Genomic DNA, 144179 nt, shown 5'->3' with positions numbered 1-144179 from the left:
CTTTCCAGGTCTGTCTTTTTCCAAGTCTGTCTCTTTCCCCATCTGTCTCTTTCCCCGTCTGTCTCTTTCCCTGTCTGTCTCTTTCCAGGTCTGTCTTTTTCTAGGTCTGTCTCTTTCCCGGTCTGTCTCTTTGCCCATCTGTGTCTTTGCCCGTCTGTCTCTTTGCCCGTCTGTCTCTTTCCAGGTCTGTCTCTTTCCAGGTCTGTCTCTTTCCAGCTCTGTCTCTTTGCCCATCTGTCTTTTTCCAGGGCTGTCTCTTTCCAGGGCTGTCTCTTTTCAAGGCCGTCTCTTTCCAGGACTATCTCTTTGCCTGGCTGTCTCTTTGCCCAGCTGTCTCTTTCCAGGGCTGTCTCTTTCCAGGGCTGTCTCTTTCCGGGGCTGTCTCTTTGCCCGGCTGTCTCTTTGCCCACTATTGTCCTGCATAAAAATCATGGTTTTCTAAAAGATGTAGCCTTCTTCCTATACTACTGCGTTAGTGTTTTATAAAAACTTAAGTCCTTCTTCCTTCACGTGCCAAAGGTCCAGATAGCTTATCTTTAATAATACCAGCACCTAGCAGTACCCCACCTCCTCTGTACTGGCATGGGAGTTGTGCAGGTTTTTGGCTGTTATAAGCCATCAGGTTTGTGAAAAGTCACTCATCTCATCAGTCCATAAAACTCTTCAAGAATCTGTCATCATATATTCAGTTTTCAGATGTTCAGATTCAGATATTCTACCTTCAGATAATAGTCTTGACATGGCTTCATCTGTATTTTGCACCTATGCTGCCCCCACTTCTATTATGTGAATCTGATGCATCCTGTAGTGCTTTGGTATTCTAAACTGGTGTTGGTAAGGAAGTATGACTTTTTTCTGTAAAGTTTTTCTTTCAAGTCTTGATGAATCAACATATATGTCTTCCTTAGTGATGGTCGAGTTTCAGTCATCCTTGCCCATTTGTCTGAGCACTAAACACCTTGTACTTCTGGGCACTCTAGGAAGGTTACAGTTCTGGAATATGACAGCACTGGAGTATATTGGCTTCCTGATTGATTTATGTTTAAGGCTAAGTTCACACAGGGAATCTTTTGATGCATCTTTGGTGCATCTTTAGTGCGTTTTTGACATCACAAAGATGCACCAAAATGCATGCATTTCTTTTCTCTAGCAAAGTCTATGAAATTTGCGTGGAGATGTTGCTTTGAGGGCTGCATGGAGAATCTCCTTGAGTTCCTGGTTTAAATAATGGAAAATGTGGCTTAAGCATCCTCAGTAGTCATTATTCTTTATATTCTGTCATCCAAGGTTCCCAGGATTGCCCCAGGACTACTTCACGACATCATCATGTCCAAAACAAGGACGAAAGAGAAAGATAAAGGAAAGGTCCTGCTCACAGAGCCATCAGCAGTGGAAGTGCCACGCAGATCCAATATCAATCATCCCTTTCACTGCTGTTGTCTTTGCCTCTACACAGAAAAGTAGTATTAATTAGCATGCATACGTGGAGGATCGATTTGCAGTCCAAGTGACTCTCCGGGCTAGAACCAAATGTGAAGTACCATAGAAGATAGGTTATCCCACCAAGGAGCTGCAGCCATACTTCTGACATCATCACCGAGTATCTTTGACTCCTCTTCTAACAGCCCGGACAAATGTCCGAGGTAGGGCATATCTGAATATGCTACCTCAATTGCTTCAAGTACCTATATACTCTTCACAAAAGCAGAATCCTTCACAAAGGAATTAATCACTGCTACAAATAGTTTCCTAGAGGAAAACTTGATTGAATGTGTTGATGCACTTCAGCTTTCCTCTAAAGAAACAATGTAGTAAACTATAAAAGCCACACTTTTGTTTTTGCTCCCATTTTTCATGAGCCGAACTCAAAGATAAGACTTTTTGTATGTACACAAAAGGCCTTTTTCTCTCAAATATTGTTCACAAATATTTCTAAATCTGTATTAGTGAGAACTTCTTAACAGCCAGCATCTTCACCTCCAAGATTGTCTGATAGCAGCCACCTGGACAATGGATTCAACAATTAGTTTGGATAACCAAAAAATTTCTGCACAACTGACAAAAACCATTTTAGGGAAGTTCATCTGCATGCTCATCCTCATTGTTGTGTCCATCTAACTGCAGTTTGTCATTGTAACTGACTTGAGTGGGCAAATGCTCATGTTTGATGGCGTCTGGCATGTTAAAGGCTTGTTCTCTTAATAAATGAATCCTGTTTTATTTTTACTTTACAAAGCATATGGCAGTGTTTGAAGTCTGTATTAGTGAGAACTTCTCCTTTGCTTAGATAATCCATCCACCTCACAGGTGTGGCATACCAAGATGCTAACTAGAGAGCATGATTATTGCACAAGTGATTATTTTCTAAAACCAGATTTTCATCACAAACCAATGAATAAAGTATGAGTATACAAAAAGGGACTTAATTATATTTGGAGACATTAATATAATAGCTAGTAAGCACCTTGATTTGACCAATACCAATACCAATAGATTTCCTCCAAATACAATGGATGAATTATAGAAAGACATTTTGACATCTTTAAGTGTCTTAATTTTACCACCAGACAACGTACATCTTTTTTAAAAAGACACCATACCTTTTTTGAAAATTAACTTGCCATAACAAATATTTTTAAGACTGATTCCCATTTAAATTTACCATCTACTCAAAAGTTGTATATCTGCAACTATCAAGACTATGAATAAGCAACTCCTTATTCAGAAAAAATCCCATATACAATACATAAATTAAACTAAGGTTAAAATATTTACATTTTAAAGAAACTAATTCTTGAGATTTTTCAATATGCACCATAATGAATAAGTTATTGATTAAGGCAATACTCACTCAAATACAGTGCCTTGCGAAAGCATTCGGCCCCCTTGAATATTTCAACCTTTTCCCACATTTGAGGCTTCAAACATAAAGATAAAAATTTTAATGTTATGGTGAAGAATTAACAACAAATGGGACACAATTGTAAAGTTGAACGAAATTTATTGCTTATTTTAAACTTTAAAAAAAAAATATAACTGAAAAGTGGGGTGTGCAATATTGTTCGGCCCCTTTACTTTCAGTGCAGCAAACTCACTCCAGAAGTTCATTGAGGATCTCTGAATTATCCAATGTTGTCCTAAATGACTGATGATGATAAATATAATCCACCTGTGTGTAATCAAGTCTCCGTATAAATGCACCTGCTCTGTGATAGTCTCAGTGTTCTGTTTAAAGCGCAGAGAGCATCATGAGGACCAAGGAACACAACAGGCAGGTCCGAGATACTTTTGTGGAGAAGTTTAAAGCCGAACTTGGTTACAAAAAGATTTCCACGATTTTAAACATCCCAAGAAGCACTGTGCAAGTGATCATATTGAAATGGAAGGAGTACTACTGCAAATCTACCAAGACCCTGAAAATGTCATCTCAAACACGGAGAAGACTGATCAGAGATGCAGCCAAGAGGCCCATGATCACTCTGGATGAACTGCAGAGATGTACAGCTGAGGTGGGAGAGTCTGTCCATTGTCTATAGGACAACAATCAGTCGTACACTGCACAAATCTGGCCTTTATGGAAGAGTGGCAAAGAGAAAGACATTTCTCAAAGATATCCATAAAACATGTTGTTTAAAGTTTGCCACAAGCCACCTGGGAGACACACCAAACATGTGGAAGAAGGTGCTCTGGTCAGATGAAACCAAAATCGAACATTTTGGGCACAATGCAAACGATAAGCTTGGCATAAAAGCAACACAGCTCATAACCCTGAACACACCCTCCCCACTGTCAAACATGGTAGTGGCAGCATTATGGTTTGAGCCTGCTTTTCTTTGGCAGGGACAGGGAAGATGGTTAAAATTGATGGGAAGATGGATAGAGCCAAATACAGGACCATTCTTGAAGAAAACCTATTGGAGTCTGCAAAAGACCTGAGACTGGGACAGATATTTGTTTTTCAACAAGATAATGATCCAAAGCATAAAACAAAATCTAAAATGGAATGGTTCACATATAAACATATCCAGGTGTTAGAATGGCCAAGTCAAAGTGCAAACCTGAATCAAATCGAGAATCTGTGTAAAGAGCTCAAAACTACTGTTCACAAACGCTCTCCATCCAACCTCACTCATCTCGAGCTGCTTGCAATGGAAGAATGGGCAAGAATTTCAGTCTCTCGATGTGCATAACTGATAAACACATATTCTAAGTGACTTGCTGCTGTAATCGCAGCAAAAGGTGGCGCTACAAAGTATTAACTTAAAGGGGCTGAATAATATTGCACGCCCTAATTTTCAGTTTATTTTTTATAAAAGTTTAAAATAAACAATACATTTTGTTCAACTTTACAATTGTGTCCCACTTGTTGATTCTTCACCATAAAATCTTAATTTTTTTATCTTTATGTTTGAAGCCTGAAATGTGGGAAAAGGTTGAAAAAATCAAAGGGGATGAATACTTTCACAAGGCACTTTATCTGCTAGATATAATCAGCTCATCAGAGAGAAAATAAAAGACATTTCTGAAAATATATAAAATTTTCTTGAGTAATTATTTATGAAAAAAACTTTTTGATCTAGAGCTTGGCTGGGAATTCCCCTGTACGTACATCTTTACATACTTTGTATGAAATTATTCACCGAGGCTATTAGATCACATTAACCCCTTCACCCCCGGCCACTAAAACACCCTAATGACCGGGCCATTTTTTGCAATTCTGACCAGTGTCACTTTGACAGGTTATAACTCTGGAACGCTTCAACGGATCCTGGCGATTCTGAGATTGTTTTTTCGTGACATATTGTACTTCATGTCAGTGGTAAATTTAGGCCGATATTTTTTGCGTTTATTTGTGAAAATTTAGGAAATTTGGCGAAAATTTTGAAAATTTCGCAAATTTCAAACTTTGAAAATTTATGCCCATAAATCTGAGAGATATGTCACACAAAATAGTTACTAAATAACATTTCCCACTTGTCTACTTTACATCAGCGCAATTTTCGAAACAAATTTTTTTTCCGTTAGGAAGTTAGAAGGGGTCAAAGGTCATCAGCAAATTCTCATTTTTCCAACAAAATTTACAAAATAATTTTTTTAGGGACCACATCACATTTGAAGTGACTTTGAGAGGCCGAGGTGACAGAAAATACCCAAAAGTGACCCCATTCTAAAAACTACACCCCTCACACTGCTCAAAACCACATCCAATAAGATTATTAACCCTTTAGGGGCTTCACAGGAACCAAAGCAATGTGGAAGGAAAAAATGAAAATTTTACTTTTTAACACAAAAATGTTACTTTAGCCATAAAATTTTCATTTTTACAAGGGAGAAAAGAGAAAGTGCACCCTACAATTTATTATGCATTTTCTCCTGAGTACGCTGATACCCCATATGTGGTAAAAATCAATTGTTTGGGCGCACGGCAGAGCTCGGAAGGGAAGGAGCGCCATTTGAATTTTTGAACGCAAAATTAGCTGCACTCATTAGCGGACGCCATCTCGGGTTTGAAGACCCCCTGAGGTGCCTAAACAATGGAGCTCCCCCATAAGTGACCCCATTTTGGAAACTAGAGGCCTCAAATAATTTTTCTAGATGTTTGGTGAGCACTTTGAACCCCTGGGGGCTTCACAAAAGTTTATAGCGTTGAGCCGTGAAAAGAAAAAAAAATTTTTTTACCACAAAACGGTTGCTTCAACTAGGTAGCTTTTTTTTTCACAAGGGTAACAGGAAAAAATGCACCATAAAATGTATTGTGCATTTTCTCCTGAGTACGCAGATACCTCATATGTGGTGGAAATCAAATGTTTGGACACACAGCAGTGCTCGGAAGGCAAGGAGCGCCATTTGAATTTTTGAGTGCAAAATTAGCTGCACCTGTTAGCGGACGCCATGTCGGGTTTGAAGACCCCCTGAGGTGCCTAAACAATGGAGCTCCCCCACAAGTGACCCCATTTTGGAAACTAGAGGCCTCAAATAATTTTTCTAGATGTTTGGTGAGCACTTTGAACACCTGGGGGCTTCACAAAAGTTTATAGCGTTGAGCCGTGAAAAGAAAAAAAATTTTTTTTACCACAAAACGGTTGCTTCAACTAGGTAGCTTTTTTTTCACAAGGGTAACAGGAAAAAATGCACCATAAAATGTATTGTGCATTTTCTCCTGAGTACGCAGATACCTCATATGTGGTGGAAATCAAATGTTTGGACACACAGCAGTGCTCGGAAGGCAAGGAGCGCCATTTGAAATTTTGAGTGCAAAATTAGCTGCACCTGTTAGCGGACGCCATGTCGGGTTTGAAGACCCCCTGAGGTGCCTAAACAATGGAGCTCCCCCACAAGTGACCCCATTTTGGAAACTAGAGGCCTCAAATAATTTTTCTAGATGTTTGGTGAGCACTTTGAACCCCTGGGGGCTTCACAAAAGTTTATAGCGTTGAGCCGTGAAAAGAAAAAAAAAAATTTTTACCACAAAACGGTTGCTTCAACTAGGTAGCTTTTTTTTTCACAAGGGTAACAGGAAAAAATGCACCATAAAATGTATTGTGCATTTTCTCCTGAGTACGCAGATACCTCATATGTGGTGGAAAGTAATTGTTTGGGCGCATGGCGGGGCTCAGAAGAGAAGGAGCGCCATTTGACAGCAAAATTGGTTGGAATCATTAGCGGACGCCATGTCACGTTTGGAGACCCCCTATGGTGCCTAAACAGTGGAGCTCCCCCACAAGTGACACCATTTTGGAAACTAGAGCCCTCAAATAATTTTTCTAGATGTTTGGTGAGCACTTTGAACACCTGGGGGCTTCACAGAAGTTTATAGCGTTGAGCCGTGAAAAGAAAATTTTTTTTTTTTACCACAAAACGGTTGCTTCAACTAGGTAGCTTTTTTTTTCACAAGGCTATCAGGAAAAAATGCACCATAAAACGTATTGTGCAATTTCTCCTGAGTACGCAGATACCTCATATGTGGTGGAAAGTAATTGTTTGAGCGCATGGCGGGGCTCAGAAGAGAAGGAGCGCCATTTGACTTTTCAAACGCACAGACGCAGTGCACTGATCGGCCGCTGCAGGACGCACGGTCGGATGCGATAAAAAAAAGCGTCGGGGATACGTAAAAAAAAAAGTCACGCCAAAAATTGACCATGGATGCAGATACGTTATGTGCATCCCTGATCAGCGCTTGGCGGGACGCACGGACGGATGCGATACAAAAAGCGTCGCAAATACGGAAAAAAGTCACGCCAAAAATTGAGCAGGGATGCCGATCCGTTATGTGCATCCCTGATCAGCGCTTGGCGGGACGCACGGACGGATGCGATACAAAAAGCGTCGTGAATACGGAAAAAAGTCACGCCAAAAATTGACCATGGATGCCGATCCGTTATGTGCATCCCTGATCAGCGCTTGGCGGGACGCACGGACGGATGCGATACAAAAAGCGTCGGAGATACGGAAAAAAAAGTCACGCCAAAAATTGACCATGGATGCCGATCCGTTATCTGCATCCCTGTTCAGCGCTCGGCGGGACGCACGGACGGATGCGATACAAAAAGCGTCGTGAATACGGAAAAAAAAGTCACGCCAAAAATTGACCATGGATGCCGATCCGTTATCTGCATCCCTGATCAGCGCTTGGCGGGACGCACGGACGGATGCGACACAAAAAGCGTCGTGAATACGGAAAAAAAAGTCACGCCAAAAATTGACCATGGATGCCGATCCGTTATCTGCATCCCTGATCAGCGCTTGGCGGGACGCACGGACGGATGCGATACAAAAAGCGTCGGGGATACGGAAAAAAAAGTCACGCCAAAAATTGAGCAGGGATGCCGATCCGTTATCTGCATCCCTGATCAGCGCTTGGCGGGACGCACGGACGGATGAGGTGTAAAAATTGACAGGGGATACGGAAAAAAAAAAAAAGTTATACTCACAGTACCCAGAGGACTAGCAGGAGGATCACTGACCAGAAGAGCTGCAGAGGAACAGATGGCAGAGAGATGGACAGCTTTACAGGAGCAGCAGGCAGATCAGCAGAATGCCCAGGAAGGACCCAGCGATGGACGCAGATGTGATCAGGCCGGTGAAGACAGGTAAGAGGACGTCGGGGGAGAGCAGAGGGGGAGAGGGGGGGGTGAGAGCAGAGGGGGGGGTGAGAGCAGAGGGGGGGGTGAGAGCAGAGGGGGGGGTGAGAGCAGAGGGGGGGGGGGTGAGAGCAGAGGGGGAGGGGGGGAGAGCAGAGGGGGAGACCGGAGAGGGAGCTGCAGAAGCAGAATAGAAATAATGGGGGAGGCAGTCAGATCGCGGGGGGAGCGGATCGGGATGTCGGGGGGGGGGGGTTGGGGGGAGCAGATCGCGGGGGGGGCACGGCAGGGGCTATCACGGCAGCGCGCAGGGGCACCACGGGAGCGCGCACGGGCTGCAAAGTGAGCACAGTACTCACTTTGCAGCAGCAGCGGTGGTAGCAGATCGGGATGCCGGGGGGGCAGATCGGGGCGTAGGGGGGCAGATCGGGGCGTAGGGGGGCAGATCGGGGGGGGCACGGGCAGGGGCCTTCACGGGAGCGCGCAGGGGCCTTTACGGGAGCGCGCAGGGAGCGGAATACTTACCATTAGAGCTGCAGCGGCGGAGACATCAGAGGCGGCGGCGGCGGCAGCAGCGGTGGCGTGGTACCACAAGTACCAGCCACTGCACGCTGCAGCCATGTTGGGGGAGGGCTCGCAGGCCAGCACAGGCCTGGGGAGGGCGGCCACCGGCAGATCAGACCGCCCCACTGCACACTGATTGGAGCGATTGCGCGTCATAGCACGATCGCTCCAATCAGTGCTGCAGGGGCTGGGGGCAGCATGTTTGAGGTCCACCTATGATATGCTGCTGCAGCTGCGGCATCTCATAGCTGGATCTCACAGGATCGCACTAATTCGGGCATTATTTTTGCCGAAATTAGTGCGATCGATGTGGTTGGCGGTTCAGATTTGAACAGCCAATCACATCGATCGTCGATAGGGGGTGGCGATGCCGCCCCCCCTGGGGTCAAGCAAAGGTCCCCTGCTGTAAGAAACAGCAGGGGACATCATTTGAAAGCCGTTGCTATGGCCACGGCAATCAAATGAAGTTTAGGCCGTAAAATTACGTCCCTGGTCGTTAAGTCACGTTAAAATAGGACGTAATTTTACGGCCCGCGGTCGTGAAGGGGTTAATTAATTAAAGAAATCCCAATTTGTCTAAAGCAACACAAACTAGGCCTATATGTAGATGACGTAAATAAATTCTCTAAGAATAATTTCAATTACAGTAAAAACCTTCACACAAGTTTCTTTTTACAAAATCAATTCTGCAAAATCAAACATATTCTGATATTTCATTGATAAAGATCTGCAAAATGTCCCAAAAATGTTTTTCAAATTAATTGAGGAGACAACAGCATTACGTATCTTGGAATAAAATTGACCAATTCCATCTATTAAGATAATTGAAAAACATTGGAAAATATACTGATTTTTTTGGGGGAAAATTATGTTATATAAAATAATTTTATTGAATAAAGCCATGTATTTACTTTGTGCTTGCTATTCCATTAGTAATCCTCTCTATGTAGCTACACGATCTTCATACATACTGTAAATCTTCAATTTTATGAGGATTTAAGCTCCTTAAATAATGAGGCTGATCCTCCTAAAATAAGAAAAAAAAGAGACATGGGCCTATCGAACCTATCTGGCAAATATTCTACCTAAAGAACTACAACATGCTATTTTGAAAAATCTTTATTGGTAAGTAGAGATGAGCGAACCGGTCCCGGTTCGGCTCGAGGTCGGTTCGCCGAACGTTCGACGAACCGAACTCGAACCGCATAGGAAACAATGGCAGGCATTTACAAACACATAAAAACACATAGAAAACACCCTCAAAGGTGTCCAAAAGGTGACAAACAACTCACAACACAACACAAACACATGAGAAAGTGACAAGGACATATACTCATGTGAAAACAAAAGAGCAGGACAAGGAAAAAGAGGAGGAGACACAGATATAGGCATGGCACGCCCTTCTAAAATCATGTAAAACACCGCAAGGTGACTCCAAGCGGAGTCTTCCTTTTTTCCAAAAATTGGGCCCCACACACACCCACCCCTTCAGTGGCAGCAGTTGTGCCCCAGCTAGATTTGCATCAAGCACATTCAAAAATACGCCATAATTAACCATCCCCAGGATGACACCAGGGTAGGTAGCAAAGTCTTTCCTGATCCCAGATCTGTTCATCTTGGCTCCTTTTAAAAAACACAGCAAGCAAGGGTTACTCCAAGCGGAGTCTCCCTTTTTTCCAAAAATTGGGCCCCACACACACCCACCCCTTCAGTGGCAGCAGTTGTGCCCCAGTTGTACACTTCACAGCTAGATTTGCATCAAGCACATTCAAAAATACGCCATAATTAACCGTCCCCAGGATGACACCAGGGTAGGTTGCAAAGTCTTTCCTGATCCCAGCTCTGTTCATCTTGGCTCCTTTTAAAAAACACAGCAAGCAAGGGTTACTCCAAGCGGAGTCTCCCTTTTTTCCAAAAATTGGGCCCCACACACACCCACCCCTTCAGTGGCAGCAGTTGTGCCCCAGTTGTACAATTCACAGCTAGGTTTGCATCAAGCACATTCAAAAATATGCCATAATTAATCGTCCCCAGGATGACACCAGGGTAGGTAGAAAATTCTTTCCTGATCCCAGCTCTGTCCATCTTGGCTTCTTTTAAAAAACACAGCAAGCAAGGGTTACTCCAAGCGGAGTCTCCCTTTTTTCCAAAAATTGTGCCCCACACACACCCACCCCTTCAGTGGCAGCAGTTGTGCCCTAGTTGCAAACAGGATGTTTTGATTTGCATCAAGCGCATTCCAAATCCACAAGCATTTACTCTCCCCAGGATGACACAGGGGTAGTAAATTCCTTCTGGATCCATGACTTGTTCATTTTGATGAACGTCAGTCTGTGCACATTGTCACTGGACAGACGCGTGCGCTTATCTGTCAGCACACACCCAGCAGCACTGAAGACACGTTCAGAGACAACGCTGGCAGCTGGACACGACAAAATCTCCAAGGCGTAACTGGAGAGCTCTGGCCATTTTTCTAGATTTGAAGCCCAAAAGGAGCAAGGCTCCATTTGCAAAGTCATGGCATCGATGTTCATTTGGAGATACTCCTGTATCATCCTCTCCAGCCGTTGACTATGTGTCAGACTTGTTGTCTCTGGTGGCCTTGCAAAAGAGGGTCTAAAAAAATTATGAAAAGATTCCATAAAATTGCTGTTACCAGCACCAGATATGGTCCTACTGGTACGGGTAGACTGTTGAAGATGACGAGACCGTCCCATGTTTGGCAAGTTACAACTGGGAGAATCACTCCCTGCACCTGCACGGTTGTTTGGTGGAAAAGCCGAGCTAAGATCGAGTAACAGCTTCTGCTGATACTCCTGCATACGTGCGTCCCTTTCTATGGCTGGAATTATGTCACAAAATTTGGGCTTGTACCGGGGATCTAATAGTGTGGCAAGCCAGTAGTCATCATCACTTCTAATTTTGACAATACGAGGGTCATGTTGGAGGTAGTGCAACAAGAAGGCACTCATGTGTCTTGCGCAGCCATGCGGACCAAGTCCACGCTGTGTTTGTGGCATAGAGGTGCTAACCGTTCTTTCTTCCTCTGACATCTCCCCCCAACCTCTTTCAACTGAAATTTGACCAAGGTCTCCCTCATCTGCTGAGTCTTCCATGTCCATGGACAGTTCGTCCTCCATTTCTTCATGTTCTCCTGCACCTTCCTCAACATTTAGCCTGCTACTATGCGCCCTTGTTGATCCCTGTCCCCCATGGTCCCATGCCTGGCGCCTTGGTGATGATGAACGTCTGGACCTTGGTGATGTTGTTGTGTCTTGCGCATATGAATCCTCCTGTAGTTCATCCCCTTCCTGTTGTCCCACCCCCTGACTCCGAATAGTGTTTAGCGTGTGCTCCAGCATGTAAATGACTGGAATCGTCATGCTGATAATGGCATTGTCAGCGCTAAACATATTCGTCGCCATGTCGAAACTGTGCAGAAGGGTGCATAGGTCCTTGATCTGAGACCACTCCATCAGGGTGATCTGACCAACCTCTGCATCTCGTTGGCCCAGGCTATACGTCATGACGTATTGCACCAGGGCTCGGCGGTGCTGCCACAGTCGCTGTAACATGTGGAGAGTTGAATTCCAGCGTGTCGCCACATCGCATTTCAGGCAATGAACCGGCAGGCCGAAAGACTTCTGGAGCGATGCAAGTCGCTCAGCTGCGGCGCTTGAACGGCGGAAGTGAGCAGACAGTTTTCGTGCCCTGTTCAGAAGGCCATCTAGGCCGGGATAGTGTGCTAAAAATTGCTGGACGACAAGGTTCAACACGTGAGCCATACAAGGTACGTGTGTCACCTTGCCCAGGCGAAGGGCCGCACCCAGGTTTGCAGCATTGTCGCACACGGCCTTATCAGGCTGCAGGTTGAGTGGAGACAACCATTTATTAAACTCGGACTGCAGAGCTGACCACAACTCCTCAGCTGTGTGACTCTTATTCCCAAGACATGTCAAGCTAAAGACCGCCTGATGCCATTGCGCTTTGCTGCCAGCATGGTAATGAGGGGTGCGTGATTCCTTCTGCGCAGTGAGAACGCTGGTGGCCTGACCAGGCAGGCTTGGGGCGGAGGTGGAGGACCCAGATGAGGTGGAGGATGCAGAAGCAGTGGCAGAACTTGGACAGACAGAGGATTGACATACAAGTCGTGGGGACGGCAAGACTTGTGCAGCAGACCCTTCACCATCTATCACCATAGTTACCCAGTGCCCAGTCAGCGACATGTAACGTCCCTGTCCATGCTTACTGGTCCAAGTATCGGTGGTGAAATGCACCCGTTCACACACAGAGTTTCTCAAGGAAACGGTGATCTTGTGTGCGACATGCTGGTGTAGCGCGGGCACACCTTTCTTAGAGAAGTAGTGGCGACTAGGCATCTGGTACTGGGGCACAGCGACAGACATAAGGTCTCTAAAATCCTGTGTGTCCACTAGGCGGAAAGGCAGCATTTCGGTAGCCAACAGCTTACAGAGGGATAGAGTCAACCTCTTAGCTTTGTCATGGGTCGCAGGAAGTGGCCTTTTATTTGACCACATCTGAGGGACAGAGATCTGGCTGCTGTGTGTAGACGGTGTTGAGTAGGGTGTCCCTGGAAAAATGCAGGTTTGTGAGGAAAGTGCAGGCGGAGACATGATGTTGCCTTCATCCAACGTTGGTGCTATCGATGTCTGAGAGAGCTGTACACACTCACTTGTTTCCCCTTCCAAACCAACTGATGACCTACCAAGCAAACTGCCTGTTGCGGTTACAGTGGTGGAAGTTGTGGGTGGAAAAACAGGTGTGACAGCTGTCCCCACAGTCCTAGAAGATGACGAGCGTGCGGATGCACTGGAAGGAGCAGGCGGTGGATGGTTCACTCTGCTAGGCCGCATTGCAGCACGGTGAGCTTCCCACCGGGACATATGATATTTATTCATGTGACGATTCATGGAAGAAGTTGTCAAACTGCTGAGGTTTTGACCTCTACTAAGAGAACCATGACAAATTTTACAGATCACATGATTTGGGCGATCTTTTTCTATGTCAAAAAAGGACCAGGCTAGGCAAGGCTTAGAGGCCATGCGACCTGTTGATCCACCCCGAATAATGCTCAGAGGCAGAGTGGTGGCTGAGGATGCAGTTGTAGACGTGCTACCAGTACTCCGACTGTGTCCAGGAAGGCGCAAGGTAACTTCGTCATCAGTTGCATCCTCCTCCACCACCTCTGTTGACCTCCTCGAGTGCCTGACTGTGGGTTGACAGTAGGTGGGATCTAGAACTTCATCATCAATTGTTGTGTTTGCACTCCCCTCCCCCTCAGACCGAGCCTCTTCTTGCCCTGACCGAATATTTAAGTTGTCACCCCAATCGGGTATCTGCGTCTCATCTTCATCAGTATCTTCCTCATTGTCTATAACCACAGGTGTTACAGTTTGTGACAAAGGGTCAACATTATGGTCAGAAACTTGGTCCTCACGGCCTGAATCAGAGTCACAAAGGTTCTGGGCATCACTGCAGACCATTTCCTGTTCTGTACTCACTGTAGCTTGGGAGCAGACCTCTGATTCCCAGGCTATAGTGTGACTGAACAGCTCTGCAGACTCAGCCATCTCAGTTCCACCATACTGTGCAGGGCTGATGGAGACTTCAGAGCTGGGAGAAAGCAAGTTTGATTGGGATGACAACTCAGAGGACTGGTGTTTTTTGGATGCGGTACTTGAAGTGGCTGAGAGGGCACTTGTTGGACCACTTGAGATCCATTCAAGCATTTTCCTTTTTTGGCCATCATCTACCTTTGTTCCTGTTGTTCGTGTCCGTAAAAAAGGGAGCACATCGGATTGTCCACGGTAAGTAGTAGACATCTTACTTTTGCTGGTAGATGGTCTCTCTTCAGCAGATGATAATGGAGCTTTGCCACCTTCCCCACGGACAAACCCTTTTTTTCCTTTTCCACCACGCCTCTTCCCCTTTCCACCAGCATCTGTCATTTTGCCACTCATGTTGATTGCGACAAGATTGTGCACTTAAAATGTGGTAGTCAAAATTGAGAGGTGGTGTAGATTGCAGCGGTGGTCTAGCTATATTAACAGCAGAATAATAAAGAATAAATATCCCTGACAATGCAACTACGGCCCTTAAACTGGCAGCATCAATTGCTAGTATAATGGCTTAGTTATAATGAGTTGGAGTGTGCAATGCAGGCAGAGGTGCTGCAAATGTCTTTGCACTAGTGTGACTAGACAAAAGTCCAATAGCCACGTTTAGGATGCCACTAGGTACACTGAGTGTTTACTAGTATAATGGCTTAGTTATAAAGAGTTGGAGTGTGCAATGCAGGTAGAGGTGCTGCAAATGTCTTTGCACTAGTGTGACTAGACAAAAGTCCAATAGCCACGTTCAGGATGCCACTAGGTACACTGAGTGTTTGCTAGTATAATGGCTTAGTTATAATGAGTTGGAGTGTGCAATGCAGGTAGAGGTGCTGCAAATGTCTTTGCACTAGTGTGACTAGACAAAAGTCCAATAGCCACGTTTAGGATGCCACTAGGTACACTGAGTGTTTGCTAGTATAATGGCTTAGTTATAATGAGTTGGAGTGTGCAATGCAGGCAGAGGTGCTGCAAATATCTTTGCACTAGTGGGACTATAGCAAAGTCCAATAGCCACGTTTAGGATGCCACTAGGTACACTGAGTGTTTGCTAGTATAATGGCTTAGTTATAATGAGTTGGAGTGTGCAATGCAGGCAGAGGTGCTGCAAATGTCTTTGCACTAGTGTGACTAGACAAAAGTCCAATAGCCACGTTTAGGATGCCACTAGGTATACTGAGTGTTTGCTAGTATAATGGCTTAGTTATAATGAGTTGGAGTGTGCAATGCAGGCAGAGGTGCTGCAAATATCTTTGCACTAGTGGGACTATAGCAAAGTCCAATAGCCACGTTTAGGATGCCACTAGGTACACTGAGTGTTTGCTAGTATAATGGCTTAGTTATAATGAGTTGGAGTGTGCAATGCAGGCAGAGGTGCTGCAAATATCTTTGCACTAGTGGGACTAAAGCAAAGTCCAATAGCCACGTTTAGGATGCCACTAGGTACACTGAGTGTTTGCTAGTATAATGGCTTAGTTATAATGAGTTGGAGTGTGCAATGCAGGTAGAGGTGCTGCAAATGTCTTTGCACTAGTGTGACTAGACAAAAGTCCAATAGCCACGTTTAGGATGCCACTAGGTACACTGAGTGTTTGCTAGTATAATGGCTTAGTTATAATGAGTTGGAGTGTGCAACGCAGGCAGAGGTGCTGCAAATATCTTTGCACTAGTGGGACTATAGCAAAGTCCAATAGCCATGTTTAGGATGCCACTAGGTACACTGAGTGTTTGCTAGTATAATGGCTTAGTTATAATGAGTTGGAGTGTGCAATGCAGGCAGAGGTGCTGCAAATATCTTTGCACTAGTGGGACTATAGCAAAGTCCAATAGCCACGTTTAGGATGCCACTAGGTACACTGAGTGTTTGCTAGTATAATGGCTTAGTTATAATGAGTTGGAGTGTGCAATGCAGGTATAGGTGCTGCAAATGTCTTTGCACTAGTGTGACTAGACAAAAGTCCAATAGCCACGTTTAGGATGCCACTAGGTACACTGAGTGTTTGCTAGTATAATGGCTTAGTTATAATGAGTTGGAGTGTGCAATGCAGGCAGAGGTGCTGCAAATATCTTTGCACTAGTGGGACTATAGCAAAGTCCAATAGCCACGTTTAGGATGCCACTAGGTACACTGAGTGTTTGCTAGTATAATGGCTTAGTTATAATGAGTTGGAGTGTGCAATGCAGGTAGAGGTGCTGCAAATGTCTTTGCACTAGTGTGACTAGACAAATGTCCAATAGCCACGTTTTGGATGGCACTAGGTACACTGAGTGTTTGCTAGTATAATGGCTTAGTTATAATGAGTTGGAGTGTGCAATGCAGGCAGAGGTGCTGCAAATATCTTTGCACTAGTGGGACTATAGCAAAGTCCAATAGCCACGTTTAGGATGCCACTAGGTAAACTGAGTGTTTGCTAGTATAATGGCTTAGTTATAATGAGTTGGAGTGTGCAATGCAGGCAGAGGTGCTGCAAATGTCTTTGCACTAGTGTGACTAGACAAAAGTCCAATAGCCACGTTTAGGATGCCACTAGGTACACTGAGTGTTTGCTAGTATAATGGCTTAGTTATAATGAGTTGGAGTGTGCAATGCAGGCAGAGGTGCTGCAAATATCTTTGCACTAGTGGGACTATAGCAAAGTCCAATAGCCACGTTTAGGATGCCACTAGGTACACTGAGTGTTTGCTAGTATAATGGCTTAGTTATAATGAGTTGGAGTGTGCAATGCAGGCAGAGGTGCTGCAAATATCTTTGCACTAGTGGGACTATAGCAAAGTCCAATAGCCACGTTTAGGATGCCACTAGGTACACTGAGTGTTTGCTAGTATAATGGCTTAGTTATAATGAGTTGGAGTGTGCAATGCAGGTAGAGGTGCTGCAAATGTCTTTGCACTAGTGTGACTAGACAAAAGTCCAATAGCCACGTTTAGGATGCCACTAGGTACACTGAGTGTTTGCTAGTATAATGGCTTAGTTATAATGAGTTGGAGTGTGCAATTCAGGCAGAGGTGCTGCAAATATCTTTGCACAAGTGGGACTATAGCAAAGTCCAATAGCCACGTTTAGGATGCCACTAGGTACACTGAGTGTTTGCTAGTATAATGGCTTTGTTATAATGAGTTGGAGTGTGCAATGCAGGTAGAGGTGCTGCAAATGTCTTTGCACTAGTGTGACTAGACAAAAGTCCAATAGCCACGTTTAGGATGCCACTAGGTACACTGAGTGTTTGCTAGTATAATGGCTTAGTTATAATGAGTTGGAGTGTGCAATGCAGGCAGAGGTGCTGCAAATGTCTTTGCACTAGTGTGACTAGACAAAAGTCCAATAGCCACGTTTAGGATGCCACTAGGTACACTGAGTGTTTGCTAGTATAATGGCTTAGTTATAATGAGTTGGAGTGTGCAATGCAGGCAGAGGTGCTGCAAATATCTTTGCACTAGTGGGACTAAAGCAAAGTCCAATAGCCACGTTTAGGATGCCACTAGGTACACTGAGTGTTTGCTAGTATAATGGCTTAGTTATAATGAGTTGGAGTGTGCAATGCAGGTAGAGGTGCTGCAAATGTCTTTGCACTAGTGTGACTAGACAAAAGTCCAATAGCCACGTTTAGGATGCCACTAGGTACACTGAGTGTTTGCTAGTATAATGGCTTAGTTATAATGAGTTGGAGTGTGCAACGCAGGCAGAGGTGCTGCAAATATCTTTGCACTAGTGGGACTATAGCAAAGTCCAATAGCCATGTTTAGGATGCCACTAGGTACACTGAGTGTTTGCTAGTATAATGGCTTAGTTATAATGAGTTGGAGTGTGCAATGCAGGTAGAGGTGCTGCAAATGTCTTTGCACTAGTGTGACTAGACAAAAGTCCAATAGCCACGTTTAGGATGCCACTAGGTACACTGAGTGTTTGCTAGTATAATGGCTTAGTTATAATGAGTTGGAGTGTGCAATTCAGGCAGAGGTGCTGCAAATATCTTTGCACAAGTGGGACTTTAGCAAAGTCCAATAGCCACGTTTAGGATGCCACTAGGTACACTGAGTGTTTGCTAGTATAATGGCTTTGTTATAATGAGTTGGAGTGTGCAATGCAGGTAGAGGTGCTGCAAATGTCTTTGCACTAGTGTGACTAGACAAAAGTCCAATAGCCACGTTTAGGATGCCACTAGGTACACTGAGTGTTTGCTAGTATAATGGCTTAGTTATAATGAGTTGGAGTGTGCAATGCAGGCAGAGGTGCTGCAAATGTCTTTGCACTAGTGTGACTAGACAAAAGTCCAATAGCCACGTTTAGGATGCCACTAGGTACACTGAGTGTTTGCTAGTATAATGGCTTAGTTATAATGAGTTGGAGTGTGCAATGCAGGCAGAGGTGCTGCAAATATCTTTGCACTAGTGGGACTAAAGCAAAGTCCAATAGCCACGTTTAGGATGCCACTAGGTACACTGAGTGTTTGCTAGTATAATGGCTTAGTTATAATGAGTTGGAGTGTGCAATGCAGGTAGAGGTGCTGCAAATGTCTTTGCACTAGTGTGACTAGACAAAAGTCCAATAGCCACGTTTAGGATGCCACTAGGTACACTGAGTGTTTGCTAGTATAATTGGCTTAGTTATAATGAGTTGGAGTGTGCAACGCAGGCAGAGGTGCTGCAAATATCTTTGCACTAGTGGGACTATAGCAAAGTCCAATAGCCACGTTTAGGATGCCACTAGGTACACTGAGTGTTTGCTAGTATAATGGCTTAGTTATAATGAGTTGGAGTGTGCAATGCAGGCAGAGGTGCTGCAAATATCTTTGCACTAGTGGGACTATAGCAAAGTCCAATAGCCACGTTTAGGATGCCACTAGGTACACTGAGTGTTTGCTAGTATAATGGCTTAGTTGTAATGAGTTGGAGTGTGCAATGCAGGTAGAGGTGCTGCAAATGTCTTTGCACTAGTGTGACTAGACAAAAGTCCAATAGCCACGTTTAGGATGCCACTAGGTACACTGAGTGTTTGCTAGTATAATGGCTTAGTTATAATGAGTTGGAGTGTGCAATGCAGGCAGAGGTGCTGCAAATATCTTTGCACTAGTGGGACTATAGCAAAGTCCAATAGCCACGTTTAGGATGCCACTAGGTACACTGAGTGTTTGCTAGTATAATGGCTTAGCTATAATGAGTTGGAGTGTGCAATGCAGGTATAGGTGCTGTAAATGTCTTTGCACTAGTGTGACTAGACAAAAGTCCAATAGCCACGTTTAGGATGCCACTAGGTACACTGAGTGTTTGCTAGTATAATGGCTTAGTTATAATGAGTTGGAGTGTGCAATGCAGGCAGAGGTGCTGCAAATATCTTTGCACTAGTGGGACTATAGCAAAGTCCAATAGCCACGTTTAGGATGCCACTAGGTACACTGAGTGTTTGCTAGTATAATGGCTTAGTTATAATGAGTTGCAGTGTGCAATGCAGGTAGAGGTGCTGCAAATGTCTTTGCACTAGTGTGACTAGACAAAAGTCCAATAGCCACGTTTAGGATGCCACTAGGTACACTGAGTGTTTGCTAGTATAATGGCTTAGTTATAATGAGTTGGAGTGTGCAATGCAGGCAGAGGTGCTGCAAATGTCTTTGCACTAGTGTGACTAGACAAAAGTCCAATAGCCACGTTTAGGATGCCACTAGGTACACTGAGTGTTTGCTAGTATAATGGCTTAGTTATAATGAGTTGGAGTGTGCAATGCAGGCAGAGGTGCTGCAAATATCTTTGCACTAGTGGGACTATAGCAAAGTCCAATAGCCACGTTTAGGATGCCACTAGGTACACTGAGTGTTTGCTAGTATAATGGCTTAGTTGTAATGAGTTGGAGTGTGCAATGCAGGTAGAGGTGCTGCAAATGTCTTTGCACTAGTGTGACTAGACAAAAGTCCAATAGCCACGTTTAGGATGCCACTAGGTACACTGAGTGTTTGCTAGTATAATGGCTTAGTTATAATGAGTTGGAGTGTGCAATGCAGGCAGAGGTGCTGCAAATATCTTTGCACTAGTGGGACTATAGCAAAGTCCAATAGCCACGTTTAGGATGCCACTAGGTACACTGAGTGTTTGCTAGTATAATGGCTTAGTTATAATGAGTTGGAGTGTGCAATGCAGGTATAGGTGCTGTAAATGTCTTTGCACTAGTGTGACTAGACAAAAGTCCAATAGCCACGTTTAGGATGCCACTAGGTACACTGAGTGTTTGCTAGTATAATGGCTTAGTTATAATGAGTTGGAGTCTGCAATGCAGGCAGAGGTGCTGCAAATATCTTTGCACTAGTGGGACTATAGCAAAGTCCAATAGCCACGTTTAGGATGCCACTAGGTACACTGAGTGTTTGCTAGTATAATGGCTTAGTTATCATGAGTTGGAGTGTGCAATGCAGGTAGAGGTGCTGCAAATGTCTTTGCACTAGTGTGACTAGACAAAAATCCAATAGCCACGTTTAGGATGCCACTAGGTACACTGAGTGTTTGCTAGTATGATGGCTTAGTTATAATGAGTTGGAGTGTGCAATGCAGGCAGAGGTGCTGCAAATATCTTTGCACTAGTGGGACTATAGCAAAGTCCAATAGCCACGTTTAGGATGCCACTAGGTACACTGAGTGTTTGCTAGTATAATGGCTTAGTTATAATGAGTTGCAGTGTGCAATGCAGGTAGAGGTGCTGCAAATGTCTTTGCACTAGTGTGACTAGACAAAAGTCCAATAGCCACGTTTAGGATGCCACTAGGTACACTGAGTGTTTGCTAGTATAATGGCTTAGTTATAATGAGTTGGAGTGTGCAATGCAGGCAGAGGTGCTGCAAATGTCTTTGCACTAGTGTGACTAGACAAAAGTCCAATAGCCACGTTTAGGATGCCACTAGGTACACTGAGTGTTTGCTAGTATAATGGCTTAGTTATAATGAGTTGGAGTGTGCAATGCAGGCAGAGGTGCTGCAAATATCTTTGCACTAGTGGGACTAAAGCAAAGTCCAATAGCCACGTTTAGGATGCCACTAGGTACACTGAGTGTTTGCTAGTATAATGGCTTAGTTATAATGAGTTGGAGTGTGCAATGCAGGTAGAGGTGCTGCAAATGTCTTTGCACTAGTGTGACTAGACAAAAGTCCAATAGCCACGTTTAGGATGCCACTAGGTACACTGAGTGTTTGCTAGTATAATGGCTTAGTTATAATGAGTTGGAGTGTGCAACGCAGGCAGAGGTGCTGCAAATATCTTTGCACTAGTGGGACTATAGCAAAGTCCAATAGCCATGTTTAGGATGCCACTAGGTACACTGAGTGTTTGCTAGTATAATGGCTTAGTTATAATGAGTTGGAGTGTGCAATGCAGGTAGAGGTGCTGCAAATGTCTTTGCACTAGTGTGACTAGACAAAAGTCCAATAGCCACGTTTAGGATGCCACTAGGTACACTGAGTGTTTGCTAGTATAATGGCTTAGTTATAATGAGTTGGAGTGTGCAATTCAGGCAGAGGTGCTGCAAATATCTTTGCACAAGTGGGACTTTAGCAAAGTCCAATAGCCACGTTTAGGATGCCACTAGGTACACTGAGTGTTTGCTAGTATAATGGCTTTGTTATAATGAGTTGGAGTGTGCAATGCAGGTAGAGGTGCTGCAAATGTCTTTGCTCTAGTGTGACTAGACAAAAGTCCAATAGCCACGTTTAGGATGCCACTAGGTACACTGAGTGTTTGCTAGTATAATGGCTTAGTTATAATGAGTTGGAGTGTGCAATGCAGGCAGAGGTGCTGCAAATGTCTTTGCACTAGTGTGACTAGACAAAAGTCCAATAGCCACGTTTAGGATGCCACTAGGTACACTGAGTGTTTGCTAGTATAATGGCTTAGTTATAATGAGTTGGAGTGTGCAATGCAGGCAGAGGTGCTGCAAATATCTTTGCACTAGTGGGACTAAAGCAAAGTCCAATAGCCACGTTTAGGATGCCACTAGGTACACTGAGTGTTTGCTAGTATAATGGCTTAGTTATAATGAGTTGGAGTGTGCAATGCAGGTAGAGGTGCTGCAAATGTCTTTGCACTAGTGTGACTAGACAAAAGTCCAATAGCCACGTTTAGGATGCCACTAGGTACACTGAGTGTTTGCTAGTATAATTGGCTTAGTTATAATGAGTTGGAGCGTGCAACGCAGGCAGAGGTGCTGCAAATATCTTTGCACTAGTGGGACTATAGCAAAGTCCAATAGCCACGTTTAGGATGCCACTAGGTACACTGAGTGTTTGCTAGTATAATGGCTTAGTTATAATGAGTTGGAGTGTGCAATGCAGGCAGAGGTGCTGCAAATATCTTTGCACTAGTGGGACTATAGCAAAGTCCAATAGCCACGTTTAGGATGCCACTAGGTACACTGAGTGTTTGCTAGTATAATGGCTTAGTTGTAATGAGTTGGAGTGTGCAATGCAGGTAGAGGTGCTGCAAATGTCTTTGCACTAGTGTGAATAGACAAAAGTCCAATAGCCACGTTTAGGATGCCACTAGGTACACTGAGTGTTTGCTAGTATAATGGCTTAGTTATAATGAGTTGGAGTGTGCAATGCAGGCAGAGGTGCTGCAAATATCTTTGCACTAGTGGGACTATAGCAAAGTCCAATAGCCACGTTTAGGATGCCACTAGGTACACTGAGTGTTTGCTAGTATAATGGCTTAGCTATAATGAGTTGGAGTGTGCAATGCAGGTATAGGTGCTGTAAATGTCTTTGCACTAGTGTGACTAGACAAAAGTCCAATAGCCACGTTTAGGATGCCACTAGGTACACTGAGTGTTTGCTAGTATAATGGCTTAGTTATAATGAGTTGGAGTGTGCAATGCAGGCAGAGGTGCTGCAAATATCTTTGCACTAGTGGGACTATAGCAAAGTCCAATAGCCACGTTTAGGATGCCACTAGGTACACTGAGTGTTTGCTAGTATAATGGCTTAGTTATAATGAGTTGCAGTGTGCAATGCAGGTAGAGGTGCTGCAAATGTCTTTGCACTAGTGTGACTAGACAAAAGTCCAATAGCCACGTTTAGGATGCCACTAGGTACACTGAGTGTTTGCTAGTATAATGGCTTAGTTATAATGAGTTGGAGTGTGCAATGCAGGCAGAGGTGCTGCAAATGTCTTTGCACTAGTGTGACTAGACAAAAGTCCAATAGCCACGTTTAGGATGCCACTAGGTACACTGAGTGTTTGCTAGTATAATGGCTTAGTTATAATGAGTTGGAGTGTGCAATGCAGGCAGAGGTGCTGCAAATATCTTTGCACTAGTGGGACTATAGCAAAGTCCAATAGCCACGTTTAGGATGCCACTAGGTACACTGAGTGTTTGCTAGTATAATGGCTTAGTTGTAATGAGTTGGAGTGTGCAATGCAGGTAGAGGTGCTGCAAATGTCTTTGCACTAGTGTGACTAGACAAAAGTCCAATAGCCACGTTTAGGATGCCACTAGGTACACTGAGTGTTTGCTAGTATAATGGCTTAGTTATAATGAGTTGGAGTGTGCAATGCAGGCAGAGGTGCTGCAAATATCTTTGCACTAGTGGGACTATAGCAAAGTCCAATAGCCACGTTTAGGATGCCACTAGGTACACTGAGTGTTTGCTAGTATAATGGCTTAGTTATAATGAGTTGGAGTGTGCAATGCAGGTATAGGTGCTGTAAATGTCTTTGCACTAGTGTGACTAGACAAAAGTCCAATAGCCACGTTTAGGATGCCACTAGGTACACTGAGTGTTTGCTAGTATAATGGCTTAGTTATAATGAGTTGGAGTCTGCAATGCAGGCAGAGGTGCTGCAAATATCTTTGCACTAGTGGGACTATAGCAAAGTCCAATAGCCACGTTTAGGATGCCACTAGGTACACTGAGTGTTTGCTAGTATAATGGCTTAGTTATCATGAGTTGGAGTGTGCAATGCAGGTAGAGGTGCTGCAAATGTCTTTGCACTAGTGTGACTAGACAAAAATCCAATAGCCACGTTTAGGATGCCACTAGGTACACTGAGTGTTTGCTAGTATGATGGCTTAGTTATAATGAGTTGGAGTGTGCAATGCAGGCAGAGGTGCTGCAAATATCTTTGCACTAGTGGGACTATAGCAAAGTCCAATAGCCACGTTTAGGATGCCACTAGGTACACTGAGTGTTTGCTAGTATAATGGCTTAGTTATAATGAGTTGCAGTGTGCAATGCAGGTAGAGGTGCTGCAAATGTCTTTGCACTAGTGTGACTAGACAAAAGTCCAATAGCCACGTTAGGATGCCACTAGGTACACTGAGTGTTTGCTAGTATAATGGCTTAGTTATAATGAGTTGGAGTGTGCAATGCAGGCAGAGGTGCTGCAAATGTCTTTGCACTAGTGTGACTAGACAAAAGTCCAATAGCCACGTTTAGGATGCCACTAGGTACACTGAGTGTTTGCTAGTATAATGGCTTAGTTATAATGAGTTGGAGTCTGCAATGCAGGCAGAGGTGCTGCAAATATCTTTGCACTAGTGGGACTATAGCAAAGTCCAATAGCCACGTTTAGGATGCCACTAGGTACACTGAGTGTTTGCTAGTATAATGGCTTAGTTATCATGAGTTGGAGTGTGCAATGCAGGTAGAGGTGCTGCAAATGTCTTTGCACTAGTGTGACTAGACAAAAATCCAATAGCCACGTTTAGGATGCCACTAGGTACACTGAGTGTTTGCTAGTATAATGGCTTAGTTATAATGAGTTGGAGTGTGCAATGCAGGCAGAGGTGCTGCAAATATCTTTGCACTAGTGGGACTATAGCAAAGTCCAATAGCCACGTTTAGGATGCCACTAGGTACACTGAGTGTTTGCTAGTATAATGGCTTAGTTATAATGAGTTGCAGTGTGCAATGCAGGTAGAGGTGCTGCAAATGTCTTTGCACTAGTGTGACTAGACAAAAGTCCAATAGCCACGTTTAGGATGCCACTAGGTACACTGAGTGTTTGCTAGTATAATGGCTTAGTTATAATGAGTTGGAGTGTGCAATGCAGGCAGAGGTGCTGCAAATGTCTTTGCACTAGTGTGACTAGACAAAAGTCCAATAGCCACGTTTAGGATGCCACTAGGTACACTGAGTGTTTGCTAGTATAATGGCTTAGTTATAATGAGTTGGAGTGTGCAATGCAGGCAGAGGTGCTGCAAATATCTTTGCACTAGTGGGACTATAGCAAAGTCCAATAGCCACGTTTAGGATGCCACTAGGTACACTGAGTGTTTGCTAGTATAATGGCTTAGTTATAATGAGTTGGAGTGTGCAACGCAGGCAAAGGTGCTGCAAATATCTTTGCACTAGTGGGACTATAGCAAAGTCCAATAGCCATGTTTAGGATGCCACTAGGTACACTGAGTGTTTGCTAGTATAATGGCTTAGTTATAATGAGTTGGAGTGTGCAATGCAGGTAGAGGTGCTGCAAATGTCTTTGCACTAGTGTGACTAGACAAAAGTCCAATAGCCACGTTTAGGATGCCACTAGGTACACTGAGTGTTTGCTAGTATAATGGCTTAGTTATAATGAGTTGGAGTGTGCAATGCAGGCAGAGGTGCTGCAAATATCTTTGCACTAGTGGGACTATAGCAAAGTCCAATAGCCACGTTTAGGATGCCACTAGGTACACTGAGTGTTTGCTAGTATAATGGCTTAGTTATCATGAGTTGGAGTGTGCAATGCAGGTAGAGGTGCTGCAAATGTCTTTGCACTAGTGTGACTAGACAAAATTCCAATAGCCACGTTTAGGATGCCACTAGGTACACTGAGTGTTTGCTAGTATAATGGCTTAGTTATAATGAGTTAGAGTGTGAAATGCAGGCAGAGGTGCTGCAAATATCTTTGCACTAGTGGGACTATAGCAAAGTCCAATAGCCACGTTTAGGATGCCACTAGGTACACTGAGTGTTTGCTAGTATAATGGCTTAGTTATAATGAGTTGGAGTGTGCAATGCAGGTAGAGGTGCTGCAAATGTCTTTGCACTAGTATGACTAGACAAAAGTCCAATAGCCACGTTTAGGATGGCACTAGGTACACTGAGTGTTTGCTAGTATAATGGCTTAGTTATAATGAGTTGGAGTGTGCAATGCAGGCAGAGGGGCTGCAAATATCTTTGCACTAGTGGGACTATAGCAAAGTCCAATAGCCACGTTTAGGATGCCACTAGGTACACTGAGTGTTTGCTAGTATAATGGCTTAGTTATAATGAGTTGGAGTGTGCAATGCAGGTAGAGGTGCTGCAAATGTCTTTGCACTAGTGTGACTAGACAAAAGTCCAATAGCCACGTTTAGGATGCCACTAGGTACACTGAGTGTTTGCTAGTATAATGGCTTAGTTATAATGAGTTGGAGTGTGCAATGCAGGCAGAGGTGCTGCAAATGTCTTTGCACAAGTGTGACTAGACAAAAGTCCAATAGCCACGTTTAGGATGCCACTAGGTACACTGAGTGTTTGCTAGTATAATGGCTTAGTTATAATGAGTTGGAGTGTGCAGAGGACAGGAGGGTACAGTGCCAGGATTGTGGGGCTCTGGGTAGAGGAAAGGAAGCCTGCCTTTCTATTCCCTCCTAATGGGGAAATGCAGCGACGAAATCCCTGACCTTAGCTACACAGACGCTGTCTCTGTTTTCAGGACCTGTCACCTATGGCTCTGACCCTGCCTGTACGAGCCCTTAAAAGGACTGATGGAAAGTGCTATCCCTATGCTGTCCAGCGCTGTGTATGAAGCGCATACAGCTGTATCAGCGATAGGACTCAGGACGGAGCTGCGCCAGTGATGTCTGACACCAAGGACGCAGAAGGCAGATAATGGCGTCCTGGAGGAAAATGTCCGGTTTTATAATGCAGGGACATGTGACATGGACATCCTATCACACATGCCGTTGCTTCTCTGGCTAAAAGTCCACTTAGCTGTGTGTGTGTCTGGGATTGGCTGACATAATGGCCCTCCCCACTACACGCGCGCGCTTAGGGAAGGAAGACAAGGAAAAAAAAAAAATGGCGATCGCCATTATACAAACAGGAGTGATCTGAAGGCGCTGTTCACGCACACTATACACTGAAATGTCATAATAGTGTGAGTCACAGAGTGACTTACACTATTACAGCGGAAAGCCAGCTAGTAATTAGCTGTTTTTTTGCTGCTAGAACCGTTCTCGAATGTTTCTAGAACTATCGAGCTTTTGCAAAAAGCTCGAGTTCTAGTTTGATCCAGAACAGGCCCCAAAATCACTCGAGCCGTGAACTGGAGAACCTCGGACCTCAAACCGCGCTCAACTCTATTGGTAAGTATAAAAAATACACAAGATTAAAATTTATGTACAGTTAGAAGCGCCCTTGGATAAAGCCTCGGCGAAACGCATCAGGGTTTTCTGTGGTAAGATGCAGCATGTGATTATTTTGGATGTTCTGTATATCTGCATGTGACTTATCATATAAGATGTGTCGAGACTCTCATTCATTATAACTTTTGTCCATACCTTTCCTGAAGGTTCGTTATGGCATTACCTACTAGTATTTACCTTTGATTCCTGACAACCTCTATCACATCATTGAATGTCCATGCATTTTTACAGTCAATGCAGTGTTACATCTGTTATCATTATTATAGACACGCTGTCATGTTTCCATCTACCATCTACCTGCTTTGCAGAGTGTTCATTCACGTGGACCAACTTTATTAATATTTTGTAAACTGATATGTGGCATATAAAATGTGTGCATTAGGGCTGATCAGATGATACTTTATGGATCTATTTGATGTGTCAATTTTTGACAGATATTATATATTTTGTTTATGCCCTATGTGAGAATAATTTTTGTTCACTATTGTTAGCCACTGAGAGATTCTTTATAACTATACCCCAAATGAAGTTGTTCCTCTTCAAGTCATCTTCTTACTGTGTATAAATTTTAATCTTGTGTATTTTTTATACTTACCAATAAAGACTTTTCAAAATAGCATGTTGTAGTTCTTTATAGGTTTTTGTTTGGTTCACTGTGAACTATATTTCTATGGTGATTACATAGGCTCTTTTTGAGTGGTGATCAATTTTTCAGGTTTAAATATTCTACCTATTTAAAAGAGCTGTTTGGGATTTTAACATTAATGACCTAACCCGTAAATAGGTAATGAATGTCAGATCAGTGAGGGTGCGACACCAAGAAACCTAGCTGAGTTGTTCCTAGTGCCGATGCCATCCGAAAAAAACTCAGTTGTGGAGCTGCACAACATGGTTATTTTATCTATATAGTGGCCAGGGCTGGGTACTGCATATCTGACCCCTATTTGAAGCAATAAGTTTAACAGTTCATTTTTGTTTGTTCTTTTTTCATTTTTTCTATTTTCTTAAAACGACATATGGTTACTCTGTTAAGGAAACTTTAACATACCTAAGGATCAGTAAATATATTTCTAAGAATTATAAATCTCCTTTATTCCTTCCAAAGTAAATTATCAACTTGATTATAACAATAATGATTACCCATAGAAAATCAACATTTTAGAATTATTTTTCAATGAGGACTCCTGTTTCTCCAAACAAGTGAATATTACTAAATGAGAGAAATCTCAAAATAAGTCATACACTTTTTAAATGGAACTAAGCTTTCAAAATGGACATATTCATCTACAATAGGTTCTTTTGTGCAAGAGTTGTGTTGTAAAATGTTATCTGGATGGTATATGGAGGTGTTTGCATTGCTTCTAAAAATTACATATATATATATATATATATATATATATATATATATATACACAGAAGATTTATATATATATATATATATATATATATACATTATCGCCTATTTTGTCCCATCATTCCTGGATGGTCCTCACATTTCCTCCTAATCTAAAACCTATCAAATACAAATATTTCTGGTTATTAAAACCTTAATTGCTTTCAGATGAAAACAAGCCTACATTCCCACAACCACGGAAATAATCAATACAGGCATTACTTATAGTGTATATGAGTCCAATTGTGCGGTTCAAAACAAATCATTCTCCTCATACTCTGTGAGATGGTCTCCGTGGTTAAAAATTTCTTTATTAAGTTAAAAAAAATTTCTACATCTACATTTACAACTTTAAATAAAGAGCCAATATCGCCAAATCAAAACATATCTAATAATGATTAAGTACGTTTTTGATGTGTATAGTTTATTATAACGCAATATGTTATGGTTGCAATAATATTATAATTTAATAATTTTCTTGAGTATCAGAACTATGTATATCATATGCAAACAGAGAAAAAGGGGGGCACCTCCAAATAGAATAAAAACTTTCTTCAATCTTTATTTCCAGGACGCCTCATTACAGCACTGTAGGAGTTGCTCCTTTGACCTTTACAGGGACAGGAAAATGCAAGAGGTTAAAAGCCCCTCCCCATCCCCTTTCCTTAGTGTTTTTCCTGTCCCTGTACAGGACGGACGCAAGTCTTACCGTCGGAGGTACGGGGTCCAGGCGGATCGGGGGGGCTTGCTCTCTCCTTCCTGCCGGTCAAGCAGCCCCGGGCCGACACCTCTAAAGGAGAGGTCCCTCAGCCAGCCGGTGGAGCGAGATTTCCCGGCAACAAGCCGGTTCCCTCAGGTGAGGGCTCTCGGCATCCCGCTGTCCACTGCAGGCCATGTGGCACTTCCGGGTATGCGCATACCATGCGTTCCAGCGTGACACGCACGCTGATGCATGTGCCATGCGGAGATCGCCGCATTTCCAGGTCAGGAATATGGCGATGCCCTGGAAGGCAGTAGGTTATCCGGGACGGAGCACTGAAGGCGGGAACGGACCCTGACGTCGCCCAAACAGGTAATAAAACCGTGGGACCGGGGGATGGCTCACTATTCTCTGTATTCGCTTGTAATGGATGAGGATGGCAGGTCAGATGCTGGAGCCCCTGCAGAGTCCCAGGGTCACGTAAGTGCAGGTGTACCTGGGTTCGGACCAGGGATGATAAGGGTAGTACCTGATTCAGTCTACCCCTTCATTTTAGGATTCTTCCACGACACGCACCGGCACTATTCCTAAGAAAGTTCAGAGGAAATCAGCCAGGATTAAAAAATGTGCAGTCTGTCATTCACATCTGTCAGAGTCCTGTACTAAACAGCTATGTGACCCTTGTATAGCTGAATTGGTCTCCAGTGAACAAAATTCCCTGCTGACGGACATGAGAGCTATGATACACGAGGAAGTGCAGTCGGTCATTGCCAGTACCTCATCCCACCTGGAATGTTGAGACGCGCCTCGCAAACGACAGCGGCAGGACATGGGGATCTCTTCAGAAGAGGGAGAGGTTTCTTATGACTCTGATTCTCTGTTAGAGGAAGAGACGGCAGGTCCGGCACCAGAGGAGGGCCGTCGGTATCTTTTTTCCTCCTGTGATACGGATGACCTGCTTCGAGCTGTCAAAAAGACGATGATGGTGGAGGAGCAGGAGAAACCGAGGTCTGTCCAGGACGAAATGTTCGGAGGACTCAGGTCTCAACGCCATCGAGTATTCCCTGTCAATCCCCATGTCAGAGCAATGATAATGGAGGAATGGCAGGAGTCTGAGAAGAAGTTACTAATTCCCAGGGAGTTTCGGGCTCGCCTCCCATTCGAACCGGATGATATTAAGGATTGGGAGGATGTACCTAAAATCGATGTACCGGTGGCCAAGGTAGCTAGAAAGACTGCTATCCCATTTGAGGACACGTCCGGGTTGAAAGACCCAATGGACAGAAAGGCAGACGGCCTTCTGAAAAGGGCATGGGAAGCTGCAGCCACCACTATCAAGACTAACATTGCGGCTACTTCAGTGGCCAGGTCCATGTCCAGGTGGTTAGATGACCTAGAATCCCTGATTGTGGATAGGGCTCCCAGGGAGACTGTTCAGGATTCTATATCCCTCCTGAAACTTGCCACAGGATTTATGGCAGATGCTTCAGCGGAATCGATTAGATTTTCTGCTAGAAATGAGGCATTAACTAATTCTGCCCGCAGGGCCATATGGTTAAAAACGTGGTCGGGGATTGCGCCTCTAAAAACAAATTGTGTGCTATCCCATTTTCAGGTGTGAGAGTTTGGGCCCGCTCTAGATGATATACTAGAAAAGGCATCTGATAAGAAAGGGGGATTCCCCGAGGAAAAGACTCGTCGGGGCCCTCCTACCCGTCGGTTTCGTTCCTTTAGAAATCCTGACTACAAAAGTAGGGGTAAATCAGGTAGATGGAGTTATTACAAAGGAGGAAAAGAGAGGAATCCCTCCTTTGACACTAGAAAAAAACAAAATCGATCCTGACGCCAAGGTGGGCGGACGTCTGGCGGGGTTTCAAATGGCGTGGGAACGTATCACGTCCAATCCTTGGGTTCTCCAAGTGATCTCAGGAGGTCTCCTGATAGAATTCTCTCGGGTGCCCCCGACAGAATTCTTCTCACACGATTCCGCTCCCCAGACTCGTCCTGCCATCTCTGGTCCGAGGTCCAAAATCTGTTGCGTACCCGAGCAATATGTCCGGTTCCTCCTCGGGAACACTTCAGGGGCCACTAATCCAGTCTCTTTACCGTCCTAAAACCGTCGGGAGATGTGCGCACCATTATCAATCTCAAGCCCCTGAATCGGTTTGTTCGCTACAAAAGATTCCGTATGGAATCCATCAGATCTGCCATCCCACTCATCAGTCATCATTCGGTTATGGCCACAATAGACCTGTCAAGCGCATATTATCATATAGCTATACACCCCGCCTGTCAAAAGTTCCTGAGATTTGCTTTGGAAAAACAGGGTGTAATCTATCATTACCAGTTCCGGTGTCTTCCTTTTGGCCTGTCATCCGCTCCCCAAACCTTCACAAAGGTTATGGCGGAAGTGGTGGCCCACCTAAGAACACTGGGTGTCACCATCGTTCCATACCTAGACGATCTCCTCCTCATTGCAGCCAACCCAAGAGAATTGTCCCACCAGGTGGAGCTCGCTATATTCCAACTCCAGTCTCTGGGGTGGATGGTGAACATTCACAAATCGAATTTACTGGCGGAATCCAGAAAGATCTTCCTAGGCATCCTTCTGGACTCGGATGCCAGAATGTCATTCTTACCGGCCCTGAAGGTGAGGTTACTTCAACGCAGGATACGGGCCTTCCGAAGTCATGAGAAGTGCACTATCCGGGAAGCTATGAGGGTGTTGGGTCTGATGACGTCCTGTATCCCATGTGTACGTTGGAGCCAGTTCCATTCAAGACCGCTTCTGCAACTGATTCTTTCAAGACCAGTGGGTCGCCACTGCTCGCTGACCAGCCGAACCACCGTGAACCGCAAGATTGTCCTTCCGGTGCGGCTCCGACGCATTCTGCAATGGTGGACAAACAAGGAGCATCTCTCGGTGGGAGTTCATTGGGATTACTCGCCATCAGTTACGCTCGTTACCGACGCCAGCCAAACAGGTTGGGGGGCACATGTGGGCAAGGTTTCCTTTCAGGGAACATGGCCAAACCAGTTGATGGTCTACTCTTCCAACTACAGGGAGTTGAACGCAGTCTGGCAGGCCCTCAGCAGCAGACAACACCTATTCCTGCATCAACATGTCCGAGTCCTCTCGGACAATGTAACAACGGTGGCGTTTCTCAGACACCAGGGCGGCCCGAGCCATCACCAGTTGCAAGCCTTGGCGCACCTCATCTTCCGCTGGGCCGAGACCTCTGTTCTGTCCATTTCGGCTGTCCATCTGAAGGGATCCGACAATCATCTGGCGGATTATCTCAGCAGACACTGGATCGACCCCGCAGGTTGGTGTCTCAAAGACTCAGTGTTCCAGTCACTAATTGCCCGGTGGGGGACGCCTCATTGGGACCTGTTCGCGTCCAGGAGCAACTCGAAGTGCAAGAACTTCTTCTCTCTCAATCCCAACGACCGACCAGCAGCAGTGGATGCGATGTCTCAACCTTGGGTCATGGACCTGGCATATGCCTTCCTTCCTCTTCCATTGATTTCCAGAGTCCTTCAGAAGATCCGACAGGACAGGGCCAAGGTCATCCTCATTGTTCCATTTTGGCCGAGAAGGAGCTGGTTCTCTCTCCTGAACAACATGGCGGTGGACGAGCCCGTTCTTCTTCCCCTACAGGAGGATCTACTCAGCCAGGGTCCGGTGTTCCACCAGGATCTTCCCAATCTTCATCTGTTGGCTTGGATCCTGAGGGGCGATTCTTGAAGAATAAGGGCTTATCCGCAGCAGTTATTACTACCCTACAAGCCAGTAGGAAGCCGGTTACCCAGGCGATTTATCGGCGGATATGGACTCGGTTTTGTGCCTTCCTAGGTGAGGAACCGAGGGACAGTGCCCGTCCGGATATTCCTCGGATCCTTGATTTTCTTCAAGAAGGTTTCCGCCAGGGCCTGAAACCCAGTACAATAAAAGTGCAGATCTCGTCGCTCAGTGTGTTCTTCGATACTTCCCTCGCTTCCCATCTTTGGATTGTCCGTTTTGTCAAAGGACTTCAAAGATTGAGGCCTACTATTCGATCCACAGTTCTTCCATGGGATCTGGGTCTAGTTCTCAATGGACTCTGCGATGTTCCGTTCGAGCCTCTGGATAATGTACCTATTCAGCAGTTATCCTTTAAAACGGCTTTTTTGGTGGCCATTACCACTGCGAAGAGAATTGGAGAACTGCAAGCTTTATCCATTCGTCCTCCATATCTCCAGATCCTGCCCGACAGAATCATTTTGAAGCTTGATCCAACGTTCCTGCCGAAGGTGGTGTCCACGACTAATCTAGAACAAGAAGTGGTCTTGCCGGCGTTCTGTTCCGACTCTTCCACTCGCCCAGATGACTCCCTTCGCTCTTTGGATGTCAGAAGAGCGGTGCTGGCTTATTTGGAAGCTACCCGGAGCTGGCGAATAGATTCAACCCTTTTTGTGCAATTTGCGGGGAAAAACCGAGGGAAGACGGTGTCTAAGACAACTCTATCTCGGTGGGTTAGGTCTACTATTTCAGCTACTTACCAGTCCGCGGGTTGGGACCCCCCTACTCACCTTAGGGCTCACTCCACCAGAGCTCTGTCCACTTCATGGGCGGAAAGGGCGGGGGTTTCTTTAGAACAAATTTGCCGTACAGCGACTTGGTCTGGTCCCCACACGTTTTGTAAGCACTATAAATTGGATCTTCTCACTGATCAACCTACATTGTTCGGTAGGAAGGTTCTACAGGCTGTGGTCCCACCCTCATAGGGATTACTTTGGCATTCTCCTACAGTGCTGTCATGTGGCGTCCTGGAAAATAGGAATTACTACTTACCGGTAATGATGTTTCCAGGAGCCATCATGACAGCACTCTTATTTCCCTCCCGTCTGGTTATGTACCGTGTTTGTTGTACGTTTATGCATTAATAAAATGGTGTTATCTCCCATCCTGGTGTGGTACTTGAAAAATCACTGAGGAAAGGGGGATGGGGAGGGGCTTTTAACCTCTTGCATTTTCCTGTCCCTGTAAAGGTCAAAGGAGCAACTCCTACAGTGCTGTCATGATGGCTCCTGGAAACATCATTACCGGTAAGTAGTAAGTCCTATTTTTAGTCAATAATTTAAAACCAAAAAAAGTGGGTATCAACACTGACATGTTTCTGGTGGAAAAAGTACCCTTAGTCATATATTTATGACTAAGTGCGCATTATGAACCAGAAACACATCAGCTCTTGATGTCAACTTTTTTGTGGTTTTAACATATAGACAATGAGCAGCATTCTTTTACTTTTTTACGTATATCATATGTTGGCTCCTTACCAGTGGCGTACCGTCCATAGAGGCAGGCCACACGGCTGCTACGGGGCCCGTGACCTGATAGGGCCTCCAGCGGCTGCCCGCTATGCGTGTAAACTTTCACTTTCCTCATCGCAGCACGGGTGGGCTTCCATGGGACGATCACCAAGCAGCTGGGATCCTGCACTGTTTGAATATCTCCAGGCGGCCACAGCACGGAGATGCAGACACTGCACACAGCTCAGCCTCTGCTGTAAAGGGGGAGTGGCTGGGCAGGGTCTTCTTCCAGTCAGAAAGCTGAGAGAGCTGCCAGGAGGAGAACAGCCAATAAGTAGAGGGGGAAGAATTTGTTCAGTACAGCACGGGAGATTGAAGATATGGAAAGCTAAACAGTGCAGAAGCAGCAGAGCAAGAAGAGAGTTAAGCAAACAAGAAGAAGCAGAGCAGAAGCACCAGGCAGAAAAAGCAGAGGAGAGGAACGGAACACAGCCAGGAGGAGCCACAGGAAGTGGAGGCAGAAGCCACTAACATCTCTCACTGCCCTGGAGCAGGTGAGTATAATGTGCAGATGTCTGCCTGTAACACTACAGAAACTGCCCTGTGCTGTGTCATCCCTCTGTGTAATATTTCTGTACTAAAAGGGAAATCACGCAGGCACTACCTCGCACGCATTATCACCGCACACGCCAGCACTACCTCGCACGCATTATCACCGCACACGCCAGCACTACCCAGCACGCATCATCACCGCACACGCCAGCACTACCCAGCACGCATCATCACCGCTCACGCCGGCACTACCCAGCACGCATCATCACCGCACACGCCAGCACTACCCAGCACGCATCATCACCGCACACGCCAGCACGCATCATCACCGCACACGCCGGCACTACCCAGCACGCATCATCACCGCACATGCCGGCACTACCCAGCACGCATCATCACCGCACACGCAGGCACTACCCAGCACGCATCATCACCGCACACCCCTGCACTACCGTGTGCATCCTCACCGCACACCCCTGCACTACCGCACGGATCATCACCGCACACCCCTGCACTACCCAGCACGCATCATCACCACACACGCAGGCACTATCCAGCACACATCATCACCGCACACGCAGGCATTACCCAGCACGCATCATCATCGCACACGCAGGCACTACCCAGCACGCATCATCAACGCACACCCCTGCACTACCGCACGCATCATCACCGCACACGCCGGCACTACCCAGCACGCATCATCACAGCACATGCAGGCACTACCCAGCACGCATCATCACCGCACACGCAGGCACTATCCAGCACACATCATCACCGCACACGCAGGCACTACCCAGCACGCATCATCATCGCACACGCAGGCACTACCCAGCACGCATCATCAACGCACACTCCTGCACTACCGCACGCATCATCACCGCACACGCCGGCACTACCCAGCACGCATCATCACAGCACACGCAGGCACTACCCAGCACGCATCATCACCGCACACGCAGGCACTACCCAGCACGCATCATCACCGCACACGCAGGCACTACCCAGAACGCATCATCACCGCACACCCCTGCACTACCGCACGCATTATTACCACACACACCGGCACTACCCTGCACGCATCATCACCACACACAACCCGGCATTACCTCAGTGACGTCACCGCTGACAGCTCGACTCTCTTCAGTTGCTGTGTGAAGCTGATAGAGAGAGGCGGTGTTCTACTGCCTTTGCTGTCAGCTTTATGTAGCAGAGCTGAAATCGTCGTGGGACCTCTGTGGATTACGTCGGACCTGGAGGGGTATTTGGTGATTTTAATAAACTGGTGAAAGAGGGTGTTTTTTTGCCTTTTATTCCAAATACAGGATTTTTTTGGGTGTATGTGTTTATTTACTTTCACTTACAGGTTAATCAATGGGGGTGTCTCATAGACGCCTGCCATGATTAACCCCTTATTACTACGATTGACACCGCACCAGGGCAATTCAGGAAGAGTCGGGTAGAGTCCCTGGACTGTCGCATCTAATGGATGCGGCAAATCCGGGCGGCTGCTGGCTGATATTTTTCATCAGCTACCGACCACTGATCCCCTGCCTGGCAGAGCTGCTGTTCACACATCAGTTTTTTCCCAATCAGGCACAATCTGCTTTGTGCCTGATGCAACGGATCCATCTCAGATTGTGGAAAAACTGATGTGACGAATCCGGTTTTTTTTTTATGATGAGAGAGACCCCACACGCACACACGCAGGCACTACCTAGCACGCATCATCACCGCACACGCCAGCACTACCCAGCACGCATCATCACCGCACATGCCAGCACTACCCAGCACGAATCATCACCGCTCACACCAGCACGCATCATCACCGCACACGCCGGCACTACCCAGCACGCATCATCACCGCACATGCCAGCACTACCCAGCGCGTATCATCACCGCACACGCCAGCACGCATCATCACCGCACACGCCGGCACTACCCAGCACGCATCATCACCGCATACGCCGGGACTACCCAGCACGCATCATCACCGCACACGCAGGCACTACCCAGCACGCATCATCACCGCACACCCCTGCACTACCGCACGCATCCTCACCGCACACCCCTGCACTACCGCACGCATCATCACCGCACACCCCTGCACTACCCAGCACGCATCATCACCACACATGCAGGCACTATCCAGCACACATCATCACCGCACACGCAGGCACTACCCAGCACGCATCATCACCGAACACGCAGGCACTACCCAGCACGCATCATCACCGCACACCCCTGCACTACCGCACGCATCCTCACCGCACACCCCTGCACTACCGCACGGATCATCACCGCACACCCCTGCACTACCCAGCACGCATCATCACCGCACACGCAGGCACTACCCAGCACGCATCATCACCGCTCACGCCGGCACTACCCAGCACGCATCATCACCGCACACGCCAGCACTATCCAGTACGCATCATCACCGCACACGCCAGCACTACCCAGCACGCATCATCACCGCACACGCCAGCACGCATCATCACCGCACAAGCCGGCACTACCCAGCACGCATCATCACCGCACACGCCGGCACTACCCAGCACGCATCATCACCGCACACGCAGGCACTACCCAGCACGCATCATCACCGCACACCCCTGCAGTACCGCACGCATCCTCACTGCACACCCCTGCACTACCGCACGGATCATCACCGCACACCCCTGCACTACCCAGCACGCATCATCACCGCACACGCAGGCACTATCCAGCACACATCATCACCGCACACGCAGGCACTACCCAGCACGCATCATCACCGCACACCCCTGCACTACCGCACGCATCATCACCGCACACGCCGGCACTACCCAGCACGCATCATCACAGCACACGCAGGCACTACCCAGCACGCATCATCACCGCACACCCCTGCACTACCGCACACATTATTACCACACACACCGGCACTACCCTGCACGCATCATCACCGCACACAACCCGGCATTACCTCAGTGACGTCACCGCTGACAGCGCGACTCTCTTCAGTTGCTGTGTGAAGCTGATAGAGAGAGGCGGTGTTCTACTGCCTTTGCTGTCAGCTTTATGTAGCAGAGCTGAAATCGTCGTGGGACCTCTGTGGATTACGTCGGACCTGGAGGGGTAATTGGGGATTTTAATAAAATGGTGAAACAGGGTGTTTTTTTGCCTTTTATTCCAAGTAAAGGATTTTTTTGGGTGTATGTGTTTATTTACTTTCACTTACAGGTTAATCAATGGGGGTGTCTCATAGACGCCTGCCATGATTAACCCCTTATTACGACGATTGCCACCGCACCAGGGCAATTCAGGAAGAGTCGGGTAGAGTCCCTGGACTGTCGCATCTAATGGATGCGGCAAATCCGGGCGGCTGCTGGCTGATATTTTTCATCAGCTACCGACCACTGATCCCCTGCCTGGCAGAGGTGCTGTTCACACATCAGTTTTTTCCCAATCAGGCACAATCTGCTTTGTGCCTGATGCAACGGATCCATCTCAGATTGTGAAAAAACTGATGTGACGAATCTGTTTATTTTTTTATGCTGAGAGAGACCCCACAAGCACACACGCAGGCACTTCTTCGCACGCATCATCACCGCACACGCCAGCACTACCCAGCACGCATCATCACCGCACATGCCAACACTACCCAGCACGCATCATCACCGCTCACACCAGCACGCATCATCACCGCACACGCCGGCACTACCCAGCACGCATCATCACCGCACATGCCAGCACTACCCAGCGCGTATCATCACCGCACACACCAGCAAGCATCATCACCGCACACGCCGGCACTACCCAGCACGCATCATAACCGCATACGCCGGGACTACCCAGCACGCATCATCACCGCACATGCAGGCACTACCCAGCACGCATCATCACCGCATACGCCGGGACTACCCAGCACGCATCATCACCGCACACGCAGGCACTACCCAGCACGCATCATCACCGCACACCCCTGCACTACCGCACGCATCCTCACCGCACACCCCTGCACTACCGCACGCATCATCACCGCACACCCCTGCACTACCCAGCACGCATCATCACCACACATGCAGGCACTATCCAGCACACATCATCACCGCACACGCAGGCACTACCCAGCACGCATCATCACCGAACACGCAGGCACTACCCAGCACGCATCATCACCGCACACCCCTGCACTACCGCACGCATCCTCACCGCACACCCCTGCACTACCGCACGGATCATCACCGCACACCCCTGCACTACCCAGCACGCATCATCACCGCACACGCAGGCACTACCCAGCACGCATCATCACCGCTCACGCCGGCACTACCCAGCACGCATCATCACCGCACACGCCAGCACTACCCAGCACGCATCATCACCGCACACGCCAGCACTACCCAGCACGCATCATCACCGCACACGCCAGCACGCATCATCACCGCACACGCCGGCACTACCCAGCACGCATCATCACCGCACATGCCGGCACTACCCAGCACGCATCATCACCGCACACGCAGGCACTACCCAGCACGCATCATCACCGCACACCCCTGCAGTACCGCACGCATCCTCACTGCACACCCCTGCACTACCGCACGGATCATCACCGCACACCCCTGCACTACCCAGCACGCATCATCACCGCACACGCAGGCACTATCCAGCACACATCATCACCGCACACGCAGGCACTACCCAGCACGCATCATCATCGCACACGCAGGCACTACCCAGCACGCATCATCACCGCACACCCCTGCACTACCGCACACATCATCACCGCACACGCCGGCACTACCCAGCACGCATCATCACAGCACACGCAGGCACTACCCAGCACGCATCATCACCGCACACCCCTGCACTACCGCACACATTATTACCACACACACCGGCACTACCCTGCACGCATCATCACCGCACACAACCCGGCATTACCTCAGTGACGTCACCGCTGACAGCGCGACTCTCTTCAGTTGCTGTGTGAAGCTGATAGAGAGAGGCGGTGTTCTACTGCCTTTGCTGTCAGCTTTATGTAGCAGAGCTGAAATCGTCGTGGGACCTCTGTGGATTACGTCGGACCTGGAAGGGTATTTGGGGATTTTAATAAAATGGTGAAACAGGGTGTTTTTTTGCCTTTTATTCCAAGTAAAGGATTTTTTTGGGTGTATGTGTTTATTTACTTTCACTTACAGGTTAATCAATGGGGGTGTCTCATAGACGCCTGCCATGATTAACCCCTTATTACGACGATTGCCACCGCACCAGGGCAATTCAGGAAGAGTCGGGTAGAGTCCCTGGACTGTCGCATCTAATGGATGCGGCAAATCCGGGCGGCTGCTGGCTGATATTTTTCATCAGCTACCGACCACTGATCCCCTGCCTGGCAGAGGTGCTGTTCACACATCAGTTTTTTCCCAATCAGGCACAATCTGCTTTGTGCCTGATGCAACGGATCCATCTCAGATTGTGAAAAAACTGATGTGACGAATCTGTTTATTTTTTTATGCTGAGAGAGACCCCACACGCACACACGCAGGCACTTCTTCGCACGCATCATCACCGCACACGCCAGCACTACCCAGCACGCATCATCACCGCACATGCCAACACTACCCAGCACGCATCATCACCGCTCACACCAGCACGCATCATCACCGCACACGCCGGCACTACCCAGCACGCATCATCACCGCACATGCCAGCACTACCCAGCGCGTATCATCACCGCACACACCAGCAAGCATCATCACCGCACACGCCGGCACTACCCAGCACGCATCATAACCGCATACGCCGGGACTACCCAGCACGCATCATCACCGCACATGCAGGCACTACCCAGCACGCATCATCACCGCACACCCCTGCACTACCGCAGACATCCTCACTGCACACCCCTGCACTACCGCAAGCATCATCACCGCACACCCCTGCACTACCCAGCACGCATCATCACCGCACACCCCTGCACTACCCAGCATGCATCATCACCGCACACGCAGGCACTATCCAGCACACATCATCACCGCACACGCAGGCACTACCCAGCACGCATCATCACTGCACACGCAGGCACTACCCAGCACGCATCATCACCGCACACCCCTGCACTACCGCACGCATCCTCACTGCACACCCCTGCACTACCGCACGGATCATCACCGCACACCCCTGCACTACCCAGCACGCATCATCACCGCACACGCAGGCACTACCCAGCACGCATCATCACCGCTCACGGCGGCACTACCCAGCACGCATCATCACCGCACACCTCTGCACTACTGCACGCATCCTCACCGCACACCCCTGCACTACCGCACGGATCATCACCGCACACCCCTGCACTACCCAGCACGCATCATCACCGCACATGCAGGCACTATCCAGCACACATCATCACCGCACACGCAGGCACTACCCAGCACGCATCATCATCGCACATGCAGGCACTACCCAGCACGCATCATCACCGCACACCCCTGCACTACCGCACGCATCATCACCGCACACGCCGGCACTACCCAGCACGCATCATCACAGCACACGCAGGCACTACCCAGCACGCATCATCACCGCACACGCAGGCACTACCCAGCACGCATCATCACCGCACACGCAGGCACTACCCAGAACGTATCATCACCGCACACCCCTGCACTACCGCACGCATTTTTACCACACACACCGGCACTACCCTGCACGCATCATCACCGCACACAACCCGGCATTACCTCAGTGACGTCACCGCTGACAGCGCGACTCTCTTCAGTTGCTGTGTGAAGCTGATAGAGAGAGGCGGTGTTCTACTGCCTTTGCTATCAGCTTCATGTAGCAAAGCTGAAATCGTCGTGAGACCTCTGTGGATTACGTCAGACCTGGAGGGGTATTTGGGGATTTTAATAAAACGGTGAAAGAGGGTGTTTTTTTGCCTTTTATTCCAAATAAAGGATTTTTTTGGGTGTATGTGTTTATTTACTTTCACTTACAGGTTAATCAATGGGGGTGTCTCATAGACGCCTGCCATAATTAACCTCTTATTACCCCGATTGCCACCGCACCAGGGCAATTCAGGAAGAGCCGGGTAGAGTCCCTGGACTGTCGCATCTAATGGATGCGGCAAATCCGGGCGGCTGCTGGCTGATATTTTAGGCTGGGGGGCTCCCCATAACGTAGAGCTCCCCATCCTGAGAATACCAGCCTTCAGCCGTGTGGCTTTATCTTAGCTGGTATCAAAATTGGGGGGGAACCGCACGCCGTTTTTTTTTTAATTATTTATTTATTTTACTGCACAATATAGACCCGCCCACCGGCTGCTGTGATTGGTTGCAGTGAGGCAGCTGTTACTCAGCGTGGGGGCGTGTCTGCCTGCAACTCATCATAGGCGCCGGTGTGCGGGGAAAGCAGGGAATACGAGATTGAATAATGAGCGGCTGGCATTTTCAAATTAGGAGAAGCCGCCGGAGCAGTGTGACAGCTGTGCAGACCTGCGCCGGTGATCGGTGAGTGGGTGAGAGTGAGTGAATAAGTCAGTAAGTCAGTCAGTGAGTGAGAGAGTTTGAGAGTGAGTGATTGATTGATTTTCTGACAAGCAATGAATTTATATAACTTCTGGGCATGCTCAGAAGTAAAAACCGTATACGGTACATGCTTCCGGCGTTTGAAGCATGACACCGAATCCGGCTCACATAGACTTTCATTATGCACCATGCCGCACAGCGCCGCACCCGGAGCTATGCATTTTTTTGCCACTGGGAAAAAAACGTTCCTCTCTGCGTCCTGTGCGGCCACCGGAGTGATGTTTTTTGCCGCATCAGGCAAAAACCGGATCAAACACAAGTACATGCGGCACAATCCGGCGCTAATAAAAGTCTATGAGGAAAAACCACACCCGGCGGCAAAAAAAACAACAAATGCATTTTTCCCGCAAGGCGCCGGATTGTGCCGCAGAGCAAAAACCTGATGTGTGAACATACCCTTAGCTGCACACCCTGTTCAGCTCTCCTAGGTCCTAGCTGCCTGCACACCCTGTTCAGCCCTCCTCCTGGGTCCTAGCTGCCTGCACACCCTGTTCAGCTCTTCTCCTGGGTCCTAGCTGCCTGCACACCCTGTTCAGCTCTCCTCCTGGGTCCTAGCTGCCTGCACACCCTGTTCAGCCCTCCTCCTGGGTCCTAGCTGCCTGCACACCCTGTTCAGCTCTCCTCCTGGGTCCTAGCTGCCTGCACACCCTGTTCAGCTCTCCTCCTGGGTCCTAGCTGCCTGCACACCCTGTTCAGCTCTCCTCCTGCGTCCTAGCTGCCTGCACACCCTGTTCATCCCTCCTCCTGGGTCCTAGCTGCCTGCACACCCTGTTCACTCTACTCCTGGGTCCTAGCCGCCTGCACACCCTGTAGTTAACTCCCTGCCTGTTCTGCACATTGCTGATCTGTGGCGGCTCAGAGCGATCACGGACAGCTTCTGCAGTTTCAGTTTGCTGGATGGGTGTAGATGGGGAGTGGAGATGGGTGTGACCATTTGTAAAATGGGTGTGGTTAGGGGCGTGGCCTAAAAATTTGCAAACTTTGTCCCTCTTTCCCTTCTTTAAAAGTTGGGAGGTATGGGTATAGGATCCTATGTATTACTTTTTTCCTTTTTTGATTAGATCACATGGATGCCCTGACATGTTAGCAGTGAGCTATAATAGCCTGTAATGAAGCTATACATACGACTCTGTACTGGCTGTTTAGCACTACGCGTATTTAATCAATGTATTGTTATTGTGTATTATTGTTTATGGGCATATTATAAGAGTGGGATATCATAAGTTCCACATCTGATATACTTGGTCTGCTCCATGCGCTGTTGCACAAAGCATTATTCAGGGCTATCTGACTATCTTCTCTTCTATACTAATCCTTCTGCAGTGCCCATATCCGGTTTATTACAGAATAAGTTGAATTTAGTTATACGTACTGTATGTCTATGTGCTAGCAGTGTGGCACTGCACATACTTATTTCATGTATTGAATTGTTAAGCGCACTAACTGTATATGGGTATTGCATTACAGTAGGTTATCACACTTTTGCAGAGGTTATCATTTGGGATTTGTTAATGCTTTTAAAAGGAACCTGTCATCAGATTTGGTGACTATAAGCTTCAGCCACCACCAGAGGTCTCTTATATACAGCATTCTAACATCCTGTATACAAGAGCCCAGGCCTCTATGTAGAATATAAAAAAAACACTTTAATACACACCTAAGGGGTGGAGCGGTGCAGACCGGTCGGATGGGTGTCTCTGTTCTCCGGTACCAGTGCCTCTTTTTTCAGCCATCTTTGTCCTCCTTCTTCTGAAGCCCGGGGTGCATGATGCGTCCTACGTCATCCACTCTAGCTGGTATTGAGGTCCCACACAGGCACACTATAATACTTTGATCTGCCATATGTGTATTATCTCTGTACTTTGACATCACTGTGTATAATATCCCTGTACTGTGACATCATTGTGTGTATTACCCCTGTACTGTGACATCACTGTGTTCATTAGCCCTGTACTGGGACATCACTGTGTGCATTAGCCCTGTACTGGGACATCACTGTGTACATTAGCCCTGTACTGGGACATCACTGTGTGCATTAGCCCTGTACTGGGACATCACTCTGTGCATTAGCCCTGTACTGGGACATCACTGTGTACATTAGCCCTGTACTGGGACATCACTGTGTGCATTAGCCCTGTACTGGGACATCACTGTGTGCATTAAGCGGGCTTTACACGCTACAACTAGTGATGAGCGAGTACTAAAAAGCTCGGGTGCTCGAGGCTCGGGCCGAGCATCCCAAGATACTCGTGTACTCGGCCCGAGCACCGAGCCCAATGTTATCCTATGGGAGACCCGAGTATTTTTGTGAAATGACCCCCGGCAGCATGTAGAAACCCTAAAAATGGCACAAAAGTCTCAGAAGAGTGCTCAAATGATATGGCAACAGCATAAGGAAGACACCTTGAAGCATTTATCACTCAAAAGTCACAGCTGTGAACAATTTTGTCCGTGTTTTACGCCATTTTTACGGACTCACCAGAAAAGCTTCCAAAATGACACCAAAATTAATTTTCATGGCGGAAATATTAAGGGAACATACCCAATAGTGAGATAGAGCTAATGTATGTTACTTTTTGAGATCAATACATGAAAGATTTTACGTAAAACATTGTGTGGCACTCCGATGTCCCTGAGTAGAGACGTACATAAAGGCCTCTGAGTCTAATGTGCCCATTTTGAGGAAGTGAGTCTTTGTAGTATTTTCCTTTGCCATGGCAGTCCAAAATTGTGAGGTTCACCAATGCCCCTGCATACAGACGTGCATGAGGGCCTCAAAACATTAAGTGCCCATTGTCAGGAAGTGGGTGTATTATAGTATAGCCCTTTGGCAGGGCAGCCAAAAATTGGGAGGCTCCACGTTGTCCCTGGATAGAGACGTGCATGAGGGCCTCAAAACATTCAGTGTCCATTGTCAGCAAGTGGGTGTATTATAGTATAGCCCTTTGGCAGGGCAGCCAAAAATTGGGAGGCTCCACGTTGTCCCTGGATAGAGACGTGCATGAGGGCCTCAAAACATAAAGTGTCCATTGTCAGGAAGTGGGTGTATTATAGTATAGCCCTTTGGCAGGGCAGCCAAAAATTGGGAGGCTCCACGTTGTCCCTGGATAGAGACGTGCATGAGGGCCTCAAAACATTAAGTGTCCATTGTCAGGAAGTGGGTGTATTATAGTATAGCCCTTTGGCAGGGCAGCCAAAAATTGGGAGGCTCCACGTTGTCCCTGGATAGAGACGTGCATGAGGGCCTCAAAACATTGAGTGTCCATTGTCAGGAAGTGGGTGTATTATAGTATAGCCCTTTGGCAGGGCAGCCAAAAATTTGGAGGCTCCACGTTGTCCCTGGATAGAGACGTGCATGAGGGCCTCAAAACATTAAGTGTCCATTGTCAGGAAGTGGGTGTATTATAGTATAGCCCTTTGGCAGGGCAGCCAAAAATTGGGAGGCTCCACGTTGTCCCTGGATAGAGACGTGCATGAGGGCCTCAAAACATTGTTCTCATTGCAAAGGAGCGGGTCTCCTGTCGTTGTAATGTCCATTCTGCAAAGAATGGGCGAAAAAATTTACCACTGGGGGTATACCTGAAACAAAGGCCTAACTATTGTAACGGTCATCATGGTGGCGCATGAGGAGAAGGAGGAGCAGTCCAGCGATTATCCAAAGTCCAGAAGTGTGTACCCATGGGTGACTGGAGGTACATGGCAAATTCCCGTTACAAACTTTAAATTCTGCTCTCATTTGCTGGTGGTGTGGTGAAGTCTGGCCCAATCCAACCCTTGTTCATCTTGATCAGAGTCAGCCTGTCAGCATTTTCAGTTGACAGGCGGGTGCGTTTATCTGTAATGATTCCACCTGCGGCACTAAAAACACGCTCTGACAAAACGCTAGCGGCAGGGCAGGCCAGGACTTCCAAGGCGTAGAGAGCCAATTCATGCCACGTGTCCACCTTGGATACCCAATAATTGTAAGGCACAGAGGAATGTCGGAGTACAGTTGTTCGATCTGCAAGGTACTCCTTGAGCATCTGGGCAAACTTAGGATTTCTTGTGGCACTACCCCGCACCTCAGGGGCTGTGGTACGTGAGGGGCTGAGAAAACTGTCCCACATCTTAAAGACTGTTCCCCTACCTCTGGCGGATTGGACTTGTGCCTCTCTCGGCTGTACGCCTTGGTTGTCCACTGATTCCTGACCTATGCCGCTAGCGTTTTGTGAGGGTAATGCTTTGCCTACTTCCGTGACTATGGCCTTCCGGAACTGCTGCATTTTGGTTGACCTCTCCGCCTCGGGAATAAGAGACATAAAGTTCTCCTTGTAGCGTGGGTCTAACAGTGTTACCAACCAGTAATGATTGTCGGCCAAGATGTTCTTAACACGAGGGTCACGAGACAGGCAGCTTACCATAAAGTCAGCCATGTGCGCCAGACTCTTAACAGCCAGGACTTCAGTAGCCTGACCAAAACGATGACTGAACATGCTGTCCTCCTCCTCCTCCTCCTCCTCCTCCTCATCTACCCTGTCCTCTGGCCAGCCACGCTGGACCGAGGATATGACTGGTGTGCATGTCATATCCTCAATTTGGCCGGAGAGTTGCTCCATGTCTTCATCCTCCTCCTCGTCATAGTCCTCCACTGCACGTTGTGATGAGACGAGGCTGTGCTGTGTGTTATCACCCACACCCACTACTGTTTCTTGCTGCAACTCATCGCGCTCCGCCTGCAATGCATCATGTTTGTTTTTGAGCAGAGACCGTTTTAGAAGGCAGAGTAGCGGTATGGTGACGCTAATAATGGCGTCATCACCACTCACCATCTTGGTGGAGTCCTCAAAGTTTTGGAGGATGGTACATAGGTCGGACATCCATCTCCACTCCTCAGGTGTTATGTGTGGAGTTTGACCCATTTCCCGACGGCTTAGGTGATGCAGGTACTCAACAACTGCCCTCTTCTGCTCACATATCCTGACCAACATGTGCAGAGTTGAATTCCAACGCGTGGGGACATCACACACCAGTCTGTGAGCCGGAAGATGCAAACGGCGCTGAAAGCCGGCAAGGCCGGCTGAAGCAGTAGGTGACTTTCGAAAATGTGCAGACAGGCAGCGAACTTTTACCAGCAGATCAGATAGCTCTGGGTATGACTTTAGAAACCGCTGAACCACGAGGTTGAGCACATGGGCCACGCATGGAACATGTGTCAGCTGGCCTCGCCTCAAAGCCGCCACCAGGTTCCGGCCATTGTCACACACGACCTTTCCTGGCTTTAGGTTCAGGGGTATGAGCCAGTGATTAGCCTGCTGTTTCAGAGCTGTCCACACCTCTTCTGCATTGTGGGGTTTGTCACTTATGCAGATTAGCTTCAGCACAGCCTGTTGCCGCTTCGCCGAGGCAGTGCTGCAGTGCTTCCAGCTTGGGACTGGTGTGGAGGGTAAAGTGGATGAGGATGCGCAGGAGGAGGAGGAGGCTGAAGAGCATGACATTCCGGAGCTGTAGAGTGTGGGTGAAACCCTGACTGAGGTAGGGCCAGCAAACCTTGGTGTGGGAAGGACGTGTTCCGTCCCTCGCTCAGACTGGGTCCCAGCTTCCACAATATTAACCCAGTGTGCCGTCAACGAGATGTAGCGGCCTTGCCCACAAGCACTTGTCCACGTGTCTGTGGTTAGGTGGACTTTGGGTGAAACAGCGTTGTTCATGGCACGTGTGATGTTTTGTGACACGTGGTTATGCAACGCGGGGACGGCACACCGGGAGAAATAGTGGCGGCTGGGGACCGAGTAACGTGGGACAGCTGCCGCCATCAGGTCGCGGAATGCTTCTGTCTCCACCAGCCTAAAAGGCAACATTTCCAGCGCAAGCAGTCGCGAAATGTTAGCATTTAGAACTGTGGCATGTGGGGCGTTGGCAGTGTATTTGCGCCTGCGTTCAAAGGTTTGCTGAATGGATAACTGAACGCTGCGCTGGGACAAGGATGTGCTTGATGATGGTGTTCTTTCTGCGTAGGCAACTGCAGGTGCAGGACCGGAGGAGGCTTGTTCGCAGGCAGCATGGACAGGGGATTGGCTCGCATGCACAACCAGCGAAGACGTAGCAGTGACATCAGCAAGCACTGCTCCTCGACTCTGTTGTACTTCCCACAAAGTCGGGTGCTTGGCTGACATGTGCCTGATCATGCTGGTGGTGGTCAGGCTGCTAGTTTTGGTACCCCTGCTGATGCTGGCACGGCAGGTGTTGCAAATGGCCTTTTTAGGATCATCTGGAGCCAACTTAAAAAACTGCCAGACTCGGGAAGACCTAACATTTGTACAGGCACCTTGTGTCGTGTTGTTGTTCCGGGGAACGGTTGCCTGACTTCTGCCTGGAGCCACCACCCTGCTTCTTACTGCCTGTTGGGATGCTACGCCTCCATCCCCCTGTGCACTGCTGTCCTCGCTCTGCATATCCTCCTGCCAGGTTGGGTCAGTTACTGGATCATCCACCACGTCGTCTTCCTCTTCCGCACCCTTCTCCTCCTCCTGACTTCCTGACAATTGTGTCTCATCATCGTCCACCCCTTGTTGAGACACGTTGCCAACTTCGTGAGAACGTGGCTGCTCAAATATTTGGGCATCTGTACATACGATCTCCTCATGACCCACTTCAACATGAGCTGGCGAGAGGCCAGAATGTGCGAATTGAAAAGTGAACAGCTCTTCCGAGTGTCCAAGTGTGGGATCATTAATGTCCGAGGACGTGTACTCAGCCTTCTGGTAGGAAGGAGGATCAGGTTCTGAAATGTGCGGTGCAGTATCACGGCTACTGACACTTGACCGTGTGGAAGACAGAGTGTTTGTGGTGGTGCCAATCTGACTGGAAGCATTATCCGCTATCCAACTAACAACCTGTTGACACTGGTCTTGGTTCAAGAGCGGTGTACTGCTGCGGTCCCCAAGAATTTGGGACAGGACGTGCGAGCGACTAGATGTGGCCCTTTGTTGTGGCGAAATTAGAGCTTGCCCACGACCTCGGCCTCTGCCTGCACCACCATCACGTCCACTTCCTTGTTCCTTGCCAACGCCCTTGCGCATTTTGCAATGCTGTGCTGACGTGTATTCACTAGACTTGTGCGTTATATCCAAGTTTGTGCAAATCGTGCACCTGTACGCTGCCACCGACAGGCACACACGTGCGGTTTTTAAATGCAAGCACGGACGCACTAAGAACCTAACAGGTTTTTAGGAGCAAAAATTAATGAGAAGTCTGACACTATCAGCCACTGCTGACTGACGTGTATTATACACTACACTTGTGCGTTATATAATAGTTTGGTAAAAACGCACACAAGTGCACCTGTACGCTGCCACCGACAGGCACACACATGCGGTTTTTAAATGCAAGCACGGACGCAATAAGAACCTAACAGGTTTTTAGGAGCGACAATTACTGAGAAGTCTGACACTATCTGGACTGTTTTAGACTGTGTACACCAGCCCCAGATATGATGAAGGCTGGTATACGGTCACCACTAGGAATGGCTATATACCCTGCCTGCCTGCCTGCCTGCCTGTATACTGCTACAATAGTCCTGACAAGGACTCTTCTGGTCACTAGCCTGTATTCCGACCTGGCTATACCCTGCCTGTATACAGCAACAATAGTCCTGAGAAGGACTCTGCTACTGTACTCCGACCTGGCTATACCCTGCCTGCCTGTATACAACTAGAATAGTCCTGAGAAGGACTTTTGGTCACACTGTTTGCAGCCCTGCTACGGAAATAGCTATAAAGGGCCACAAACCTTTCCCTGAAGCAGCGACACTCTCCCTGCACTGACTGTCTGGATGGCTGTGAGCAGAGCACAGCGCGCCCGCCGGTATAAAGGCTCGGTCACGCTGTGCGGGACGGCCAATCACTGCAATTCCACAACTAACAGGGCTGTGGCATTGCAGTGGTCTGCCAGCCAATCCCTGCATGAGGGCTGGCTCTCAAAAGAGCGCCAACATGCAGGGATGAAGACCACGAGTACAGCACGAGTATCGCGAGATTACTCGGTCCCCGCCGAGTAGCCCGAGTACAGTGATACTCGTGCGAGTACCGAGTAGTAACAAGCATGCTCGCTCACCACTAGCTACAACATATCTAACGATGTGTCGGCGGGGTTACGTCGTAAGTGACGCACATCCGGCATCGATAGTGGTGTTGGAGCGCGTGACAGCTACGTGCGATTGCGATTGAACGTAAAACCGTTCATCGCATACACGTCGTTCATTGTCTTAAAATTGCACGTCGGGTTGTGCAATGTTCCCGAGACAGCACACATCGCAGTGTGTGAGACTCCGGGAACGATGAACAGATGTTACCTGCATCCCGCGGCTCCCGCTGGCTATGCAGAAGGAAGGAGGTGGGCGGGATGTTCACGTCCCGCTCATCTCCGCCCCTCCACTTCTATTGGCCGGCTGCCATGTGACGTCGTTGTGACGCCGAACGTCCCTCCCACTCCAGGAAGTGGATGTTCGCCGACCACATCAAGGTCTTATGGAAGGGTAAGTACGTGTGACGGCAATTAATCGTTTGTGCAAAACGGTCAACAAATGGAACGTGTCGCACATATGATGGGGGCATGTCACATCACATACGATATTGTATGCTTAATTGTAAGGTGTAAAGCAGGCTTTATCCCTGTAATGTGACATCACTGTGCGTATTATCCTTGTGCTGTGACATCACTGTGTGTATTATCCCTGTACATCACTGTGTGTATTAACCCTGTACTGTGACATCACTGTGTATTATCCCTGTACTGTGACATCACTGTGTGCATTATCCCTGTACTGTGACATCACTGTGTGCATTATCCCTGTACTGTGACATCACTGTGTGTATTATCCATGTACTGTGACATCACTGTGTGTATTATCCCTGTACTGTGACATCACTGTGTGTATTACCCCTGTACTGTGACATCACTGTGTATTATCCCTGTACTGTGAAATCACTGTGTGCATTATCCCTGTACTGTGACATCACTGTGTGCATTATCCCTGTACTGTGACATCACTGAGTGTATTATCCATGTACTGTGACATCACTGTGTGTATTAACCCTGTACTGTGACATCACTGTGTATTATCCCTGTACTGTGACATCACGGTGTGTATTATCCTTGTACTGTGACATCACTGTGTGTATTATCCCTGTACTGGGACACCACTGTGTGTATTACCCCTGTACTGTGACATCACTGTGTATTATCCCTGTACTGTGACATCACTGTGTGCATTATCCCTGTACTGTGACATCACTGTGTGTATTATCCCTGTAATGTGACATCACTGTGTGTATTATCCCTGTAATGTGACATCACTGTGTGCATTATCCCTGTACTGAGCAGTGATTTATCATGGTTCTTAAGGCTATAAAGAAGGTCATAATCGTTCCCATTATATGGGGGAGACAGATGTGAAAATTTATATTGTGTGTGGTGAGGGGCACGAAGGAGGACATTGCTACTTTAAGCCAAGTGGTGCTTATATTCAGACTCCGTGTGGTGATAATATTTGGCCATGGTGTGGCGGCATTATTTTGCAATGTATAGTGGTATTTTTGGTTTTGATATGGTGGGTGTTGTTCAGTAAAGCAGCGGTGCTCTGCGAGCGTCAGGCACTGCGGTGCTCTGCAGGCGTCAGGCCCTGTGGTTCTCAGCGAGCGTCAGGCGTCGCACACAGTAACAAAACAGGAGCACAGGCGCACAGCACTGCCTAGACTGGTGCTCTGCAGACGGAGCTGTGCCCGGTAATAGTCTACTTACTGGACTGGTAGATGTATAGCCTGGCTAGTATAAATATTGATTCACAAATTGTGTATATGCGCCCCTCAATAACTTGTATGCCCCCCACTGGCCCCCAGTAACATGTATGTTCCCCCCAGTAATGTGTAAGCCGCCCCTAGTAACGTTTAAGCTGTTATGCTGTTTATTATGTTAATATTTTATTGAATTTTTTTTTTTATTGGGGGGGGTCCATTCAGACTTTTGCTATGGGGCCCCATGATTTCTGTGTACGCCCCTGCTCCTTACCCTTTATGTAGGCATGCTGTGTTAGAGAAGCTACCCACTAAATTGCATTTGGGGCCTAGTGGATTTTGCTGCAAACCCCCATTGGGGCCTTTCTTGTTTTGTGTCATTTTGGTAGTTGACCACATTGATGGGTAGACAAGTGATACAATTTCTTCCTTGGGTGGAAGATTAGGATTAATATATTACTGACAGTGACCGTTATTTAATCATAGAAGTAAAAAAATGCAGTGAAAATAGTATTGTATTAATAGATCATATATCTGTATTGTTAATTTTTCTATTCTAACATTATTTGTATTATTGTCATCAACTGTGCCATTCCATAATCTCATGCTCAAAGCGGCTATTGCTGAATTTGTATAAAGTAATAAAAGGTTATTGGTTCAAATTCCACCGTTTCCTCATTGTCTGCATCTTTGCATTTTTGTACCTGTTTACACTACAAGTTTAGATACAATTTAAAATATTTAAATTAGGTGTGGTAGTCAAGCTATAAAGAATAGCAAACCAATCATCCTGAATTCCAAAATAAAGTTTGATATTAATAAATGATCAAAACAAAGACTTTTTACTACAAGGTGACGACGCATATTTGAAATCTGCCGCCCCACCTACACCCCACCTACTGTCTCCTCCCCAAAATGCTATAGAATGTAATCTCGCAAGGGCAGGGCCCTCTTCCCTCTGTACTAGTCTGTCTATTGTAACTTATATATGTACTCTGTATGTAACCCCCTTCTCATGTACAGCACCATGGAATCAATGGTGCTCTATAAATGAATAAATAATAATAATAATAGTAATAATAATAATAACGCCAACAATCTGTTTAATATGTGCACAGACATGAGTCAAAAGTTCTGGAACTTGCTGTTGTAAAATATTATTTTAGCTGTGAAAGTGGCCTTTGCTGCCACATTACAAAACAATGAGATAAACCCCCATTCTGTGCTTTCCTCTCTGTTCCTTTTACCTTCTCCACCACTTTTCAAGCACCGAGACGCCATCAAGAGCAAGAGCAAGAGCAAGAGAGCATGTGGAAAAAGAATTAATGGCTGATTAGACATTTTGCTTCTGTGAGGTGTAAATGAACATACAAATGACCAATGGATGTAATACCTGCTTTACACGCTTCAATAAATCTTTCAATCTGTCGTCGGGGTCAAGTTGTAAGTGACGAACATCCGGCATCGTTCGTGACGTATTTGCGTGTGACACCTACGTGCGATCAAGATTGAACGCAAATTCGGTGATCGCATACACGTCATTTATTCCTCATACATTGGACGTTTTGTTGTACGAACCTAGTGAATTGAAACCTGTGACATCCCTCATACGATTTTGATGTCTGAGGCTATGTGCGCAGGTGTGCGCTCTGCACCGCAGCTTAAAAAAGGTCCGCTTCAGAGCGCAGCTGAAAAGCTGCGTTCTGAAGCGCCTCAAAATGTCTGTCATTCACTAATCTCTGTCAGTCGGTCACTATCTCTGTCCCTCTCTCTCTGTCCATGTCAGTCTATCACTCTTACCCCCTCTCTCACACTCACCGATCCCCGATCTCCGGCGCGGCGCGGCGCTGCACGGCATTCACACTGCTCCGGCGGCTTTTAGTATTTTCAAAAAAGCCGGCCGCTCATTAAACAATCTCGTATTCCCTGCTTTCCCCGCCCACCAGTGCCTATGATTGGTTGCAGTGAGACACGCCCCCACGCTGAGTGACAGGTGTCTCACTTTACCCAATCACAGCAGCCGGTGGGCGTGTCTATGATGTGCAGTGAAATAAATAATTAAATTAAATAATTAAAAAAAACGGCGTGCGGTCCCCCCCAATTTTAAAACCAGCCAGATAAAGCCATATGGCTGAAGGCTGGTATTCTCAGGATGGGGAGCTCCACGTTATGGGGAGCCCCCCAGCCTAACAATATCAGCCAGCAGCCGCCCAGAATTGCCGCATACATTAGATGCGACAGTTCTGGGACTGTACCCGGCTCTTCCCAATTTGCCCTGGTGCGTTGGCAAATCGGGGTAATAAGGAGTTAATGGCAGCCCATAGCTGCCACTAAATCCTCGATTAATCATGTCAGGCGTCTCCCCGAGATACCTTCCATGATTAATCTGTAAGTGACAGTAAATAAACACACACACCCGAAAATATCCTTTATTAGAAATAAAAAACACAAACATATACCCTGGTTCACCACTTTAATAAGCTCGAAAAAGCCCTCCATGTCCGGCGTAATCCAGGATGCTCCAGCGTCACTTCCTGCTCAGCTGCATGGAGGTGACCGGAGTTGCAGAAGACACCGCCACTCCTGTCACCTCCATGCAGCAACTGAAGTGAGTATCGCGATCAGCTGAGCTGTCACTGAGGTTACCCGCTGTCCCGGGATACAGCGGTGGCCACGGGTAACCTCAGTGACAGCTCAGCTGATCGCGTGGCTGTCTTCAGTTGCTGCGTGGAGGTGACAGGAGCGGCGGTGTCTTCCGCAGCTCCGGTCCCCTCCATTGCAGCAGAGCTGGAAGCGACGCTGGACCATTCTGGCCTAAAACCAACATAGTGAAAAGAACAAGCGAAAGAATGGCGTGTACAAATTTGGGATCTCCAGATAAAGTTACAAAATATGTATTTACTAGCTGTAGTACCCAGGTGTTGCCAGGGATAGTAACTGTCTCTGTGTGTCGCTGTCTGTTTCTTTCCTTGTCTGTCTGACTATTTCTATCTCTGTCTATATTTGTATCAGTCTATCGGTCTCCATCTCTTTGTCTGTCTGTCTCTCTCTATCTCTGTGTCTGTCTCTATGTGTGTGTCTGTCTGTCTCTTTCCCCGTCTGTCTCTTAGCCCATCTGTCTCGTTCCCCATCTATCTCTTTCCAGGTCTGTCTCTTTGCCAATCTGTCTCTTTCCAGGTCTGTCTCTTTCCAGGTCTGTCTCTTTGCCCATCTGTCTCTCTCCAGGTCTGTATCTTTCCCCGTCTGTCTCTTTCCCTGTTTGTCTCTTTCCAGGGCTGTCTCCTTCCCCATCTGTCTCTTTCCCTGTCTGTCTATTTCCAGGGCTGTCTCTTACCTCATCTGTCTCTTTCCCCGTCTGTCACTTTCCCCGTCTGTCTCTTTCCAGGTCTGTCTCTTTCTAGGTCTGTCTCTTTGCCTGTCTGTCTCTTTGCCCATCAGTCTCTTTCCAGGTCTGTCTCTTTGCCCATCTGTTACTTTGCCTGTCTGTCTCTTAGCCCATCTGTCTCGTTCCCCGTCTATCTCTTTCCAGGTCTGTCTCTTTGCCAATCTGTATCTTTCCAGGTCTGTCTCTTTCCAGGTCTGTCTCTTTCCCCGTCTGTCTCTTTCCCTGTTTGTCTCTTTCCAGGGCTGTCTCTTTCCCCATCTGTCTCTTTCCCTGTCTGTCTATTTCCAGGGCTGTCTCTTACCTCATCTGTCTCTTTCCCCGTCTGTCACTTTCCCCGTCTGTCTCTTTCCAGGTCTGTCTCTTTCTAGGTCTGTCTCTTTGCCTGTCTGTCTCTTTGCCCGTCTGTCTCTTTCCAGGTATGTCTCTTTGCCCGTCTGTTACTTTGCCTGTCTGTCTCTTAGCCCATCTGTCTCGTTCCCCGTCTATCTCTTTCCAGGTCTGTCTCTTTGCCAATCTGTCTCTTTCCAGGTCTGTCTCTTTCCAGGTCTGTCTCTTTGCCCATCTGTCTCTCTCCAGGTCTGTCTCTTTCCCCGTCTGTCTCTTTCCCCATTTGTCTCTTTCCAGAGCTGTCTCTTTCCCCATCTGTCTCTTTCCCTGTCTGTCTATTTCCAGGGCTGTCTCTTACCTCATCTGTCTTTTTCCCCGTCTGTCACTTTTCCCGTCTGTCTCTTTCCAGGTCTGTCTCTTTCTAGGTCTGTCTCTTTGCCCATCTGTCTCTTTCCAGGTCTGTCTCTTTGCCCGTCTGTTACTTTGCCTGTCTGCCTCTTTGCCGTCTGTCTCTTTCCAGGGCTGTCTCTTTGCCGTCTGTCTCTTTCCAGGGCTGTCTCTTTCCCCATCAGTCTCAGTCTGTGTCTGTCTGTCTGTCTTTTTTTGTCTCTCTAGCCATCTCTCCACCGACATCATATAACCTCACGCATAAGCTTCAACTAACAGTTTATTTTGTTCTTATAGCAACCAATGACAGTTGCTATTAATAACCTATAGCTCCAACCTCCATTCAGTTTAATGGCGGCAGGATTTTAGAGACTAACTTTAAAGCACAGGGTTACATTTTTCTGTCAAAACATAGTCTACAACACTCCCTGGGTCACATGTTCAAAATTTCGTGATTGTAAATGCGACGGTGCGGATTTCTTTAGTGGACATACACATACACACATACACTCAGCTTTATATATTAAATTATGTATAAACATAGGACAAACAACAATGGCACTTAATTAAAAACATTCATAAAGCACATACAAAAGCACATTCTTGTATAGAACTAATGCCTTCCTCCAACACCATTGTACAAGTATACAGGTAGATTATAGGAACAGACACAGCAGCATGACAGAATGCATCAGTAAAACATTCATCAAATTCCAGAAATCACATCAAGTTTAAACTTCAGCACTATCAATGTGCTACCAGCATAGAAAAATAAACATGTCACTGTCATTAAGCAAAAACTGTAGCTGCCCCTAACTACCTAACCAGAAGAAATACTTCCTTGAGGAAAACAATTTTTAGGACAGCATATTGTCTCAAAAACTTGAAGCCCCATAAAATGCAGGTGAAGAAGGAAAAGAAAACCCACAATTCTATGCATATCACCATGCTGGTTGGCTTCCTCAGGGAAGGGACAGGGGTAATGTCAAATATAGGTCCTTAAGTAGTGCAAAGTAAATTGAAGTATTGTTATTTAATTACCATAAGTGGAGGCCTGGTGTCCGGAAACAGCGGAGAGAGCAGAGAACCTTAGTGCTTCCTGTATCCGGTGAAAAGGTCAACGCATGCGTCATACAAAAGAATTTCCTCTGCATGACATGTATGCGTCGCCTGCTACCCAGAGATATTGGCCCCCCTGCACGCCGCAAGTCTATGCGTCTATTTGCTGCTATGTGAGCTATCACAGTATCATGTAGGCAAATGGTGAACTAATGACTCTTGGATCATGCCAACAACTGTCTGTCTTCAGACAAGATCCATTAGGGTCATAGTGCTCTGCCACAATTGGATATCGGTGTGATACCTCAGGTTGTTACAAGTTTGTAGTTTGACACCAAACATTTATAGGTTTACTTTTATCTAAGGGGTTAAAAAAAATCAGAAGCTTGTCCAAAAAAAGTGGCGCACATTTTGAGCCATTTTCCACAACACGTAGTGTTTTCATTTTTGAGTAATGGCTTATTTTTTGCATCTTGAGCTGACGATTTTAACTGTACCATTTTTGTGCAGATACTACATTTTGATTGCCTGTTATTGCATTTTGCACAAAATTTGTGGCGACCAAAAAACATAATTTTGGTGTTTAGAATTTTTTTGCAGCTACACCATAATTTTTAATAGGGTGAATGGGGGTGATTTGAAAGTTTAGGTTTTTTTTTCTTTTTATTCTTTCAAACTTTTTTTTACTTTTTTTATTTTACTAGTCCTATTAGAGGACTATAAGGATAAGCAGTCTGATCGCATATTCATTTCTCATGATCAGAGCAGCACCACTAAGATCGAGAGAAATGCTCATCTCTTGTAATCTGCAGTACTCAGCTGCTTGTAACAGTACCTGAGTCATGTGAGCTACAGGAGGAATCACATGACCCTGTGCTACCATGACAGATCATGTGCGATCACCATTAAAATGGCGCTGTCACATTCTGACAGGGCCACTTAAGGGGTTAACGGGTATCAAAAAAAAAAAATCAAATCTTTAGTTTTATATAGCGCTAACATATTCCACAGCGCTTTACATACATCAGGAACACTGTCCCCATTGGGGCTCACAATCTAAAGTCCCTATCATCATGTTTTTGGAGTGTGGGAGGAAACCGGAGTACCCGGAGGAAACCCACGCAAACATGGGGAGAACATACAAACTCCTTGCAGATGGTGTCTTTGGTGGGATTTGAACCCAGGACCCCAGCGCTGCAAGACTGCAGTGCTAACCACTGAGCCACCATGCTGCCTATGGGTAGATGGGTATGGGTAGATAGTGATTCCATTCGTGCCTGCAAGACATGTCATACCTATAAAACTACACTGGAAAAAATCAAACCAACATTTTTTTGAACAACATTCATCTTTATTAAAATAATAAAAATGTAAAAAAGTTGCACAGCAGAAAAGTATGAAAAAGTTAATAAGTGGTACATAAAAATATCTCATGGCAAATTATATACAACTGTCTATTTACGTTATTCATCAAAAAGTGTCACCAATTGACACCAAAAGTTAAAACATGTAATATATAACACTATACCACCAATCAACAGATTATATGATAAAAAAGATTACCAAAAATTGAATGTGCCACAAGATGATGTACAGTAAAAAATGTCATTCATATACGGATGACAAATACATGATATGGTAGCAATGTGGAATGGGTGAAATTAGGATGGCAAATGGATATGAAACAGGAAAAAATGTGGTAATAACCTGATAATGATCAAATGACTGGAATAAACTACCATATGCCAATAGATAAAGTATACCACAGTGCTACATATTAATAAAGACTTACCAATGAGACACCCTGATGCATTTCACCGTGGCTTTTTCCAAGGGCATATATCAAGGGCTGTACAAATCAGCTGACATGTGCGCGTGGCAGCCGGTGGAGATTAACACTAGAACTACTGGACTCGTGACACCTATATAGAAATACATGGTGCAAAGTAGTCAAAATGACTACCTCAGTAGTTCTAGTGTTAAAGCGGGCTTTACACGCTACAATATTTCTAGCAATTGCTAGTGATATCGTACGCAAAAGCACCTGCCCCAGTCGTGCATGCGATATCGTGTGATTGCTGCCGCAGCGAACATTATCGCTACAGCAGCGTCACACACACTTACCTGGTCGGCGGCGTCGCTGTGACTGCCGAACAATCCCTCCCTCATGGGGGAGGTGCGTTCGGCGTCACAGCAACGTCACCGCGACGTCACTAAGCGGCCGGCCAATCAAAGCGGAGGGGCGGAGATGAGCGGGACAAACATCCCACCGACCTCCTTCCTTCCTCATTGCGGGCGGGACGCAGGTAAGGTGAGGTTCCTCGCTCCTGCGGTGTCCCACACAGCGATGTGTGCTGCAGCAGGAACGAGGAACAACATCTTTAAACAACCATTAACAATTTTTGGTTTTAGGATGACCTCTCCAAGGTGAATGATTTTCACCACTTTGGAGGACGTTTAAGGTCGCTGGTAAGTGTTACACGCTGCGATACCGTTAATGATGCCAGATGTGCATCCCTAACGACAAGACCCCAACGATAAAACATTAACGATATCGTAGAGTGTAAAGCCCCCTTAACACTATGACCGCAGTGACGTAATATTACTGCCCGCAGTCGTTAAGGGGTTAAAATCAAAACAAGAACTTGACACTTTTTAATGTGATAGAAAGACACCGCTGACCATAAAAACTTACGCTCTACAGAAGAGACAGGTGATGGCTGAGGTTCTGACCCCCACTGTAAAAAGAACAATATTCCACGAGATGTCATAGCTTCATGGCGCTATGAATGAGATTGTGCAGTAACACAAAATGACATTAGTGCAATCACTGATGCCTTAGCAGTGTTAGAAATGTTTGCAGGCAAGTTTTGTGAAACGTGAATCTAAAACCAAATAATTAAGCCACAAACTTGATCTTAAATGACCACATCTCTAATTAATACATACGATATATTAACCTCTTTGCGACAGAAGAAGACTTCTTTAATTTTTGCATCTTCATAAACAAATTCCTAGTTGGATCAAATTGTGAAAAACATGCAATGCCACTATTGGTTTTCTAGTTTTCTTTTTACAGATCTCAATGTGCAGTAAAAATCACCTGGCAACATAATTCTCCAGTTCAGTACAACTAAGGTAACAACAAATGTATTTAGTTATTTTTATATTTTAGTAGTGAAGAAAATTCTAAAATGTTTTAAAACAAATTAGTTTGTATTGCCATCTTTAGAGATCTGTAACTTTTTATTCATCCATAATTTTTATTGATTCTATTTTGTGGTATATTTACCACATTGATAATTTTTTATTATATTTTTGTTTTGTAATTTTATGTTTAATATTTCTGTTATATTTGTTTATTTTAAAACTGGAAAAGTGGGGTGTTTTAAAATTTTCTATTTTTTAAACATATTTTTTTTTTACTTTTCACTTTGTTTTTCAATTCACCAAAGGGATTTTGACTTGACAATGTCAGTAACTGACAGAGGCATTAGAATTGTAAAAAGCAGCAGTCATGCCTACAGCTCATTATTGGTGTTATCGGCATACGCCGGTTATATAATACAGCTGGCATTTGCACTGTATGGAGCAGATAGCAACCTGACTGTTAAGTTCAATGTATTGCACGGTGCAAGAACGGGTTGATAACACAAGTTATATGTACTAAAAAAATATTTTTACCTATTACTAGGCAATTTATAATTATTTTTATGTGTACTTTTTTTCAGCAATATTGCAGGTTGAATTTGATATAATTTCCCCAAAATATTATAGATTACATAACTTACATTTTTTCCCACATTTGTCCTATTTACTTCTTCACAACCTTGGACTTACTTACTTGTATGCCCACATCTTTCCCTGTAAGGCTATGTGCTCACGGGACAATGTACCCGCAGATTTTTCTGTGGAAAACCCGCGGATGTATCTGGATTTTCAAGATAAATCCGCATGTTTGCGCAAGTTCAGATACTCCCCATGTTATCCTATGAGATTTGGGGAGTGCTGTATCAATGGTGCGGTATGTGCGGCTGTGGAATATGCTGCGGATGTCCCGCAGCCGCACTTAACTGCATGTCAATTATTAATTCGGAAATATCTGGGTAATTCCCGCTCCTCCACTATGGAGATAGTGGCTGGGACGTCCGCAGGTATTTCCACACTTGTCCCGAAGATTTACCGCAACAAAAATGCTCAAATCCCGCAGCAATGGATAGCTGCGGATTCCGGGCAGCAGCTGCGGTAAACCTGCGGAAAAGTTCGCGGGTACGTTGTCCCGTGGGCACATAGCCTAAATGTTTGCTGCTGTGATCAGCTGGCATATGCCTCTAACAGTTGCGGGTGGATCAGAGATCCACCCGTGGCTGTTAACCAGTGAAATCTTGCTGTGAAACTCTTGACAGCAGTTTTCAACAAGAACTGTTTTGTGCTCCCATTGGTGGCCACCTAATGTGATCATGGAGTGCCGATGAATTGTCATGGCAGTCAGTGCTAAGTTAATCACCCCTGTGTCTGTCATGATGTACTTCCTGTGAACGCCATTTGCAAGCCGGCATTCATAGGAAATGATGATTTCCGCTGTACAGAAATTTGATGATAGCAGCTTCAAGTCCCATAAGGAAATTAGTAAATGCAATACAACGTGAGAAAATTAAAAAAATGTGAAAAAAAATGTAATAACACAAAAGTTCAGATCAACCCCCTTTTGCCTCATTGAAAGTAAAACAATAAAAAAAATTAATAAATTCTCATATTTGGTATCGCTGAGTTCAGAAATGTTTGATCAATCAAAATATCAAATAAATTAATCTGATAGTGAAGCAGTGTAACACAAACTAAAATTAATGCCAAAATTACATTTTTTCAACCTTTGCAAAATTATAAAATGCAATGAGAGGCGATTAAAACATCACATCCACAAAAATATGGTATCAGTAAAAGAGGACAGCTCAGAGGGCAAAAAGAAGAAGCAAGCTCAGAGCCATAGATCCCAAAAAATAAAACATTAAGGGTCTCGGAAAATTACGTTAAAAGCAAAACATTTTCTTTTACAAATTTCTGAATTTGTTTCACCAATTAAAAGAAAAACTATACATGTTTGGTATCTATAAACTCATACTGACCTGGATAATCATACTGTCATGTCAGTTTTACCATACAGTGAATATGGCTAATAAAACAACACCAAAAACTATTGTTGTATTGCACTTTTTTTTGCAATTTCACCAGACTTGGATTATTTTCCCATTTCCTAGTACACTGTAAGGTAAAATTAATATTTTCACTCAAAAGCACAACTTGTCCTGCAAACAACATGCCCTCATACAGCTATATTAACTAGAGAATATAAAAGATATGGCTCTTGGAAGAAGAGGAGGAAAAAACAATAACAGAACATGAAAAATCTCCGGGTGGTGAAGGGGTTAAACTAATGCGGGAGTCACACGATACGATGTATCGTGCAATCGCACGAGCGATCGTACCCACCCCCGTCGTTTGTGCGTCACAGGCAATTAGTTGCCCATGGCGCACAAAGTCATTAAACCTCCGTCATATGCACTTACCTGCTGAGCGACCTCGCTGTGGGCGGCGAACATCCACTTCCTGAAGGGGGTGGGACGTTCGGCGTCACAGCGACGTCACACAGCGGCCGGCCAATAGAATCGGAGGGGCAGATATGAGCAGGACGTAAACATCCCGCCCACCTCCTTCCTTCCGCATAGCCAGCAGGACCCGCGGGACGCAGGTAAGCTGTGTTCATCGTTCCCGGGGTGTCACACAGAGCGATGTGTGCTGCCCCGGGTACGATGAACAATTGGCGCAAAAAAAAATAAACAACTTTTTAAAAATGAGCGACTTGTAAATGATACACGATTTGCGAATGTTCTGCGTCGCTCATAGGTGTCACACGGGATGACATCGCAAGCGATGCCGGATGTGTGTCACGAAAACCGTGACCCCGACGACATATCGCACAATAGATTGTCTCGCGTGACGCCCGCATAAATAATTGCAGACTTTTAAATACATATAACATAAGCAAAGTGTAGTTAATTAGAAGTATTGTTATTTAAAGAAAAACTTGAAATCTTAGTAGTACTAATAAAATGCATATAGTTGTTAATCAGCACTGAAGAAACATGAAAATTATTATTATTCAAGCTTCTCATTTTCTTTAAAATGCTGTTATTATATTATTTAAGTGCATAGTAATTTTACTATCAAGACATCTTATTAGGTTTCCTGTTCCCTACGTAAAGAACAGAACTGAAGCTTTCTTAGGAATTCAATATAATATGCACAAAACGATCAATCTATCACTAGAGAATTTCAAATTATTGTCAAAAAGGTTTCAATTCTACATAGTAGTAATCTTGGGGCACTTGAAGAAATACACACAGGCATTAGAGCTAAGTACTGTACATCTTCAGTCGCTATTACAAGCTAAATGGAAAAAATGGGTTGATTAATATGTACTGCACTTACTGTAGCTTGGATTCATTCAGAAGAAATGTGAAACTTTTGGTGTGATAAAGCCTCTAGCTATGCTGAAGACTGTAATATTACAATGGATGCTGGACATGACAGTATGCGGCTAGGAAACAGGGCCAGTTTTTGCCACTGACCCAATCTGTTGACCTAGAATTTCATGTGATTAGGCTCATTGTGTATATTAGAGATAAAACACAATCTGGGAAAGTCTGAGCATAGCTGCTTACCGATGCAACTGTGTCACTGTGACGAATGCAAAAAAAAAATCTAACGCCAAATATACTCTACATGTGGACACCTCCTGGGCAACTTGTTTTAGCACTAATGATGGCACAGTTGGGTGATCTTTGTGTCTCCAGGGATTGCCAAGTAGTCTCCTGGCTATTTGTGGTGTAGGCAGATGTCTGCTCATGGAAAGCTTTGCAAAGAAGATAACAGAAAGGTACAAAATCATGGCTATCCAATTAGTATTCCTTTGCTTGATGGTAATAATTATGTTTGTCACTTCACAATTAATCCACTATAAGCTTATCATACTGGTGAGCATGACTGACTGCAACAATTGGTCAACATTTTCACTCTGTCAATCTTTTCCTCTTACCAGCACTCACCTGGTCTATTTCAATCCCGTACCCATGACTGAGTCATGGCTGTGGGCGGGACAGGTCCAAGCAAATGCTGCATGAAGTAAATAGCCTGTGGACAAAGCCTGATGACTTAATGTGAACAGTCACCAACCGCCAAAATCCAGACAGATGGAATACATCCCAAATTGGGGTGCATAGCAAGGTGGAGGTCAACCACCGACCAATTCAATGAAGAAAAAACAAAAAGCCAGCACCAAATGTGCACTACAGCACTAAACATTCCAAACTGTACTTATTATAAAAAAAATTTTTGAGATTTTTGGCAAAAAATTGCAATTTCTTGAGCTGCTTCGCCACGTCACGGCAAATCTCATTTGAAGCAGTCCTACACTAAAATATTTTTATAAAATGTGCCATACGGCCTCACATATGAATAGCAGAACTGCTCTTAGCAGCACTCACCTGGTCTATTTCAATCCCGTACCCATGACGAGTCATGGCTGTGGGCGGGACAGGTCCAAGCAAATGCTGCATGAAGTAAATAGCCTGTGGACAAAGCCTGATGACTTAATGTGAACAGTCACCAACCGCCAAAATCCAGACAGATGGAATACATCCCAAATTGGGGTGCATAGCAAGGTGGAGGTCAACCACCGACCAATTCAATGAAGAAAAAACAAAAAGCCAGCACCAAATGTGCACTACAGCACTAAACATTCCAAACTGTACTTATTATAAAAAATTTTTTGAGATTTTTGGCAAAAAATTGCAATTTCTTGAGCTGCTTCGCCACGTCACGGCAAATCTCATTTGAAGCAGTCCTACACTAAAATATTTTTATAAAATGTGCCATACGGCCTCACATATGAATAGCAGAACTGCTCTTAGCAGCACTCACCTGGTCTATTTCAATCCCGTACCCATGACTGAGTCATGGCTGTGGGCGGGACAGGTCCAAGCAAATGCTGCATGAAGTAAATAGCCTGTGGACAAAGCCTGATGACTTAATGTGAACAGTCACCAACCGCCAAAATCCAGACAGATGGAATACATCCCAATTGGGGTGCATAGCAAGGTGGAGGTCAACCACCGACCAATTCAATGAAGAAAAAACAAAAAGCCAGCACCAAATGTGCACTACAGCACTAAACATTCCAAACTGTACTTATTATAAAAAAATTTTTTGAGATTTTTGGCAAAAAATTGCAATTTCTTGAGCTGCTTCGCCACGTCACGGCAAATCTCATTTGAAGCAGTCCTACACTAAAATATTTTTATAAAATGTGCCATACGGCCTCACATATGAATAGCAGAACTGCTCTTAGCAGCACTCACCTGGTCTATTTCAATCCCGTACCCATGACTGAGTCATGGCTGTGGGCGGGACAGGTCCAAGCAAATGCTGCATGAAGTAAATAGCCTGTGGACAAAGCCTGATGACTTAATGTGAACAGTCACCAACCGCCAAAATCCAGACAGATGGAATACATCCCAAATTGGGGTGCATAGCAAGGTGGAGGTCAACCACCGACCAATTCAATGAAGAAAAAACAAAAAGCCAGCACCAAATGTGCACTACAGCACTAAACATTCCAAACTGTACTTATTATAAAAAAAATTTTTGAGATTTTTGGCAAAAAATTGCAATTTCTTGAGCTGCTTCGCCTCGTCACGGCAAATCTCATTTGAAGCAGTCCTACACTAAAATATTTTTATAAAATGTGCCATACGGCCTCACATATGAATAGCAGAACTGCTCTTAGCAGCACTCACCTGGTCTATTCCAATCCCGTACCCATGACTGAGTCATGGCTGTGGGCGGGACAGGTCCAAGCAAATGCTGCATGAAGTAAATAGCCTGTGGACAAAGCCTGATGACTTAATGTGAACAGTCACCAACCGCCAAAATCCAGACAGATGGAATACATCCCAAATTGGGGTGCCGTGACGTGGCGAAGCAGCTCAAGAAATTGCAATTTTTTGCCAAAAATCTCAAAAAAAAAAAAAAATTTTTTATAATAAGTACAGTTTGGAATGTTTAGTGCTGTAGTGCACATTTGGTGCTGGCTTTTTGTTTTTTCTTCATTGGTATGTCTAAAGGTGTTGATGTTTGGGCTGCCTTCCTTACCTTAGCTCCTGAATAACCATGGTCTAGTGGCCCCCTCCCTCTACAAAGGAGAGGGCCGGGACAGGAGTGATTAATCCCATACGAATAAATAGACAGAGTAGAAACCAAAACTTAAACTCACAGATGTATAAACAATATGTGATCAGGAGGACACTAAAAGAAGGGAGGAAATAATCAGGCAACAAGAGTATTTCCACAACACAGGTTCACAGACTAAAAACTCCTTCATTTAAAAAATATTAATTTTATTAACAGAAGCAATTAATTAAAAAACACACTTCCATATTGTATAGAAAATATCCATATAGTGCCATACAACAATTCAAAACCTATATCCCCCTTACTATTGAAGTCCTATGTGTTTCCCCTATTTAGGAGCAAGAACAAATGTCAGTAAGGCATAGTACGGAACTATATCCCTGAACAGTCCAGTAGTCAAGGGTCCTAAAGGCAGCACTTTACTCTGTTAGTTGGTTCTGTATTGAGATATAGTTCTGTATATACTGCCACTTCCTATATTAGTGAGGAGGTTGTCAATTCTCTACCCCTAATCGACCCGACGCGTTTCCCCTTCCAACAGAAGGTTCCTCAGGGGTCATAAAACAGTAGTATAGAGAAATTATACAAATACTTTATACATTATCCTCCAATCATAGTGAATACAGACATAGTTTTTGTAATCTCCCCAAACAAAGTACATCATACAGATAATCTTCAGGTTATTCAGTGAGTGTACATATGACTATTATAGTCTCCTCTGGTAATAGCGTATCCTTAGACTCCAAAAATTGCCAGGTGATGCAGAGTTTCATAAAATATTAGTGTGGATTTTACAGAGCAAAAAAATTTTTTATACATATATTTTTCAGATTTTGTCACCTCATCTGGGACAACGCTGTAGGTTCTGCGTGAATGATGGTGTCACCTATTAATGACATGTCCATTCATAATTCCCCTTCAAAAAGCATTTTTCCTTTCTCTGACAACGCAAAGGGATAGACTAAGATCCCTCCAGGATAAAATTGATATGTCCGGTCCAAATAGTTTTAGAACTCTGCATAATATACCAGCCTGTAGTTGGGGCTCCCTGTGGTATTCGGAGCATTCCCAGTCTCTGCAGAACCCACGTGGAGACAGTATTCACCTCCTGGGTCTGCCATCTGCCTACTGGGCCTATGCGGATTTATTTGACAAGAAAGGGGCAGAGATTTTTCCGCCAAACCGACAGTATGACTGCCCTAATGACCTACTACCTGGGACTAGTCCTCACCGTGGTCGTATTTATCCTCTGTCTCATGCTGAGACTCAAGATATGTTCGAGTACATAAAGGAGAATCTGGCAAGTGGTTTCATACAGAAGTCTTCTTCACTGGCCTGAGCCAGTTTCTTTTTTTTTTCAAGAAAAAGGACAGGTGCCTTTGGCCTTTTATCGACTACAGAGGTCTCAATCAAATCACGGTCAAGAAAAATACCTTTTACTGCTTCTATCAGACTTATTCGACCGACTTATTCAAGGACTTTCTCCAAGCTCAACCTCAATGGTGCGTGCAATCTGGTCCAGATATGATTGGAAGATGAATGGAAGACGGCCTTCAACACCCGTTACAACCACTATGAGTATTGGGTGATGCCATTGGAGCATAGCTATGCCCAGGCAGTCTTACAGAATTTTGTCAACAATATTTTCCAAGATCTGCTCTACACATGTTTGATGGTATACCTTGATAAAACTTTTGTGTTGTCACCGGACCTGTCTGCACACAGCAGGAATGTTTGACAGGTGGTGCAGAGACTAAAGGCCCAGTCACACTAAACAACTTACCAGCGATCCCAACAATGATACAACCTGATAGGGATCGCTGGTAAGTTGCTAGGAGGTCGCTTGTGAGATGTCATACTAAGCGACGCTCCAGCGATCCCACCAGCAATCTGACCTGGCTGGGATCGCTAGAGCGTCGCTACATGGGTTGCTGGTGAGCTGTCACACAGGCACATCTTACCAGCAACCAGTGACCAGCCCCCAGCCAGCAGCGCCGCGTGTAAGCGATGCTGCGCTTGGTAACTAAGGTAAATATCAGGTAACCAACCCGATATTTACCTTGGTTACCAGCGCACACCGCTTAGCGCTGGTTCCCTGCACTCCTAGCCACAGTACACATCGGGTTAATTACCCGATGTGTACTGTGGCTAAGTGTGCAGAGAGCAGGGAGCCGGCACTGACAGTGTGAGAGCGGCGGACGCTGGTAACGATGGTAAATATCCGATAACCAAGGTAAGGGCTTCTTGGTTACCCGATGTTTACCGTGGTTACCAGCGTCAGCAGAAGCCGGCTCCTGCTGCCTGCACATTTAGTTGTTGCTCTGTCGCTGTCACACACAGCGATGTGTGCTTCACAGCGGGATATCAACAACTAAAAAATGGTCCAGGACATTCAGCAACAACCAACGACCTCACAGCAGGGGCCAGGTTGTTGCTGGATGTCACACACAGCAACATCGCTAGCAACATCACTGCTACATCACAAAAGTTTTTCTTAGCAGCGATGTTGCTAGCGATGTTGCTTAGTGTGACGTGGCCTTTAGGGAGAACTGTTTCTACGACAAACATGAGAAGTACCTCTTTGAATAGTCCTTTCTGTCTTTCTTAGGCTACATTATCTCGGATATCGGTCTGAGGATGGATCCAGACAAGCTGTGTCAGCGGTACTATAGTGGTGTTGTCCCAACTGTTTGAAAGAGATTCAGCGGGTCCTCAGTTTCACCAATTATTATAGGCAGTTAATTCTGCAGTTCTCATCCCTGATTCTACCCATCTTGGCCTTTACCCATACGAAGCATGAACCCTAGAAGCATAAGATGCCTTTATCTCGCTCAAGCAGGCCTTCTCTTTGGACGCAACAGTACATATACCAAGCACTAGCAAAAAATTTTCCTGGAGGTGGCTGCTTCATCCGCCAGAGCCAAGGCAGTCCTTATGCAAAAGTTGGCTACGGGTAAGACTGCAACTTGCAGATTATTTTCCAGGGCCTTCCCTCTGGCTGAATGCTGGTACTTGATTGGCGACCCAGATTTGCTGGTGATCAAATTGGGTTTGGAGGAGTGGCAATATCATCTGGAGGGAGCGATGCATCCTGTCATCATCTTCACTGACCATAAGAACCTGGCCTATCTCCAGTCAGCTCAGAGGAAGAATCTGCACCAAGCCGGTGGTCGCTGTTCTATACCTGCTTCACCTTCGTTCTTCATTTCTGCCCATCTAAGAAGAACGTCAAGGCTGATTCACTGTCACAGTCATTTCTGTTGGCCAATCAGGAGAAGGAGCCTCAGCACATTTTCAAGACTTCCAGGATGGTGACAGTGGCTCCCATTAATATGTCCCAAGTTCCTCCCGGTAAGATGTTAATTGCTGAGCAGACAGAAAGCGACTTCTTCAGCGGGGTCATTCTACAAGGTTGGCTGGTCATGCTGGACAGAAGAAGTCTCTGCAGTTGATTTCTGGTGGCCAACACTGCAACAAGATATCCCGGAGTTTGTTTTGGCTTGTGTCCACAACCAAACCCTGAAGAGTCTTCCTACTGAACAACTGCTTCCTTTACTGGTGCCATCTGACCCTTGGCAGCATTTTAGGATGGACTTTATCACCAACTTACCGAGACTCTCTGGTTGCACTGCCATCTGGTTGGTGATTTACAAGTTTTCCAAAATGGCTCATTTCACTCCACTGACTGGATTGCCCACTGCACCTGTGCTCACTGAACACTTCATCCCGCACATCTTCTGGCCACATGGTTTACTGCTACACATCGTGTGTTCAATTTGCATCTCAGTTCTGGAGGGCCTTTTTCCAGTTATTGGATGTCACCTTGAACCTCTTGTCGTCCTACCAGCCACAGTCCAATGGCCAAGTAGAATGGGTGGACCAGATCTTGACAAACTTCCTGTGGCACTTTGTCAATGAGCACCATAGTGACTGGGTCAAGTTCCTTCCTTGGGCAAAATTCTCATACAACAATCACGTGAGTGAATTATCCAACAAGTTTCATTTTCCCATAGTATATGGACAGCGACTCAAAATTCCGTTCCCAGTGGCACTCACCTCTGGAAATTATGAGGCCAATTCCCTCATTAAGTAATGCTCCATCATCGGGTGGAGACCAAGTCCTCCCTGGAGCTTTCCCTCATCTGTATGAAGAGGCACGCAGATAACAAGAGACGCCTAGATCCTCCTTTGTTCAGGCCCAGAGAAAAGGTATGGTTCTCTTCCAGAATGTCTGTTTGCCATTGAGTTGCTCCAGCGCATTAATGAGGTGTCCTATAAGGTGAAGCTCCCAGCCTTCCTAAGCATCCCCAATTCCCTTTGTCCCTTCTCAAACCTGTCATGATGAGCAGTTACTACAGGGATTCAGGTACCTCTCCTCAGCCAGTCAGTAATGATGACACATTTGAGGTAAAAGCCATCCATGTTGTAAAAGAGGTCTGAGGTAAAACCTACATCTTGGTGGACTGGAAGGGGTTTGGCCCTGAGAAGAGGTCAAGGGATCCAAGGGAGAATATTAACGCCTCTCTTCGCCTTAAGAGATTTTTGAAAAAGGGTGTGTGTAGGAGGGGGGTACGGTAATGCCCATGCCAACATTCCAATGCTGTTCTGCCCCCCCCCCCCTCTCCCTGTGGGAACACCATCTCACTCCCTTACTTGCCACCCAGTGGTGGCTGCTCTGTCCCCGGTCCATACTGCTGTCTCCTAGGGCCTGCACACATTGCACAAACCTCCTGGAAATCCTCGTAGGGGGCGTGATAGGCCATGCCCCTTTTCTTAAAGGACCAGTATGGCCTGACCAGAAGTGCCACTGATGTCGGCTGAGACGCTTCATGTATTTAAGGCATCTTTCCCTTAAGGGAAGAGCTTGGGCAACGAGTTAGTTACATTGGTAGTTCTCAGATCTTCAATGCTACTGTTGCTGATGCAGTTACCAAGCTACATTCTGCTGCTCATTCATGTTTGCTTCAGGGGACTTCTAATCTACTGTTGCTACAACCATCCACATCAGCAACATACCACAGTATCCGCAGCTACAAGTATCCTTATCATCTCTGTTACTAAATTCTGGCTGAATTCATGACACAGGTGGCTGCTGCAGTTGCTATCCTCAGAGACTGTATTGTATCTGTGACGCCAGCTGGTACTAGGCACCACAGATCTCCTGGGGCTGCCCTCTGCTGGCCACTTACCAACTTGTGTACCTATTGCCACCTCCGGTGGCAGTAGTGAAGACTTAGAGACTGGTCCAGTTTGCTCCTCCAGTCAAATGAACATGTTAGGCCTTGCATACTATAGTCACTGTCCCTGGATGGAGCACATATTTAGTACTGGTGCAGCCCGCTTGCATCTATTGTGATGGGCGCAACTAATAGGCTGCTCACCAGATACTGTGAACCTGCATGTTTGAACAGTAACATATGCAAGCCACAAGTGCAATTTTACCATCTCCCTTTGCACCTGTGATGTCTCCATTTAATGGAGATCTTGCTGCATCCTGGAAGTGCAGTAGTCTTTTTGGCCTGGGCAGTTTACATCTTCTGCCATTAGGATGTGAGTATTTGCTTAGCTTTTGGAGGATTTTTATTTCTCTTTTTGTTGTTGTTTCTTATATGGTGTATATTCACCAGCTTTATTAGTTCACCGTGCATCCCCAAAGAGGGCACAGTGACACAGGACTGGGACAGTCCAAGATTTGCAAAGAGCAGGAGGTGACGTTTCTTTTGCAAATCATGTCACTTACACTCACAGGGGTGGTCTTACATCATGAGAGAGACGATTAGCATGTGGAAATCAATGCCCCTGACTAGTCATTACATCGCTCAAGCTGAAGTTTAAGGTTAATTTTACATTTATTCAGCAACAGTTAAGCAACAAAAATGGGCTAATTAGAATGTAGAAACAAGTTGTTATACAGGTATGGTAATGGTTTAGATGGCTAGGGAAGTTGTAGGATACCCTTCAAAGGGGTTGTCCACCACTTAATGATAATGACTTCTCAATCTCTATGTTTTTCTTTGTAAAATAGCAATACCTATACTACATTTACCTCCAGTGCCAGCGCCATTCCAACAGTGTCGGTACTAACTCTACCAGGATCAGATGACATTGTAATGTTACGTGATCTCTGCTGCCAATCAGCAGCTGTAATCCTCTGTCTACCTTCAGACAAAATAGACTACCAGAGCAGCACCTGGTTTACTACATCACAACCTGATGGAATTCGATGCTGTATATGCTGCAATGTTTGTATGAACAGCATAAAGTGGTGATAATCTTTGGACATGCATCAGTCTAACTGGCTTCATATGGGATTGAATGATAAAGAGCTACTATGTCCTCTGTGAGCTAGCCAAATTCCTACTTCCATAAAAATGTATTGAATACCTGTAAGATCACCTTAGTATCCCGGGTGTACCCATGGATGTTTTTTACCATGGGTTGTAGATGATGATCTACCCATGATCCCAATCCATCGTTTATTGACCCTATGCCTTAGTGATCTGGTGGATGGCTTACAGAGTAAAATATCAGTATTTGGCTATGATACAAAACTATGTAGGGTAGTTAACACAAAGGAGGACAGTTTGCAATTACAGACGGATTTGAGTAAATTGGAGAATTGAGCTGAAAAATGGCAAATGAGGTTTAACACAGATAAGTGTAAGGTTATGCACATGGAAAGGAGAAACAGATGCTACGATTACTTACTAAACGGGAAACTGCTGGGGAAATCAGAGATGGAAAAAGACTTAGGCATCTTAAGGTGGCTTTACATGCTACGAGATCGCTAAAGCGATCTCGTTGGGGTCACGGAATTTGTGAAGCACATCCGGCCGCTGTAGCGATCTCGTTGTGTTTGACTCCTATGAGCGATTTTGAATCGTCGCAAAAATGTTCAAAATCGCTCATCGGTGACATGCCCTCCTCTTCCCAATTATTGTTGCTGCTGCAGTAACGGTGTTGTTTGTCGTTCCTGTGGCAGCACACATCCCTATGTGTGACGCCACTAGAATGACAAACATCACCTTACCTCCGTCCACCGGAAAAGGAGGAAGGAAGTAGGTGGGCGGCATGTTCCAGTCGCTCATCTCCTCTCCTCCTTTTCTATTGGGTGGCGGTTCAGTGACGCTGCTGTGACGTTGCTGTGACGCTGAACGAACTGCCCCCTCAGAAAGGAGACGGTTCGCTGGTCACAGCGACGTCGCTGCACAGGTATGTGCATGTTACTCTGCCGTAGCGATAATGTTTGCTACGGCAGTGATCAACACATATCGGCCGTACGATGGGGGTGGGTGCTATCGTGCTCGGCATCGCTAGCATCGGCTAGCGATGTCGCAGCGTGTAAAGCCCGCTTTAGTCAATAAGAAGCTAAATTAGAGTGCCCATTGTCAGGCAGCTGCCACCAAAGCAAATTGGGTCATGTGATGCATTAGAAGAGGTCTCGGGGCACGAGATGAAAACATCATTCTCCCTCTGTACAAATCACTCGTCAGACAACACTTGGAGTATTGTGTGCAATTTTGGGTGCCGGTGCTCAAGAAAGACATTACTGAACTTAAAAGGGTTCAGAGGTGGGCTACTAAAATAATAAATGGAGTCGGTGTGTGACGCCCTGGGCAAGCCAGGGGTCACAGGTCACAACACCACATGCACCCCCACATTCCCTGCAGGTACACCAGCTAACCCCAAAATCCTTGTTGCCTTCCTCCAGGGGATGATGTTCACACCAGGGGGGTGGGCCAGGCGGTTGGCTCCGCCCACCGAGGAGTGCACAGCCCTGGAGGCGGGAGAAACCAGGCAGAAGAGAGTAAGAGTTGAGGAAGGGAGGTGAAAGAGTAAACAGTGAAGTGTAGGAAGTGAAAGTAGAAGGAAGTGGTAGTGGAGCTAAAGAGGAAAGCTGAAGTAAAGTGGAAAGTGAGAGTAGTAAAACCTGAAGTTGGTCCGGGTGTGTGCCCCGGACTGTGACAGCAAGGTCAGCAGATGGCGGTGATAGTCTGCAGTGGGACTGTCTGGAGGTTGCTGGAAGGACCGCGGACGGGTGGTGACCCGGCGGTACTGGAGCAGTATACAAAGGACAGTCAGCACCAGGGCAGGGGCCTTTCGAATCCCGGTAAGGTTAGGAGTCGCCATAATTTGCCAAATCCGTCAGTGAAGGGGACCTCTGTCTCCTAACAACCAAGTCCCGATTGAAGGCAACAGTCCGACCCCTTTTCACTCACGGGCGAGGAGCGCCGCTCAAGTCCCCGGGATCCGGCCCATCGCTCGAGCCACCGAGCAGCGGCAGGCCGCAGCAGCCGCGGCAGCCGGACCCGAGCAGCAGGGAGAGCACGGCGTCCCCTCCTCCGCCCGCGACAGGTGTATTACAATACCCAGAAAGGTTAGCAAAATTAGGTCTATTTACTCTAGAAAAGAGAAGACTTAGGGGTGACCTAATAAATATGTACAAGATTATCAGAGGGCAGTACAGAGATCTCTCTCATGATCTGTTTGTACCAAGGATTGACAAGAATAAGAGGGCATTCTCTTAGTTTGGAGGAAAGAAAATTCCTGCACTAGCATAGCAGAGGGTTCTTCACGGTAAGAGCAGTGAGGGTCTGGAACTCTCTTTCTGAGGAAGTGGTGATGGCCAACTCACTGAATGAATTTAAGGCCTCTTTCACACGTCAGTATTTTGCATCAGTGTTTCATCAGTGTTTGGATGCCAAAATCAGGAGTGTCTCCAAAACACAGAACAGGTGTCAGTCTTTCAACTATAGTTCTTCTCTGTAAGTTCCATTCCTGGTTTTGGCATCCAAACACTGATGACACACTGACGAAACACTGATGCAAAATACTGAAAGAGGCCTAAGAGAGGAATGGCTGCTTTTCTTGTTAGTAACAGTATAGAAGGTTATGAATAACATAATATTACAGGTAGATAGTTCACCAAGCTCTAAGAGTCAGGATTTTTTGTTTACCCTATGGGGAAAATTGACTTCTACTCTGTGGGTTGTTGCCATCCCCTGGTTCAACACTGCAGAACAGCTGCACTAAAAATAGTCTGAACTAGATGGACATAATGTCTTCCTTCAGCCTTAGAAACCATGTTACTACCTTATATCTGAAATAATTAGTCTAAAAAGTGGACGAAATTTGTTCTTATGCATTTTCGGGAGTGCATGATAAAAAGAGGTAATAGGGAATTCCACATACAAAAAAACAAAAAACAAATTTTTTTTATTAATAATTCTGTTATCTCTACCCTCCTCCAGAAGATTGAATTAATCCTTCTGAAAAGGTATGGCATAGAGTCTCTACATTTCCAAAAATTAGGGGCAGACACCAGGAGAAATGGCATCAGTTGGCCCCAGAGTATAAATACTATAAGGTCGAAGCATAAATACATGGGTCAGGGCCTGGACCATGGCCTGGCCAAGCATTTCTAGCTTAAGCATTGATCAGTAACAGGTGGATGAATGACAAGTGTAGGCCTGGTGCTCTGAGACCCCTACATCTACAGATCACACATAATTTGGAGAACCAAATTCCAAAAATTAGGGGGATACCAGGAAAAGTGATATCAATTGCCCCAGAGTGCCCAAAGTGTCATGACACATCAGTCAGGCATGGGCAATGCATGAGACAAGGTCTGGGCCAGCATTTTCAGATATTAAATTAAGCTACCTCTAGGACGTGTATTAATGACAGGTGTAGGACGGGTGCTCTGAGACCCCTGCCACCACAGGCAACACACAACTTGCAAACCCGAATAAGAGTCTCCATTTCCAAAATATTTGGCTTGTCGTGACTCGTGAGAAAGCAAATCGAGGAGGAATAGGAGGAATATTAGGTGCTTCATACAAAAAAAAAGCTAAACTGTAAAAGTAAAAGCAGTGGTCACATCGTTTGATTGTTGCGTCACCAAGGCACTTGTTAGTAACATCAGCAGGAATAGAAACTGCAGCCACAGAAGCTACAACACAGGTGTCACAGACGAAAATAACTTAAGATTAATGAAGCACATTGAAAACTATACCATAAGCATAATCTTCATAGTATGCAACTGGGGTGGAAAAGTCATTGGAGATCCATGCCTTGTTCATCTTGATGAAAGTTAGGTAGTCTACACTTTCATGGGACAGCCGGATATGCTAACTAGAGTTGAGCGCGGTTCGTGGTTCTCCAGTTCGCGGTTCGAGTGATTTTGGGGGCTGTTCTAGATCGAACTAGAACTCGAGCTTTTTGCTAAAGCCCGATAGTTCTAGTTACGTTCGAGAACGGTTCTAGCAGCAAAAATCCAAGCTAATTACTAGCTGGCTTTCCGCTGTAATAGTGTAAGTCACTCTGTGACTCACACTATTATGAAATTTCAGCGTATGGTGTGCGGGAACAGCGCATTCAGATCACTGCTGCTGGGATAATGGCGATCGCCATTTTTTTTTTTTTTTCTTGTCTAAGCGTGCGCGTGTAGTGGGGCGGGCCAGCATGTCAGCCAATCCCAGACACACACACAGCTAAGTGGACTTTTAGCCAGAGAAGCAACGGCATGTGTGATAGGATGTCCATGTCACTTGTCCCTGCATTGTAAAAACGGGTATCTGCCCGTCCGGACGCCATTATCTGCCTTCTGCGTCTGGGTGTCAGTCACCGGTGGCGTAGCTCCTGTCTCCGATACTGCTGTGTATGCTCTACACACAGCGCTATACAGAATAGGGATATAAGTTTCTATTAGCCCTTGTAAGGGCTAATAACAGCAGGCTCAGAGCCATAGGTGACAGTCAGGTCCGTGGAAACAGATTTTAACAGCTACAGAAGATAACAGCGTCTGTGTAGCTAAGCTCAGGGACTTCCTCGCTGCATTTCTCCATTAGGAGGGATAGAAAGTGAGCCTTCCTTTCCTGTACACTGACCCACAACCCTGCCACTGTACCCTCCTGCCCTTTGCACACGCAAGCTCATTGTTACTAAGCCATTATACTAGCAAACACTGAGGAAACTTAGTGGCATTGTTACGGTTGCTGCGAGCACTGGAGACTATGTCCAGATTTCTTGCTACTGCACATGTGCGAGCGCTGGAGACTAAGTCCAGATTTCTTGCTATTGCACATGTGCGAGCGCTGGAGACTAAGTCCAGATTTCTTGCTACTGCACATGTGAGAGCGCTGGAGACTAAGTCCTATCTTGGAGCCATTGCACATGTGCGGGTGACATCATCGCTGACACGAGGTCACATGTCTCTGACACCTTCTATGCCGATTGGTCGCTGGTCATGTGTTTGTGATGCCTTGCTCGTTGATAGGCCAGCATGACGTCACTGCTGTCGTTCTGGCAGCGGATTGGCTCTGGTGTCCTCCATCTTAGATGAGGCACAGAGTCTATATAAGACCCTGACACATGCCGCATGGCGCTCAGTCCTCTTGGTTCATGCATAAGAGTAGACGCTCTGTGCGCGTTCCTCTAGGCATTCCTCTGTCTATGCTAGGTGAGCGCTACCGGCAGGGTAGCGTTCTTATACCTTACAGCTTCGGCTGCTGTCCGTATCCCTACCTCTTAGGGGAGCGGAGATAGGCAGGTGCCTGAGGCACATGGTCTGGCTGGGCCTTGTGATTCGACTCGTAGGTGGACGTTGCCGCTAGAGTAACGTTCCTTATACTGCGTCTGGCAGTTGTTCGTATCCTCGCACACTAGGGGAGCGAACAGAGGTAGGAGCTTTGTGCGGCTTACGCTGCTGTTCGTCTCTTTTGCACCACTAGAAGAGCGGACCTAGGCAGGTGCCATATCTAGTGGTTCGTGTCCTCGCACACTAGTGGAGCGAACGCAGGTAGGAGCTTTGTGCGGCTTACGCTGCTGTTCGTCTCTTTTGCACCACTAGAAGAGCGGACCTAGGTAGGTGTCATTTCGCACACATTGCCTTTGTCTCTGTGATTATTAACAGAGATCATTCCACACACCCTCCAAGTAAGGGAGGAATTGCTTTACTTACTTATTATATCCTTCTGTGAGTTAACAGAGGTATTGCACTCTGCCATAGTCTGCAGCAAAGTCTTTGCACGGTGGACCCTGACTGTCTGATACTCCTTTAGGTTATTATCAGAGAGCCCCCCTTAACATTAGGACTGAGCCAAGGGTCTGGCAGTTATGGCAGAATATCAGCAGTTACACCGTTACATACAAGTACTTGAGTCACGGATCAAGAGTATAGAGGATAAACCTCAGACCATGGTGACAGCTGCACTTGATCCTCGACTTGCTCTGCCAAACAGATATTCTGGCGATGCCAGATCATGTTGTGGTTTCATTAGTCAGTGCCAGATACACCTAGAGGTCAACTCTTCTCGCTTCTCTACGGAGAGGTCCAGAGTAGGCTTTATCATCTCCTTACTTCAGGACAAAGCCTTAGAATGGGCGACCCCCCTATGGGAGCGCTCTGATGTGGTTACTCTGAGACATCAAGACTTTCTTGATGCTCTTAAGGCGGTATTCATGGGTCCGCAGGTTACCCATGATGCGGCCCTGAGACTGTTAGATCTATCTCAGGGTTCGTTATCCACTAGTTCTTATGCCATTGCTTTTAGAACTCTGGTGGCAGAACTAGATTGGCCAGAGAAGGTGTTGATTCCTATCTTCTGGAGAGGGTTGGCAGGCTATGTCAAGGATGCTCTTGCTACTCATGAGGTCCCTGCTTCTCTGGAGGACTTGATCACAGTAGCAACGAGGATCGATGTACGCCATAAGGAACGTAGACTCGAGGTCTCTTCCTCACGCCCTAAGCATCGGGCTATTCCAGTTGTTGAGGGTCCACTACCATCTTCCTCAGCATCTGAAACATCTCCCACTCCTATGGAGTTAGGTCATACGTCCTCCAGACTACGCACGTCTGGTCCTCCTATATGTTACGTATGTCGTCAGGCTGGGCACTATGCCAACAAGTGTCCTAGTCATCAGGGAAACTCCCTGGCCTAGTAACCATTAGAGGGGGGTTACTAGAGAGGTCTTCTGCACCCTCTAAGTGTTGTATCCCAGGTCAGCTCTCGTTATCTAAGAATACATGGTCTATTATGGCTTTTGTGGATTCCGGAGCTGACGGGATTTTTGTGTCCTCAGGATTTGTAAAGGGACACAATATTCCCTCTATCATGTTAGAGGCGCCTATTCCTGTCCGTGTTGTTAATGGAACTATGTTGTCTGACTCCATTACATTGAGGACAGTTCCCTTGCGGCTTTCCCTGTCTCAGGGTCACATAGAGGAGATTTCTTTTCTTGTTTTGCCTGAGGGTATAGACGACGTCCTTCTGGGTCTTCCATGTCTTCGGACTCATGCTCCTCACATTGACTGGGAGTCTGACAGCATTATTAGTTGGGGTTCGAAATGTCAGTCCCGATGTCTTCCCTTACCACCTAAGGTCGTTGCGGTTGCATCAACTGATCTCTCTCCCATACCTACACCCTATTTGGATTTCGCTGACGTGTTCTCCAAACAGGGTGCTGAGGTTCTTCCACCCCATAGGCCGTATGACTGTGCCATAGACCTTATCCCAGGTTCGGTTCCACCTAAAGGCAGAGTTTACCCCCTGTCGATACCTGAGTCGGAGGCCATGTCGACCTATATAAGAGAGAGTTTAGAAAAGGGGTTCATTCGTAAGTCTGTCTCTCCCGTGGGAGCTGGGTTTTTCTTTGTTCGGAAGAAAGAGGGTGATTTGCGTCCCTGCATAGATTACAGGGGTCTCAACGCAATCACAATAAAGAACAAATACCCATTACCTTTAATTTCGGAGCTCTTTGACAGACTGAGAGGAGCTCAAGTTTTTACGAAGTTGGATCTGCGGGGTGCGTATAACTTGGTACGAATTCGAAAGGGTGACGAATGGAAGACCGCTTTTAACACCCGAGACGGTCACTATGAATACCTCGTCATGCCTTTTGGGTTATGTAATGCACCCGCAGTATTTCAGGACTTCGTAAACGATGTGTTCAGGGATTTACTGTTATCCTCAGTAGTGGTGTATCTGGACGACATCCTGATTTTTTCTCCTGATCTGGAGACTCATCGTCAGGATGTCGTTCGTGTCGTTTCCCGTTTAAGGGAGCACTCATTGTTTGCTAAACTCGAGAAATGTGTATTCGAGCAGTCCTCATTGCCTTTTTTGGGTTACATTATCTCACAAGAGGCTCAGTCCTAATGTTACGGGGGGCTGTCTGATAATAACCTAAAGGAGTATCAGACAGTCAGGGTCCACCGTGCAAAGACTTTGCTGCAGACTATGGCAGAGTGCAATACCTCTGTTAACTCACAGAAGGATATAATAAGTAAGTAAAGCAATTCCTCCCTTACTTGGAGGGTGTGTGGAATGATCTCTGCTAATAATCACAGAGACAAAGGCAATGTGTGCGAAATGACACCTACCTAGGTCCGCTCTTCTAGTGGTGCAAAAGAGACGAACAGCAGCGTAAGCCGCACAAAGCTCCTACCTGCGTTCGCTCCACTAGTGTGCGAGGACACGAACCACTAGATATGGCACCTGCCTAGGTCCGCTCTTCTAGTGGTGCAAAAGAGACGAACAGCAGCGTAAGCCGCACAAAGCTCCTACCTCTGTTCGCTCCCCTAGTGTGCGAGGATACGAACAACTGCCAGACGCAGTATAAGGAACGTTACCCTAGCGGCAACGTCCACCTACGAGTCGAATCACAAGGCCCAGCCAGACCATGTGCCTCAGGCACCTGCCTATGTCCGCTCCCCTAAGAGGTAAGGATACGGACAGCAGCCGAAGCTGTAAGGTGGCCTGAGCAGCATGTGAGGAAGACCTGTGCAGAGAGAGCTCCTGCAAAAAACTCCTGTATAATCCTGTCCAGCTGGGGTTAAAGTTTGTTTTACTGCTTTCCTGGAGTGGTGACCTCTCCTAGACTGAGGGGGCTTCAAAGACCTGAGTGATATGACCAGAACTCGGGCTGATAAGAAGCGCGGGACACAGGCCACACTCATGGACGCTGGAGCTTCAGGTGGGGGCAGGGCGTCTGATGCAATAGCTCGCCTCAGCAAGTTTGCACGAGATCAGCCTGAGATACCTGGAGCTGTTAAGCAGTCTGACCTCAGCGTGGAGGAGCTGCAGATCCCAGGACAAGAACTGATGGAGGAGGAAGAGCAGCAGGGAGCTGTGAGTATGTTGGCTGCTGCCGATAATGTGGAGCAGGGGGACAACCTTAGAGCTGCAGATGAAAACACAGATCCTGGGAGAGCAGAGCCCACCCTCAGTGATGTGCTTGCAGCAGTAAACACCTGCAACAATATGCTAGCCACTTTGAACATACAGATGGGAGGAATTAAAATGGACATTTCATCTATCAGGCACGAGTTGCAGGGGGTCAATGTACGGGTGGGGGCCCTGGAAGACCGTGTCAGTGCCACAGAGGATAAGCTTCCCCCTCTGACTCGGGACCTTGGCAGAGCAATCCACAATATCTCATTGCTTAGGGCTAAGGTGGACGATCTAGAAAACAGATCCCGCAGAAGCAATCTCCGTCTGGTTGCGGTCCCAGAAAAGGCAGAAGGCAATAATCCAGTAGCTTTTTTTGAAATGTGGCTCCCCAAGACTTTGGGTATGGATCTGTTTTCTCCTTTCTTCACTATTGAGCGGGCACATAGGGTCACTAGACCCCCACCACCAGGGGCACCCCCTCGTCCTATCCTCCTCAAGCTACTGCACTTCAGGGACAGGGACACTGCGCTCCGCAGAGCCCGGGAGATTAAGGATCTGGCTATTGACGGCCATAAGGTCTCACTGTACCCGGATTTTTCCACTGAAATCCAGCAGAGGAGAGCGCAATTTATTGATGTCAAAAAACGCCTGAGGCAGCTGCAGATCTCTTACTCAATGTTATACCCTACCAGGCTGCGAGTGGTGGCGGATGGTGGGACAAAGTTTTTTGACACTCCAAAGGATGCAGCCGCATGGCTCGATACCAATGAAAAAGGACTGCGCAGAAATCACCGCTGAGGATTATTGCGGATTCCTTGCTATTGGACTTGCTGAGGTGAACTTGCTATGTTTCCCAGCTGGAACACTTATGGACGGTTGGCAGGAGCCACCCAGATAGGTTACTATGCAGTTGATGACTGTTCAGGAATTTAAACCGTTATGTGCTCTTAGGGGCACTTTGCACACTGCGACATCGCAGGTGCGATGTCGGTGGGGTCACATTGAAAATGACGCACATCCGGCATCGCATGCGACATCGCAGTGTGTAAAGGCTGGATGATACGATTAACGAGCGCAAAAGCGTCGTAATCGTATCATCGGTGCAGCGTCGGCGTAATCCATGATTACGCTGACGCGACGGTCCGATGTTGTTCCTCGCTCCTGCGGCATCACACATCGCTGTGTGTGAAGTCGCAGGAGCGAGGAACGTCTCCTACCGGCCTCACTGCGGCTTCCGTAGGATATGCGGAAGGAAGGAGGTGGGCAGGATGTTTACATCCTGCTCATCTCCGCCCCTCCGCTCTGATTGGCTGCCTGCCGTGTGACGTCGCAGTGACGCCGCACGACCCGCCCCCTTAACAAGGAGGCGGGTCGCCGGCCACAGGGACGTCGCACGGCAGGTGAGTTTGTGTGTGAAGCTGGCGTAGCGATAACTTTCGCTACGCCAGCTATCACCACATATCGCTGCTGCGACGGGGGCGGGCACTATCGCACTCGGCATCGCAGCATCGGGCTGCGATGTCGTAGTGTGCAAAGCCCGCCTTAGGGTTATGTTTAGCCCCACTTCCCTCTGTTTGAGAGGAATGTCCTGGTTTACTGTGTATGTTTTTATGTTGTTTGACCTTTTCGTTTTATGCACCTGTTTGGTCTATGCTCATCTATGGGAACTGCTGCAGATGGGTCCGGAGGTCCCCGCTTGCTGCCCCCTGCTGTTGCATATGTGCACTCACCCTTATGGCGAAGGAGGTTAATATAGTGGCCTGGAATGTGCGAGGATTGGGTGAAGCCACTAAAAGATGTGCAGTTTTTCTGTTTCTACAGCAGCTTAAGCCAGACATAATATTCTTATCAGAAACGCACTTGGTGAAGGAGCGGCTCCACTTGCTCCACAAAAAATGGATAGCCCATGAGTATCACTCTGTATATACCACACATTCCAGGGGGGTGAGTGTCCTGGTACACAGGACAGTGCCGTTTGAGTGTCTTAAATCTTCTGTGGATCAGGAGGGTAGATTTGTATGTCTTTACTGTGTCCTTCATAATGTGCGCTGTGTTCTAGTTGCAATTTATATTCCGCCGCCATACACAGGGGAACCATTGAAACGTATCCTCAATTTTGAGAACGAAGAGGAACAGAGTCTTTAAATTCGCTTAGTAACGAGCCCATACAAGCAAAATTATGTACATATTAAATATTTTATTGTATTAAAGTGCTGTTGGGTACAAAAATATAAATACATATGGACCAAGGGAGCGGTGCTGAAGGGGAAAGAACCCCACGTGTCCAGAGAGGAAAGAGGAAAATTCCTCAGCAAAGATCTTAAGACAATTTATGAGGGGTGGCTAATAGCTAAGAGTCAGGCTGCAGCACAAATAGTGGGAACGAAAATACAAACAGTACAGGTATTTCCCCAGATAGAAGCAGCACAACTCACCTCCTCAAGTCTATTCAGATCACTGCACCACCGGGGTAACCACGTGGGGACCAGCGTCTCAACACGTGTTTCGCGTGTAGCTTCGTCGGGAGACGGGTCCCGACGAAGCTACACGCGAAACACGTGTTGAGACGCTGGTCCCCACGTGGTTACCCCGGTGGTGCAGTGATCTGAATAGACTTGAGGAGGTGAGTTGTGCTGCTTCTATCTGGGGAAATACCTGTACTGTTTGTATTTTCGTTCCCACTATTTGTGCTGCAGCCTGACTCTTAGCTATTAGCCACCCCTCATAAATTGTCTTAAGATCTTTGCTGAGGAATTTTCCTCTTTCCTCTCTGGACACGTGGGGTTCTTTCCCCTTCAGCACCGCTCCCTTGGTCCATATGTATTTATATTTTTGTACCCAACAGCACTTTAATACAATAAAATATTTAATATGTACATAATTTTGCTTGTATGGGCTCATTACTAAGCGAATTTAAAGACTCTGTTCCTCTTGGTTCTCATGATATATGAGTTGTTGCTAATGATTGATTTGGTGATTTTCCATGCGCCTGCATGTCTCAATTATTGTATCCTCAATTTTGTTGCTTCCCTCCCTGAGGTCCCCACCCTATTAGTAGGAGACTATAATAATTACTTGCACCCATATTGGGATAAGTTACATACAGGGAATATCTCAGTGGGGGCGGCAGCTACATCCCTTGCCAGACTGATGGAGGAGGTGGGATATGTAGATATTTGGCATATTAGAAACCCGCAGGTCCAGCAGTATTCATGCTATTCTAGTTCTCATCATTCACTGTCCCGGATTGACCTGGCCATTGGAAATGCTCAGCTGCTGCCTTGTGTAGCTTCAGTCACGTACCTGGCCAGGGGGGTGTCTGACCACTCCCCACTACAGGTCCGTCTAAGGCTTGGGGACCCAGACCGGCTGGCGGGGATACCATGGCAGCTCAACCCTTTTTGGATACAACTGATAGGAGGCACTCTGACTGACACTATACGGGAATATTTTGTGACAAATGACGGTACTGCATCTAAACATATAGTGTGGGACGCAATGAAGGCGTATGTTCGTGGGACATATATTAGGGAAATTTGCACCCGAAAGGCGAAAACAAGAGAGCGCACTAAGTATCTGACGGACACTTTAGGTGATGCAGAACGACTTCTTATATCTAACCCTACAGATGATGCCAAGCGGGACTTAGAGAGGGCACAGAGAGCTCTGAGAGACCATATGACTTCCTTGGCCACTAACAAACACTTTTTCCTTAAGCAGCGGTACTTTACGGAGGGGGAGAGTGTGGGACATCTCTTGGCTACAATTGCTAGGGCGCAGGAGGGATTGACCTATATCACCAAATTGAAACTTGACACTGGAGAGGAGGTGAGGGACAGCGGGAGGATTGTGGAGGTCATGCAACAGTATTACACCCAATTATCCTCCTCTAAATCGCATTATGGGGATGAGGAACTGCGGGACTTTGTGGAGGAGATCACTCTCCCCAGTCTGTCAGATAGTGAGAGAGAATCCCTGAATAGAGATATAGACCTGGAGGAGCTGGAGGAGGCGCTCGGTCAAATCCAAAATGAAAAGGCCCCAGGTGCGGACGGACTCCCGGGTGAATTCTACAAATTATATACCCATCTGCTGCTGCCAAGACTCTTGGATGTGTTCAGAGATGCTGAGGAGCAGGGGTCCCTCCCTGCATCCATGAGGGAGGCTATTATTGTTCTGATTTTAAAACCCGGGAAAGATCCGACCGCGCCTGACTCCTATCGCCCAATCTCGCTGCTTACATTAGATATTAAATTAATCGCTAAAATTCTAGCTAACAGATTGTCCCGGGTGATCACGTCAGTGATCCACGAGGATCAGACTGGATTCATCCCCAATAAATCTACTTCCATTAATTTGCGACGTTTATTCCTGGGGATACAGCTAAGTTCTGAGGGGAGAAACAAGGAGAGAGCAGTCCTGTCATTAGATGCAGCCAAAGCCTTTGACAGTATTGAATGGAATTTCCTATGGGTAGTTTTGGAGAAATTGGGTCTTGGCTCCAGATTTATTGGCTGGGTCAAATTGTTATATGCCTCTCCGAGGGCCAGGATTCGAGTTAATCGTTGTACCTCCTCGTCTTTTAATTTGGCCAGGGGCACGAGACAGGGCTGTCCTCTCTCTCCATTACTATTTGCAGCGGCAATTGAACCATTGGCGGCTATGCTTCGTGCATCCGCTGGCGTAAAGGGGTTTGAGATAGGCGGTCTGGAGCATAAGGTTTCCCTCTATGCGGACGATTTGTTGCTGTATCTCAGGGAGGTGGGGACATCGGTGGGCCCAGCAATGAATATTATTAAAGAATTTGGTAGGCGCTCGGGACTCCTAATAAACTGGAAGAAATCGGCCCTGCTCCCTATAGATCCACTCCCATCTAATTTTAGTACTCTGGGGCTGCCAATTCCGACGGTGGATAAATTTAAATACCTGGGGATTGTGGTTAGTGCCCGACCGCGTGATTACTACTCTCAAAATCTGGAACCAGTGTTGGCTCAGTTTAGGAACAAGATAGATGCCTGGTGTCGACTCCCACTGTCCCTTATTGGCCGTGCTAATCTACTAAAAATGGTACTGATGCCCAAACTTCTGTATCTTCTCCACAACGCCCCAATATGGATCCACTGGAAATTTTTCCGTAAAATCAACACTTTGTTTCGGGAACTCTTGTGGCAAAAGCAGCAGGCTAGAATCCGCCTTGAGACCCTGCAGAGAGGGAAGGAGGATGGGGGTCTGACAGTCCCTAACCCGTGGGTTTATTATGTTGCGGCACAGATGCAGCACTTCAGGGGGTGGGGAAAGGATGAGGCATATGACGCTGGGGGCAAATTGGTGAGGGGCCTTGCAGAATGGGGATACCCAGTGGCTTTTTTGGACGCAGGATACTAACCCAGAGGAGGAACATTATATCCAACATTATCATTGATGTACAAGGTGTGGGATAGAGGGAAGCAGTTGCTGTGAATATCAGGAATGACTGAGTACTGGCCCTTATGGCATAATCGTGGACTGGCGGAGCTGCAGAGACTCCCGGGTTGGAGAATGTGGGTGAGCAGGGGGGTGCATCAGGTGTCTCAGATTCTTCAGAATAATATACTTAAAAGATTTGACCAGCTTCAAGCTGAGTTTGGGATACCGCACAGTTCCTTTTACCAATACCTGCAGCTCCGTCATGCCTATGAGACACAGACACGTCGTATGGACATTAGGATAGAGCGGAATCACACTCTTACTGAATTGTTGACATCTGATCGCTCCTATGGTATTATTTCTAGGTTGTATACAGTGATGTTATCTAGACACCTCGACTAATTCCCTTTGCAGGCTAGAGAAAAGTGGAAGAGGGACCTAGGCCCTATGACAGAGGAACAGTGGGGTGAGGTCCTGTCTCAGACTCCAAGCCTTGCTGTATCTGAAGGCCAACGACTGTCACAGCTATTCCTGTTACATAGAGTATATAGGACACCTAGTCTATTGCATAAGATGGGAGTTAGGATGGATGATCTGTGTCCTAGGTGCGGACAGGAGGGTGCTAATCTGATGCATATGATGTGGTCCTGTGGGAACATTGAAGATTACTGGAGGGCAGTACTAGAATTGGTTAGACAAGTTTTCAATATCCGTCTACAGCCAAGACCTATTATATGTATCCTGGGTCTACTGGAAGGGGGGGTGGACTTGAGTTCGCCGGTAATGGTCGGTATTACACGTCTCTTGTACCAGGCTAGGAAACTGTTGGCCTACCACTGGTTGGACCCAGCGCCTCCGGTCATCGGGGATTTTAGGGAAAGAGTAAACGCTATACTTCGACTGGAGAGAGGAGTATACCTTAAAAGAAATGCATTGAAAAAGTTCTATAAGATCTGGGGGGCATGGTTGGATACCCCAGGCCTTCCCTCCTCGGCGTTACTGCAGGACAGTGCGAGCGACCAGGTCCTTCTCCTTCTGACCGGTTAATAAATTTCCTCAAATAGGGTGATATGCGTACTGCTGGAATGTGTGTGTATGTATATGTGTGTGCATGTATATGTGTGTGCATGTATATGTGTGTGCATGTATATGTGTGTGCATGTATATGTGTGTGCATGTATATGTGTGTGCGTGCGTGCGTGCGTGCGTGCGTGTATGTATATGTGTATATATCTATAATGTCATAATGATGCTGGGTAAGCTATACTATGGAGAATATATTGGGAAATAATATGCACTTTGAGACCCATATTGAAATGAGACGTGGACTGCGGGTGCATTGTTTATTATGTTATTTGTGTGGTTTTTCTTATTGACTAAAGGTTTTTTCCCTTTCTGTGATATTTCTATGGAGGGAATTATTTTATGTGTTGTATAATTTTGCTGTTAAATAAAAATTAACCTGATTTAAAAAAAAAAAGGATACGGACAGCAGCCGAAGCTGTAAGGTATAAGAACGCTACCCTGCCGGTAGCGCTCACCTAGCATAGACAGAGGAATGCCTAGAGGAACGCGCACAGAGCGTCTACTCTTATGCATGAACCAAGAGGACTGAGCGCCATGCGGCGTGTGTCAGGGTCTTATATAGACTCTGTGCCTCATCCAAGATGGAGGACACCAGAGCCAATCCGCTGCCAGAACGACAGGAGTGACGTCATGCTGGCCTATCACCGAGCAAGGCGTCACAAACACATGACCAGCGACCAATCGGCATAGAAGGTGTCAGAGACATGTGACCTCGTGTCAGCGATGATGTCACCCGCACATGTGCAATGGCTCCAAGATAGGACTTAGTCTCCAGCGCTCGCACATGTGCAGTAGCAAGAAATCTGGACTTAGTCTCCAGCGCTCGCACATGTGCAGTAGCAAGAAATCTGGACATAGTCTCCAGCGCTCGCAGCAACCGTAACAGGCATCTTTAAAGTGGCTGTTGGACTTCCATTATTGTCCCACTGGTGCAAAGCTATTTGCAACACCACTGCATTGCACACTCAAATTCCTTGTTACTAAGCCATTATACTAGCAAACACTGAGTAAACTTAGTGGCATCCTAAAAGGGGCAGTTGGACTTCCATTAGTGTCCCACTAGTGCAAATCTATTTGCAGCACCTGTGCATTGCACACTCAAACTCATTGTTACAAAGCCATTATACTAGCAAACACTGAGTAAACTTAGTGGCATCCTAAAAGTGGCGGTTGGACTTCCATTATTGTCCCACTGGTGCAAAACTATTTGCAGCACCACTGCATTGCACACTCAAACTCATTGTTACTAAGCCATTCTAATAGCAATCTATGCTGCCAGTTTAAGGGGGGCCATAGTTGCATTGTCAGGGATAGTTATTGTTGTTTATTCTGCTGTTAATAAAGATAGACCACCGCTGCAATCTACACCACCTCTCAATTTTTACTACCGCATTTTAAGTGCACAATCTTGTCGCAATCAAAATGAGTGGCAAAATGACAGATGCTGGTGGAAAGGGGAAGAAGCGTGTTGGAAAAGGAAAAAAAGGGTTTGTCTGTGGGGAGTGCAAACACAACAATTGATGAGGAAGTTCTAGATCCCACCTACTGTCAACCCACAGTCAGGCACTCGAGGAGGTCAACAGAGGCGGTGGAGGAGGATGTAACTGACGACGAAGTTACCTTGCGCCTTCCTCGACAGAGTTGGAGTACTGGTAGCACGTCTACAACTGCATCCTCAGCCACCACTGTGCCTCTGAGCACTAGTCGGGATGGATCAGCAGGTCGCATGCCCTCTCTGCCTTGCCTAGCCTGGTCCTTTTTTGACATAGCAAAAGATCGCCCAAATTATATGATCTGGAAAATTTGTCATGATTCTGGTAGTAGAGGGCAAAACCTCAGCAGTTTGACAACTTCTTCCATGAATCGTCACATGAATAAACATCATATGTCCCAGTGGGAAGCTCACCGTGCTGCAATGCGGCCTAGCGGAGTGAACCATCCACTGACTGCCCCTTCCAGTGCATCCGCGCGGTCTTCATCTTCTAGGACTGTGGGGACAGCTGTCACACCTGTTTTTCCACCCACAACTTCCACCACTGTAACCGCAACAGGCAGTTTGCTTGGTAGGTCGTCAGTTGGTTTGGAAGGGGAAACAAGTGCGTGTGTACAGCTCTCTCAGACATCGATAGCATCAACGTTGGATGAAGGCAACATCATGTCTATGCCTGCACTTTCCTCACAAACCTGCATTTTTCCAGGGACACCCTACTCAACACCGTCTACACACAGCAGCCAGATCTCTGTCCCTCAGATGTAGACAAATAAAAGGCCATTTCCTGCGACCCATGGCAAAGCTAAGAGGTTGACTTTATCCCTCTGTAAGCTGTTGGCTACCAAAATGTTGCCTTTCCGTCTGGTGGACACACAGGATTTTAGAGACCTTATGCCTGTCGCTGTGCCCCAGTACCAGATGCCCAGTCGCCACTACTTCTCTAAGAAAGGTGTGCCTGCGCTACACCAGCATGTCGCACACAACATCACCCCTTACTTGAGAAACTCTGTGTGTGAACGGGTGCATTTCACCACCGATACTTGGACCAGTAAGCATGGACAGGGACGTTACATGTCGCTGACAGGGCACTGGGTAACTATGGTGATAGATGGTGAAGGGTCTGCTGCACAAGTCTTGCCATCCCAACGACTTGTGTGTGAAACCTCTGTCTGTCCAAGTTCCGCCACTGCTTCTGCCTCCTCCACCTTGTCTGGGTCCTCCACCTCCGCCCCAAGCCTGCCTGGTCAGGCCACCAGATTCTAACTGCGCAGAAGGAATCATGCACCCCTCATTACTATGCTGGCAGAAGAGCGCAACGCCATCAGGCGGTCTTTAGCTTGAAATGTCTTGTAAATAAGAGTCACACAGCAGCTGAGTTGTGGGCAGCTTTGGAGACTGTTTGTTAAATGGTTGTCTCCACTCAACCTGCAGCCTGGTAAGTCCATGTGCGACAATGCTGCAAACTTGGGTGCGGCCCTTCACCTGGGCAAGGTGACACACGTGCCTTGTATGGCTCACGTGTTGAACCTTGTTGTCCAGCAATTTTTAACACACTAACCCGGCCTAGATGGCCTTCTGAACAGGGCACGAAAACTGTCTGCTCACTTCCGTCGTTCAACCACCGCTGCTGAGTGACTTGAATCGCTCCAGAAGTCTTTCGGCCTGCCGGTTCATCGCCTGAAATGCGATGTGCCGACACGCTGGAATTCGACTCTCCACAGGTTACAGCGACTGTGGCAGCACCGTCGAGCCCTGGTGCAATACGTCATGACGTATAGCCTGGGCCAACGAGATGCAGAGGTGGTGCAGATCACCCTGATGGAGTGGTCTCAGATCAAGGACCTATGCACCCTTCTGCACAGTTTCAACATGGCGACAAATATGTTTAGCGCTGACAATGCCATTATCAGCATGACAATTCCAGTCATTTACATGCTGGAGCACACGCTAAACACTATTCGGTGTCAGGGGGTGGGACAACAGGAAGGGAAGGAACTACAGGAGGATTCATATGCACAAGAGACAACAACATCACCAAGGTCCAGACGTTCATCATCACCAACGCGGCAGGCATGGGACCATGGGTGACAGGGATCAACAAAGGCGCCTGGTAGCAGGCGAAATGTTAAGGAAGGTGCAGGAGAACATGAAGAAATGGAGGACGAACTGTCCATGGACATGGAAGACTCAGCGGATGGGAGAGACCTTGGTCAAATTTTAGTTGAAAGAGGTTGGGAGGAGATGTCAGAGGAAGAAAGAACGGTTAGCACCTCTATGCCACAAACACAGCGTGGACTTGGTCCGTATGGCTGCGCAAGACACATGAGTGCCTTCTTTCTGCACTACCTCCAACATGACCCTCGTATTGTCAAAATTAGAAGTGATGATGACTACTGGCTTGCCACACTATTAGATCCCCGGTACAAGTCCGAATTTTGTGACATAATTCCAGCCATAGGAAGGGACGCACGTATGCAGGAGTATCAGCAAAAGCTGTTACTCGATCTTAGCTCTGCTTTTCCACCAAACAACCCTGGTTCAGGGAGTGAATCTCCTAGTTGTAACTTGACAAACATGGGACGGTCTCGTCATCTTCAACAGTCTACCCGTACCAGCAGCATCGTATCTGGTGCTGGTAACAGCAATTTTATTGAATCTTTTCATAATTTTTTTAGACCATCCTTAGCAAGGCCACCAGAGACAACAAGTCTGACACATAGTCAACGGCTGGAGAGGATGATACAGGAGTATCTCCAAATGAACATCGATGCCATGACTTTGCAAATGGAGTCTTGCTCATTTTGGGCTTCAAATCTTGAAAAATGGCCAGAGCTCTCCACTTACGCCTTGGAGATTTTGTCATGTCCAGCTGCTAGCGTTGTCTCTGAACGTGTCTTCAGTGCTGCTGGGTGTGTGCTGACAGATAGGCGCACGCGTCTGTCCAGTGACAATGTAGACAGACTAACGTTCATCAAAATGAACAAGTCATGGATCCACAAGGAATTTACTACCCCTGTGTCATCCTGGGGAGAGAAAATGCTTGTGGATTTTTAATGTTCTTGATGCAACTCTAGCTGTAAAGTGTACAACTGGGGCACAAGTGCTGCCACTGAAGGGGTGAGTGTCTGTGTGGCCCAATTTTTGGAAAAAAGGGAGACTCCGCTTGGAGTAACCCTTGCTTGCTGTGTTTTTTAAAAGGAGCCAGGATGAACAAGTCATGGTTCAGCAAAGACTTTGCTACCTACCCCGGTGTCATCCTGGGAACGGTTAAGTATGGCGTATTTTTGAATGTGCTTCATGCAAATCTAGCTGTGAAGTGTACAACTGGGGCACAAGTGCTGCCACTGAATGGGTGGGTGTGTGTGGGGCCCAATTTTTGGAAAAAAGGGAGACTCATCTTGGAGTAACCCTTGCTTACATTGTTTTTAAAAATGATCCAAGATGAACAGAGCTGGGATTAGGAAAGACTTTGCTACCTACCCCGGGGTCATCCTGGGAACGGTTAAGTATGGCATATTTTTGAATGTGCTTGATGCAAATCTACCTGTGAAGTGTACAACTGGGGAACAAGTACTGCCACTGAAGGGGTGGGTGTCTGTGGGGCCCAATTTTTGGAAAAAAAGGGAGACTCCGCTTGGAGTAACCCTTGCTTGCTGTGTTTTTTAAAAGGAGCCAAGATGAACAAGTCATGGTTCAGCAAAGACTTTGCTACTTACCCTGGTGTCATCCTGGGGACGGTTAAGTATGGCGTATTTTTGAATGTGCTTGATGCAAATCTACCTGTGAAGTGTACAACTGGGGCACAAGTGCTGCCACTGAAGGGGTGGGTGTGTGTGTGGCCCTATTTTTGGAAAAAAGGGAGACTCCGCTTGGAGTAACCTTGCGGTGTTTTACATGATTTTAGAAGGGCATGCCATGCCTATATCTGTGTCTCATCCTCTTTTCCTTTTAATGTTGTTCTGCTTTCGCATGAGAATTTGTTCTTGTCACTTTCCCATGTGTTTGTGTTGTGTTGTGAGTTGTTTGTCACCTTTTGGACACCTTTGAGGGTGTTTTTATGTGTTTGTGATTGCCTCCCATTGTTTCCTATGCGTTTCGAGTGGTTCGACGAACCAAACTTGAACAAGACCTCCGTTTGGCGAACCGAACTCAAGCCGAACCACGGCCGGTTTGCTCATCTCTAATGCTAACCATCAGGATATCACCAGCAGCTCTGAACACGCGTTCTGAAAGAACGCTGGCTGCTGGACATGTTAAAACCTCCAATGCTTTACCGTCAAGCTTAGGCCAATCTTTTATGATGGCATTGATATTGAGCTCTAAATACTCCTCCACCATCCTCTGCAGTTGTTCATTCTGTGGTAGATTTAGACTCTTTTCTGCTGGTGCATGGGATGGTCTATAAAATGTGTACCACAACTCACAGAAGTTGTTTCTACCATTTAAACTGCTAATATTTATGCAAGGACATCTTGACATTCAAGGGGTTCCAGTCTAGAACAGTGAAGCACACTGTGTTCCTTATTGCTGTCTTGGGAAAACAACTCAAGATTGTGTACAAGCTTGTTTCAATACTCTAGCATTTGCACGATCCTTTTCTGGGGGAAAGCATCTGGAAAACTTTACTCTTGTACAATGGATCTAACAGAGTTGCAACCAGTAGTCATCACTATTTCTAATTATAAAAATTCAGGAATCATGTTGCAGAGAGTGCAACAACAAGGCACTTAGGTGTCAGGTGCTTCCGTGAAGTCCAAGTCCATGGTGTGTTGGTGGTGGGGTAACACTCAAGCTTGCTTCCTTCATCCCTTCCCACAATCCATGTACAACTGGATCAATATATTCTTCATGTCCTGACTTTTGCGCACCTATCAACTTTTTCTCCTTGCCCACCTCCATTTGTTCCTCTGCTCCTGCACCCTTACTAACAGTTTGTCTGGTACACGAAGCTCCAGCATTTAGATGACTGAAAATGTGATGGTGATGATGGCATCGTCAACACTAACTATTTTGTTAGCTATTTTTAAACTCTGCAGAAGGATGCAGAAGTCCTTCATGTGTGCCCACTCTGCAAGCATGATTTGCACCACAACTTGACTGTGTTGGTCCAGCATATGCATTATGACATGCTGCACCAGAACTCAAAGGTACTGACACAATTGCTGCAACATGTGCAGACCGGAATTCCACCATATTGGCACATTGCTTGACAATCAGTTAACCGGTAGGCCAAAAGACCTTTGCAGTGATGCAAGTTGATTACCTGCCGGGTGTGAACGGCGAAAGTGAGCACACAGCTACCATACATTCTGCAACATCCAGGTCAAGATTGTGGCAGTTAATTTACTGTACAACCAGGTTGAGGATGTGAGCCATTTAAGGCATGTGTGTAAGGTTGCCCTGGCGTAGGGTCACCAATAGGATTGCGCCATAATCGCACATGGCCTTCCCTGGTTACAGGTTCAGTGGAGACATTCATTGATGGAACTTGGCTTGGGTAGCTGTCCAAAACTTTTCAGCTAAGTGACTGCACTCTCCAATGCAGTTTAATTTCAACAGTGCCTAATTGCAGGGAGCCCTGACTGCACTGTACAGAGGTAGGACGGATTCTCTGTGTACTCTTGAAACGCAAATTACATTAATGGACTCTTTAAAGAAGCAGGTGGAGGCCCTAGAGGAGGTGGGGGAGGCAGAAACAGTGAAGGAAGTAGTAGATACAGAAGTTTGTCATGCAAGCCTTGGGGGATTTCAAATATTGTGGAGCAATCACTTTCCCGCCTGTCCCCGCAGCCACCAGAGTCACACAGTGCCCAGTAAGTGAGATATAACACCCCTAGCTATGCTTTCTTGTCCTAGTGTCAGTGGTGAAATGCACCTTGTCAGAGTTTTTAAAGGAAAGGGTAATGTTGTCTGTGATAAGCTGGTGAAGTGCATGCACAGCTTTATTAGAAAATTAATGGCGACTTGACAACTGGTACTAGGGGACTGCCACAGCCATGGACTTTAAGAAAGAATCTGTATCTACCAAGTATAAAGACAGCATTTCCATGGTCAATAGTTTAGACATGATGAAGTTCAAGCTCTTATCTTTGGCATGTGTAGGAGTAAATAATAATCTTTTATGTGACCACAAGTTTTCTGCTGTGCTGAGAGAGGATGGAGTAGAGTGTACATGACAAACTGGTGGACTGTGAGGGAGGTGTAGATGGAGATGTTATGGTTGATTGAGAAAGATATGCTGTGCTTGGTGCCTGGCACCGGTTAGAAATACCAGGCATGTATACTTCTGTAACAGCTGACAAGTTCTCACTCACTGTGACTGTATCAGGTGGAGGCTCTGCGGCCGAAGACCTGTGTGAGAACCCTTTCCATGTTGACAGAGGAGGAAAAAGCAGCAGACATGGTTGAGAAGCCGACCTGTGGATGGTGAGACACACTAAGCTGCATTTTAGAGCAGTAAGATTTCCAGAATAATGCATGTAGTACTCAAATTATTGGATTTTCTGCCTCTACAGAGTCCTTTTTTTTACAAAGTTGGCAGATAACATAATTTGGGTCATCATTTGCTGCCTCAAAAAAGGCCCAGCTAGGCAAACCTTGCTGCCCATGCAAACTTCAGACTTACAACCACTGCTGGCCAATGCCAGAGTTGTGGCTGAGGACGCAATACTATTCGTGGCTGCATCACTCCATGTTTGTGGAGGAAGCAGCAATGTAACCTCTTCATCTGTTTCCTCCTCTACCTCCTTTCTTCAGGTACTCAGCAACGTACCTCTGGGTTCATACCAAATGTGCTATAGAACCTCATCATCTCTGTTGTTCCACTCCTCGACCTGAAAGTCAGCTTCTCTCTCTTCCTGCTCTGACAGCACAGTACAGTACGCATGTACCACAGGTATCTGTCACGCTTCCCGGGTCCCGACGTCGTTCTTCACTCACCGCTCCGGTCCCCGGGTCCCCTGCCTCCAGCCACACGTCCTCCTCGGCACCGCTCCCTGCTCTGGCCTCCGGCACCCGGGCGTCGCGCATGCGCATTAGGGCACGCGCGCGGTCACTGACCTCCTCTTAAAGGCCCAGCACTCCCTAACAGGATATTGCATCAGTTAGGGTCAGGTATATTAGATGCTTCCTGCCTGGAGGGCGTCGCCTGTTCTATGAGTTCTGCAAGCTAGGAGTCCAGGTCCTCATGTGCCTTGCCTGTGTTAATATTGTCTCTTCCATAGAGCCTGCTCTGCCTCCGTAACCGGCTCCTGAATCCGGGATTGCCAAGAGGTCCTCCGGTGTCCGTCAGCCACCACCGTTACGTCTGCCTGTGCCCGTCTGTGATCCCCGGCTTCACCCGGCTGCCTCCCTGTCACATCCAGCTAACCCGGATCCCGCCTGAACTTCCTAACTGGCACCCGTACCGGACTCCCGTAATTGTCTCCAAAACCTCTGTGGCTCCAAAGACTCCGTTCTACCCGTTCCCTGAGGGACGTTATCGCGGTCCCGCTAGTACTCTGGCTACCGTGTACCTAGGCCCTCTGGTGGGGTGACTGGACAGTCCCTGTATAGGGGTTAGCTACAGGTTGCCTCACTGGGGGAGTCCGGTACACGGCCCAAAGAATCCACCATCACCCGGACCTAACAGATAGAACAGGCCATGGATCCCGCCGAAGCACTAGCGCCCCAGTTGGCCGGAATGCAGCAGGAAAGTGGTCCGCCAACGTGAAACACAATCTTGTATGCTGGCTTTCATGACATCAGTGGATACCCGCCTTAACACGCTGCAGACAACCTCCACATCCCTGTCAACCCCGGCCACGTGCACAAACCCCGTAGGAGCCCCCCAGGGTCTCAAAACTCCGACTGGCTTCCGCCCTGGTACGCCGGGGATCCCAAGACCTGCCGGGGGTTCGTGAACCAGTGTTCGCCTCACTTCACGCTGCTGCCGCACCTCTTTGCTTGTGACCAGGCCAAAGTGGCCTTTGCAATGTCCCACCTGGAGGGCGAGGCACTGGCATGGATGAATCCCTTGTGGGAGAAGGAAGATCCCGTAACCAACAACATCCGGGACTTCCTACATACCTTCCGTACCACCTTTGATGAACCCGGACGCACCTCCGCGTCGGCTTCCTCGTTACTCAGACTACGACAAGGGACTTTGACAGTGGGACAGTATGCTATCCGATTCCGCACCCTAGCCTCTGAGCTAGGGTGGAACAATGAAGCCTTGACTGTCGCCTTCTGGGAGGCGCTTACCGGTCGTATCAAGAACGAGCTGGCCGGCTGAGACGTCCCCTCCACCTTTGATGCCCTGATCACCCTCGCAACCCGGATAGACCTTTGCTTTCAAGAAAGGTCTAAAGAAATGTCCCATGAGCAGCGCCCTGTAAGGCACTCCGCTTCGTCACAGAAGCCTATCCTCTCCTCATCCGTACTCTCTGGCTCCTCCATCCATGAGCCAATGCAAGTGGACCGGCTCCGGTCCTCCAAGCAGCGTCGAGCGGAACGAGCTGCCAAGGGCCTCTGCTTCTATTGTGGAGACGGCGCACACCAGGTGCGTGCCTGCCCAGAGAAACCGGGAAACTCCAAAGCCTAGGGTTGGTAGGAGAGGCCACCCTAGGTACTGGGAAGCTCTCTGACCCAGTGACATGGACTGTACAGGTGACAACAGAAGAAACCCGCTTCACAGCAGAGGCGTATCTCGACTCCGGGGCAGCGGGTAACTTCATCCACCAGGCCACAGTGGACAAGTACCAGGTATCTGTCACCCCGCTGCAGACACCCCTTGTGATAGCCTCTGTGGATGGGGAACCCCTCTCTGCCACCGTCCTGTTTGTCACCAAACCTGTGGAACTGCGTATCGGTGCGCTACACACCGAAGAAATCACATTCTATGTTCTGCCACGCATGTCTCATCCGCTTCAGCTGGGTTTACCCTGGTTACGGGTACATGAACCTACGCTCAGCTGGCGTACTGGAGAAATCATCCGCTGGGGCCCGTCTTTTCATGAGAACTGCCTCCAGTCAGTCCAGTCCATCCGTCGTCCTCCGTCCCCAGACTCCTTCCCTGGCCTTCCTCCAGCCTATTGGTCCTTCGCAGATATGTTCGATAAAAAGGAGTCAGAGGTATTGCCTCCACATCGACCCTACGACTGTGCCATTGACCTTCTGCCGGGAACCACACCCCCTCGGGGACGGATATACCCTTTGTCCCCTGCTGAGACCCGGGCCATGTCTGATTACATCTCCGAGAACCTGGCACGGGGGTTTATTCGAAGGTCCTCGTCCCCGGCTGGTGCGGGCTTCTTCTTCGTCAAGAAAAAAGAAGGCGACTTACGGCCCTGTATCGATTACCGAGGACTGAACCAGATCACAGTGAAAAACAAATACCCCCTGCCTCTCATCCCTGAACTCTTCGATCGGCTCCGGGGGGCCCATATATTCACCAAATTGGATCTCCGTGGGGCCTACAACCTGGTTCGCATACGCTCCGGGGACGAGTGGAAGACCGCCTTCAACACCCGGGACGGGCACTATGAATATTGCGTGATGCCTTTTGGTCTTTGCAATGCCCCGGCAGTCTTCCAGGAGCTGGTGAACGGCGTGTTCAGGGACCTCCTCCACGTCTGTGTAGTCCTGTACCTGGACGACATCTTAATCTACTCCCCAGACCTACGGACCCACAGAGAGCATGTGCAGACCGTGCTACAGAGGCTGAGGAAGAATCGTTTATACACCAAACACGAGAAGTGTATGTTCGAACAATCATCCCTTCCCTTTTTGGTCTATGTGATATCGGACACCGGTCTACAGATGGATCCCGGGAAGGTCTCTGCTGTCCTCGACTGGCCTCCTGCTTCGGGACTTAAAGCCATCCAATGTTTCCTCGGCTTTGCTAACTACTATCGCCAGTTCGTCCCTCATTTCTGGACCCTAACTGCTCCGCTCTCTGCCCTGACCAAGAAGGGGGCCAATCCGAAGGTTTGGACACCCGAGGCCGAAGCCGCCTTCTGCTCTCTGAAGCGGTCCTTTGCTTCTTCTCCCGTTCTTCACCGACCTGAGTTGAACCGCCAATTCACCCTGGAGGTTGACGCCTCCTCCGCAGGGGCAGGGGCTGTACTTATGCAGAAGTCCGCCACCGGGAGGATGGTCACCTGCGGCTTCTTCTCCAAGATCTTCTTAGCCCCAGAACGCAATTATACCATTGGTGATCGAGAGCTCCTGGCTGTTAAGATGGCATTGGAGGAATGGTGATATCTCTTAGAGGGAGCGGTTTACCCGGTGATCATCTATACTGACCACAAAAACCTGGAGTATATACGCTCTGCTCAAAGGCTGAATCCGCGCCAAGCACGTTGGTCTCTCTTCTTTGCCAGGTTTGACTTTCAGTTACACTACCGGCCCGCGGACAAGAACGTGCGCGCATGCCCTGTCTCGGTCCTTCGTTCCGGTGGACCAAGAGGAGGAGCCAAACCAGCCCATCATCTGTCCTAGCAAGGTCATCCCGGTGGCTCCCGTCTCTCTGGCACAGATCCCTCCTGGGAAGACTTACGTCACCGAGACTGACCGACTCAAGGTCCTCCAATGGGGACACTCCTCAAAAGTGGCCGGACACGCCTGCCAGAAGAAAACCTGGGGCGCCATCGCCCGTCACTATTGGTGGCCGTCTCTTCGTACGGATGTCAACGCCTTCGTCTCTGCATGTTCCTCCTGTGCCCGGAACAAGACGCCTAAGCACCTGCCCTTTGGTCCTCTTCTCCCTCTGCCAACTCCTTCCATTCCATCGCAACACATAGCCCTGGACTTTGTCACGGACTTGACCTTGTCCTCCGGTCATACGGTCATCTGGGTCGTGGTGGACCGGTTCTCGAAAATGGCTCATTTTGTTCCTATGGCCGATTTGCCCTCTGCTCAAGAGCTCGCAGACGCCTTCATACAGCACATCTTCCGGCTGCACGGCTTTCCTGCCCATATTGTGTCCGACAGAGGAACCCAATTCACCTCACGCTTCTGGAGGGCTCTCTGTGAACACCTGGGGGTGTCTCTGGACTTTTCCTCTGCCTACAACCCTCAGTCAAATGGACAAGTGGAACCAGATCATGACCACCTTCCTTCGTCACTACGTCAACGCCCACCAGGACAACTGGTCCACGCTCCTTCCTTGGGCTGAATTCTCTCATAACCACCAGGTCAGCGAATCCACCTCCAGTTCTCCCTTCCATGTTGTCTATGGTCTCCAGCCTTCTGTGCCTTTACCTGTCTCTTCAGCTTCCGATGTCCCTGCAGCAGATGCCCTAGCCAGAGACTTCTCCGCTATATGGGCCTCAGTCAAGACCTCCCTGGGACATGCTGCTGCACGAATGAAGAAACATGCGGACAAGAGATGTCTTGATCCTCCTCGCTTCTTTTCTGGGGACTTGGTCTGGCTGGCCTCCATGTACGTCCGACTCAAGATTCCATCATACAAGCTGGGTCCGCGGTACATCGGTCCCTTCAAGGTCCTCAGGAAGATCAACGAGGTATCCTACAAGTTGCAGCTTCCGCCCTCCATGCGGATACCCAACTCCTTCCATGTGTCCTTGCTGAAACCTGTTGTCCTCGGTCCCTTCTCCTCTGATGCCAGTCCTCCTCTTCCCATAGCCGATGATGACATCTATGCGGTAAGAGATATCGTGGCCATGAAGACCGTCAGGGGACGGCAGTACTTCCTGGTCGACTGGGCAGGTTATGGTCCCGAGGATAGGTCCTGGGAACCCCGGGAGAACGTGGGTACTCCTCTGATTCGTGCCTTCATGTCCCGGTTGTGGGTAGGGGGGCCTGGGGGGGTACTGTCATGCTCCCCAGGTCGCGACGTCGTTCTTCACTCACCGCTCCGGTCCCCGGGTCCCCTGCCTCCAGCCACACGTCCTCGGCACCGCTCTCTGCTCTGGCCTCTGGCACCCGGGCGTCGCGCATGCGGATTAGGGCGCGCGCGTGGTCACTGACCTCCTCTTAAAGGCCCAGCACTCCCTAATAGGATATTGCATCAGTCAGGGTCAGGTATATTATGAGCTTCCTGCCTGGAGGGCATCGCCTGTTCTACGAGTTCTGCAAGCTAGGAGTCTAGGTCCCCATGTGCCTTGCCTGTGTTAATATTGTCTCTTCATTGAGAGCCTGCTCTGCCTCCGTAACCGGCTCCTGAATCCGGGATTGCCAACAGGTCTTCCGGTGTCCGTCAGTGGGGAATCCCACCACCGTTACGTCTGCCTGTGCCCGTCTGTGATCCCCGGCTTCACCCGGCTGCCTCCCCGTCACATCCAGCTAACCCGGATTCCGCCTGAGCTTCCTAACTGGCACCCGTACCGGACTCCCGTAATTGTCTCCAAGACCTCTGTGGCTCCAAAGACTCTGTTCTACCCGTTCCCTGAGGGACGCTATCCCGGTCCCGCTAGTTCTCCGGCTACCGTGTACCTAGGCCCTCTGGTGGGGTGACTGGACAGTCCCTGTATAGGGGTTAGCTCCAGGTTGCCTCACTGGGGGAGTCCGGTACACGGCCCAGAGGATCCACCATCACCCGGACATAACAGTATCTGAGTCTCATCATGATATTGTCAGTTATAAATGATTTAGTGACAAAATATATAATTAGTGGAAAAAGGTTGAACTAGATGGACCTAGGTCTTTTTTCAACTTATGTAACTATGTAACTATGATCACCTCCACCCCCCGGGGTTAACATCTGGTGATGAGTGTCTGGATTCTGCTCGGACCCTACTTCGGCTAACCCCAGATCCAACTAAGATTTTGGGCATTGGTGCAGAAGCTTTCCTCCTCTGGAGTCTGGATATCTTTGGAGGAGACCTCTGATACCCATGAAATAGCATATGTGAAAAGCTCTGCAGACTCAACCATTTGAAGTTCCCCACAGGTATTTGTGCAGTTGGAGAGTTGTGACACAGAGGTAAACAAGGGTAATTGTGGTGCCACCTCTCAGGACTGTACTCTGTGTGATGTTGAGGTGGAGGCAGAGGAGGAGAAATCACTTAATGCAGCGCTTACCATCCAGTGAAGCACATACACTTTCTAGGCCTCAACTTCAAGTTGTAAAGCTTTCTGGCTGCCAAAGATAGGGAGTCGAGAAGCCCATCCAGTAACAGAAGTTGTCAGTTGTCTTTGGACAAGCCAGAGTTTGTTCACTAGAGTCCTCAGTAACATTAGCGCCTACACCATGTACACCTTGAACACAATGTATAATCACCAGCAGCGCATAGCCTGGTGATTGCATGGTGGCATGGGCCCCTTATTTTTAGTTTACAAGTTCAGCAGGTATTGGGTTGTGGCACTCAGCTGTGCCGAATTCATTATGGGAAGTAAAGGGTTAATGCCCTTCAGGTGGTAACGCGAGCAGGCTGCTGTGATTGGTCAGCCTGCTGCGCGGTTTGTATTGGAAAAGGTTATAGTTGGGAGTTTATGGGGTTAATCTGCCCCCTGTGAGTAACGTGAGCAAGCTGAGTGATTGGACAGCCTGCTGCGCGCCAATTTTAAAGTTTTTCATTGGTGGACAGATGAAAAATGCGGGAGTCTTACCTTTATAAGGAGCCAGCTGTGAGCCAGCTGTGTCAGTTTCCAGCTGTGAAGAAAGAAGAATCCCCCACCCGCCCTCCCAATGTTAAGTTATTTCTTTAAATTGTTTATCACCCAACTATGTTGGATGGATTGAGGTTTTATAAGTGGTTGATTTGAATTATATGGCAGTATTTATGAATTTTGATGGTTATTTATTTATTTGATTAATATGGTGAATATTTGGACAGCCTGCTGCGCGCCAATTTTAAAGTTTTTCATTGGTGGACAGATGAAAAAATGCGGGAGTCTTACCTTTATAAGGAGCCAGTTGTGAGCCAGTTGTGTCAGTTTCCAGCTGTGAAGAAAGAAGAATCCAGATGGAGTCACTCCAAGAGTAGATGATGGCTCGTGTCGGTGCAGCGGACGGTGAGTAGTGGCTGAAGAGGTGTCTGGCGCCGGTGATCGAAGCCGCCGAAGTGGTCCTGGATCCAGCTCAGGCTCCCGCTTGTGTTCCTGCGCCGAGGGAAGAGCTTCTGCGGTCCGGGGATGGAGAAGATGTCCAGAGATCCCTGCGGAAGAAGAGGAAGAAGAGCGAAGTCTACTCACCGCCTGAATCCTGTTCCCAGCGGTCCGGCGGAGGGAGGAATAGGTCGGCATCTGCTCGCGGTCGGCGCGGCTCTGAGAGGAAGTCGTCTGAGACATCACGAGAGGCGGGAGTTCCGGCGAGAGGAGGGACCGGAGCATCGCGAGACCGCCCAAGAATCTGACGAGATTTGGCCACGTCATCAGGGCGCGACTCCCAGAATGCCCGGCGGGCGATTATCCCAGAAGTCGCCACCGGGGGTTCGGCTGCTGTGGCCGGTCACAGCGGAGATCCTGTGTCGATGACGGGCCTGTATGCGCCGCCGGCCCCATTGCAAAAGAGCTCAGCTGGGGCTTTGGCGGCTGCGACGCAGGTCTCGAGCTCGACTGAAGAATCTGAAGAGGACGTCGCAGCAAGTGGAGGTCGTCAACCCCTGTACAGCACGATGGATGGACCCAGGAGCGGAGGACATGGTGATAGCCCCCTTGCTGGAGCACCCAATGTTAGTAATAATTGTGTAAAGGACATGGTCATTAGGACTCTGTCTGAGCTGCTTGGGGGCCGTGTAGTGCTACCCCAGGCACCTGTTGCTGAAGTTTCTATTCAGGACAGGTTCCCTGGGGTGGCGGAGCCTCATTTAAAGGAAGCACTGACATGCGATGTTTCCCCTTTGGGCTTTCATCTCAGTGCTTCCATTAAAGAAAAAATTTGGAGACAAGAATATGTAGAGATCATTTCTCTTTTGCCTGTGGCTAGGGAACTGCAGCATAAAGTGGAGAAGCCTGAAGGAAAACAAGAGGTTGAGTCAGAAAGAAAAAAGAATTTTAAATAATTTTATTCATGGTTGCAGGCTTTCTCCATTTATGCTGCAGTTCTTGGGGACAAGTTTCCAAAGTTGTGTAGCGGCCTGTTTCAAAATCAGGATTGTATTCTGGAGGCTTATCGTAATTTCGGCGGCTTAGCGTGGCTGAATTACGATGAGTCGTTCAGACAGAAATTATCTGTTCATCCTGCTGTCAAGTGGGGTGTAAAGGATGTCGGATTATGGTTGAATTTAATGCTGCCTCAGCGACAGAACCCTCACAGACAGCAGGTGAATGTCAATTCTAAAAAAGGGGTGTGTTTTGCATTCAATGAGTCCTCATGCAGGTGGCAGAATAACTGTCGCTTTCGCCATGAGTGCTCATTTTGTGGCAGGGCTCACCCCTTGTTTAAATGTTTTAAAAAACATGGTCAGTCCATGGTACAGCCATCTGGTTTTAGGGAACAGTTTTTCAAAGGCTCAGACTCCAGTGAGCCTGGAAAAAATGCTACCTTGGCTAGGCCGTTTTCCAGACAGGCCGAAAGCGGCTCTGGTACATAGGGGGTTTCAGTCAGGTTTTCCTGTAGCTTCTTTTGGGGGTATAGGTTGTAATGTAACAAAGAATTTAAAGTCGGTTGATAGTCACAGGGAGGTGGTCAGGTCGCATATTGAAAAGGAGCTGTTGCTGGGCAGGGTCTGGTCCTTTTGAATTTTCTCCGTTTACGAATTTTAGACTATCGTCTTTGGGGGTTCTCCCCAAGAAGGAGGTTAATTCTTTTAGGATCATACATCACCTGTCTTATCCAATGGGTGGCTCACTGAATGATGCTATTGATCCTAATGCATCTTCGGTAAGTTACACGTCCTTCGATGAGGCAGTGGATTTGCTACGGAAGTTTGGCCCTGGTTGTTTCATGGTCAAATCGGACATTAAGTCTGCCTTTCGGCTTCTGCCAATTAACCCTTTGGGTTTTAATTCTTTGGGTTTTTGTTTTGAGGGTTCTTTTTATTTTGATAGGTGTCTTCCTATGGGTTTTTCGTTATCTTGTTTTTATTTTGAGTCATTTTCTACATTTTTGCATTGGGCGGTTCAAGATGGGTTTTCAGAGGGGGGGTATTTTACATTATTTGGATGATTTTTTGTTTGCTGGTAGGTCAGGATGTTGTTTGCAGTTAATAAATACATTTTTGCGTTTGATGTAGTTTTTTGGGGTCCCATTAGCTCACGACAAAACAGTTTTTCCGTGTACAGAGCTTGAGTTTTTAGGGATTGTTTTGGATTCACAAAAAATGGAATTGAGACTTCCTGGCCAAAAGATTGTGAAGTTAAAGTGCTGTATTGCGGGTTTTTTAGTGAAGAAAAAGTGTACCCTGCGAGAGCTCGAATCTCTGCTGGGTGGTTTGAACTTTGCACTAAGAATTTTGCCAATGGGGAGAGTTTTTTCAAGGCGTTTGTATGACGCAACCAAGGGTGTTAGGTGTTCAGGTTCACATATTAGAATTTCATGGGAGATGTAGATGGATTTAAGAATTAGGGATGAATTCCTAGAAAGTTTTAATGGGATTAGTTGTGTTCAACAAGAGTTTGTATCGTCTCAGGATACACTTTGGTTTACAGGGGTAGCTAATGAAGTTGGATTTGGTGCAATTTTTTGTTCACATTGGTGCTTTTCTTCATGGCCTTTGTCTTGGTCTTCTGAAGGCTTGCTAAAGAAACAGGTGTTATTGGAGCTTTTTTCAGTTTTTGCTTCAGTTCATATTTGGGGTGAGGAACTAGAGAATAGGAGGGTTATATTCGTATCACATTGTCAAGGTTTGGTTTTTGCCTTAAACACCTTTGTTGTGAAGTGTAGGTTTCTAGGTGGTGCATTGCGTAAATTGGTCCTTTTGTGTTTGAGGTGGAATATTTGGTTGAAACGCGTTTTTCTACGGAGTGCTATAATGCTTCTGTTTGCCACCTCTCTTCCCAGCGGTAAGGCTATGTGTCCACGGTAGAATGTACCTGCGGTTTTTTCTGCATGAAAATCCGCGACTTTCGCGGCAAATCCGCACCCGCGGATTTGCCGCGGATTTTGATGCGGATTTTTTTTTTCCCCATTCTATACCCAAATCCGCACCAAAATCCGCAACAAACAATTGACATGCTGCAGATTTTTCCGCATCAAAATCCACGGCAAATCCGCGGCAAATCCGCAGCAGAAAAATCCGCAGCATGGACACAGCATTTCCAAAATGCCATTGAAATGGCTTGGAAGTGCCGCTGCTGCAGATTTTCGGGAAATCCGCGGCAAATCCGCGGCAAAATCCGCGGCAAATCCGCAGCGTGGGCACATAGCCTTAGAGGATTTCAGGAAGAGTTCAGGAGAAATGGATCCCCTTCCGACTGTTTGCCCGTCCCAGCTATGGGAGGCAATTTTAAATTAGTATCAGCTTCCATTAAGAATTCTCTGTCACCAGGGACATGGAAAGCATACTCGGCTGCTTGGTCTGCATGGATTCAATTTTGTGGTTCTAGGAACCTTTTTCCTTATAAGTGTGATGTTTCTACTGCACTGGGTTTTTTGAATTTTTATATTGGTTTAGGCTATCGTTATACTTTTCTGTATAAAACATTATCTGGGATCTCCTTTTTCTTAAAATTGTTTGGCGAAGAGTCTTTATTAAGCTTATTTGCTGTTCAGCAGGCGTTAAAGGGTTGTAAAAAAAGTTGTGCTGTGCCTGATCGCCGCAGGCCTATATCTATAAATTTATTAGAGAAGTTATGGTTTATGTTGAATGAAGTTTGTTTTAATAATTTTGAGCTATGTTTATTTCGTGCAGCTTTTGTTATTTGTTTTTTTGCAGCACTTAGGATTAGTGAGTTGTTGTCCCATAGTTGGTCCAACACCTCGGGTTTGTGTAGAAAGGATGTTAATGTATCTGATTCTTGTGCTATGTTATTTATCAGTAGGTCAAAAATGGACCAATTTGGTAAAGGGTGTACTATAAAATTGCGATCTTTAAGGGGTTCATATATATATGCCCTGTCATTAATTTGTTTAATTGGCTTTCTCTACGGGGGGATACTCCTGGTTTGTTGTTTTTACATGAGGACGGTTCTCCTGCCACTAAGCTTCAATTTAATGCCATATTAAAAAAATGTATGGTTAAATTACAGTTGGATAGCTCTAAGTTTTCATCACACTCTTTTCGTATTGGGGCTGCAACCGAGGCAGCAAGAGCAGGCCTCAAAGGCAAAAGCATCTGTAAAATTGGTAGATGGGCTTCAAATCGATATCAGTTGTATATACACCCTAATTTATTATAATTAATTTCTCCTGTTTCTCTCCAATTTTAGGCCCAATGGTCATTTGGCTGGTAGATCACTCGTTTATACATTGGGCGCAGAGGAGAGCAGCTTTTAGAAGCTACACAGAGAACTTATCTTTTCAGTATGAACTGGTAAATGTTTTTTGGTATGGTATAAGGGGTCTAAAATTTTCTAATCTGGTGGCCAGCCTAAAGAAAAGATTATGCATTTGACTCACCCGTATCCTGATCTAATAATTTTGCACATTGGAGGGAATGATCTAGGAAGAATCAAAACACTGGACTTGTTATCTAATTTACGCAGAGACTTTGCGCTAATAAAAAACCTTTTCCCTCATTCATCATTGATTTTTTTTCTGAAATTGTCCCGAGAATGGTCTGGAATGGTGGTCAGCTTTCCTTTTTGGAAAAAATAAGAAAATGTGTTAATCGTGACATGGCGAAATCTTTTAGAAGCTTGGGTGACTTTTCATATCGCCATAGCGACTTAGAAGGTTTCATGGCCGGTCTTTATAGATCGGATGGGGTACATCTTTCTGATGTTGGGCTGGACATTTTTAATTAAGGTATTCAAAATATGATTGAAAAATGGCTGCGGTGTTTGGGGGGGCCTCGTATTGTTAATACTCGGCCATGTGGGGAAAAATCGATTTGAATTATATGGCAGTATTTATTAATTTTGATGGTTATTTATTTATTTGATTAATATGGTGAATATTCTGATTTATCAAGTTACCAATAATAAAACACCACGGCCATTTTTTATCCAAATGTCATGTGTCTGAGTATTTATTTATTTGTTAGTAATTTAAGTAGTTATGGTGGGCTTTATGCTACCATATATAATCACCAGCAGTGCATAGCTTGGTGATTGCATGGTGGCATGGGCCCCTTATTTTTAGTTTACAAGTTCAGCAGGTATTGGGTTGTGGCACTCAGCTGTACCGAATTCATTATGGGAAGTAAAGGGTTAATGCCCTTCAGGTGGTAACGCGAGCAGGCTGCTGTGATTGGTCAGCCTGCTGCGCGGTTTGTATTGGAAAAGGTTATAGTTGGGAGTTTATGGGGTTAATCTGCCCCCTGTGAGTAACGTAAGCAGGCTGAGTGATTGGACAGCCTGCTGCGCGCCAATTTTAAAGTTTTTCATTGGTGAACAGATGAAAAAATGCGGGAGTCTTACCTTTATAAGGAGCCAGCTGTGAGCCAGCTGTGTCAATTTCCAGCTGTGAAGAAAGAAGAATCCCCTACCCGCCCTCCCAATGTTAAGTTATTTCTTTAAATTGTTTATCACCCAACTATGTTGGATGGATTGTGGTTTTATAAGTGGTTGATTTGAATTATATGGCAGTATTTATGAATTTTGATGGTTATTTATTTATTTGATTAATATGGTGAATATTCTGATTTATCAAGTTACCAATAATAAAACACTACGGCCATTTTTTATCCAAATGTCATGTGTCTGAGTATTTATTTATTTATTGTTAGTAATTTAAGTAGTTATGGTGGGCTTTATACTACCATGCCTATTCCACCTTGTACAAAGACCTTGGGATTCCAACTCATGTTTAATGTTTCCTTTCCCTCTTTTAACCAGCTGTTTTACAACCCTAGGCCCACACGAGTCATTCATCGGTCACGAAATTAACAATCAGTATTTAGTTTTTGCTGAGATGGCAATTTGTGGCTGGGCCCCACATGTAGCAATCACTATTTAACTGATGAAAAGCAATTTTTGGCTGAATCAAGTAGGTTGAACCAGATTGACCTAGGCCTTTTTTCAACCTATGTAACTATGTAGAAATAACTATTTAGATGATGAAATGGCACATTTTTTGCTAGCCACAGAAGTAGAAATAACTATTTAGATGATGAAATGGCAATTTTTAGCTGGACCACAGAAGTAGCACTCAGGATTTAAATTATGAAATTGCATATTGTGATTGGAGCACATAAGTGGTAATCACTATTTTGATGCTGAAATGTCGATTTGGGGCAGGCCACAGGACAACAGATTTAGCTGTCAGAATTTAAATGCTAAATTTCTGGTAGGACCACAGAATTAACAATCAGGATTTAGATGCTGAAATGTCGATTGGTGCCAGGAGCACAGAGTTATTACAAATTTGCATTTATTTGCATTTATTTGCCGCAGCAGCACCATCCCCAATCTGTAGTATTCTCAAAATGGCAGCAACGCCACATGTTCGCTTCTTATATGCAGAGGGACAAGTGACTTAGGCAGTGAATGACACTAGTGCTTGTGTCTGAATATTGAGTATGGTTTCTGGGCCCTGACTGGATGCCGATACATCCACACATTAAGAAAAAAAAACCCAGTCTGCAGCTCCTCTGACCTCTCCCCACTCCATCCCCTCATGAAACACCTCCTTCCGTTCATCATACAGCACCACTATCATAGCCAAAGTCATAATAACATAGAAGAAAAGCACTACTGCAGCTGTGAACAGTTACAGAACAAAGCTGAACATTGTAGATTTTTGAGAAAAGTGCTCTGGCTTCCGAATATGAATCCAAATAGGCAAGACTCGTGCTGAATTTGAAAATGGCAAACCATTTTTGATCAAGTTTGCTCATCTTTAATGGTGTCTAGTCAGGCCCGAAAAGTCGCTCTGGCCTTATGGGAAGAGCAATACTATTAAAAACCTATGATATTTGGCAATTCTATTGGAGATTTTGCATAACGGCATATTAGCTTCAAGTTACCTACTACTCCTGTTTTTTGTTTCTCACAATATCACCTTTTATTGTATTTTTAATCACAACATAATTGATTGTCAAAGTACTGCTACTGATACCCAGGACTAAAGACATTTTAGATAAAAATCGTATACCAAAAAGTCAAATGAAAATAATTATAAAGTGCATAGCCCCATAATGCTAGGGTTGCTCCTATTATTGCTGCTTTCATGCCCCCACAAAGTCTATGCGGACAATGCAAAAATTGCCAATCATTAGAAGACAAAGGACTCCTATACAATACAATATTCCCTCTATTAGACATAAAATAAGTTCTCATATGCATTCTGTTAAAATTGTCAGGTACTGGGACTGCAAGACTCCTAAAGTCTAAGCACTAAATGCAAGGGCTGCCAAAATTTAAAACAAGGGACTAGAAAAGACCTCGAAAGCCGGGCCTTATTTGGCATGTATGCTGCCATAAGCACTTTAAATGGTTGTACCCCTTAATAGCCACTCAAACTATGAGCATGTGCACACACATCTACTCTGTAACACATTTGAAAAAGTGCTAAACCTTTAAAAAATGAACATTTGGACTTGCTGTGCAGATGTTCAGGTTTTTTAGCTTCTTTTAACAGCTTCAGCTTTTCAAAGACACTTTGCGGTTAAAATAGGTAACCAAATCATTTTTCGAGATGCTGCTGCCAGAAAGTTGCTGACTAGTACATAATACAATTTCAATTAAATAAAAAATAAAAACTGCAGGCAAAAAGGTGTTAGAAAAGAAGCAAAAAAAAGAAAAACAAAAAGATTACAAAGTTTCCTAACCTGTCCTCCGCCTGAAAAACTCCTTTAGCTAGTAGTTAAGGTCCTCGTACACAAACTACAGTTGGCCTAACCCAGAGATAGGTTCGGCCGACAGTCTGATTGTCAAGGAAATGAAGACCCAGCATGTCCAATTTTGGACCGTTGATCTTTTTTTTCTCTAAGAGATGAGCACACCACCAGATAAATCTAGTAGCATCTGTCTCAGAATACAAGAGCACTAAACGAGATGAGCTCTCCTGTGTAGGGGGCAGTCAAGTGAGATAGCTACCAACCGAATGATGGGACAGCTGTCTGTATTGTATCGAGGCTTTTGTCATCGAGACAGCTATATTGTTAATCTGGCACACTGACCCTATAATGATCTACTATCAAGTCTAAAAAATTAAATATTGCTACATCTACATGACTACATCACCGGAACCAACCTCAAATGACAACTACATCACCAGAACCACTATATGTACAAGGCTATAACCCCAGAACCACCACCTGTACACGAAAACATCACCAACATTAATCTCAAATCATTACTTTATCACCAGAACTCCCATTGGTACATGATTATATTACGAGAACCAACCTAAATTCAAATTTACATTGCCAGAAACAAAGCCAGACCAACATATAATTGTATGGCATGAAACTGCAACTGCTAATATGTCTTTAACAATGGTAAGGAGATACCAGGAGTTGATGTTACCAGCCATCATCAGACTGCAGACCATAAGGAACCACAGTACTGATGAGTTGAGTTGAGCGCGGTTCGCGGTTCGAGGTTCTCCAGTTCGCGGCTCGAGTGATTTTGGGGGCTGTTCTAGATCGAACTAGAACTCGAGCTTTTTGCTAAAGCTCGATAGTTCTAGATACGTTCGAGAACGGTTCTAGCAGCAAAAAGACAAGCTAATTACTAGCTGGCTTTCCGCTGTAATAGTGTAAGTCACTCTGTGACTCACACTATTATGAAATTTCAGCGTATAGTGTGCGGAAACAGCGCATTCAGATCACTGCTGCTGGGATAATGGCAATCGTCATTTTTTTTTTTTTCCTTGTCTTCCTTCCCTAACCGCGCGCGTGTAGTGGGGCGGGCCAGCATGTCAGCCAATCCCAGACACACACACAGCTAAGTGGACTTTTAGCCAGAGAAGCAACGGCATGTGTGATAGGATGTCCATGTCACATGTCCATGCATTATAAAAACAGACATTTTCCTCCAGCACGCCATTATCTGCCTTCTGCGTCTTGGTGTCAGTCACCGCTGGCGTAGCTCCTGTCTCCGATACTGCTTTGCACGCGCTATACACAGCGCTATACAGAATAGGGATAGAAGTTTCTATTAGTCCTTGTAAGGGCTAATACCGGCAGGGTCAGAGCCATAGGTGACAGTCAGGTCCGTGAAAACAGATTTTAACAGCTACACAAGATGACAGCGTCTGTGTAGCTAAGGTCAGGGATTTCCTCGCTGCATTTCCCCATTAGGAGGGATAGAAAGGGAGGCTTCCTTTCCTCTACCCAGAACCACAACCCTGGCACTGTACCCTCCTCCCTTTGCACACTCAAACTCATTGTTACTAAGCCATTATACTAGCAAACACTGAGGAAACTTAGTGGCATCCTAAAAGTGGCTGTTGGACTTCCATTAGTGTCCCACTGGTGCAAACATATGTGCAGCACCTCTGCATTGCACACTCAAACTCATTGTTACTAAGCCATTATACTAGCAAACACTGAGGAAACTTAGTGGTATCCTAAAAGTGGCTGTTGGACTTCCATTAGTGTCCCACTGGTGCAAATCTATGTGCAGCACCTCTGCATTGCACACTCAAACTCATTGTTACTAAGCCATTATACTAGCAAACACTGAGGAAACTTAGTGGCATCCTAAAAGTGGCTGTTGGACTTCCATTAGTGTCCCACTGGTGCAAACATATGTGCAGCACCTCTGCATTGCACACTCAAACTCATTGTTACTAAGCCATTATACTAGCAAACACTGAGGAAACTTAGTGGCATCCTAAAAGTGGCTGTTGGACTTCCATTAGTGTCCCACTGGTGCAAAGCTATTTGCAGCACCACTGCATTGCACAGTCAAACTCATTGTTACTAAGCCATTATACTAGCAAACACTGAGTAAACTTAGTGGCATCCCAAAAGTGGCTGTTAGACTTCCATTAGTGTCCCACTGGTGCAAATCTATGTGCAACACCTCTGCATTGCACACTCAAACTCATTGTTACTAAGCCATTATACTAGCAAACACTGAGTAAACTTAGTGGCGTCCTAAAAGTGGCTGTTGGACTTCCATTAGTGTCCCACTGGTGCAAACCTATGTGCAGCACCTCTGCATTGCACACACAAACTCATTCTTACTAAGCCATTATACTAGCAAACACTGAGTAAACTTAGTGGCATCCTAAAAGTGGCTGTTGGACTTCCATTAGTGTCCCACTGGTGCAAACCTATGTGCAGCACCTCTGCATTGCACACTCAAACTCATTGTTACTAAGCCATTATACTAGCAAACACTGAGCAAACTTAGTGGCATCCTAAAAGTGGCTGTTGGACTTCCATTAGTGTCCCACTGGTGCAAACCTATGTGCAGCACCTCTGCATTGCACAGTCAAACTCATTGTTACTAAGCCATTATACTAGCAAACACTGAGGAAACTTAGTGGCATCCTAAAAGTGGCTGTTGGACTTCCATTAGTGTCCTACTAGTGCAAATCTAATTGCAGCACCACTGCATTGCACACTCAAACTCATTGTTACTAAGCCATTATACTAGCAAACACTGAGTAAACTTAGTGGCATCCTAAAAGTGGCTGTTGGACTTCCATTAGTGTCCCACTGGTGCAAAACTATGTGCAGCACCTCTGCATTGCACACTCAAACTCATTGTTACTAAGCCATTATACTACCAAACACTGAGGAAACTTAGTGGCATCCTAAAAGTGGCTGTTGGACTTCCATTAGTGTCCGACTAGTGCAAATCTATTTGCAGCACCACTGCATTGCACACTCAAACTCATTGTTACTAAGCCATTATACTAGCAAACACTGAGTAAACTTAGTGGCAGTCTAAAAGTGGCTGTTGGACTTCCATTAGTGTCCCACTGGTGCAAACCTATGTGCAGCACCTCTGCATTGCACACTCAAACTCATTGTTACTAAGCCATTATACTACAAACACTGAAGAAATTTAGTGGCATCCTAAAAGTGGCTGTTGGACTTCCATTAGTGTCCTACTAGTGCAAATCTATTTGCAGCACCACTGCACTGCACGCTCAAACTCATTGTTACTAAGCCATTATACTAGCAAACACTGAGGAAACTTAGTGGCATCCTAAAAGTGGCTGTTGGACTTCCATTAGTGTCCCACTGGTGCAAAGCTATTTGCAGCACCCCTGCATTGCACACTCAAACTCATTGTTACTAAGCCATTATACTAACAAACACTGAGGAAACTTAGTGGCATCCCAAAAAAGGCTGTTGGACTTCCATTAGTGTCCCACTGGTACAAATCTATGTGCAGCACCTCTGCATTGCACACTCAAACTCATTGTTACTAAGCCATTATACAAGCAAACACTGAGTAAACTTAGTGGCATCCTAAAAGTGGCTGTTGGACTTCCATTAGTGTCCCACTGGTGCAAACCTATGTGCAGCACCTCTGCATTGCACACACAAACTCATTGTTACTAAGTCATTATACTAGCAAACACTGAGTAAACTTAGTGGCATCCTAAAAGTGGCTGTTGGACTTCCATTAGTGTCCCACTGGTGCAAACCTACGTGCAGCACCTCTGCATTGCACACTCAAACTCATTGTTACTAAGCCATTATACTAGCAAACACTGAGTAAACTTAGTGGCATCCTAAAAGTGGCTGTTGGACTTCCATTAGTGTCCCACTAGTGCAAACCTATGTGCAGCACCTCTGCATTGCACACTCAAACTCATTTTTACTAAGCCATTATACTAGCAAACACTGAGGAAACTTAGTGGCATCCTAAAAGTGGCTGTTGGACTTCCATTAGTGTCCTACTAGTGCAAATCTAATTGCAGCACCACTGCATTGCACACTCAAACTCATTGTTACTAAGCCATTATACTAGCAAACACTGAGGAAACTTAGTGGCATCCTAAAAGTGGCTGTTGGACTTCCATTAGTGTCCTACTAGTGCAAATCTTTTTGCAGCACCACTGCATTGCACACTCAAACTCATTGTTACTAAGCCATTATACTAGCAAACACTGAGTAAACTTAGTGGCAGTCTAAAAGTGGCTGTTGGACTTCCATTAGTGTCCCACTGGTGCAAACCTATGTGCAGCACCTCTGCATTGCACACTCAAACTCATTGTTACTAAGCCATTATACTAGCAAACTATGCTGCCAGTTTAAGGGCCGTAGTTGCATTGTCAGGGATAGTTATTGTTATTTATTCTGCTGTTAATAAAGATAGACCACCGCTGCAATCTACACCACCTCTCAATTTTTACTACCACATTTTAAGTGCACAATCTTGTCGCAATCAAAATGAGTGGCAAAATGACAGATGCTGGTGGAAAGGGGAAGAGGCGATTTGGAAATGGAAAAAACGGGTTTGTCCGTGGGGAAGGTGGCAAAGCTCCATTAACATCTGCTGAAGATAGACCATCTTCCAGCAAAAGTAAGATGTCTACTACTTACCGTGGACAATCTGATGTGCTCCCTTTTTTACGGACACGAACAACTGGAACAAAGGTAGATGATGGCCAAAAAAAGAAAATGCTTGAATGGATCTCAAGTGGTCCAACAAGTGCCCTCTCCTCCACCTCAACTACCGCATCCAACAAACACCAGTCCTCTGAGTTGTCATCCCAATCACACTTGCTTTCTCCCAGCTCTGAAGTCTCCATCCGCCCTGCACAGTATGGTGGAACTGAGATGGCTGAATCTGCAGAGCTGTTCAGTCACACTATAGCCTGGGAATCAGAGGTCTGCTCCCAAGCTACAGTGAGTACAGACCAGGAAATGGTCTGCAGTGATGCCCAGAAACTTTGTGACTCTGATTCAGGCCATGAGGACTAAGTTTCTGAGCATAATGTTGACCCTTATTCACAAACTGAAACACCTGTTGTAATAGACAATGAGGAACATACTGATGACGATGAGACGCAGATACCAGACTGGGATGACAACTTAAATATTCGGTCAGGGCAAGAAGAGGCTCTGTCTGAGGGTGAGGGGAGAGCAAACACAACAATTGATGAGGAAGTTCTAGATCCCACCTTCTGTCAACCCACAGTCAGGCACTCGAGGAGGTCAACAGAGACGGTGGAGGAGGATGCAACTGACGACGAAGTTACCTTGCGCCTTCCTGGACAGAGTCGGAGTACTGGTAGCACGTCTACAACTGCATCCTCAGCCACCACTGTGCCTCTGAGCACTAGTCGGGGTGGATTAGCAGGTCGCATGCCCTCTAAGCCTTGCCTAGCCTGGTCCTTTTTTGACATAGCAAAAGATCGCCCAAATTATATGATCTGTAAAATTTGTTGTGATTTTGTTAGTAGAGGGCAAAACCTCAGCAGTTTGACAACTTCTTCCATGAATCGTCACATGAATAAATATCATATGTCCCAGTGGGAAGCTCACCGTGCTGCAATGCGGCCTAGCGGAGCAAACCATCCACCGCCTGCCCCTTCCAGTGCATCCGCGCGCTCTTCATCTTCTAGGACTGTGGGGACAGCTGTCACACCTGGTTTTCCACGCACAACTTCCACCACTATAACTGCAACAGGCAGTTTGCTTGGTAGGTCATCAGTTGGTTTGGAAGGGGAAACAAGTGCGTGTGTACAGCTCTCTCAGACATCGATAGCACCAATGTTGGATGAAGGCAACATCATGTCTACGCCTGCACTTTCCTCACAAACCTGCATTTTTCCAGGGACACCCTACTCAACACCGTCTACACACAGCAGCCAGATCTCTGTCCCTCAGATGTGGAAAAATAAAAGGCCATTTCCTGCGACCCATGACAAAGCTAAGAGGTTGACTTTATCCCTCTATAAGCTCTTGGCTACCAAAATGCTGCCTTTCCGCCTGGTGGACACACAGGATTTAAGAGACCTTATGTCTGTCGCTGTGCCCCAGTACTAGATGCCCAGTCGCCACTACTTCTCTAAGAAAGGTGTGTCTGCGCTACACCAGCATGTCGCACACAACATCACCGCTTTCTTGAGAAACTCTGTGTGTGAACGGGTGCATTTCACCACCGATACTTGGACCAGTAAGCATGGACAGGGACGTTACATGTCGCTGACTGGGCACTGGTTAACTATGGTGATAGATGGTGAAGGGTCTGCTGCACAAGTCTTGCCGTCCCCACGACTTGTGTGTCAATCCTCTGTCTGTCCAAGTTCCGCCACTGCTTCTGCCTCCTCCACCTCATCTGGGTCCTCCACCTCCGCCCCAAGCCTGCCTGGTCAGGCCACCAGCGTTCTCACTGTGCAGAAGGAATCACGCACCCCTCATTACTATGCTGGCAGCAGAGCGCAACGGCATCAGGCGGTCTTTAGCTTGACATGTCTTGGAAATAGGAGTCACACAGCGGCTGAGTTGTGGGCAGCTCTGGAGACTGAGTTTAATAAATGGTTGTCTCCACTCAACCTGCAGCCTGGTAAGGCCGTGTGCGACAATGCTGCAAACCTGGGTGCCTCCCTTCGCCTGGGCAAGGTGACACACGTGCCTTGTATGGCTCACGTGTTGAACCTTGTTGTCCAGCAATTTTTAACACACTATCCTGGCCTAGATGGCCTTCTGAACAGGGCACGAAAACTGTCTGCTCACTTCCGCCGTTCAACCACCGCAGCTGAGCGACTTGCATCGCTCCAGAAGTCTTTCGGCCTGCCGGTTCATCGCCTGAAATGCGATGTGGCGACACGCTGGAATTCGACTCTCCACATGTTACAGTGACTGTGGCAGCACCGCCGAGCCCTGGTGCAATACGTCATGACGTATAGCCTGGGCCAACGAGATGCAGAGGTGGGGCAGATCACCCAGATCAAGGACCTATGCACCCTTCTGCACAGTTTCGACATGGCGACGAATATGTTTAGTGCTGACAATGCCATTATCGCATGACAATTCCAGTCATTTACATGCTGGAGCACACGCTAAACACTATTCGTAGTCAGGGGGTGGGACAACAGGAAGGGGAGGAACTACAGGAGGATTCATATGCGCAAGACACAAAAAATCCTTTATTAGAAATAAAAAACACAAACATATACCCTGGTTCAACAATGTAATCAGCCCGAAAAAGCCCTCCATATCCGGCGTCATCCAGGATGCTCCAGCGTCGCTTCCAGCTCTGCTGCATGGAGGTGACCGGAGCTGCAGAAGACACCGCCGCTCCAATCAGCTCCATGCAGCAACTGAAGACAGCCGCGCGATCAGCTGAGCTGTCACTGAGGTTACCCGCTGTCAACGCTGGATCCAGTGACTGCGGGTAACCTCAGTGACAGCTCAGCTGATCGCGCAGCTGTCTTCAGTTGCTGCGTGGAGCTGTCTGGAGCGGCAGTGTCTTCTGCAGCACCTCTCACCTCCATGCAGCAGAGCTGGAAGCGACGCTGGAGCATCCTGGATGACGCCGGACATGGAGGGCTTTTTCGGGCTGATTAAATTGTTGAACCAGGGTATATGTTTGTGTTTTTTATTTCTAATAAAGGATTTTTTCGGGTGTGTGTTTATTTACTGTCACTTACAGATTAATCATGGAAGGTTTCTCGGGGAGACGCCTGACATGATTAATCTAGGACTTATTGTCAGCTATGGGCTGCCAATAACTCCTTATTACCCCGATTTGCCAACGCACCAGGGCAAATCGGAAAGAGCCGGGTACAGTCCCAGAACTGTTGCATATAATGTATGCGGCAATTCTGGGCGGCTGCTGACTGATATTGTTAGGGTGGGGGGCTCCCCATAATGTGGAGCTCCCCATCCTGAGAATACCAGCCTTCAGCCGTATGGCTTTATCTGGCTGGCATTAAAATTTTGGGGGGACCGCACGCCGTTTTTTTTAATTATTTATTTATTTATTTTACTGCACAGTATAGACACGCCCACTGGCTGCTGTGATTGGGTGCAGTGAGACACCTGTCACTCAGCATGGGGGCGTGTCTCACTGCAACCAATCATAGGAGCCGGTGGGTGGGGAAAGCAGGGAATACGAGATTGTTTAATGAGCGGCCGGCTTTTTCAAAATAGTAAAAGCCGCCGCAGCAGTGTGAATGCCGTGCAGCGCCGCGCCGGTGATCGGGGAACGGTAAGTATGAGAAAGGGGGGGAAACTGACCAACAGACTGTGAGAGAGGGACAGACAGACAGAGAGACCGACAGAGAGACCGACCGACGGACTCAGGGAGATTGACCGACATACACAGAAATAGAAAGAATGGCCGACATCACTAGAAATAAAAACACCAAACGGACACGGACTATAGGTAGATGCATACGTGTTTACTAACGTGTGTGCACATACCCATAGACTTTCATTGTGTCCACGTGTGCGTGCTCCGTGCAGATAACGGACACGCATCCGTGCAAAACGCAAACACATACGGATCACGGACACGCACACACGGACATAATGAAATAACGCACGTGTGACCACAATCATAGATTAACATTGGTGCATGTTTGTCCGTGTCTCCGGTATATACAGAAATGGAACAAACACGCACGTGTTTCACGGACGTGTGAAGGGGGCCTAAGAGACAGGACTATGACTTTCAACTGCATACACTCTGTGCTGTGTGCACTTTTCTAAAAGAACTTTTCAGCTTTGGTTGGAGGTTTCAGGAACAGATTCCCCACAAACCTGCTCAGAATTATTGGGCATAAAATATAAAAAAAATCCAAAAAATTTAGTTACTCTTTGAGGTGCATTTACAATGCTGCTAATAATCAGAAACCAATTACACTTGTCAACAGCAACATTAGTTCAGACATGAAAACAGTGGGACTCAATTAATTTTGGAGTGCTGAAAATGAAAATGATGCTTAAATTTTGAAATTGGCTCTAGTTTTTGACACGGGGGTGCATCGATATTTCTCACAGCCTTTGATACAACGCTAGGCAAGGAATACATCATCAGCCTTACGTCATGATTTTTGCACCATCTAACTGACTAATGGATTGCTTTATCAATATTGCAACATCTCCAAATGACTAATGAATTGAGTCATCACTATCATCTCTTAATGACCAATGGTAGATGCCAAAGAAAGAAAGATAATGCAATTCTAATTAAACTTGCATCACACAACTCTATAAAATGCGCATGTTCTCCCTCTATTAGTCACACAGCATTTTCAGTGGTCGACTGATATCATCGTTCAGCTATTGCGTGAGGCCTTGGACCTGTGTCACACAAGTTAAACTTTACTTCTATGGTTAAGAAAGCCTACAGGCTGTTTTTGGTTGCAAAACAGGAGATCAGGATAAGGATCCGGATCAGTGCCTCTGAGATGACTTAAAGGTGGTCGAAGCAAAGACTGCACCAACGGTGCCCCGAAGTAAGGACCCCACTAACAGTGCACCGAAGCAAAGACCACACCAACAGGGAACTAGGAATCATTTTTTCCCATTTTTAAGGAGTGGGACTGCTAGATTAATAAGCCTATAAACTAAGTGCAAGGGCTGAAAAAAAATTTACTATGAGGAAGGGGAGTATATATCTATATATGCAAGAAAATTGTAGAGGTAGGCTATGATGGTGGGATATGGTGTACTGTGTATCATGTCGTGTAGGTTTGTATTTTACGCTTGGTTCACTGTTCATTATTTGTATTGCTTGTGAGTACATTGTATTGTCTGTAGGTAATCACCCCCTGTAGAGTTCCTGTTTCTAAGTCTGGGGGAAGGGGGCCTGGGATTCACAAACTGTAAACTGTAAACTGTCTACTTATCTGGGGGAAGAAGCAGTTTGTTAGAAAACTTGAAGAGAGAAGGACAAAGATTGAAACTCTTGGCTGAAGGTTCTGCTCTTCAGAGAGACCTGGACATTTATCCATTACTGAACTATATTTGTGAGTTCTTTACTAATTTTACCTTCAGTTTTGTGAATTACATTATGGACCATTTAATTTGCTTGGAATAAATGCTCTTTGGATTGTACAGCCATCTCTCGCTCTGTTGATTGTATGATAAGGGAGAAGGACCCCATCATATAGGCCTCATACACATCCTGAAAAATCTTTTAAGGAGGGCATGATACAAACTGGAAAAATTAGGAGTGAGTGTCCCATGGTGATCCTCTAAAATTTTTGAGCAAGGGCTGCCTGATGACCCTCTAAAAGTTTTGTATGAGGGCTGACTGATGAGCATCTAAAATTTTGTAGTGAGGGTCGCCTGCTTACCCTCCTAAAAATTTGAACGAAGGCCCCTTCAGGACCCTATAACAATTTTGTGCAAGGAACGCATGAGCACCTTGTTAATATGGTGGAGGAGGAGGAGGACAAGAAAAAGAATAAACAATGCATCATATACCCTTTATTGGATGGGAAAATGTGCATAGAAATACTTATAAAAAAACAGAAAATTGCTTTAGGTTTCGCTGCTGTCCTCCAGTGAGATTGAGAAATCTGGGTCAATCCAGGTCTTGTTCATTTTGATAAGTCAGCCTGTTAGCATTCTCAGTTGAGAAACGCATGCACCTATGACTTATTATTAGAGTTGAGCGCGGTTCAAAGTTCGCCAGTTCGTGGTTCGAGTGATTTTGGGGGGTGTTCTAGATCGAACTAGAACTCGAGCTTTTTGCTAAAAGCTCGACAGTTCGAGTTACGTTCGAGAACGGTTCTATCAGCAAAAGCAGGGCTTTTTACATCTACAGTGTGCAGGGAGCCATCACTGGCAGCCTGCCAGAAGCTGGTAACCAAGATAAACATTGGGTATCCAAGCAAAGCGCTTTGGTTAGTAACCCAATATTTACCCTGGTTACGTGTGCAGGAAGCCGACACTTCCCCGCTAGGCTTCGCCCCCTCCTGCACTCAGCATGTACACACTCACACTCACCTGTCCCCAGCCATGCAGTTCCCGGCACTGACGTCCTCAGCGCCACATGGCCCTGCTAGGCTCCACCCACTTCACACTCTGCCGCCCGCACACATGGCCCTGCTTGGCTACGCGCACCTCGCACCCGCACACATTACCCCGCTAGGCTCCGCCCACCTCACACCACACACATTACCCCGCTAGGTTCCGCCCACCTCACACCGCACACATAGCCCCACAGGGCTCCGCCCACCTCACACCCACACACATTACCTTGCTAGGCTCCGCCCACCTCGCACCCGCACACATTACCTTGCTAGGCTCCGCCCACCTCACACCCGCACACATTACACCGCTAGGCTCAGCCCACCTCACACCGCACACATAGCCCCGCTAGGCTCCGCCCACATTGCACCGCACACATTACCCCGCTAGGCTCTGACAACCTCGCACCGCACACATAGCCCCGCTAGGCTCCGCCCACCTCGCACCGCACACATGGCCCCGCTCGGCTTACCTGCGGTGATGAAATCCTGCCCTCCCGACCTCAGCGCTGACACTGTCCTCCATGGCTGCCGCTTCACATCTGTCCCTGCGGCCCCAGACAGTCACTAGCGGTGACGTCACGGGCCGCTCGCGATACTTGGCTGTGAAGGTGATTGAAGTCAGTGTGCAGTATCAGCAGTGCAGGAGATCAGCGCAGGTAATGTACCTCGCTGACAGAAGCACTTGTCATTCCCTGCAGTGACCTGGGCTGATCTTCTGATGTCAGCTCAGGTCACTGCATTGCTCTCCCAGCCAATGGGAACATTCTGTTCTTCATTGACTGGGACAGTGACTATGGTATTGATCGTCATGGGAACCGCTTGGATTACAGCAGACCTGGATTTGTTTTTCTTTCTAATAAATTGGTGAAAGAGGCAATGTGTTGGGCAGTGTTTTTTCAAATAAAAATGTGTTTGTCGTCTATTTTTTTTTTTTATTACTGACTGGGTTCGTGATGTTGGGTATCTGATAGACGCCTGACCTCACCAACCCAAGGGCTTGATGCCACGTGACATTACACATCTGGTATTAACCCCATGTATTACCCCGTTTGCCACCGCACCAGGGCACGGGACGAGCTGGGGCGAAGCCCCAGGATTGGCGCCTCTAATGGATGTGCCACTTCTGGGACAGCTGCAGCCTGCAATTTTTAGGCTGCGGAGTGTCCAATAACAGTGGACCTCCCTAGTCTGAGAATATCAGACCCCAGCTGTCTGCTTTACCTTGGCTGGTGGTCCAATTTTGGGGGGACCCCTACGTGTTTTTTTTTTAAAAATTATTTATTTAATTTAAAATGACAGCGTGGGGTGCTCTCAATTTTGGATTACCAGCCAAGGTAAAGCTGCCAGCTGTGGTTTGCAGGCTGCAGCCATCTGCTTTACCCTTGCTGGCTACAAAAATAGGGGGAATCCCAAGTCATTTTTTTTTAAATGTATTTATTTATTTTGGTAAATACAAGGCTAAGCACCCCTTAGTGCCACATGAAAGGCACCAACGGGTGCAAAATTATAAAATGCAGGAGAGTCTGACATTATGTGTCTTTCTGCCATTATAATGAAAGAAAAGACTGATATGAATCGTGCAAGCAAAAGAAAATCACCAGAGCGCTCTACGCTGTGAAAAGCAGTAGAAAATGGCACTGGAGTGAACATGTGACCGCCTCATGTAGGATGAAGCTATGGATCCTGGGTAAATTTATGTATTTTCCCTCCTTTAGTTTTTTGGTAGTACCCCAAAAAAACGGAGGGCACACGGATGACAAACAGATGACATACGGACCGTATACGTGTCACGCTCCCAATGCCTCGGCACCGCTCCTTACCCACTGATCCGGTCGCACCTGCACGGCACCGCTCCTTCACCACTGATTCGGTCCACGTGTCCACTGGTCACGGCTGCCGCTTCCGCTCATGCTCTCCTGTGTCCTGTCCCCAGTCTCATGTGTCTGACTCATGCTTCTGTATAGGGTCGGCCTGCGCCCACTCACCTGGTCTTATGGGCCCAGCACTGCTGCAACAGAATATGACATGAGGCTATGCTGGGTATATAAGACTGGCCTTTCCATGTGGGCGGGGCCTGATCAACGTGTCTTGTAAGCCTTGTCTTGAAAGCTAGGTGCTCAGGTCCCCCTTGTGCCATGTCCTGTGATCATACTATTGCCTGGCATTCCTACCCGGCACCTGTGCCGGGTTCCTGCACTGTCTCCAGTAACTCTGAAGCCCCAGTGACTGTTCTACCCGTCCCCTGTGGAACGCAGTCCCTGCCATGCTAGTGCTCTGGCTACCGTGCACCCAGGCCTCCGGTGGGGTGGACGGCCCAGTGGATCCACCACCCGGACCTAACAATACGGAACGGAAACGGATGCCACACGGATGCACCCGTGAAAAAAACGGACCATTTTTTGCAAACCGCAAAAACGGATCGGTCGTGTGAATGTAGCCTTATTCTAATCTGCCATTTATAAACAGCAGGCAGAAATAAGTGAATAGCGACCCCAGCGTCAGAAAATCTCCAGGGTTTCAGGAGATCATGATTCAGGTCGGTTTTTCCGGTCCCCGCTCACGTGATCACCGGTATACACCGTATACCGGTGATCACGTTACAGTAAATGACAGCGCCGGTAAAGAAATATTTATCTCCCATCTGGCATGAACAAACATGTCAGATGGGAGATAAATCTCCTCCCCGGTCCCCCGGTGTCGCCAAAGTGCCCCCCCCTGACCCCTTCATGGAAAATCCAAGATGGCCGCGCGCACAGCAGTGCACCGGTCGCATTCACCCTACTCCTCTGATTTCTGTCGCATGTGCCATGACACACGTGACAGAGAATTCCTCCCCAGGCCCTGCCAGGTCACCCCCAATAACACCACCGGTGTTCCCCAGTGTCCCACAGTACCTGTGCAGCATTGATCCCCCGCGACCCCCTCCTTCACAATAGACGCTGCCGCATGCACAGAGCGGCTATGAGCTCAAGTTCCTGTGTTCAGACACAGTGAGTGGTGGTAACCATGCATCAGTAAGCTACTGTAATGCCCTGCTCATGAGGTAAGGAGCATAATTGATCAGGAGAGCTATACTACATTTCCAAATGGAGGGATTTGCTTTTATAGTTGCCCTGCTGAATGACTACCAAACATAAGAGTCCGTTATACACCACAAGAAAACATGTCTAAATAGCAAGCTCTGTTGTTTAGTATTCATTCAGCTGGATAACTGGACTTAAAGGAGTATTCCATCTCCAAGATCCTATCCCCAATATATAGTAGGTGGAATAGCAATAATATCAGCAAATACCAATATTTGGAAATGTACAATAGTTCTCCTGATTAGGCATGCCCTTACCTCATGAGCAGGGCATTGCAGCTTTGGTAGCAACAGTTACAACATGGACTCTGCTGCTGTGGACCTGGGGAGAGTGGGTGTAGATTCATTGCACCCACACTCCTCACATGGAGGGTCTGCACTCTTAGAAAATGGGGGATACGTTCCCCGAGCATGTCCCCCCATATTCTAGATGGTCCAGAGTAGATCACCTCCACTCTAACCGGGCACTCCTCCTCCTGTTGGTGGCTTGCATACAGGCTGCAGGTGGCTTCAGCCTCTCCACAATTTCTTTCTTTCTGACACCAACACTGCTGATCCTGTGTCTCTGTCAGTGCCCTCTAGTGGAGTGTAATGGTGTGGTGTGGGTGTTGTTGGTGTGACACACTGGTGTTATTTGACACAGGTGATAGGATTCAGCTTGCCACTACTGGAAGTCTATTTGTAGCGGCTCCAGTTAACTGCAGGGGCGCTACATTCCACCTTGGTTAACTGCAGCACGTCCGCGGGCTGCTTACACACAACAGGTACTGTAAACTTTTATATGCAGTAAAACAGGCAAAACATTTTTAAACATAAAAACTGGTTACACTCTAATCCCTTGCGGGAGGCACATTTTCTTTAACGTTTCAAACAAGGTTCCACCCCTCTTGCCACTCACCACCCAGAGTCTCTGGTGCAACTAACCAGTGGTCTCCCACCCAAAGTCCCTGCTATCTCTGGTGTCTATTCCTGTAACAACAGGTCAACAACTAGTGACAAGGTCCTGGGAGAGGGTCACCTGTTCCAGTGGTGATTGTTTCCTGGCCTACTCTGCCACAGACCCTTCCTACGCCATTCTCTCTCCTGAAAATAGTCCTGAAACTGCAGGCTGCATATCGGAACTGGTGTTGAGCACAACTGTGCAGCTTATTTTACAACAGAATTTTGGCTACAACCAGTCCTGTAAATTTTGGTCCATAGATTGGTCACACCAGTCCTGTGACTCTGGTAAAAACATTTGAAAATAACCCATAAGTAAACTGGTCAAAAAAGCAGTGGCTACCTGGAAAACTGGTAGCTGGTAACAACAGGAACAAAACACAGTCTTTTCTAGTAACTGGCAAACAGCTACCTTTTACTGCTGTGTACTTGCATGAGTGGGGGCTGGCACCTCAACAGCGACCCCCTCTGGTTGAGGCTCCACATCCAGGGCGTACCAGCCCCACTCCCCATGGTGCCTGGTGTAGGTTACGATATCACCAAGTTCCAAGTCTCTACCAGGGTGGCCTCTAGGGACATGGGATACCACATCCTTGTGAGAAACAAACACTCCCGGCTGCAGGCCCGGCTAGTGATGAATCCTCATCCCTTCTTTTTATTAAACTGGTCCACCACACCCTGGTAATGATCTCTGTGGTTCTCCCAACGGGCCAGTCTCAAAGTCTGTTTTTCTCTCAGGTATCGGGCCTCCACCTGGGTCCTCCGGGCCTCCCTTTTCTTCCGCTTCCGCACCAACTTCACTACTATGGCACGCCTCCTTGATTTCCGGTGACGGTGCAGCACCCACGCTGGCTGCTCGGACAATCCGAGGAGGGGAGCAAATGGGGATCTCGAACGGGGCAGGTTGGCTCACCTTCTGTGGATCCACTGCCAGAGCCCTGGTAGCAGCAGGTGACGACTCCGTTGAGGCTGGGTCGCTGATGGCATCCTCAGCGATGGCGACTGGTGACGTTATAAGGAACCGGGAAGCTGGGAAAACAAAATCCCTAGTGCAGCGACCGCTTCTGTACGGGAGGCAGGAACTGGTTCCCCAGTTAGCGACTGGGGGGCTGCGACTGTCTCTGGTCTGGGGGCAGGAACTGGTTCCCCAGTCAGCGACTGGGAGGCTGCGACCGTCTGTGGTCTGGGGACAGGAGCCCAGATCCCCAGTCAGCGACTGGAATGCTGTGACCATTTCTGGTCCAGGGGCTGGAGCTGAATCCCCAGTCAGCGATTGGGGTACTGTGACCGTTTCTGGCATGGTCATCACCTCTGAGCCAACCACCAGGAGGGCTAAGGAACTCCGTCAGCGGGACCCTCCGAGCTGAGCCTGGAACCGGTCCCACACCCAAAGGCAGCATCAAGGGGGTCTGAGTGGCCACCTCTCAGCATGGCACTGGTCGCGTGGCCCAGATCTCATGGGCCCGCATCGCCATGGCCTTCTCCCACAGCTCCAAGCGCTACTCCATCACTTGCTGGAGTGATTATGCCTGCACCTGATCACAGAACTGTGCGAGCTCCCAGTCCCACCAGGCAGCAGTGTCTGATTCCAGCTCACTGGTTTCTGGCTCCTCCATGGCAGACATCTTCTCCCACGGGCATCCGGAACAGGTCTCTCGTGTCTTGCAGAGTTCGGGGGTCTCTGCAGTTGTAGGTTGCCGCCTACATCCTGGAGTCACTCCCTGGGGTCGGGAGCTCCAGTTTCGCACCCTTTGTAGCTGTGGCGCAGCAAATATTTACAGTTCAGAAAAATGGCAAAATAAAATTTTGGCGGCAACGTTGTAAAATGTCGCAAAAGTCCTTGGAAACAAACAAATAGTCCCAAAAAGGCACGCAGTCACCCGTTTTAGCGGGTCTAGTTGGCATCTTGCCAACTACGCCAAAGTTGCAACACCCCCACGGGACCCCCAGGGATAGGAGTAGCTCAATCCATTTCCTGTGCACCCATCACCGAGCCAGTGGTTATGCAGTCATGGCCTGGCCCAGTTCCATGGCCCCAAGGTGCACAATAAGAAGGGGTTAATTTACAGGAGATAGTCCGACTATGCCAGCTACCCCAAACTATGGAGCCATGGTGGAACAAAAGAAAAAGAAGAAGAAAAGAAAAATAAATGATGCAATGTACTGCAGATGAGGTAGAGGTGATGGGCAATAACTAAAATCCACACAAGTAACATAGTCAAAGTATTTTACTGGTGCAACTGGAAAAGGCTGCCTCTGGATGTGCTGGCTGTTCTAGTTGTTGAATCCCACCACCTGTGCTGTGAACCTGGCCACACTCTTCCTTGCATTCCTGGGGTTTGTTGTCCTCCCTGGCGTGGAGCCGTTAGAGAACTGGTGTTTCTCTGGTCCTGCCACTGAGAAGCTTGAGATAATTTAACGGGTTTGACCCAGGTCCTCTCTGTGCTGCCTATGCCTCAGACTCTTGGGGTCGACTATGGGCGCTGAATCCCACCGGCTGTGCAAAATTTGACAAGTCGACCTGGATCTGTACCTTGTCCTGGGGGTTTGTTTCCCGCTGCGTGCCGAGTCCCAAGTTGAGCCCTGGGTCCTGCTTCCAAGGGATCCCTCTGTCCCAGTGCCTGGATCACCTCCACTCTAACCGGGCACTAGTCCTCCTGTTGGTGGCTTGCATACAGGCTCCAGGTGGCTTCAGCCTCTCCACTCTTCACTCTTTCTCTGCGTTCCTCTGCTGCTCTGCATGCAGCAGTTTGCTTGCTCCACTCCTCTCTCCGACTGCTTACATCACCACCTTCACACACTTCTGCCACACGCTGACTCCGCCCACTCACACCCTCCACACTCTCCAGGGTCCTAACTACAGGGGGGTTGGATTTATACTTTCTGAGACCTACCCTGCTGATCCTGTGTCTTTGTCAGTGCCCTCTTGTGGCGTGTAATGGTGTGGTGTGGGTGTTGTTGATGTGACACACTGGTGTGGTTTGGCACAGGTGATAGGAATTTAGCTTGCCACTACTGGAGGTCTATTTGTAGCGACACCATTTAACCGCAGGGGCGCTACAGCATCATCACCGTTACCTTTCTTGGTTGATTCCTTAAAATTTTTGCAGAAACTTATAGATGTTAGTCATACATGACCACTCAGCGGTTCTTATGTACAGAGAATAAAGGGTGCTTTACACGCTGCGACATCGCAATTGCTAGCACCCACCCCGTTGTTCGTTTGACATTTGGTACTCGCTGCCGTAGCGAACATTATCGCTTCGGCAGCATCACACGCACATACCTTGTCAGCGACGTCGCTGTGACCACCAAAGAATCCCTCCCTCAAGGGGGAGGTGCGTTCGGAGTCATAGCGACGTCACTGCGGCATCACTAACCGGCCAGCCAATAGAAGCGGAGGGGCGGAGATGAGCGGGACGTAACATCCCGCCCACCTACTTCCTTCCGCATTGCCGGTGGATGCAGGTAAGGAGATGTTCGTCGGTCCTGCGGTGTCACCAATAGCAATGTGTGCTGCCACAGGAACGACGAACAATATCGTACCTGTGGCAGCAGTGATATTAAGGAATGGAGCGACGTGTCAATGATCACCGTTTTTTGAACGATTTTGCGATCGTTGATCGTCGCACCTTGGTGTCATACGCTTCGACATCGCTACCGGTGCCGGATGTGCGTCACTAACAACGTGACCCCGACGATATATCAGTAGTGATGTCGCAGCGTGTAAAGCACCCTTTACAGGAATAATGTCAAGCATGTTGTAGCTGGTATTCAATTGTTGCCCTCTGCTGTTCATAAAGCCTTGCCAACATATGTAAAGTTGAGTTCCAGGGCGTGGTCACATTGCACACTAGTTGGTGAGCACACTAGTCGCTACCTTCACAAGTTGCTCAGGCAAATGAAGGTATGTTTCCAGAAACCATTGAACCACTAAGTTGAGCAAAAAGGGCCAGGCATGGTATGTATGCAAACTTACCAAGCTTCATAGCTGCCACCATATTACGGCCATGATTACTCAGGGCCATGTAGGTTCAGCAACGAGAGCCACAGATCTGTCTGGTCTGTTATAGCTTTCTGCATCTCTGCGGCAGAGTGCTGCTTGTAACCTAAACAAAATTGTTTCAGGAGAGCCTGTATTGCTGTATGGAGGAAGTGCTTCAGTGCTTAAAGTTTGCAACTGATATATACAACATGCTCCGAGATGTCAATTTAGAGATGGAGAATGAAGAGGAGGAGGAAAGAGTGCAGCAGCTGATGTAGACTGTAGAAGAAACCCTGATGGAACTTCTTTGAGTAGATTTTTGTATATCCCTTTTAATATTTGTATTTATATTTTTGTTACTTTTGAGTACTCGTCTTGATTTATAGGTTTTTCTAATTTTTATGAGTTAGCCCTAACTATATCAGGCCATTTATAGGTCTCTCCCAATGGAACTAGGGCCCGCAATCCTCAGCATTGGTAGCACATCTGCTGTCCCAGGGTTCAACACACCACCAGCCTCCACAAGGTTCATCCAGTGTGCTGTCAAAGAAATGTAGCATCTGTGGCCAGAAGCACTTGACCACATGTCAGTGGTTAAGTAGATCTTCCCAGTAATTGTGTTGGTCAGGGCACAGGTGGTGTAATAGGATACGTGCTGGTGCAAGGTGGGAGGACACACCAGGAAAAATAGTGGCAACTTGGGACCAAGTACTGAGGGACAACCACCACTATGAGAAACCTCGGTGTTCACAAGCCAAAACAGCAACATTTTCAGGGCAAGCAGCATGAAAATATGCCCATTTAGCATTTAGTCCAGAATCAAAAAATTGAAATGTAAAGAGCTCCTCGGAGTGTGCAAGTGTGGGATAATTTGTGTCCTAGGACTTCCCATGATGGGAGAAAGGAAGATCAGGTGTAGGATTCTATGGTTCAGACTCATGTTTAGCGAGACCGGACCGTGTGGAAAGCAGGAGAAACAGATTGGATGCATTATCTGTCATCCAAGCCACAACATGCTCACTCGCACTGTTCTGGCTTCAAGAGTGCTGTCTCGCAGCCCTTGCAAAGCGGGACAGGAAGTTAGGTTTTGTGAATGAGGGTGTTTGTTGTGCTCCAGCAGCACGCATAGTTTCCTCTGTTTCACCTGGCCTATGGCCTGAGACTCTACGTGTACCACCAGTAGCACATCCACTTCCCCATCCCTTGCCGCTCGCCTTCCACATTTTAAATTAGGTATATAATATATGTATGCAAACTTTCCGGTATTAATATGGAAAAGAAAATATGTAGACCTAAAATGGACTTTTGATTTTTGGTTGCAAAAGTAGTACCTATACCTATAAAATGATTGTAAGGCAATTAACCCTGCCTATATCTACAGTACAGACCAAAAGTTTGGACACACCTTCTCATTCAAAGAGTTTTCTTGATTTTCATGACTCTTAAAATTGTAGATTCACATTGAAGGCATCAAAACTAAGAATTAACACATGTGGAATGAAATACTAAACAAAAAAGTGTGAAACAACTGAAAATATGTCTTATATTCTAGCCACCTTTGTTTTGACTGGTCTGAACTCCACTTGAGCTACAGACTGAACTAACTGTTTTTCCACCCCAGGTTCTCTAGACCCCTAGGTCGGCGTTCTCCATCTGCCTGGGCCCTGCCCACTGGTGTGTCTGTCCTACTCTGAGGGGGGTAACTAGGGTTTCAGGTCGGCTGTATGTACCCTTGTGTGGGATTGGTGTTATGCGGGGCCTATGTGTGACTACCTGATGCTTCAGGGCGTCACACATACACTAGTGGATGAAGTATGCTGAGCCTTGCAGTTCTGCTCCCCCTTCCTCTCCCTCCAGTATACAGTCCTGGATGGAGAATGCTGAGCCTTGTAGTTCTTCAGCTGCTGTCTCCTCTCCTCCATACAGACAGACAGCAGAAAGCAGCTGCAGAACTACAAGGCTCAGCATACTCCATCCAAGACTGTATGCAGGAGTTTTTTGGCCCCCAAAAAAATGATGTAGGCTTCGCCATATTTTTGTATGCTAGCCAGGTACGGCAGGCCGCTACGGGCTGCCCCAACCCCCAGCTGACTATTTGTACCCGGCTGGGAACCAAAAATATAGGGAAGCCCTTTTTTAATTATTTCACGAATTTCATGAAACAATTTTTTTAAAAAAAGGACGTGGGCTTCGCTCAATTTTTGTGTCAAGCCAGGTACAACTAGGCAGCTGGGGATTAGAATTTTCAGCACAGGTTGGCCCGAGCTTTCTGGGCCCCTCTGCTGAAAATTGCAGTCCGTAGCCGCCCCAGAAAATGGCGCTTTCATAGAAGCGCCATCATCTGGCGCCGTATCCATCTTTTCCAGCTGCCCTGGTGACGGTGGCTTGCTGGGTAATAATGGCTTAATACCAGCTTTGTTTTACTAGCTAGTATTAAGCCAGAGATTCTTAATGCCAGGCAAGTTTGACCTGGCCATTAAGAATCTCCAATAAAGGGTTAAAAAAAAAAACACCACACAGAGAAAAAATACTTTAATAGAAATAAATACACAGACACACTTAGAGATTCCATGTTTATTACTCCCTCTCACCCCTCCACGATCCTGGTCTTCTGTCTTCTTTCTCCTTCAACCCATGCAGCTCTGCTTCATCAGACAGCACTGCATGGGAGGAAGATGCTGCTGCTCCCTTGCAGTCTAATCACTCAGTGAGTGAGCAGAGGCTGCAGGTTGTGAGCGGTGACGTCACCGCTGCCACCGTTGCTATTGTAATCTGAAAGGGGGGCTACTATGGCAACGGTGCTCCGATCACCTGATTCCCGGTGCTGGGGAGCCAAGAATGTGCCCAAGCATCTCGTCGGTACATGGAGATGCTCAAATGAGCACAGCATACCAGAGAGATGCACTGACAGGACCTAGCATGACGTCTAGCCATGTGACCAGTCTGTAGCCAATGAGATAATAGACACGTGACTGGTCACATGCTATGACGACGTCACGGAAGGTCCTATCATCAGTGCTGGTTACCAGGAGGACGCAGCGATGATTGGAAGGAAAAGCGGCGAGAGATAGAGTGCAGGACGCGTCGCGGGGACCTGTAAGTGTAATGGCAATGTTTCTTAACTGTATGTGTACATGTATAATGTGTTTGTATGTGTTTGTGTTTGCCTGCCATTGTTTTCAATGAGGTTTGAAGGTGTTTGTCTAACGTTCGTCGAACGTTCGCCAAACTAATCCACCGTTCGACGAACCGAACCGAACTCGAACACTAGGGAGGTGGCTCAACACTAGCCCAAACCAACGTCTGCTATCTAGTACTTCCAAGGAGCCCAGCTCCTGACCTCCTCTGTATTTCACCTTCAACACTACACTCTCCTCTGCTCTGACTGACTCCTGACACTCCTGTTCTCCCCTTAACCAACCCCCTACGTGGGCGACCCTATTCCACTCAGGTCGTCCACTGGTGTGTCTGGTGGGTGTGGTGCAGAGTGTTCCTAGGATTTTGATTAGCTGGTTTTGGCAACACCCTTGGTTAGTGACCCGTAACCAAGGAGAAGGTGGATACTGCACCTATGGGGAGATTGCACAATACCCTGTGATGACTGGATAGGCCAGGGCGTAACAGTTTATTCATCCTTGTGGGATGTGCCAGTAACTGGCTATGGGACTATGGGTCGCTGAAGCTGGGGGACTGTATGCTATCCATAATCTCACAGATACTCCTGATGGTGAGGAGGCCTGAGTCTCCTTCCTATCCCTGCTGCTGACCAGTCCTGATCCAATTCCCTTTCTCCCATGGAGAGAAGAAACAGGAATGAATTAAAACTCACAGATAAAGCCAGACAAGGGAAAACCAAAACTCTGATTCCAAAGAGACAAAAAATTGGAGTAGCACTCACCGTCCTTGTGAATGAAAGGTTTTTTCTTTATTTATAAATTTATCTGAGGCCTGCAACACACATCCGTGCCTCCGGTACATGTTTTTTGGTACGTTTTCGCACATACCGGAGACACGGAGACACGTTGACCAATGTTACCCTATGGTAGATGGCACACACACGTAAAATCACGCGGAACCTGTGTGTGTGCGGTTAGTACGTGTGTGCGATTTCCCACACGGCTGACATGTCCGTTTTTAGCGGTCAGTACGTAGGCACGGACCCGCTAATATAAATGGGTCCGTGCCTGCACGGACGGCACACGTAGCATGTCCGTGTTCAGCACGTACCGTCCGTGTGCGTTTTTAAACTAACGATGTCGGGGGGGGGTTTTTTGGTAAATGTCAGTCTACTTACCTTTTTTTCTGCTATTCTCAGTCATCATCCTTTTGGCCCTTCGGTCTGTATCTTCCCCTGTCGCATACTCACAGATCCCCGATCATCAGCGCGGCGAAGAACAGCTGTTCCAAAGATATGCGGCTTCAATTAATTTGAAAATGCCGGCCGCTCATTAATCAATCTACTATTCCCGGCTTCCCCCACCCACAGGCGCTTATGATTGGTTTCAGTTAGACACGCCCACACGCTGAGTGATAGCTGTCTCACTGCAACCAATCACAGCCGCCAGTGGGCGGGTATATACTGTGCAGTAAAATAAATAATTAATTAATTAAAACAAAAACGACGTGCGGTTCCCCCCAATTTTGATACCAGCCAGGGTAAAGCCATACGGCTGAAGGCTGGTATTCTCAGGATGGGGAGCTCCACATTATGGGGAGCCCCGCAGCTTAAAAATTTCAGCCAGCAGCCGCCCAGAATTGCCGCATCCATTAGATGCGATAGTTCTGGAACTCTACCCGGCTCTTCCCGATTTGCCCTGGTGCGTTGGCAATCAGGGTAATAAGGAGTTGATGGCAGCAACCCATAGCTGCCACTAAGTCCTAGATTAATCATTGCAGGCGTCTTTGAGACACCCCCAATGATTAACCTGTAATTAAAAATTAATAAACACACACAACGAAAAATCCCTTATTTGCAATAAAAAACACTAACAAATACCCTCATTCACCACTTTTTTAAGCCCCAAAAATGCATCCATGTCCGGCGTAATCCACGGAGGTCCCGCATGCTTTCAGCTCTGCTACATGAAGGTGACAGGAGCTGCAGAAGAACACCGCCGCTCCTGTCAGCTCCACGCAGCAACTGAGGTGAGTAGCGCGATCAGCGATAATGTCACTCAGGTAACTCGCGGCAACCACTGGATCCTCCAACTGTGAAAGCAAGTCGCCCAAGTGACAGCGATGAAGTCACAGGTGAGTTGCGGTCTCAGGGTGAGGACTCCAGCTGGCCGCGGGTAGCCTGGGTGATGGCAGCGCAAATCGCACTGCTCACTTCAGTCACTCAGGGGATTAGCGGTCACCGGTTAGTCCTTCACGGGTGACCGCTAATCAGTACGCGACTCCCAGACAGAGCCGCGATATGACAATGAAGTCAGGTGAAGTTCACTTGAGTTAATTCTCATCACGCAACTCTGTCTGCTGTCAGCCGACATGTATCAATGACATTGTGCATCACACACGGATCATTTCACACGCACATTACACGTACGCATACACAGCCATTCCACACACACACACGGCTAGCATACGCCATCACACGGAAGTCATACGTACCGGAGGGAGTATCTGAAACATAACAGACTAAGGGAAAACCAAAACTCTGTCACACAGAAAGCACACAAAAGGATTAAGACAAAAAGAGATTCAGGAGGAAAATCAATACCAGTTGGGAAGCTACAAAACAACTGGGTTAAACTCTACAACCGCAACAAGCAAAAAACACAACTTTCCATTTGAGACACCACACCTCACATACCAACATAGACAAAATATACATGGCATGGATGGAAGGATTCAACCAGCATAAATAGGAGGGGAGGAGATGTGATAGGCCTCTGCACAACATGTGATCAAAGGAGCCAGCAAACCAGCCAAGACTAACTCTTGCTAGCTTGGCTATGAATCAGCACAGAGCAGGTTGACACCCTAGTCTGCCTGTGTTGATCCTAGACACCATCGAGCGGCATGCCAGAATCTGCAATCTGAACAAAGAGTGAGTGATTTTGCCAGGAGAGTCAGTGAAGTTTGTGCAAAACTCCTTGTGACAGTACCCCTGTATGAGGCTGGTACCCAAGTCCTCTCCTTAACGCCAAGACCTCGCCAATTATTGTAATGTCATGTAATGTACTGTAATAAATATAAATTATTGATTTTGTTCCTGAAGAAAGGATTGCATGACTCTGAAACGCATATAACAATAAAATCAGATACTTTTATCTCCATCGATCTTCAGTGATATTCTTTTGGCAGCGCGGACTAACCGTTTTCTTCCACCCACTTCTATTGCAATTACTGTAATGAACGGTGAACAAAACGAGAATCAATGATTTCGAACACCTGAAATTCTAATGACCCATCAAATAATACTGGAGGTGGAGGTAAGGGGAGAGGGGTTCACAAATCCACATGTTTCTTTAAAAGAGATCTATGGAAAACATTATGAATTTTTGGACGATGCCTGTAACGCTAAGCATAAAGCAACCGGATTAATGACTGCTATGATTTTGTACAGACCAATAAACCGATGATCTAACTTCAGCAAAAGGTATCTTAAGTTAATATTTCTTGTAGATCACCCACCACATCACCTACACACAGTTCTGCACCAGGCACGTCTATAGTCAACCACACGTATATACTTAAAAGCCATGTCATGCTAATGCTCCTGAACCCTCTCCCATGAAGACAATAATGCCGAGACGAACTGGTTCTCCATAGGTACCCCTAATGAGTGCCCCTTCTGAAACATACAGAACTGGGAAGGCCGACCAAAGACACAAAAAAGAGATACACCAGAAAAATCATTGCGACGATTATTGATAGTAAATTCGGTGGGAGGAAGGAACAAGGACCCCTCTTCCTGATTATCAGAAAAAAACAATGGAAATACTGCTCCAAGTGCTGATTCTCGGTTTCTGTTTGCCCATTAGATTGAGGGTGCAACGCCAACGAATGATAGTTTAATCCCTAAACACGATCCCTAAAAGTTGACAATAATTGAGTTCCTCTATCAGAGACAATATTAAAGGGGACTCCACTGAGTTTGACAATCTCACGTACAAACACCTTGGCTAAAGTTTTATATGTCATCTTAGAAAACCTATCCACCACCACCAAAATAACAGTGTTACCAGCAGAGGAAGGTAAATCCATAATAAAGTCCATGGAAATGTTTGTCTAAGGCCCCCTTCACACGTCCGTGATACACGTGCGTGTTTGGTCCGTTTCCGTATATACCGGAGACACGGCCAAACGTGCACCAATGTTATTTAATGTTTGAGGACACATGTGCGTTTTTCATTAAGGTCCGTGGGTCTGTGTGCGTGCTACGTTTGTGTCTCTGTTTTGCACGGAAGCATGTCCGTCTTCAGCACGTAACACGCAGCACGGACCCAATGAATGTCAATGGGTCTGTGCGCACGTCCGAGTGACACGGACGCATCTGTTTGCTCCTTTTACGTTTTGTGTTTATTTCATGTGATGTCGGTCTTTTTTCTTTTTCTGTTTCGTTCTCTCCCTCAGTCCGTTGGTCGGTCTCTCTCTATGTCTGTCGGTCGGTCTCTGTCTTATCTGTCCCTCTCGCTGTCTGTCGGTCAGTTCCTCCTCCCTCTCTCACACTTACCATTCCCCAATCTCTGGCGCGGCGCTGCACTGCTGTTATAAAAGCTCCGGCGGCTTTTCCTCTTTTGAAAAAGCCGGCCGCTCATTAATCAATCTCGTATTCCCTGCTTTCCACGCCCATCGGCAAATATGATTGGTTGCAGTGAGACACGCCCACACGCTGAGTGACAGCTGTGTAACTGCAACCAATCACAGCCGCCGGTGGGCGTGTCACTATGGAGCAGAGAAATAAATAAATAATTAAAAAAAACCAGCGTGCGGTCCCCCCAATTTTAATACCAGCCAGATAAAGCCATACGGCTGCAGGCTGGTATTCTCAGGATGGGGAGCCCCACGTTATGGGGAGCCCCCAGCCTAACAATATCAGCCAGCAGACGCCCAGAATTGCCGCATACATTAGATGCGACAGTTCTGGGACTCTACCCAGCTCTTCTCGATTTGCCCTGGTGCATTGGCAAATCGGGGTAATAAGGAGTAAATGGCAGCCCATAGCTGCCACTAAATCCTAGATTAATCATGTCAGGCATCTCCCCGAGATATCTTCCATGATTAATCTGTAAGTTACAGTAAATAAATACACACACACACCTGAAGAAATCCTTTATTTGCAATAAAAAACACTAACACATACCCTCATTCACCACTTTATTCAGCCCGATAAAGCCCTCCATGTCCGGCGTACTCCACGGAGTTCCAGCGTTGCTTCCAGCTCTGCTGCATGGAGGTGACAGGAGGTGCAGAATACACCGCCGCTCCTGTCATCTCCACCCAGCAAATGAGGTGAGTAGCGCGATCAGCTGAGCTGTCACTGAGGTTACCCGCGGCCACCGCTGGATCCAGGGGTGATCCGCCTCCTTAGGAAGGAGGCCGATCGTCGGCCAGAGCGACGTCGCAAGTCAGGTGAGTGCATGTGAAGCTGGCATAGCGATAATGTTTGCTATGCCAGCAATCACAAGATATCACTGCTGTGACGGGGGCGGGACTATCGCGCTCGACATCACAGCATCGGCTTGCGATGTCGCAGCGTGCCAAGTACCCCTTAGAGTTGTCCAGCCAGATTTGGGCATGAATTTTTACACCTCCTTGGTCACTTAAATTAATCCTCAAGGAGAGATGTAAATTAATAAATAGGAGGGGAGCAGATGTGAAAGACCTCCTCACAACATGTGATCAAAGGATCAAGCAGTATAGCAGAGACTAAAGGGTGCTTTTCACGCTGCGACATCACTACCGATATATCGTCAGGGTCACGTCGTTAGTGACACACATCCGTCGCCGTTAGCGACATTGCAGCGTGTGACACCAATGAGCGACAATCAACGAGCCCAAAAACGTGAAAAATTGTTGCTTGTTGACACATCGTTCATTTCCATAATATCGTTGCTGCTGCAGGTACGATGTTGTTCGTTGTTCCTGCGGCAGAACACATCGCTATGTATGACACTGCAGGAACAATGAATATCTCCTTACCTGCGTCCACCGTCAATTAGGAAGGAAGGAGGTGGGCGGCATGTTCCGGCCGCTCATCTCCGCCCCTCCTCTGCTATTGGACGGCTGCCGTGTGATGTCGCTGTAACGCCGCACTAACCACCCCCTTAGAAAGGAGGAGGATTGCCGGCCAGAGCGATGTCGCAGGGAAGGTAAGTCCGTGTGACGGGTGTTAGCGATGTTGTGCGCCACGGGCAGCGATTTGCCCATGTCGCACAACCGATGAGGGCGGGTATGCTCACTAGCGATATCTGTACCGATATCGCAGCATGTAAAGTAACCTTTACTCTTGCTAGCTTGCCTATGAATCAGCACACAGCAGGTTGATGCCAAGTCTGCCTGTGTTTTTCGCAGACACCTGAGAAACCATCGGGTGGAGAGTCAGAATCTACAATCTGAACAGATCCCAATGCTGCCATAACAGCAGCGAAGTTTGTGCAAAACTCCGTGTAACAGTAACATTCATCTGAGAATGATGGAATGAGTGAGCTGAACCACTAAGCCTATCTGGTCAGGTGTATAAGCCTCTGTTTGCAGCATCATAAAGATGCCTTTTTAAGTCCAGTATGTATAATGATATTGGTATTTTTAAATTTCCTTTCACAGAATGTACATTGAGACTTGGTCGCATTGCAGCAACATAAAAATCTGTAGCATTTAAAGTAATATTTCAGTAGTAGCAAAATATCTTGAGCAAAACTTTTAATCTTTTGGTAAACAACTTAATCATATTTTCTTAAACCCAAAGTAAATACTGGAATTCCTCCAATTACCACTTGTTTTTGGCATCTGGCAAGAGAAAATCCCTTATCTCATTTGGTCTTCATCAGCCTTTTCCTTGATTCTAAACTTGGTCAGTAGAGGAAATGAATCCTCTAACACCACGTCAAAGGTTTTACGTGTGTTGCCAAATGAAGTCCCATGATTCATTATATAAACTATTCTGAAAACTTTTCATCTTTTGACGGAACCTATGAAATTTTAAATAATTACAGCTCATGGGAAATATAATTTGTTTATATGGACTGCAGTGGAAATGATTAGCAATTTCAGCTTTAGTAGAGAAAACCAATGTTGCCTTCACAGCACCAGGAGCCTACGAAGGATGTATGAGCATCAAAATGTGTCTTGGAACACACAATGTCTTATTAATCCATCTGTATATCAGTAGGAGGAAAATTAGATGAAAAGGCAATTTAACCACCTGCTGGCATCTAAAGTACATTTAAACCAAGATATAAACCTACATTAATATACATTAATTTATGTCATTGGTGCATTTACAACTCTAAATTTTACAGCTTTATATAAGTTTATATAATTCATCTATTCTAATATATTAATAAAGTTAATTTGGAACAAAGTGACTAAGCACATCATTTGGAATGAACCTTAATAATTAGACTTTAGACAAACCCTAATAGAACTTGTAAGGTTTGTGCAGACGTCAATATACTTGGTTTGTGCATGGACTGCAATGCACGGACCATCCGTCAGTCATACAACCTGAATCCAATATCCTCATAGGTATTTATGAGGCTGTTGTGTTCATGTCGGGAGACCTGTAGAAAGTCTGTGCATTGCAGTCCATTCACAGACTGAGTTTCACCGTTGTATGAATGGCAAACTGGGTTAAAGATTCAGACATTTACTGATGGTTATCAGTTATTACATGGAGAATATTTTTCAGGTTGCACACTAATAGACAAATTACTCAAAAAGCCATTTACAGGTTTACAGTACATTTCCAAACTCAAAGTAGGTGGGTTTTCTAACTACTACAAGCTATGTGCACAGGAAAGGTTAAGTATCTTATTGGGGTGGGTTTTACTGGTGGGCCCCCACTAATGCACTTTATTTTGTTGCCTAAAGGATAGGCAGAGATTGCTGAGCATAATGCTCAGCTAACTTTATTAGTCATAAGGAAAATGATAGGGATACAGGACTCACGCTCATAATGTGGAAGACCCAGAGCTGGGAAACCAAAAGATCAAACACCACCTATCGTATTGTGGCACCCCTGAGTGTCAGGTGCCACAGGGTATTGCATCTAACCCCAGGATTCCTGGAAGACCAGTGACAGTAAATAACATTCAAACACACACCTCAATGCTCTTTTGTCCCCAGACAGTGTAATAGGCTAGAGACGGACCTGATGGATGGCCACCTATTGGTTGGGACTTATCCAATCTGCTAATCAAAAACCTGGGAGAGGGAGAGGCTAGTCAGTGGAAGTGATGGGAGACAGACATCTTGTTAGACTCTCAAAGAGTAAAACATCCAGTCAGTTCAGAAGTCAATGCACAGATGAAGAGTGTAAAGTGACTTATTGGGCTAAAGGAGTACAGTTGCCAGGGAGAGTACGGTGTGAGTACTCACTGGACTGAGCACCGGCAGGTGCAGAGCCCTAGTTCAGGAAGACGCTTCAAGCTCCCCTGATAAATCTGCCTGTTGAAGGAATGATCACAGTTCCTCACTCACCAACGTTAGTGTTTGGGGCACAGCAGCAAAGAATGAACCCGGGAATGGGGACAGAGGTCCGACCCAAGAGAGGTTCAAGCTGCCTGCCATACGGGCCAGGTCTGTGACAAGAGGGGACCCCAAAATGCTCCAGGCCATGAAAATCTACCAACTACAGACGAGTGCATGGAGGTAAAGCTCACCAGGTCATTACTCCGGCACTGGGATCGAGGGAATACCGGATTACCTGAGGCCCAGATTGGTTGAGACCAGCACCAGCCAGGTTGCAGCTACTCAGAACTAGTGAGTAAAGCACAAGATGAACCACAGCCCCTGTGTTGTCTGAATTCTTGCTACACCTCGGCATCACTAACTTCCACCATACTACAACCACCATCATTGTCCCCTGGGACTTAGCCCTACTTGCAGAAGGCCATAACATCCAAGCTGCTCAATACCATCAGCCCCAGTAGTGAGAGACTTTGCAGCGGTGGCTTTCTTCATATAGCCACATACTGCAAGTGGCGTAAAAAAACCACTTTATTTTTATTTTCCCTATTATTTTCCCCTTTTTTAAGTGACCCCCAGGGTCACGGAACCAGGCACCGGCCACCCACGACACGTCCCAGTGATACAAAGCCCGGGACCGAGTACCCCAAGGCCCTGGGGTGCATCAGTTAGGTGATAAGTTGTATAGCTGTACAACAACACCTTTAAAAGGGTTTACTATGACATAATACTGACCAACTATTGCCAGAAGTAAACTAGAGGCTATTCTTCCACATGTATTTTTCATGACTAATGATTAGACTTGGGCAAGGTGCTATAAAATTAGAGCTCTTTATAAGGTCAAGGGTCTAATAAAAACAACCCTATTGGAAAATAATACAGGGATGCACACTTGCTGCTATTACTCTCTTTGGGTTCATGTAGAAATCTATGAAGTCTGTAAAAATTCTTTTTAACCTTATGCAATTTTCAAATTACAAAATTCTGGAATATACACTAGTAGGGGTGGATGAAGTGAACATTTTTGAAAAGATTTATTTTCCTCCCTTTTTCTGACATCTGTTCATATTTTTAAAGTGATAGAAAACATATTATTTTTGTGTGAATGAGTCCTTTTCTTTCATAAATTATTATTATTATCAAAGTAACATAAGGCAGTTGACTGTAATGCACTGATTTCTCGGACAGCTCAACATTTTTCAACAGCACATCACAAG

Source organism: Anomaloglossus baeobatrachus, chromosome 5 (assembly GCF_048569485.1).
Source record: "Anomaloglossus baeobatrachus isolate aAnoBae1 chromosome 5, aAnoBae1.hap1, whole genome shotgun sequence".
NCBI classification, from domain to species: Eukaryota; Metazoa; Chordata; class Amphibia; order Anura; family Aromobatidae; genus Anomaloglossus; species Anomaloglossus baeobatrachus.
The sequence above is the reverse complement of the archived record's forward strand: the minus strand, read 5'-3'. Positions refer to the sequence as shown.